Source organism: Capricornis sumatraensis, chromosome 2, assembly GCF_032405125.1.
Source record: "Capricornis sumatraensis isolate serow.1 chromosome 2, serow.2, whole genome shotgun sequence".
Classification (NCBI taxonomy): domain Eukaryota; kingdom Metazoa; phylum Chordata; class Mammalia; order Artiodactyla; family Bovidae; genus Capricornis; species Capricornis sumatraensis.
This window is the reverse complement of record NC_091070.1, coordinates 112,566,880-112,711,058: the sequence shown is the minus strand read 5'-3', so window position 1 is coordinate 112,711,058 and position 144,179 is coordinate 112,566,880. Positions and strand designations below refer to the sequence as shown.

Sequence of the window (144,179 nt, the reverse complement as noted above, 5' to 3'; positions counted from 1 at the left end):
TATAGGTCTTCATCAAACCGTTCAACTTCAGTTTCTTCAACGTTACTGGTTGGGTCATAGAGTTGGATAACTGTGATATTGAATGGTTTGCCATCCAGCCATGCTTTTGCAAGTGGCAAAATTTCAACCTTTTTTATGACTTGGCAGTATTCAATTGTGTATTTATACAACACATGTCTTTATCCCAGCATCTGCTGATGGATGTATAAGTTGTTTACATATCTTGACAACTGTAAATAATGTGAATGTGAACATTGGAGTGCATGTATCTTTTTAAACTAGTGTTTCTTTTTTTTTTTTTTTTCAGACATATGCCCCAAAATGGAATCACTGGGTCATGTGACAGCTTTATTTTTAGTTTTTTAGAAACTTCCATACTCTTTTCTACACTGCCTGCCCCAATTTACATTCCCAACAACAGTGTAAAAGAATTCCCACTTCTCCATATCCTTGCCAACATTTGTTATTTGTGTTCTTTTTGAGTATAGTCATTCTGACAGGTGTGTGGTGATGTTTCTGCATGGTTTTGATTTATATTTCCCTGATGATTAGAGATACTGAGCATCTTTTCATTTGCCTATGGACTAACTGCATGTCCTGTCCTCTTTGGAGAACTGAATATCCACATGTAAAGGAATGAAATTAGGACATTACTAACACTATTACTAACACTAATTACTGCAAAAATAAACTCAAAAAGAATTAGGGACCTAAATCTAAAACTAGAAACCATAAAACTGCAAGAAGAAAAAAGGGCCCTCTTTGACATAAACCATAACATTTTTTGGGGGGGGTGGGATTTGGCTCCTGAAGCAAAAAAGATAAAACTTAAAATAAGCAAATGAGAACTAACTGAACTTAAAAGCATATCAAAGGAAATCACTTTAAAAAAAAAAAAAAAAGGAGAAAATGGCCTACTGAATGGAAGAAAATATTTACAAGTAATATGGATAAGGAGTTAATATCCAAATAAGTAAACAGCCCGTACAACTTAATATCAAAAAAGCAAGCAACATGATTCAAAAATGAGCAGAAGAGTTTTAATACATTTTATTTATATATACCAACCCATAAGAGAGTATGTCCTTCATGAGAGGACGTAGTGTCAACAGAACTGAGAAAATATTTAGAAAAGTCTCTAGGCTTTATGTTGGAATTATCAGTAAGATTAGATGCTACTTATATGTGATATTTAACCTTCAAAGTTATTTCTTAATTTTTTAGGGTAATATATAGAGCCAATGTTTCCTTCATTAGTCACTATGTGTCTGACAAAATTATTACAAAACACCTTTTATTGTTAAAGCAATCAATATTATAATATCTTATTTAAACATTAGCTCTTATTGCTTTCATATTAAAGAAAAAGGGGGCTATTTGCAGTCTTCATCCAAGGATAGCCTCAGTCACAGAACATGTAGGCTCTACCGTCTTGTTTACTGATTTGAACCAGCATTCCATTATACCCCATATAATCAGAAGCTAGCATTTAGCAGTTGTTGGAAAGACACCATTGAATACAGTGCATTAAAATTTTTAAATAGTATGGTGTGAGTCTTAATTATATATCTAATCTATCTATTTATCTATATCTAGAAACATATTTAAAAATACTTGACTGTGATTTCTATAGTGTATCTCTTATAGGAAACAATTATCTCCCCTCAGCAGCACCACACAGTCCCTCACAACATTACCTAGAAGTTTTTTTCAACATTTACATCTCTAGGAATTTAAAATCATCTTTTAGTGTAGTAGTCATAGGTGTTGTTTCTTCTTCCATCTTGCGTTTCTTACTTCATCAAAGGTACAAAAAACACCTAGTGGATGATTGGCAGTAGCATAGAATATGCAGAGGCAAATAGCAGAAGTAGTTGGAAAACTTCCTTAAAATGCTAACTAAATGCCTGTCATGGCTCAGGTCCAAGTCTTAGACACTTGATCCCCATATGTCAACCTCTGGGAAAAGGCTTCTCCAGATATTTCAGGGTAAATGCTTCACTGACATCTGTGAACACTCAGTTATGCAGTGATAATGCAAGATTATTCAAGAAATTTCTTTCCAAGGGCTTTTCTGAAAGCATTCTTCATGTCCTTATTCCTGAGGCTGAAAATGAGAGGACTGAGGAAAGGAGTGACGACAGTGTAGGGAACTGCGATCACTGTGTCATCTCCCCCTGATGCTTCTGGCTTCAGATAAACAATAGATGCAAAACCAAAGTGGATGATGACCACTGTGAGGTGGGAGGCACAGGTAGAAAAGGCCTTCTGCTTGCCCTCAGCTGAAGGGATTTTAAGGACAGTGGAAAGAATGAACACATAAGTGAGGATGATGACTAGGAAGGTGCCCATCAAACCTGACACTGATATCACAGTTACAATGAATTCTGTGAAGTCACTGTCTAAACAGGACAGCCTCACAACAGCCCTCATATGACAAAAGAAGTGTTTCACAAGGTTGGGGTTGCAGAAAGAGCCCCTGAATATCAACACAGTCTCTATCACAGAGATAATGAAGCCAACAACCCAAGCAGAGGCCACAAGTTTTCCACACACCATGTTGGTCATAAGCAAAGGATATCTGAGAGGGTTGCAGATGGCCAGGAAGCGATCATATCCCATCAAAGTGAGAATCATACAATTAGTGCCACCAAGTCCCAAGAAGAAACACATTTGCAAGCCACAACCTATGGATGAAATGCTTCTGTCCTTGGCCAAGAGATTTGCCAGCATCTTGGGGATAATAGTCAGTGTGTAGCAGGTCTCAGAGAAAGAGAGTGCACTAAGGAAGAGGTACATGGGTGTGTGCAGATATCTGTCCACCCAAGTTAGACCCATGATGGCCAGATTACCTGTGAGGGTGGGAAGGTAGAGGCAAAAGAAAACCACAAAGAGGAATGTCTGTGCATGTGGGTAAAGAGAAAAGCCAACAAGAATGAACTCTGTCAGGACTGTCTGGTTGATCTTCATCATGTGAAGTTCTGAAATCCAAGGAAACAAAAATTTCAATTTTCCATTATTCTCTGCAGTTTTGGTGTGAATAAAACAGACAATCAAATTTGCAGTTACCAATTGATTTTATATTTATTTGGCCAAACAAGATGTGTATGTAGGTAATATTTTTCCTAATTGTCCATTCATATGTTTCTTCTTTATTAAGCCACCATTACTAATTACTTATTATGAGTTTTTCTGCCCTATTTTTTAAAAGAGCTTAATGGCTGATAGTAAAAAAAGAACAAAAAATACTCTAATTGCTGTCCAGATGAAGGAAATTCATGTGCATAAGGTGAGTTACATTTGGATCTGATTCTAAACCATGAAAAAATTGCCAAGTAGTTAATTGACAGAATCAGGATCTGACATAGCAACTTCTACTTATAATATTGTCCGTAAGCAGCTAAAATGTAAAGTTTGATAGCTGTTTGGAATTTGGAGACTGTATTTGAACAATGGCTTACAGTTATAACAGAAGATCAAAGTCATTACCTCTTTTTGAAGAAGGCAATTAGGTCCTGAAATACTAAAGGAAAAGAAATAGCAAGCTCCCTTTCCTCTCCTCTAAAGGACCCTTAGGATAAATTTTGCTTAAATAGTTTGTGGATGATGTTACTAAGCAGACATTTTGTGCAACTATAGTTCAAGTGGCAAGAGACATTTTGTTATTACATCAGTGTAAAGCTAGCAAATGCAAAAAAGATAAATTCTAGTGATTCTGTATATTTCTTGATAATTTTATGTCAGATTTAATCTCATCCTCTTTAAAATTCCATGTTTGTCCTTATAGTTAAATAATTCTTTATGTTTATATGACCTTAAACTATGTTTTTCCTAACCACATGCTAACATATTTAATAACTCATTTATAGAGCCTACATTTTGCCAAATTTGTTTGTATATTTATTCAGTTTACTCTTCAAACTGTATAGGTGAAGTGCCTAGGAGAAATATAAAATGTGAAGGGCAGCTGTAATTATTTTTTTAATTTAAATTTAAACTTATAAATTTAAATTGTATAATTTAAAAATTATTTTTTAAAAATACTTACTTTAAAAATAAGATTATCTTATCTATGGAGTGTCACAACTGTAACCAGAATCAAGCTGTTTTAACCTTAGTGGTATATTTTCATTTATCAATGCTTTCACCTTGAAGAAAGAGACTATGAGTCATATAGGCCTGTAGTTCTCAGAGTGATAATATATACGGAGCATTTTAAGAAGATATTGATTTCCAATAAATCTTCAATGACCAGGTTATTTTAAAAGTGTTGAATCTCAAAACAATGTTTATTTTACTTTGTTATTCAACACTGTATAACATGTGATCTTGGGGACAGAGATGAAGAGACTTTCCATTGTTCCTTAGATTTGGTTCAGGCGAAGATTAAGCATTTTCAGGGTTGAATCTTGCTGATCACTGACAGTCAGAAGAGGCAGTAGGAAAATGGCCTAAATTACAAATGTTTTCATAAATAATTCAAATATATGGACTCTACCTTAAAGGTCCCTTAGATTCTTTTGTCCTTGTGGACCTGACAAGCTCTTTATTTTTTCATAGTCACACATGAGTCCCCTGACCTAATCTTGTCTATGAACCCTTTCATCTTTCTTGTTTCCCTTTCTCACTGTGTCTACATTTTCTCTGTGAGCAATTATCTCCAAAAAGATAGCGATTTTTATGTCTTCTTGCCTAAGAACTTATCATAAGGGATAGTGTCTAAATGTCCCTTCAGTATGTTCATGAGACCTTTAAGTAACCCTCTTCAGTCCTTCACATCCAATTCCACATTTGCAGATCATTGTTTCATTTCTCTCTATAAGCATCTTTCTGAAAGATTCTAGCTGTTTAAGAACAAAATCTCCCCCGGTCAAAAAATATTCAGTCTTTCTGTTGATCCCTACATATTATGAAAAATTCTTTCCACTAACAGAGCTATTTACACACTAAGGTTCTTAAATTCACATGACTCTTCACAATAACTCTATAAAAATGGCAATTATATGGATTGTGGAATTAAAAGATTCACTAAGTTCCCCAAAGTAGAAGGCAATGGCACCCCACTCCAGTACTCGTGCCTGGAAAATCGTATGGACAGAGGAGCGTGGTAGGCTGCAGTCCGTGGTGTCACTAACAGTCGGACAAAACTGAGCAACTTCACTTTCACACATTGGAGAAGGAAATGGCAACCCACTCCAGTGTTCTTGCCTGGGGAATCCCAGGGACGGGGGAGCCTGGTGGGCTGCCGTCTATGGGGTCGCACAGAGTCAGACACGACTGAAGCAACTTAGCAGCAGCAGCAGCAGCAGCAAGTTCCCCAAAGGGAAAAAGTATATTAGCAAAATAAAAAATTGTTTTAGTAGGTGATCTCCTTGGTGCAAACCCAAAAGTTTTTATGTCATACTACCTACAAAACAGTGTGATTTCATACAATAGGCCATATTCCCTCCAAGACAGCCCAGAAAGGTTGTTTTCAAAGTTTAAAGTTCAGAAGCATTTTGAAAATGCAAAGAATAATTGATGCAAATTCCAGGCCAGGTCCTTTCTTATCTAGTTTTTCCCAATTGTGTAGTAAATATCTACTTAGCTAACCATCAGGAGTAAAATATGAATGTTAATCTCCTACTTTTGGCATATTCTGAATGTGTGTGTATATGTGTGAATGTGGTGAAGTTACCATATCCCATCTAATTTTCAGTTCTCTCTGAAGTTATTGCTAAATCAACCTGTCTCAAATTTAGTTTGCCATATAGAGCCACACTGACAAAAGAAATATATATCCTTCTCAAAGTCAAAGAGAAATGGTAATTTGAGGAAAATGGTAGTGACAATTAGTCATCAAGAAAAGAGAGTCAGACTATCTAGAGTAATTTCCCACCTTGTGTGTTTTACCATGGCTCCAATGCCAATTCAGTATTATAGTTGTTTTCTTCCAAGAAAGTCTTCACATCGTTGGAAGTATGCTTTGTTCTTCACTCAAAAGAGGCAAAGATCAATTTAGTATTCAAATTACTGGTCAAAGACTTTGGACTCTTAACTTTGTCATTGTTAGTTAAGTGACCTTGGGAAAGCCCTTGCATCTTCTGAGTTTCCCAACCTGGGAAGTGAAAAAAGAGGTCCTGACTTTGTGTACATCAGTTTTTTATTGCCCCAGAGTTTTTAACATGATATGTGAGGTTAGGCCATATTTGCAATGATCAGTTCCCAACACTCACTAAATTGCAGTGGCTTAGAGCCTTTACTTTTAACACTTTAGAGATATTACCTGATAATTGCCAGGGCTTGAGGTTCCTGAGCTCTAGAGGTTTGTTAGGTTCTGCTTAAGAGACTCTCAGGGATTTCTTTCTTCTTTCATCAGAAGGAGGAAAAGAACTTTCTCACTCAACTTTTTAATTTGCTCTTATTAGTTGTGCACTTTGTGTAACATGTGACTAGTAAAACTCTTCTGGGAATCTCTGGGGATTTAAAATGTTCAGAGTTCATATTCTGCCCATAAGCAAGGCTTCCTGCTACTTCATTAGTTTTATTTTATCAAAGAGGGAAGTCAGCTGCATCCCTAGTACTCATTCCATTCACTTTTCCACTCACAATAAAAGGTTCTTTCCCTCTATTCATCAACTCCCTTCCTCTATGGACAAAAACTATTGCCTACCATTTCAGTAAAGATAGAATATTGTCTGCCTTTCTGATAAAGAAAGAATGTTGCTAGCCATCATACCTTCAAGCTATTAGCCACTGAACTGCACCCTAGTTCTGTTCAGTTCAGTCACTCAGTCGTGTCCGATTCTGTGACCCCATGAATCGCAGCATGCCAGGCCTCCCTGTCCATCGGAGTTCACTCAAACTCACGTCTATCAAGTCAGTGATGCCATCCAGCCATCTCATCCTCTGTCGTCCCCTTCTCCTCCTGTCCCCAGTCCCTCCCAGCATCAGAGTCTTTGCCAATGAGTCAACTCTTCGCATGAGGTGGTCAGAGTACTGGAGTTTCAGCTTTAGCATCATTCCTTCCAAAGAACATCCAGGGCTAATCTCCTTCAGAATGGACTGGTTGGTTCTCCTTGCAGTCCAAGGGACTCTCAAGAGTCTTCTCCAACACCACAGTTCAAAAGCATCAATTCTTCAGCTCTCAGCTTTCTTCACAGTCCAACTCTCACATCCATACATGACCACTGGAAAAACCATAGCCTTGGCTAGATGGACCTCTGTTGGCAAAGTAATGTCTCTGCTTTTGAATATGCTATCTAGGTTGGTCATAACTTTCCTTCCAAGGAGTAAGCGTCTTTTAATTTCATGGCTGCACTCACTATCTGCACCCTAAGGGGAATATAAAATGGTGAAAGGCAGGATGCTGGTCCTTCCTAAAGATAAAAAGACACTAAAATAATTGATTTTATATGTCCCGTATGTTTGTGACTAGCAATAATTTTTTTTTATGTTGAACTACAACTGAACTGGTATGTTTTCTATAGCACAAAAACTCTTACATATCCTGGCTTCTTCCTTATCTTTTGGGAAGTTCCACAGAGGTATCTGAAAAATTGTATCCTGGCCTATCACCTTTAGAAAGGCCACTGAATAAAAATTAATGTACTTAAATCAGAATTTATTTCTCTCATACAACAGTCTTGGGACAAGCAATCCACAGTTTGCAAGGCTGATATGGTAACTTAGCTTCACAAGGTTATACAAGCCCTTGAGAACTGGTGAATTGGTTCTGCCATCCTTAAGATAAGCCTTCCATTGCTGAGTCCACAGTATCTGGTTTTCTGTTCATGCTGCTGCTGCTGATGCTGCTGCTAAGTCACTTCAGTTGTGTCCAACTCTGTGCGACCCCATAGCCGGCAGCCTACCAGGCTCCACTGTCTCTGGGATTCTCCAGGCAAGAACACTGGAGTGGGTTGCCATTTTCTTCTTCAATGCATGAAAGTGAAAAGTGAAAGTTCATAGCCATCAGTAAATCAGAGAGACATCATTCTTAAGGGATAAACCTAGAAGTTACACCTATCATTTAAGCTTATATTTTATTGGTCAGAACTTAATTGCTTTTGCCAAGCTTAGCAACAAAGGAGGCTAACAACATAGAAACTACTGTATTTGACCATCTGTGTACCTTGCTATAATTTCAGAGGATTCTGTTATTAAAAATATTGAGAGAATACTTTCAATCACTTGCTATAGGTCTACTTAGCTGACAGTTCCTTTTTGTGGTAGTTTTGGAATTTTTTTGTCTTTTTAGGAATCTGTCTATATCATCTAACTTATCTAATTTATTAGTCTGCAAATGTTCATAATATTTACTTATAATTTTTTTTTATTTCTGGAAGTTCAATAACAATATCATTTCTGAGTCCCATAATTTAAATCATGAGGTGGGTTTTTTTTTTTTTTTTGTCTTGATCAATTGAGCAAATGTTTATCAATTTTGTTGATCTTTTTGATCTCGTTAAAAATCAAAAGAAGCAGCTTTTGGTTTCATCAACTTAAAAGTTTTTCTCTTATCCTACTATTTAAATTTTTTTTTCCTTTAAATTTTACTTTCCTCCCCCTTCTATTTCTATTTGCTTTAGGTTTACTTTGCTGTTCTCACAATGTCTTATGGTATAGGATTACGTTGCTTATTTGCCATCTTTCTTCATTTTAAATACAGGTATATATCATTGTTAAGTTCCTTCTAAGCACTGCTTTAGCTGAATCCCATAAGTTTTATTATGTCATGTCCTTATTTTTGCTCATCTCAAAGTGTTTTCTAATTTCTCCTATGATTTCTTTTCAGAACTTTTAGTCATTTAAGATTGTGTTGCTTACTTTTCACATATTTGCCTATTTCCCTATTTCCTTGTGTTATTGACTTCTAATTTCACTCCATTGTGATTCTAATTTCTCTCCATTCACTCTATTTCTAATTTTCACTCCAAAAGCCTACAGACTTTATAGATTTGTATCCTTTTAACTTTATAGACTTGTTCTATGCCCTGTCATATGGTCTATCTATGTCCCACATACCCTCAACAAGAATGTCTTCTCTGCTGTTGTTGGTTTTATCTGTTGGTAGATGTCTTTACATTTACACTGGGCTTCCCTGGTGGCTCAGATGGTAAAAGACCCTGCCTGCAGTGCAGGGTACTTGGGTTCAACCCCTGGGTCAGGAAAATCCCCTTAGAAGGAAATGCCTACCCACTCCAGGACTCTTGCCTGGAGAAGTCAATGGATTGAGAAGTCTGGTGGGCTATAGTCCATAGGGTTGCAAAAATCGGACACAACTGAGCAACTAACACAATTCACATTTACCCTACTTGAGTTTGTTGAGCTTCTTGGATGTGTAGATTTATTTTTCCATAAATTTGGGCAGTTTTCAGCCACGATTTCTTTTTTTTCTCTCTTCCTTTCTCTTTTCTCTTTCTGGTACTCATTTAAATTTTGGTAAATTTAATGGTGTCACACATTTCTCTGAGTATACTTTTCTTCATTCTTTTTTCTCTCTAATCTTTGAATTACATAATCATTATCAATCTAACTTCAGGTTCACCATTTTTTTCTTCAACCAGTTTAAATATATATACATTTTTCTTTTTTAAAAATTATTTCTTTTAATTGGAGGCTAATTACTTTAAAATATTGTAGTGATTTTTGCCATACATTGACATGAATCAGCCATGGGTTGAGCATATCTCAAACAATTAAAAAAAAAATGTTTACTGAAGTGTAGCTGATTTACAATATTGTGTTAGCTTCAGGTGTACAGTAATGTGAGTCAGTAGTACATATATCCACTTTTAGATTATTTTCCTATATAGGGCATTACAGGATATTAAGTAAATTTTCTTGTGCTATAGAACAGGTTCTTATTAGTTATCTATTCTAAATATGGTAGCTTATATATGTCAATCCCAATCTCCCATATATCCAATATATCCCTCTCCCATATACTTATAACCGTACATTTTTTTCCTATTATACATCTGTGACTCTACTTCTGTTTAGTAAATAAGTTCATTTACACCTTTATTTTTAGATTCCACATATAAGCAATATATATTTGTCTTTTTGTATCTAACTTCCTTTCCTCAGTATGACAATCTCTACATACATCTATGTTGCTGCAAATGGCATTATTTTTTTTTGTGGCTGAGCAATATTCCACTGTACATACGTATCACATCTTCTTTATCTATTTCTTTGCTGTTGGACATTCAGGTTGCTTCCATGCCCGGGGTCCTGCCCCGGTGGATCCAGGGAATTCGAAGCGAGGACGGCGTTGGCGAGGAAAGACTTATTTATTTATTAATATAAGATTAGATTAGGAAGAAATAGTGTAGTGGAAAATTTAGTGGAGAAAAGAAGGCTGAATAACTTGACTTACAGGGAAAACCAATAAAATTCCAGACAAGAAATTTGCACCATCTACGTTAGGCCGGCGGCACCCGTTTCAATATTGGAGAGTGCCCCGCCTTGGGCTCTCTCTCTTACGAATCTTAAAAGCCAGGGCAAGTAAGTAAATATAGTGAGCCTCCACGTTCCAAGGGATCAGCCTGAAAAGGAGTCAAGAGGAGACATGGGGGAAACCAGTCCTTCCAATGATTGGCCCCACCTCTATTGTCTAGAAAGGCCTTTTATACCTTTTTGATTGTACATAGAGATCAATGGGTAATACAAAATTATGCAGCGTTAGCAGCCCAGACTCTTTCTGCGTATCTTTTTGGTGATTTACATTATCTTCTGGCCAAGAGGCTTGCTAACACTTTTTGGCTCTCTTCCTTAATGAATTTTAGTTTTGGTTCCCCTGAAGTGCTTTTCTTTAATCTGCATCTCCTTAAAGCACTAAAGTTACATCTCTATAAAACAAAGGCACAGTAGGTTATAACAAAGAAGGTACTTAACTCAAAGATCTAATGTTGCTACTTGTTTTTTCTATATACCAACTATATCAACAAGTAAAAGATATGAAAATTTGGCAGCAAGTATTGGCTCAACTAATGAAAGCTTTAATCAGTCCTGTTCTAATGATTTTGACTCCTCAGAAGCCCCTACATTCCTAGGATGTTTTAAGCTTCCTGTGCCTCCTGCAGTCAGGAGGCCTCAAACAATCACTCGCGCAGCTGTACGAGTCCTGCAGGCAGGCTAAAAAGCCATCAGAGGGGTTTTTGGATTGAAACACCCTTTCAAATGCAGAAAACTAAAGCCTTGAGATGACTTTTTCCAGGCAGGCATATTCTCATTTTGGGGGGTACCTGCTCAGGAAATACCAGGGGAAAATCCTGAGATCTGACTCGACCTTGCCCATCAGATCTCTGCCACATGACCTTGTCATGGGTGGGATTCCTCACACTGGCTCCAGGCACTTCCATATCCTGGATATTGTAAATAGTGCTGCAGTGAATATTATGAGGTTTACATCTTCTTAAAGTATGGTTTTCTCCACGTGCATCCTCAGGAATTAAATTGCTAATAATATTGTAGCTCTATTTTTTTTTTAATTTTATTTTAAGGAAACTCTGTACTGCTCTTCATAGTGGCCACCATAAGAAATTCTTTAAGAAAATATGTTACTGTATTTTTAAATCAAGTATTTCCATTTGGGTAATCTTAAATTCCTATTTTATTTATTGGTATTATGTTTGATTAATATTATTATGATACCTTTCTTTACTTATTTTTTTAGTCTTTAAATATATTTATTCAATAAAATGATGACTTTGAAATTTTTATTTTTCAGTATGTCATCTAGTCACACTCACAGGAATTTCTTGTTGCCTGATTTCTTTTCTGGTGATATGTGATACATTTCTGCTTCTTTCTATGTATCTTACTTTTGTTGTTGTTTAAAACTGGATATTTTAGGTAATATATTGAAGTAACTTTGTTTATTGCCCCACCCCTTTACACATACCTGGGCTTTATATTTGTTTTTGTTTTTGTTTTTTTTTAATATTTGTTTGTGACTACCTTGATTATTTTAGTGAAATTTCTCCTTCCCAGCCTTTTACAGTGTTAGTTCTCTGATGTTGCTCATCAGGGGCAGAGTCTTAGTTATGCCCACATTCACTCTGGGATGAATGGTTTTGTTAACACTCACTTCGGATGTCCTTTTCTTGGCTTTATGCACCTGTTAGCCTTCTGAATGCTCTATTGTTTTCAACCCTGCCCTAGAACATAAACTGTTCCATGGAAGAATAAAACAAAATTCAGTCTCCTATGAAGGAATGGGCTTCCTTGGTGGGTCTGATGGTAAAGAATCTGCCTGCAGTGGAGAACACCTGGCTTTGATCCCTGTGGGAAGATTCCCTGGAGAAGGAAATAGCTACCTTATTCTTGCCTGGAGAATTTCATGGAGAGAGGAGCATGAAGGAATAGTTTCTGAGGTTAATGTTAAAGATTTGCTCTGTTTCAGGGAGGACTCTTAGTTATCCTTTTCCACTTGTTTAAAGAGATTTTTAAATGAGGCTGAGATATTGAAATAGAGACATCTTGTCTGGGGACATTTAGCAACAATATGACTGAACCCTATAGAAATCCTTTATGGGAAGGGAGTCACTTGAATATGTAGACAAAGAATGTCTCTTGTCAATTCATTAAACAGAGGATGCTGTAGTCACCAACGATAACCTCTGATGGTGCACCCTAATGGAATTCAGGAAGAAGAAAAACAGAATACTGGCCATAGATACTTAAGGTGCATATCAAAGGAATAGTTTCCATGAGACTAAACTCTTTCATCTTCTCATACATAGAAGCAATATAAATTCAGTTACTTGAGGTGCCTTTTTCTCTAATTAACAGAAATCTTTTGATACTCCAATTACCTTTTTTGCATAAACTTCTATATATCCTGAGTACTCCCCTACCTCTTCAGAACAGGTAGAACAGCTACCTGAGAACCTGTCTCTAAGGATTAAATCCTCTGTATGTCTGCCAAATAAAACATAATTCTCAACTTTTAGGTAATTCTTTTTTTTTTTTTTTTTTTAATTTGACAAGTACTCCCGTATATCTGTGAAAGCCTTCAGTTCAGTTCACTTCAGTCACTCAGTTGTGTCCAACTCTTTGTGACCCCATGAATCGCAGCATGCCAGGCTTCCCTGTCCATCACCAACTCCTGGAGTTCACTCAGACTCACGTCCATTGAGTTGGTGATGCCATCCAGCCATTTCATTCTCTGTCATCAACTTTTCCTCCTGCCCCCAATCCCTCCCAGTATCAGAGTCTTTTCCAATGAATCAACTCTTCACATGAGGTGGCCAAAATACTGGAGCTTCAGCTTCAGCATCAGTCCTTCCAAAAAATATCCAGGACCGATATCCTTCAAAATGGACTGGTTGGATCTCCTTGCAGTCCAAGGGACTTGCAAGAGTCTTCTCCAACACCACAGTTCAAAAGCATCAATTCTTCTGCGCTCAGCTTTCTTTATAGTCCAACTCTCACATCCATACATGACCGCTGGAAAAACCACAGTCTTGACTAGACAGACGTTTGTAGGCAAAGTAATGTCTCTGCTTTTGAATATGCTATCTAGGTTGGTCATAACTTTCCTTCCAAGGAGTAAGTATCTTTTAATTTCATGGCTGCAATAACCATCTGCAATGATTTTGGAGCCCCCCCCCCCAAATAAAGTCTGACACTGTTTCCACTGTTTCCCCATCTATCTGCCATGAAGTGATGGGTCCGGATGCCATGATCTTTGTTTTCTGAATGTTGAGCTTTAAGCCAACTTTTTCACTCTCCTCTTTCACTTTCATCAAGAGTCTTTTGAGTTCCTCTTCACTTTCTGCCATAAGGGTGGTGTCATCTGCATATCTGAGGTTATTGAGATTTCTCCCGGCAATCTTGATTCCAGCTTGTGCTTCTTCCAGCCCAGCGTTTCTCATGATGTACTCTGCATATAAGTTAAATAAGCAGGGTGACAATATACAGCCTTGACGTACTCCTTTTCCTATTTGGAACCACTCTGTTGTTCCATGTCGAGTTCTAACTGTTGCTTTCTGACCTATATATAGGTTTCTCAAGAGGCAGGTCATGTGGTCTGGTATTCCCATCTCTTGCAGAATTTTGCACAGTTTCTTATGATTCACACAGTCAAAGGTTTTAGCATAGTCAACAAAGCAGAAGTAGATATTTTTCTGGAACTCTCTTGCTTTGTCCATGATCCAGCCTTAAGCTATGTCATAATGAACCTATGCCTTTCATAAGAAGAATGTGAACTCAAAATGGGTTAAAGATCTAAATGTAAGAACAGAAACTATAAAACTCCTAGAGGAGAACATAAGCAAAAAACACTCTCCAACATAAATCACAGCAAGATCCTCTATGACCCACCTCCCAGAATACTGGAAATAAAGGCAAAAATAAACAAATGGGACCTAATTAAAATTAAAAGCTTCTGCAAAACAAAGGAAAATATAAGCAAGGTGAAAAGACAGCCTTCTGAATGGGAGAAAATGATAGCAAATGAACCAACTGACAAACAACTAATCTCAAAAATATGCAAGCAACTTATGCAGCTCAATTCCAGAAAAATAAATGACCCAATCAAAAAATGGGCCAAAGAACTAAATAGACATTTCTCCAAAGAAGACATACAGATGGCTAACACACACATGAAAAGATACTCAACATCATTCATTATCAGAGAAATGCAAATCAAAATCACAATGAGGTACCATTTCACACCAGTCAGAGTGGCTGCAATCCAAAAGTCTGCAAGCAATAAATGCTGGAGAGGGTATGGAGAAAAGGGAACCCTCTTACACTGTTGGTGGGAATGCAAACTAGTACAGCCACTATGGAGAACAGTGAGGAGATTCCTTAAAAAAACTAGAAATAGAGCTGCCTTATGACCCAGCAATCCCACTATTGGTCATACACACCAAGGAAACCAGAATTGAAAGAGACGTTTGTACTCCAATTTTCATCGCAGCACTGTTTATAATAGCCAGGACATGGAAGCAACCTAGATGTGCATCAGCAGGTGAATGGATAAGAAAACTGTGGTACATATACACAATGGATTATTACTCAGACACTAAAAAGAATACATTTGAATCAGTTCTGATGAGGTGGATGAAACTGGAGCCAATTATACAGAGTGAAGTAAGCCAGAAAGAAAAACACCAATACTGTATACTGACACATATATATGGAATTTAGAAAGACAGCAACGATAACCCTGTATGCAAGAGAACAAAAGAGACACAGATGTATTGAACAGTCTTTTTGACTCTGTGGAAGAGGGAGAGGGTGGGATGATTTGGGAGAATGGCATTGAAACATATATAATATCATACGTTAAACAAATCACCAGTCCAGATTCAATGCAGGATATAGGATGCTTGTGGCTGGTGCACTGGGATGAACCAGAGGAATGGTATGGGGAGGGAGGAGGGAAGGGGATTCAGGATGGGGAACACATGTATACCCATGGCTGATTCATGTTGATGTATGGCAAAACCAACACAATATTGTAAAGTAATTGGCCTCCAATTAAAATAAATAAATTTATTTTTTTTTAATTAAAAAAAAAATAAAAGAAGAATGTGAGAAGCCTAGAAGGAAAAACTATGCATTCTGTGGTTTTGTTTTCACTGTGGCTAAGGCAGTTTGTTGAACACAGTAAATCTCAATACATATAGAAGAGAGAAATTAACACTATTCACAATTAGGTAAACATCAGAAGTCATTGATCTCCTATTTTATTCTTTCATTGATGTTATATTCTTTTTGACAGGAGAGAATATCTTAACTGTTTCCCATTCAGGAACTTCCTTGCCATAAAAATTCAGAAAATCTAGTGAAACATTTTTCCAAAGTCCTTTAATTGTAAACTATATCTTAGTCAGTCAAAGAAACATATGGCCCAAGAGGGGAAAAAAGGTTAATATATACAATGAATTATGTAGCTATAGTTATTCACTTTTATTATTATGTACTAAAAACTGTATGAGCTTCTCATGTGGTGCTAGTGGCAAAGAACCCGCCTGCCAGTGCAAGAGACATAAGAGATGTAGCTTTGATCCCTGGGTTTGGAAGATCCCCTGCAGGAGAGCATGGAAGCCCACTCCATTATTCTTGCCTGGAGAATCCCCATGGACAGAGTAACCTGGTGGACTACAGTCCATAGGGTCAGAAAGAGATGACTGAAGCAACTTGGTATACACACAATACTATATGGGCTTACTACAAGTCATTTGTCTATTATAATATTGGTGAAAACTTGAGTAATTTTAAACTTTGGTCTATTGCAAATATCACTTCTATGAACACTATTTTTATGCCTCATGGTACATGTATGCATCCAATTATCTAGGGTAAGTCCAAGAGTAGAAAAGCTGGACCGCAGGGTATGAGTATCTTCAAAATAAGTATACAATAACTAAGTATTTTCTAAAGTGACTGAACTATATACTAAATATATACTCTCACTAGGAGCATACAAGAGTTCTTGTTATACAGTGCTTCATCAGCACTTGCTAATCCATCTTTTTAATTTTACCCATTGAAGTAGATATGGCATGATACCTAACAAGCTTTAATGTTCATTATCATGCTTACTAACAGAAGGAGCATCTTTTCATAGGTTTATTGGACACTTGGATATTTTCTTTAATGAAAGATCTAGTCATAACTCTTGAACATTTTTTATAATTGTTTGAATTGTCTATTTATTTAAGTTTATTTTTAGTTGGACAATAATTGCTTTACAATGTTATATTGAGTTCTGCCATACTACAACATGAACTGGGCATAAGTAAACATATGAAACTCCATCCCACTTCCCAACCCATCCCACCACTCTAGGTCCCTGTTTTATACAGCAACTTCCCATTAGCTATCTATTTTACATATGGTAAGGTATGTTTTGGACTTCCCTGGTTGCTCAGATGGTAAAGAATCTGCCTCCAATGCAGGAGACCTCAGTTTAATCCTTGGGTCAGTATGATCCCCTGGAGAAGGGAATGGAAACCCACTCCAATATTCTCGCCGAGAGAATTCCATGGACAGACCATGGGGTCACAAACAGTCAGACACAACTGAATGATTAATGCTCACTTCTACACTACAAGATATGTTTCAGTGCTATTCTTTCAATTCATCCCACCATCTCTTTCCACAGCTGTGTCCACAAGTCTGTTCTCTATGTCTATGCCTCTATGAATGTCTTGCAAATAGGTTCATTAGTGCCCTTTTTCTAGATTCCGCATATATATGTATTAATGTATGATATTTGCTTTTCCCTTGATTTACACTTCACTCTGTATAATAGTCTCTATGTTCACCTATCTCACTAAAACTGATCTGAATCAGTTCTTTTTAATGGCTGAATAATATTCCATTGTGTTTTATAAACATGTCTTTATCCATTCATCTGTCAGTGGACATCTAGGTTGCTTTCAGATCTGGCTATTGTAAATAGCGCAACAATGAACACTGGGATATATGTGTGTTGTTGAACGATGATTTTTCTCAGGGTATATGCCCAGTAGTGGGATTGCTAAATCAAGTTATATTTTTATTCCTAGTTTGTTAGGGGATCTCCATACTGTTTCTCCATAATGGCTGTACTAATTTACATTCCCATCAACAGTGCAAGAGAGTTCCCTGTTCTCCATACCCTCTCCAGCATTTATAAATTTTTTGATGATGGTCATTCTGACTGGTGGTACCTCATTGTACTTTTGATTTACAATTCTTTAATAAAGAGTTGGACACGACTGAGCGACTGAACTGAACTGAACAGTGAGCAATATTGAATATCTTTTCAAGGTTTATTGTTCATCTGCGTGTCTTTTTTGGAGAAATGTTTGTTAGGTCATCCACCCATTTTTTGATTGGGTTGTCTGTTTCTTTGGCACTGAACTGCAAGAGCTATTTCTATATTTTGCAGATTAACCCTTTTTCAATTGTTTCATTTGCTATTATTATATTCTGAGAGTTGGCTTTTCATCTTATTTAGAGTTTTCTTTGCTGTGCAGAAGCTTTTAAGTTTAATTAAGTTTTATCTGTTTATTTTAATTTTTATTTCTATTACTCTAAGAGGTGTGTCAAAGAGAATCTTGTGGTGATTTATGTCAAAGAGTATTCTGCATATGTTTTCTTCTGAGAGTTTTATAGTTTTTGGCTTTGCATTTATATTTTAAATCAATTTTGAATTTATTTTTGTGTATGGTGTTAGGAGAGGCTTCACTGGTGGCTCAGTGGTAAAATATCTGCCTGCAATGCAGGAGCAGCGGGTTCTATCCTTGGGTCTGAAAGATCCTCTGGAGAAGAAAATGGTAACCTACTACAATATCCTTGTCTGAAAGAGGATCCTGGTGGAATAAGGTCCACGGGGTCACAAAAAGTTGAACACAACTGAGTGATTAAACACAAGATGGTGTTAGGAGCTTTTCTAATTTCATTCCTTTACATGTAGCTGTCCACTTTTCCCAACACCACTTATTGAAGAGGCTGTCCTTTCTCCATTGTATATTATTGCTTCCTTTATCAAAGATAAAATGCCCTAAGTGCATGGGTTTCTCTCTGGACCTTCTGTCTTGTCCAATGACATAGATTTCTGTTTTTGTGCCAGTACATACTGTCTTGATGACTGTAGCTTTCTAGTATATAGCCTGAAGTCAGAAACTTTGGTTCCTCCAGTTATGTTTTCCTTTCCAAGATTGCTTTGGCTATTCAGGTCATTTGTGTTTGCATAGACATTGCAAAATTTTATTATTCAAGTTTTATGAAAAACAATGTTGTTAGTTTGGTAGGGATTACACACTGGATCTGTAGATTACTTTGGGTGGTATAGTCATTTTCACATTATTGATTCTTTCAATTCAAGTCCATGATATATCTCTCCATATGTTTGTATCATCTTTGATTTCTCTCATCAATATCTTACAGTTTTCTGTATTCAGGTCTTTTGTCTCCTTAGAGAGGTTTATTCCTGGGTATTTTATTCTTTTTGTTGCAATAGTGAGTGGGACTATTTCCTTAATTTCTATTTTTGCTTTTTCATTGTTACTGTATAGAAAAACAAGGGATTTATGTGTATTAATTTTATGTCCTGAAACTTTACTACATTCATTGATTAGCTCTAATAATTTTCTGGTGACATATTTAGAGTTTTCTTTGTATAATATCATGTCATCTGCAGACAGTGAAATTTTCCTTCTTTTCTAGTATGGGTTACTCTTCTTTTTTTCCCTTCTCTGATTGCTATGACTAAGACTTCTGAAATTATGCTGAATCAACAGCGGTAAGAGTGGGCACCTCTTGTTCCTGATGTTAGAGAAAATGCTTTCGGCTTTTCATCATTGAGAATGTTTTCTGTGAGTTTGTAATATATTGCCTTTTTTATGTTGAGGTAGGTTCCTTCTATATCTATTTTCTAGATTTTTTTTTTTTACCATAAGTGGGAGTTGAATTTTATCGAAATATTTTTCTGCATCCATTGAGATGATCAAATAGTTTTTAATCTTTCAATTTTTTATATGTTGTATGACTGATTAATTTCTGTGTATTGAAGAATTCTTGCATCCCTGGGATAAGTCCCACTTGATTATAGTGTATAATCCTTTTAGTGTGTTGTTGGATTCTATTTGCTAGAATTTTGTTGAGGATTTTTGCACCTACATTCATCAGTGATATTGTCTTGTAATTTTCTTTTTTGTCATATCTTTGTCTGGCTTTAGTATCAGGGAGATGGTGGCCTCATAGAAAAGATTTGAGAGCATCTCTCCCTTTGCAAATTTTTGGACAAGTTTGAGAATAATGGGTGTTAGCCCTTCTCTAAACATTTGATAGAATTTGTCTGTGAAGTCATCTGACTCTGAGCTTTTGTCTGTTGAAAGATTTTTGATTGTAGTTTTAATTTCAGTACTTGTGATTGGTCTATTCATGATTTTTATTTCTTCCTGGTTCAGTCTTATAAGATTGTACTTTTCTAAGGATTTGTCCATTTCTCCCAATTTGTCCATTTTACTGGCATATAGTTGCTCATGATAGTCACTTCTGCTCCTTTGATATTGTTCTGCTATTTCATTTTTCTTTTCTTTTTTTTAATATGCCTTATGAATTATGGGACCCCAGTTCATGGCCCTGAGATCAGGTGTGAGACCCTGTGGCAAGAACAGAGGGAGAATTCAAGCAGAATTCGAACTGCTAGAGTAATAGAGAATGTCAGATCCCAGAGAATTGTATTCAGAGTGAGGTATCCCAGATATTCACATCTCAACACCAAAACTCAGATCTACTCACCTGACTGCACACTCTACTGCTAGAAACCTCAGGCCAAATAATTAATAAAGCAAGAACACAGTCCATCCAAAAAAAAAAGAAATGGCAAAAATACATGTTACAGATGAAGGAGCAAGATAAAAATCTACAAGACCAAACAAATGAAGAGGAAATAGGTAATCTATATGAAAAACAATTTAGAGTAATAATAGTAAAGAAATGTCAAAATATCAAAAATAGAATGGAGAACATACAAGAAACATTATCACATTTAACAAGGAGCTAGAAGAAATAAAGAATAAACAAACAACAATGAACAGCGTAATTACTGAAATTAAAGACACTCTAGAAGAAATACCTAACATAATAATTGAGACAGAAGAACAGATAAGTGAGCTGGAAGATAGAAATAACTGCTGAGGAGCAGACTAAGAAAAAAACAAAAAATAAAAAAATAAAAGAATGTGAGGGCAGTCTTTGAGACCCCTGGGACAATATTAAATGCACCAACATTTGAATTATAGGGGCCTCTGAAGAAGAAGAGTAAAAAAAAAAAAAAATGGTATGAGAAAATATTTGAGGAGATCATAGTGCAAAATTTCCCTAAAGAGAAAGGAAATAGTCACCCAAGTCAAGGAAACACAGAAAGTCTCACACAGGGTAAACCAAAGAGAAATATGCCAAGACACATATTTTAAAACATAGAAGCAGCATGTATGCTTAGTCACTAAGTCATGTCTGACTTTATGATCCCATGGACTGTTGCCCACCAGGATCATCTGTCCATGGGATTCTCCAGGCAAGAATACTGGAGTGGGTTGCCATGCCTTCCTCCAAGGGATCTTCCCAACTCAAGGATCAAACCCAGGTCTCCCGCATTGCTGGTGGATTTCATTATTGGTGGATTCTTTAGCATCTGAGTCACCAGTGAATCACAGAAGCAGAATGGGAAAAAAAAAAAAAATAGCATGCAAAGGAATCCTTATAAGATAATCTGCTGACTTTTCAGCAGAAAATACAGGCAAGAAGCAAGTAGCAGAATCTATTTAAAGTGATGATTGGAAAAACCCTACAATGAAAGTTACTGTACCCATCAAGGATGTCATTCAGATTTGAAGGTGAAACCAAAAGCTCTAAAGACAAGCAAAAGCTAAGAGAATTCAGCATTACCAAGCCAGCCTTACAATGAATGCTAAAGGAACTTCTCTAGCCAGGAAACATAAGAGAAGAAAAAACAAAACAAAACAAAACAAAAAACAAAAAAAAACAAATCCAAAACAATTAAGAAATGGTCATAGGAACATACATATCAATAATTACCTAAAATGTTAATAGATTAAATGTCCCAACCCAAAGACACAGACTGGCTGAATGGATACAGAAATAAGATCTCTTATGGGTGTACATGCTGCCCACTAGAGATCCACTTCAGACCTAAGTACACACACAGACTGAAAGTCAGAGGTTGAAAAAAAATCTCATGAAAATGCGAATCAGAAAATACAGGAGTAACAATAATATCAGACAATATAGACTTTAAAATAAAACTGTTGTAAGAAAGGATACTACATAATGATCAAGGGATCAATTGAAGAAGAAGAAATAACAATTATAAATATTTATGTACCCAAGATAAGAACTCCTCAATACATAAGGTAAATGCTAACAACCACAAAAGGAGAAATAAACAGTAAGACAATAATAATAGGGGACTTTTACACCCCACTTACACCAAGGGACATATCATCCACACAGAAAATTAATAAGGAAACAAAAGTCTTAAATCATACATAGGACCAGATGAACCTAATTGAGACCTTCAGGGGAAAGGGAAAGTAAAAGTGGCACAGTCAGAAGAGGGCAGAAAGAGTGTCCCTTGCTGGTTTTAGCAAGATATTTCTATACTGTTTCAAATGCTTACTGACAACAGATCAAAAGAATGTCTCAACTTTGTAAAGGTCTTACCATGTTCTTGCCCAGTGGAAAAGGTATTTATCAGCAAAAAAGACTGGATTTGCAGAGGTTTGTTCATGCCTTGTGATAATTCTGGTGCATCTCAACACATGTATATATTTTTAATTTTGTGAATTTTTCAGGAAAAATTCAGAAGGATGCCCTAAACTGGAGCTCCCTTCCTTTGTCTCTTACCCTCAGGAGAAAGAGTTTGAAAATCTGAGACAATAAAGGCATTGTTCAGTGAAGGTGCTGTGTGCCGTAGCCCGGACCCTTGGTCACCGTATGTAACTGGCAACCAGAATTACAAAATTCTACATCCCCATCCCAGAGATTCTGAATTCTCAGTTCTAGGGGAGCAGAGACCTGTGTTTTTATAAGCATCCTGGCTGTTCTGATCAGCCAGATCTGGGGAACACTGGCATAGATGACAGGAAGTTGCCATGGGAAGAAATAATTTGAAATTAGGAATTGGGCTAGAGATTAACCATGTAAGAAGCCTACTATTTAAATCTTTGGCTTTGGGTCAGCGACATTTAATGCCATATATCTTGTAATTGGAGAAGGTAATGGCACCCCACTCCAGTACTCTTGCCTGGAAAATCCCATGGACCGAGGAGTCTAGTAGGCTGCAGTCCATGGGATAGCTAAGACTCGGACACGGCTGAGCGAGTTCATTTTCACCTTACCAGATCCACTCCCATAACATTTTGAGATAACAGGATTAGCCAGAAGGAACAGGTTCCTGTTAAGGAGAAATGTCCTCAAGAAAGATCCATTGTTATAGAATCATTAGTACAGAGCATAGGAAAAACATACCCTTGAGCAAGATCTGTTGTTTTGTTGTGTAATCATTATCTCTGGGCTTAAAGAAAGTTTTTCTGTCCTGTCCAACTATTTGCTACCCCCTTGACTGCAACACACCAGGATTCCCTATCCATCACCTACTCATGGAGCTTGCTCAAACTCATGTCCATCAAGTTGGTGACGCCATCCAACCATCTCATCCTCTGCCATCCACTTCTTCTCCTGCCTTCAATGTTTCCCAGTATCAGGGTCTTTGCCAATGAGTCAGTTCTTCACAACAGTTCTTGACTAAAGTATTGGAGCTTCAGCTTCAGAATCAGTCCTTCCAATGAATATTCAGGACTGATTTCTTTAGGACTGTCTGATTTGATTTCCCTGCAGTCTAAGGGACTCTCAAGAGTCTTCTCAAACACCACAGTTCAAAAGCATCACTTCTTCAGCACTCAGGTTTCTTTATAGTCCAACTCCACACATGACTACTAGAAAAACCATAGTTTTGGCAAGAGGGATCTTCATCGGCAAAATACTGCCTTTGTTTTTTAATATGTTGTATAGATAGCTTTACTTCCAAGGAGCAAGTATCTTTTAATTTAATGGCTACAGTCATCATCTTCAGTGATTCTAGAGCCCAAGAAAATAACATCTATCACTGTTTCCATTGTTTCACCATCTATTTGCCATGGAGTGATGGGACCAGATGCCATGATCTTAGTTTTTTTTCTTTGTTTTTTTTTTAATATTTTTATTTTTACTTTATTTTACTTTACAATACTGTATTGGTTTTGCCATACATTGACATAAATCTGCCACAGGTGTACATGAGTTCCCAATCCTGAACACCCACTCCCACCTCCCACCTCCCACCCCATATCATCTCTCTGGATCATCCCCATGCACCAGCCCAAAGCATCCTGTATCCTGTATTGAACATAGACTGGTGATTCATTTCTTACATGATAGTATACATGGTTCAGTGCCATTCTCCCAAATCATCCCACACGCTCCCTCTCTCACAGAGTCCAAAAGTCTGTTCTCTACATCTGTGTCTCTTTTGCTGTCTTGCATGCAGGGTTATCATTACCATCTTTCTAAATTCCATATATATGTGTTAGTATACTGTATTGGTGTTTTTCTTTCTGGCTTACTTCACTCTGTATAATCGGCTCCAGTTTCATCCATCTCATTAGAACTGATTCAAATGTATTCTTTTTAATGGCTGAGTAATACTCCATTGTGTATATGTACCACAGCTTTCTTATCCATTCATCTGCTGATGCACATCTAGGTTGTTTCCATGTCCTGACTATTATAAACAGTGCTGCATTGAACATTGGGGTACATGTGTCTCTTTCAATTCTGGTTTCCTTGGTGTGTATGCCCAGCTGTGGGCTTGCTGGGTCATATGGCAGTTTAATTTGCAATTTTTTAAGGAATCTCCACACTGTTCTCCATAGTGGCTGTACTAGTTTGCATTCCCACCAACAGTGTAAGAGGGCTCCCTTTTCTCCACACCCTCTCCAGCATTTATTACTTGCAGACTTTTGGATTGCAGCCATTCTGACTAGTGTGAAATGGTACCTCACAGTGGTTTTGATTTGCATTTCTCTGATAATGAGTGATGTTGAGCATCTTTTCATGTGTTTGTTAGCCATCCATATGTCTTCTTTGGAGAAATGTCTATTTAGTTCTTTGGCCCATTTTTTGATTGGGTCATTTATTTTTCTGGGATTGAGCTGCATATGTTAGTTGTGTATTTTGGAGATTGGTTGTTTGTCAGTTGCTTCATTTGCTATTATTTTCTCCCATTCAGAAGGCTGTCTTTTCACCTTGCTTATAGCTTCCTTTGTTGTGCAGATGCTTTTAATTTTAATTAGATCCCATTTGTTTATTTTTGCTTTTATCTCCAGTATTCTGGGAGGTGGGTCATAGAGGATCCTGCTGTGATTTATGTCGGAGAGTGTTTTGCCTATGTTCTCCTCTAGGAGTTTTATAGTTTCTGGTCTTACGTTTAGATCTTTAATCCATGTTGAGTTTATTTTTCTGTGTGGTGTTAGAAAGTGATCTAGTTTCGTTCTTTTACAAGTGGTTGACCAGTTTTCTCAGCACCACTTGTTAAAGAGATTGATCTTAGTTTTTTGAATGTTGACTATTAAGGCAGCTTTTTCAGTCTCTTCTTTCACTTTCATCAAGAGGCTCTTTAGTTTCTCTTTGTTTTCTGCCATAATTGTGGTGTCATCTATGTATGTGAGTTATTGATATTTCTCCCTGCAATCTCCCGATTCCAACTTGAGTTTCACCCAGCCCAGAATTTTCACATGATGTACTCTGAATATAAGTTAAATAAGCAAGGTGACAATATACAGCCTCGATATAGTCCTTTCCCAGTTTGGAACCAGTCCATTGTTCCATGTCCAGTTCTCAATATAACATCTTGACCTGCACACAAATTATTCAGGAGGCAGTAAGGTGATCTGGTATTCCCCTCTCTTTAAGAATTTTCCACAGTTTATTGGATTCCACACAGTCAAAGGCTTTGGTGTAGTCAATAAAGTGAAAGTGGAAGATTTTCTGGAACTTTCTTGTTTTTTTCTATGATCCAGTGGATGTTGGCAATTTGATCTCTGGTTCCTCTGCCTTTTCTAAATTCAGTTTGAACATCTGGAAGTTCTCTGTTCATATACTGTTGAAGTCCCATTTGGAGAATTCTGGGCATTACTTTGCTAATGTGTGAGATGAGTGCATTTGTGCAGTCATTTGAACATTCTTTGTCATTGTTTTTCTTTGGGATTGGAATGAAATCTGAACTTTCCAGTCCTGTGGCCACTGCTGACTTTTCCAAATTTGCTGGCATATTAAGTGCAGAACTTTGACAGCATCATCTTTCAGAATTTGAAATAGCTCAACTGGAATTCCATCATCTCCCTTAGCTTTGTTCATAGTGATGCTTCTTAAGGTCCACTTGACTTCACATTCCAGCATGTCTGGCTCTAGGTGAGTGATCACACCATCATGATTATCTAGGTCATTAAAATATTTTTATATAGTTTTGTGTACTTTTGCCACCTCTTCTTAATATCTTCTGCTTCTGTTATTTCCATATTATTTCTGTCCTTTATCTTGCCCATCTTTGCATGAAATGTTCCCTTGGCATCTCTAATTTTCTTGAAGACATCTGTACTCTTTCCCATTCTATTGTTTTCTTCTGTTTCTTTGCATTGATCATTTAGGAAAGCTTTCTTATCTCTCCTTGCTATTCTTTGGAACTCTGCATTCAGGTGGGTTTATCTTTTCTTCTTTTGCCTTTCCCTTCTCTTCTTTTCTCAGGTATTTGTAAGGCCTCCTCAGACAATCATTTTGCCTTCTTGCATGTCTTTCTTGGAGATTGTCTTGATCACTGCTTTCTATACAATGTCACAAAACTGCATAGTTTTACAGGCACTCTGTCTATCAGATCTAATGCCTGGAATCTCTTTGTCACTTCCACCCTAAAATCATAAGAGATTTGATTTAAGTCATACCCAAATGGTCTAGTGGTTTTCCTACTTTCTTCAATTTAAGTCTGAATTTTGCAATAAGGACTTCATGATCTGAGCCATAGTCAGCTCCTGATCTTGTTTTTGCTAACTGTATAGAGCTTCTCCATTTTCAGCTGCAAAGAATATAATCAATCTGATTTCAGTATTGACCATCTGGTGATGTCCATGTGTATAGAATTATCTCTTGTGTTGTTGGATGAGGTGTTTACTATGACAAGTGCAGTCTCTTCGCAAAGCTTTGTTAGCCTTTGACCTGCTTCTTTTTGTACTCCAAGGACAAGCTTGCTTGTTACTCCAGGTGTTTCTTGACTTCCTACCTTTGCATTCCTGTCCCCTATTATGAAAAGGACATCTTTTTTTTGTGTTTTTTCTAGATGTTTTTTTAGGTCATCATGGTACTGTTCAACCTCAGCTTCTTCAGCAATACTGGTTAGGGGATAGACTTGGATTACCATGATATTGAATGATTGCCTTGGAAATGAACAGAGAGCATTCTGTCATTTTTGAGATGGCACCCAAGGTACTGCATTTCAGACTCTTTTGTTGACTATGAGGACCATTCCATTTCCTCTAGGGAGTCTTGCCCACAGTAGTAGATATAATGATCAGACTTTACCTACATCACCAGTCACATTTTAATAACAAGTCATGTGCATTTTTGTGCCTCTAAGTGATCTGTATTTGCTTTGAAATCTTCTGTCACTTTGGTTGAGTTAATAAGTATTCATAGTGACCTAAGATCCTATTTGACCAAGTGCTTTGAAATTTTCTGATGTTTTTGACATACTTCTCAAATATAACATTTTAATTAAAATTCTTTTGACCTACAACTGTTACTGAAATCACAAGTTCGTGTGCCTGACTGTACATAATGAGGCCCATCAATACTAAACATTAGAGTTTGGAAGAGAGAAAGCTTTTTTACAGATCCATGCACAGAGATGGGTGGTTCATGCCCTAAGAACCCCAAAATTACTAAAATTTTTCAGCAAGACCCTTTCAAAGCAAAAGGAGAGGGATTGGCATGGTTAATTGCTGCAGAATTTTTGGTGTTAGATCCTTTGTTATTAAGGTCTAGTCATGGTCAGGTAATTATGTCCCTGTAAATCTCTACCAGATGAATGTTATTCTCTGTCCTGATAAGAAATGGCAAAGTCCCAAGGCACAACTTCCACCCTCCAAGTTGTCAGTCCTGGCTAAAAGGAGGCAGCTCTCAGTTGACAGCTCCTTCAGGGCCAGTTTCCCATATCCCCGCTGTCATCCCTGAGAGAGCCAGGCATCCAACCCAAATGGTGTTCAGTCTCCTCAGGTCACCCAGATGGGGAAACCAAGTCTCACAGACTGTGGCCCAGAAAGACAGCCACTGCTAGGGGTAACAGAGATAGGAATGGCGGGAGCTTCACTGTTCCTCAAGGTCTGGGCCACAGCTAGTGGAGGCCTTTAGTGAGGGCTCTGCAGCCCAGCAGGACATAGTCCCCCATCTCTTCCCTGGGCCCTCCAGCTCACCTACTGGCACAAGCTTGGGTAAGCTGGAGGACCTCCAGGAGGAGGCCTGAATCTGCCTCTTACCTCACTCTCCACCTGATGACTACTACACCACTGATCCTTGATTGAATCCCTGCCCCAATGGTCCCTCATTGACAGTTACCAGTAGGCAGGGCCCGCTGTGGTGCTGACCAATAGCTGAGCAGGACAATTAACTCAATGCTCATTGACGGTTGTTTGGTTGTGGGTAGGGCTGACTGAGGCACAATGGCTGAGAAAGACCTGTTGCCTAGTAACAGGGTGCAGAATAATGAGGCACAACAATGGCTACTTGCTAAGGGCTGTACTCATCAGTGCTCATCCTGATCTGTTACACAACCAACTTTGTAATGTTTCAGAGGACCCTTAAGGGATCTCAGAGAAAAATAGTAAGCTAAGGATTGTTTAGCATGTTGAATTACACACGAAGCATTGTCAGGGCATAATAAGCTTTCTCAGTTATACTATGGATGAGTTTTGTTAGTATAGACATTGTTGAAATTATATAGTCTCTGAAATTTAGATATGTCCTAGTTTAATGTTATAAGTCATAATTCTAGTTGTTATCTTAAATGTATGTTAGAGCGACTTAGTTAAGCTTCTTTCTCAAACATTTTAATCACATCTTTAACCTTGACCTTTAAGTCTTTTGTCAATTATAGACAGTTATTGTACTCTGATACTTTGTCAAAAGTGCTTCATCCTTATGAAAATTCATACGAGAGACTTTTAAAACATTCAAGTCTATGATAAATTTCACATCACAGTGCTGAACTGGGTAAGAAATGTAAAAGTCTAATGGAAACTCTGATTTCATAAAACTGTTAGCAAAAAGGGTTCAGTTCAGTTCAATTCAGTTCAGTCACTCAGTCGTGTCCAACTCTTTGTGATCCTATGAATCGCACCACAGCAGGCCTCCCTGTCCATCACCAACTCCCGGAGTTCACTCAGACTCGCGTCCATCAAGTCAGTGATGCCATCCAGCCATCTCATCCTCGGTCGTTCCCTTCTCCTCTTGCCCCAATCTCTCCCAGCATCAGAGTCTTTTCCAATTAGTCAACTCTTCACATGAGGTGACCAGAGTACTGGAGTTTCAGCTTTAGCATCATTCCTTCCAAAGAACACCCAGGGCTGATCTCCATCAGAATGGATTGGTTGGATCTCCTTGCAGTCCAAGGGACTCGCAAGAGTCTTCTCCGACACCACAGTTCAAAAGCATCAATTCTTCGGCACTCAGCCTTCTTCACAGTCCAAATCTCACATCCATACCTGATCACAGGGAAAACCATAGCCTTGACTAGATGGACCTTAGTCGACAAAGTAATGTCTCTGCTTTTGAATATGCTATCTAGGTTGGTCATAACTTTTCTTCCGAAGAGTAAGCGTCTTTTAATTTCATGGCTGCAATCACCATCTGCAGTGATTTTGGAGCCCCAAAAAATAAAGTCTGGCACTGTTTCCACTGTTCCCCCATCTATTTCCCATGAAGTGATGGGACCAGATGCCATGATCTTCGTTTTCTGAATGTTGAGCTTTAAACCAACTTTTTCACTCTCCTCTTTCACTTTCATCAAGAGGCTTTTTAGTTCCTCTTCACTTTCTGCCATAAGGGTGGTGTCATCCACATATCTGAGGATATTGATATTTCTCCTGGCAATCTTGATTCCACCTTGTGCTTCTTCCAGTCCAGCGTTTCTCATGATGTACTCTGCATAGACGTTAAATAAGCAGGGTGACAGTATACAGCCTTGATGTACTCCTTTTCCTATTTGAAACCAGTCTGTTGTTTCATGTCTAGTTCTGACTATTGCTTCCTGACCTGCATACAGATTTCTCAAGAGGCAGGTCATGTGGTCTGGTATTCCCATCTCTTTCAGAAATTCCAGTTTATTGTGATCCATACAGTCAAAGGCTTTGGCATAGTCAATAAAGCAGAAATAGATGTTTTTCTGGAACTCTCTTGCTTTTTCCATGATCCAGAGGATGTTGGCAATTTGATCTCTGGTTCCTCTGCCTTTTTTAAAACCAGCTTGAACATCAGGAAGTTCACAGTTCATGTATTGCTGAAGCCTGGTAAGAAATGTAAAAGTCTAATGGAAACTCTGATTTCATAAAACTGTTAGCAAAAAGGGTTAGTTACACGAAACTGGGTACACTGATGAATGTGATTTTAATTTTTTGGTTTTGTCTTAAGTATTACTGGTTTTTAATCTATGTTTTCCAGATATAGGGTGACTTTTCCTCTTAAGCTAATTATGATGTATAGCAACTTAGTAGATAATGCTTTTGTAAGTAAACTTGAAACATTTATCTTCTTGCTGTATCTGATCTCTGCAGAAATTGAAAACTCATAGGTTCCCAACAGTCTTATCAAATAAATAAAGAAGGTCACTACCAGACTGGTGATATTTTGGAGACTTCAAAAGGAGAAATTTATCTAAATCTGTAAGGCAAAATCTGTGACAAGCCCTTGGTTTCTATTTCTTGGCCCTGAGAGGCCTTTTAAAAGTTCAATCTGGGATTCTTTATGAAAAATTCTAACACAGCCAATTTACACGAACCTATATGATCAATATAAGTAACCAGGCCAACCTTATTGAAATCAGACTTAATTTTCAAACAAATTAACCTTAATTTAGTTATATTTGGTAAAAATGAGGATGATTTTAGACAGAAAAGATAATATTTCAATTTATATATAATTCTGATTCTGTTAATGGAAGTGTGTATTAACTAAAGTCCAAGACAGCCCCTTGTTTTCATGCTACATAATTGCAAAGTTTAATTGAATTGTTAAAAGGATATTCTAAAGTTTCTGAAGAATATAGTACCTTATGTTAGCATGAAACAGTTACAAACCCAGACCTTTGCTCCTAAATCCATAGAAATGGAATAATATCTGACAGTCCACCCCAACACAAAAATAGTCAAATTTCTGAAAACTAAAGCTAAGGGGGCGGGGGGGACTCAAAACCACTGAGAAAAAGAAATGACAACCTACTTAGAGAGAAATATAATTTGAAGAAAGAAGACTTTTCATTGGAAACAGAAGAAGGAATGTTGCAGAGAAATGAGCATCTTTGCTAGCTAATGGGTAGCATGCATTTTTAAAATTCCCTAAAGTTCTAAATGGAAAAAATAAAATAAATTTCCCAGAATAATCATCTTCAGCTTAATATTACATAACTGGCCAAAAAGCAGCTGCAAATGATCTAACACTAATTATTTCATTTCAAGCTTTTACTTTTTAAGTTTTTAATTTACCTTTTATTGAAATAATGAAGAAACATTGATTTATAACATGTAAATTTCATGTGCACAGCATTATATGCTCACTTCAATATACACTATAGCATGGTAGCCATTAAAATTTTAGTTCCTGTCTATTGTTACATAACTGGACCGTTTACCCATTTCTCCCTCCTCCCAGTTGCTTCCCTTCTAATAACCACTGCCCTGTTCTGCATATCTATGTGTTTATTTTTGTTTGAGTTGGTTTTGTTCAAAGATTTGTTTGCTTGTTTGCTTTATATTCCACATTGCAAACTTATAAAATGAGAAGGAATACCAACTCACAATTAAGGCACAACTGAGGATATAATATAATGGGAAATATCAAGCCACCTATGCGAACAGCTAACTCATTTGAAAAGACCCTGATTCTGGGAAAGATTGAGGGCAGGAGGAGAAGTGAACAATAGAGAATGAGATGGTTGGATGGCATCACTGACTCAGTGGACATGGGTTTTGGTGAACTCCGGCAGCTGGTGATGGACAGGGAAGCCTGGCGTGCTGCGGTTCATGGAGTCGCAAAGAATCAGACATCACTGAGCGAATGAACTGAACGGAACTGAACTGACAGATATGCAAATGATACCACTGTACTGGCAGAAAGTGAAGAGGAACTAAAGAGTCTCTTCATGAGGGTGAAAGAGGAGAGTGAAAAAGCTGGCTTAAACTCAGCATTCAAAAAACTAAAATCGTGGCATCTGGTACCATCACTTCATGGCAAATAGACAGGGAAAAGTAGAAATAGGGATGGATTTATTTTCTGGGGCTCCGAAATCACTGCAGACAGTGACTATAGCCACAAGATTAAAAGACACTTGTTCCTAGGAAGAAAAGTTATGACAAACCTAGACAATGTATTAAAAAGTAGAGACATCATTTTGCTAACAGAGATCTATATAGCCAAAATTATGTTTTTTTCAGTGGTCATATACATATATAAGAGTTGAATAATGAAGAGGGCTGAGCGCTGAAGAACTGATATTTTCAAATTGTGGTGCTGGAGAAGACTCTTGAGAGTCCCTTGGACTATAAAGAGATCAAACCAATCAATCCTAAAGGAAATCAACCCTTAATATTCATTAGTAGGATGGATGCTGACCAAGAACTTCAGATATTCAAGTTGGATTTAGAAAAGGATTGAATTTTTTAGAAAAGGTTGGATTTAGGAAACAAGAAATCAAATTGCCAACATTCATTGGATCATAGAAAAAGCAAGAGAATTCCAGAAAAAAAAAAAAAATCTACTCCTAGTTTACTGACTAAGAGAAAGCCTTTGACTGTGTGCATCACAACAAACTGTGGAAGATTCTTGAAGAGATGGGAATACCAGACCACCCCACTTGCCTCCTGAGAAATCTGTATGCAGATCAAGAAGCGACAGTTAGGACCGGGCATGGAACAACAGACTGGTTCAAAATGATAAAGGAGTATGTCAAGGCTGTATATTGTCACCTTGCATATGTAACTTATATGCAGAGTACACAGTGTGAAATGCCAGACTGGATGAAGCTCAAGCTGAATAAGAGTGCAGGGAGAAATATCAGTAACCTCAGGTATGCAGATGACACCACCCTTATGGCAAAAAGTGAAGAGAAACTAAAGAGCCTCTTGAAAAAAGTGAAAGAGGAGAGTGAAAAACCTGACTTACAACTCAACATTCAAAAAACCATGATCATGGCATCTGGTCCTGTCGCTTCATGACTGATCAATGGAAAAACAATGGAAACAGTAACAGACTTTATTTTCTTGGGCTTCCAAATCACTACAGATGGTGACTGCAGCCATGAAATTCAAAGAATGTCTGGATGTTGTAAAGACCTCACCAGACCCACTCCCATAATTTACATTTTAAGATAACAGAATTAGCCAGAAATTTTAATCCAGAGACTGTCCTCAGACAGAATACATTGTTGTTATATAATCTTTGTAAAGAGCAGGTCTACTCCCATAATTTACAGAATTAGCCAGAAGGTTTAATCCAGAGACTGACCTCAGGCAGAATGCATTGTTGTTATATAATCCAAAGGAATGTAGAGAAGGAAAAAGTTTGTCCTTTCTTCCTCCTTGAGAATTCCAGACCCCTCTCTCCTTGGGGACCCCTAGACTTCTTATCAACCTGCCTAGGAAATGACTCTCTCAAGATGTACAACATGATGATTTGCTGTATGTACACATTGTGAAATAATCATTAAAATCAAACTTATTAACATATCCATCATTTCATGAAATTACAATTTTTTGATGCATGTGGTGAGAAAACTTATGATATACCCTGCTAACAAATTTCATACATACAGTTCAGTATTTTCACCTATGGTCACCATTCTATACATTAGATCTCCAGAAGTGATTCATCTTGTATAATTGAAACACCTTTGACCAAACATCTCCCCATTTCTCCCTCCCCACAGTGCCTGGTAACCACCATGCTATTCTGCTTCTATGAATTTGATTATTTTTGATTCCATATATAAATGACATCATATTTTTTTCTGTGACTTAAAAGTCATAATAGCTACAATGAAAAAATTCATGAAATAGGCTCCAAGAGCATTGATGAAGAATGCTCTTGGAATTGATGAAGAAAAGATAAGTTAGTTGGAAGGTAAATCAACAGAAGTAACTCGATCTGAAGAGGAAAATAGTAGAGATGAATAATTTCTTTGAAATTTTTGACACACTATCAATTGACCCAACATATGTGTAATTGGAATAATATAAATAAAAAGATAAAAAGAAAGAATGTATTTAAATAAATGATAGCTAGAAACTTCTCAAATTTGGTAGAAGACAATGACTTACAATCTCCAAATGTTCAACAAACCATAAGTAAGAAAAGCACGAAAAGCACACAGAAGCATATTGTAATTATTTATAGCTGAAGGTAAAGAGAAAATATTGAAACAAAGAAATTTGACATATTACATAGAGCAAAATATGCATTATTTGCAGCATTTTCATCAGAAACTAGGGAAGACAGATACACTAAATGCCATGGGAAATGAAAAAAAAAAACTATTGATCAAGAATTATTTATCCAGTAAAGCAATTTTTGACAAATAAAGACAAAAAAAAAAAAAAAAAAGACGTAAAGACCTGCTTTTTCAGGGAAAAGCAGAGACAATTTGTTGCTGGCAAAGATGCAGTATAAGAGTCCTTCAGGCTGAAGAAAAATGAAACTCATCATAACTTGGATATACAGAAAAGAATGGAGTAATGAAAATGGTAAGTGTATGGTTAAATATAAAGGATGATATACATTAATATAATTTTCCTTTTAATTTGCTTAACAAGGCATATGCATGTTTGAAAACTATAGCAATGGATTAATGGAATTAAGTAAATGGAACTCTGTGTGTGTGTGTGTGTGTGTGTATGTTAGTAATTCAGTCATGTCCAACTCTTACGACCCCATAGACAATATCCTGTCTATCTCCTCTCTCCATGGAATTCTTCAGGAAAGAACACTGGAGTGGATGGACATTCCTTTCTCCAGAGGATCTTCCTGACTGAAGGATTGAACCCAGGCCTCCCGAATTACAGGCAAATTCTTTAACTTCTGAGCCACCAGGGAAGCCCAAATGGAATTGTGCCATTGCAAATTTACTATATTTTTTCTTGAAGTAATTTGTTATTAAGCTTAAATAGATTAAGTTATAAATGCAGGCTATAATCTCTAGACTAACAAATAAAAATAGTAAGGAACACTGCTATAAAGTCAATAGTTATACTAATGCCATCCTAGTTTTCACATTTCATCTTTTAGATCCTCCTCCAAGGAGCAGTGGCTGCATGGGCGCAGGGGGGCCTAGAGGAGCTATTCCAGGTTCAAGGTTAAGGAGGGGTGACAGTGAGGAGATACCCATCATCCAATGTAAGGAGCAGTGGCTGCACTTTGCTGGAGCAGCCATGAAGAGAATACCCCACGTCCAAGGTAAGAGAAACCCAAGTAAGACGGTAGGTGTTGCAAGAGAGCATCAGAGGGCAGACAAACTGAAACCATAATCAAAGAAAACTAGGCAATCTAATCACACTAGGACCACAGCCGTGTCTAACTCAATGAAACTAAGCCATGCCCATGGGGCCACCCAAAATGGGCGGGTCATGGTGGAGAGATCTGACAGAATGTGGTCCACTGGAGAAGGGAATGGCAAACCACTTCAGTATTCTTGCCTTGAGAATGCCATGAACAGTATGAAAAGGAAAAATGATAGGGTCCTGAAAGAGGAACTCCCCAGGTCAGTAGGTGCCCAATATGCTACTGGCGATCAGTGGAGAAATAACTCCAGAAAGAATGAAGGGATGGAGCCAAAGCAAAAACAATAACCAGTTGTGGATGTGACTAGTGATAGAAGTGAGGTCTGATGCTGTAAAGAGCAATATTGCATAGGAACCTGGAATGTCAGGACCATGAATCAAGGCAAATTGGAAGTGGTCAAACAGGAGATGGCAAGAGTGAATGTTGACATTCTAGGAATCAGAGAACTAAAATGGACTGGAATGAGGGAATTTAACTCAGATGACCATTATACCTATTACTGCGGGCAGGAATCCCTCAGAAGAAATGGAGTAGCCATCATGGTCAACAAAAGAGTCTGAAATGCAGTACTTGGATGCAATCTCAAAAACGACAGAATGATCTCTGTTCGTCTCCAAGGCAAACCATTCAATATCACAGGAATCCAAGCCTATGCCCCAACCAGTAATGCTGAAGAAGTTTAACTTGAATGGTTCTATGAAGACCTACAAGACCTTCTAGAACTAACACTCCAAAAAGATATCCTTTTCATTATAGGGGACTGGAATGCAAAAGTAGGAAGTCAAGAAACACCTGGAGTAACAGGCAAATTTGGCCTTGGAATGCAGAATGAAGCAGGGTAAAGACTAATAGAGTTTTGCCAAGAAAATGCACTGGTCATAGCAAACACCCTCTTCCAACAACACAAGAGAAGACTCTACATATGGACATCACCAGATAGTCAACACCAAAATCAGATGGATTATATTTTTGTAGCCAAAGATGGAAAAGCTCTATACATTCAACAAAAACAAGACCAGGAGCTGACTGTGGCTCAGATCACGAAATCCTTATTACCAAATTCAGACTCAAATTGAAGAAAACAGGGAAAACCACTAGACCATTCATGTATGACCTAAATCAAATCCCTTATGATTATACAGTGGAAGTGAGAAATAGATTTAAGGGCCTAGATCTGATAGATGGAGCGCCTGAGGAACTATGGAATGAGGTTCATGACATTGTACAGGAGACAGGGATCAAGTCCATCCCCATGGAAAAGAAATGCAAAAAAGCAAAACAGCTGTCTGGGGAGGCCTTACAAATAGCTGTGAAAGGAAGAAAAGCAAAAAGCAAAGGAAAAAAGGAAAGATATAAGCATCTGAATGCAGAGTTCCAAAGAATAGCAAGGAGAGATAAGAAAGCCTTCTTTAGTGATTAATGCAATGAAATAGAGGCAAACAACAGAATGGGGAAGACTAGAGATCTCTTCAAGAAAATTAGAGATACCAAGGGAACATTTCATGCAAAGATGGGCTTGATAAAGGACAGAAATGGTATGGACCTAACAGAAGCAGAAGATATTAAGAAGAGGTGGCAAGAATACACAGAAGAACTGTTCAAAAAAGATCTTCACGACCCGGATAATCACAATGGTGTGATCACTCACCTAGAGCCAGACATCCTGGAATGTGAAGTCAAGTGGGCGTCAGAAAGCATCACTATGAACAAAGCTTGTGGAGGTGATGGAATTCCAGTTGAGCTAATTCAAATCCTGGAAGATGATGCCGTGAAAGTGCTGCACTCAATATACCAGCAAGTTTGGAAAACTCTGCAGTGGCCACAGGACTGGAAAAGGTCAGTTTTCATTCCAATCCCAAAGAAAGGCAATGCCAAAGAATGCTCAAACTACCAAACAATTGCACTCATCCCACATGCTAATAAAGTAATGCTCAGAATTCTCCAAGCCAGGCTTGAGCAATAGGTGAACGATGAAATTCCAGTTGTTCAAGCTGGTTTTAGAAAAGGCAGAGAAACTAGAGATCAAATTGCCTACATCCGCTGAATCATGGAAAAGGCAAGAGAGTTCCAGAAAAACATCTATTTCGGCTTTATTGACTATGCCAAAGACTTTGACTGTGTGGATCACAATAAACTATGGAAAATTCTGCGAGACATGGGAATACCATACCACCTGACCTGCCTCTTGAGAAATCTGTATGCAGGTCAGGAAGGAAAGGTTAGAACAGGACATGGAACAACAGGCTGGTTCCAAATAGGAAAAGGAGTATGTCAAGGCTGTATACTGTCACCCTGCTTATTTAACTTCTATGCAGAGTACATCATGAGAAATGCTGGGCTGGAAGAAGCACAAGCTGGAATCAAGCTTGCCAGGAGAAATTTCAATAACCTCAGATATGCTGATGGCACCACCCTTATGGCAGAAAGTGAAGAGGAACTAAAAAGTCTCTTGATGAAAGTGAAAGTGGAGAGTGAAAAAGTTGGCTTAAAGCTCAACATTCAGAAAATGAAGATCATGGCATCTGGTCCCATCACTTCATGGGAAATAAATGGGGAAACAGTGGAAACAGTGTCAGACTTTATTTTTTGGGGGGCTCCAAAATCACTGCAGATGGTGATTGCAGCCATGAAATTAAAAGACACTTCTTCTTTGGAGGAAATTTATGACCCAGCTACATAGCATATTGAAAAGCAGAGACATTACTTTGCCAACAAAGTCCATCTAGTCAAGGCTATGGTTTTTCGAGTGGTCATATATGGATGTGAGATTTGGACTGTGAAGAAAGCTGAGTGCCGAAGAATTGATGCTTGTGAACTGTGATGTTGGAGAAGACTCTTGATAGTCCCTTGGACTGCAAGGAGGTCCAACCAGTCCATTCTGATGGAGATCAGCCCTGGGTGTTCTTTGGAAGGAATGATGTGAAAGCTTAAACTCCAATACTTTGGTCACCTCTTGCGAAGAGTTGATTCATTGGAAAAGACTCTGATGCAGGGAGGGATGGGGAACAGGAGGAGGAGGGGATGATAGAGGATGAGATGGCTGGATGGCATTACTGACTCAATGGACGTGAGTTTGAGTGAACTCCGAGGTTGGTGATGGACAGGGAGGCCTGGTGTGCTGCGATTCATGGATCGCAGAGTTAGACAGGACTGAGCGAGTGAATTGAACTGTTTTTTCATGTCCAGTCCTTACTGTTGCTTCTTGACCTGTATACAGGTTTCGGAAGAAGCAGGTCAGGTGGTCTGGTATTCCCATCTCTTTCAGAATTTTTATGTGACCTCAAAATTTAAAAAACATCATAAATGGTCATCTAAAACTTTTAAGACAACAGTAATGGAAGGTGAATACCTGTTTTCTTTCTATATTCCTTATAGTGTGAATTTAATAGCATATTAAGTTCTGTAATTTTGGGCTGGTCACTTAAACTCTTATCAGGCTCACTTTCTTCTTCAATTAAATGCAACTGTTGCCATTTCTTTCTAAGTCCTTCTAAGTTTTAAAATAGATTTAACCTATTGTATTAACATGTTGTTTAACATGTTGTATCCCTTTGTTCACATTTCCTTTTTCTGCTTTTCCCAGAAGAATATTTCTAGTTAATGACAAGCACAAATTGCTTGCTAAAACAGCACCCACTGGTACTGTGGAATCTTCAGAGAGAGAAGCTGTTTTCATGGAAACAGATTCACTCCTGGGAACAGGGGTTTGGAAGGTTCCCTGATATCACTTGGGAACATCACTCTGGCTCAGAATAGGAGTTTCTAAGCTGGATCTCAGGTCCTTTCTCCTACAGACAGGTCTACTGGGGGCCAGATTAGTGCATGGCTGCTTAAAGGCAGGAGTTGCCCTCACTGTCAGCTGCTTCAGGTGAGTAGGGAATTCTCCCTTGTCTAATCTCTTTGAGACAGTGGAGCCTGACAGCTGATCGCTGGGCTGAAAGATGTGCAACTTCCCCTGATTTATCGTTCAATGCTTTGCATAGACTCACATGAACAAGGGCTTGCAGGAGGGGTGTTACAGATATAAGATTATTGTTGAGCAAACTGTTTCTTATTTTGAATCATATGACTGGGTGTGCCACAGTGACTGAGAAGAGTCATCATTGTTTGGGGGAAATAATATTTGATTAGAACACAAGGCACTTTTTCTCTAGTCTTGGCTTATTATAACTTCAAGGAAGTCACTCCATCCTTTTGGCTCTGTCACAGTCTCTAAAATAATGTCCATCAAGCTACCAAACTTCAAGTTCTAACAGGCAACGTGATGCATCCACATGTGTATTATGTGGTATTGTGTGTATAATGTTGGTATCAATATATGTGTGGTGTGCATATCTACATATATATGTGCTTCCTGAATATATGTTAAGTTACAATGTGTGTTCATTTCCAATGTGTGTGCATGTTTGATATTAATGGTAAATGTGCAGTGTATAGTTTTGAACATCTAAAATGTGCACAATTATGTGTGAGTGTTTTGCATGTGATATGCATGTATATAAATGTATGCACATATGTAGTCACATATGTGTGTGTATATTGTGTATCTTTGTATTCACATATGCACATCTATGTATGTGAGAATGGATTCACAAAGTATCTTTCTGAAATTTATTACTGTCTAAATCTTTTTAGTTACAACAGGTACAAAAAAAAATCAGAATCCACCTCCTCTTGGCTTTAGAAGAAACTAGACATCTACTGGCAAAGTGGAAGGAATCAAGTCTATCAGGATGTCACTCAGAATGGAGCAGACCAATACAACATTCCAGAGGGGCTTTGTCCTCCTAGCCTTCTCCAGCTTTGGGGAGTTGCAACTCTTGCTCTTTGTATTGTTTCTCTCCTTGTATCTTGTCACCTTGACCAGCAATGTCTTCATTATTGCAGTCATCAGGCTGGACAGCCATCTGCACACCCCCATGTACCTCTTCCTTTCCTTCTTAGCTTTCTCTGAGACCTGCTATACTTTGGGCATCATCCCTAGAATGCTTTCTGGCCTTGTCAGGGGTGGACAGGGCATCTCCTTTGTGGGCTGTGCTGTCCAAATGTTCTTCTCTGCTTCATGGGCCTGTAGCAACTGCTTTCTTCTGGCTGCCATGGGCTTTGACAGATATGTGGCCATCTGTGCCCCACTACACTATGCCAACCGCATGAATCTTACTCTCTGTGCCCAGCTTGTTGGCACCTCATTTCTGAGTGGATACCTCTTTGGTCTGGGAATGACACTGGCCATTTTTCACCTCCCATTCTGCAGCTCCCATGAGATCCAGCACTTTTTTTGTGACACCCCGCCAGTGCTAAGCCTGGCCTGTGGAGATACAGGCCTGAGTGAGCTGGGAATCCTGATCCTCAGCCTGCTGGTTCTCCTGCTCTCCTTCTGCCTCATCTCTACCTCTTACACCTACATCCTGGCAGCGATCCTGAGGATCTCCTCCACCGAGGGGCGGAAGAAGGCCTTCTCCACCTGTGCCTCGCACCTCACAGTGGTCATTGTTCACTACGGCTGTGCCTCCTTCATGTACTTGAGACCCAAAGCCAGTTACTCTCTTGAGCGGGATCAGCTTATTGCTGTCACCTATACTGTGGTGACTCCTCTCCTCAATCCCATCATTTATAGCCTAAGAAATAGGGCTGTGCAGACAGCCCTGAGGAATGCTTTCCAAGGGGGATTACTGGGTAAAGGATGAAGGCTACCCGATGGGACAGTCTCCTTTGTGTAGGCTAGACAAACACTAGAAACTGAGGCCAGTGAGCCAGATGTTAGTCTTAAGCCAAACCTACCTATCCCAATTCCCTGAGAGAGCCCCATCCTGTCTCTTATAGGTTCCCCAGGGCTGCTGGGGAAATGCCTAGGCAGGTCTTCCTGCTCTGGTTAATGTACTTAATCCACAATGAGCTGAGAGTCTGAATTTTCATTTCCAGCCTCCCATATGTCAGCAGTAGTTTCTGAAACTCAGTTCATTAAGAATTTTCTAACTGAGCTAAATAAGATGAAGGGAGTTTCAAGCATCCAAGTTCAAAGCAACTGGGGTCCTTCCAGGGATACTATAGAGATTTCTAAAATAATTATATAATTAGACTACCCCACCAATAATGTTCTTCCAAAATCTGAAACTCAGTGACTATCAGGTTAGCAAATCAGTTTGAATGCTTTGCTAAATGAAAAGGTCAGTTTTTTTGTGTGTGTCTCCCAGTAGATGTCTTTAATCTTTTTATGTAGTTGCTGTTGTTGTTGTTTTTAATCTCTGGCTCATTATTTCTTTGCCCTCCTCTATTTAACTAGCTCTCCTAGTTGGTTGGATTCTATCTACTTCCTATTTTCCTTGATAATTGCTATTCTTCTCTAAATGACCTCCTAATCTTGGGTATATGGGCCTCTTCATTTGGGTCACTACTTAGCATGGATACTATCTTTTAAAATCTGTTCTGGAGCTCTCTATCCTGTTTGTTTTACTTTCCACCCTCAATATGCATGGTACCAGACATTTCTAGGGATAAGTAAGTGAAAGTCACTCAGTCATGTCCAACTCTTTGCAACCCCATAGATTGTAGCCTGCCAGGCTCCTCTGTCCATGGAACTCTTCAGTCAAGAATACAGGGGGTAGCTGTTCCCTTTTCCAGGGGATCTTCCCAATCCGAGGATTAAACCCAAGTCTCCTGCATCACAAGATGATTCTGTAAAGGTGGAATGAATTCACACAGTTTTCAGGTAGCCGTTCAAATACAGGCTCTGCCACTTACAGTGTGCCCTGGGTAAGTTACTTAATCTTTCTCAGTTTCAAAATCCTCACCTGTCAAGCAGTTTTATTAATAACTTCATAGTTTTGCATTGCTGACTGCTGCTACTACTGCTGCTAAGTCTCTTCAGTCGTGTCCGACTCTGTGCGACCCCATAGAAGGCAGCCCACCAGGCTCCCCTGTGCCTGGGATTCTCCAGGCAAGAACCCTGGAGTGGGTTGCCATGTCCTTCTCCAATGCATGAGAGTGAAGAGTGAAAGTGAAGTCGCTCAGTAGTGCCTGACACTTAGCGACCCCATCCATGGACTGCAGCCTACCAGGCTCCTCCACCCATGGGATTTTCCAGGCAAGAGTACTGGAGTGGGTTACCACTAGAGTCATGAATATGAATTATTTAGTACAATACTGGATCATATTAATAATCATCTTCTAACAAATGTTAGCTGCTATAATTAATAATGTGCTAAGCAAATTGATACTGGCTTTTAATTTAGGGAGAGGTTATTCTCGATGGAAGAACATAGGAGGCTTCATGTCGAGAAGAATGTATATTATGGGAATGTTTTGCAGATAGGGATCCATATTTTTCTATGTTCTCGATGAAAAAACATATCCGCTAGTGAGAATTCAGTGGAAATCAAATCTGGGAGAAAGAAAGCTAGTCCAAAAGAAGAGAACAAGTTGTAGAGAAGTAGAGTGAAAGGCTTGAGTAGAAAGAACTTGAGTCAGGGAAGAAAAGCCATGTATGAACTCTAAACTCCTTTTCAGTGAGTCTGGAAGTAACTTCCTCATTGCACTGAGGCTGTTTGAGCAGATTCATTTCCAAAGTGTATGCAATTCATCTAGAATAACATTCCCTAAATGTACACTCAGCAACAATGTGTAGAGATGTTCTAAAAATTGCTAAGTATTACTCCGAGGTCTGGGCTTTCCTGGTGACTCAGATCGTAAAGAATATACCTGCAATGCAAGAGACACAGGTTTGATCCTTGGAGAGGGGAATGGCTACCCACTTCTGTATTCTTGCCTGGAGAATCCCATGGACAGAGGAGCCTGGAAGACTGTAGTCCTTTGGGTTGCAGAGTCAGGAAAGACTGAACCACAAACACTTTCACTTTCACTCAAAGGTCCATCTACCTTCTAAATGTAGTAGTCTTAAGTACGAAAGGGTATCAAAATCACCTGAGGGATCATCCAGTATACATTCCTGGGAACCATCTCCATAGATCCTGACACAATTGCTCTGGGGTGGCAGGCAGAAATAATCTACAAAACTCTTTCGGTGATTCAAATTTCCTCTCTTGACTACAAATACAGCCATATGCTTAAACAAGTCTTCCTGCCAGGTACATACACACATAGCAAAGCAGAAGTCCCCTTGATATGAACATGCCCTTAAAAAAAAAAAAAAAAAAAAAAAACTCATGTCTTTTTAAAGAGACAATTAATTCCATAAGTTTCTGGAATCATTTTGCTTGAGTTTAAAGCACAGTTTTGCCACTTCTTGAATGATCTAGAGGAAGTTTATTAACATTTCTGGGCCTCCATTATCAATACCAAAATGGAATTTTAGCAGTATCTATTTTGTAGGGCTTTTAGTGATGATTAAGATAAAATATTTAGAACAGAGTCTGCCATACATGAAAGACCCAACACGACCATCTATTACTATTTGAAGTTTCTAGGCAGTATTGCTTTAGGCTGACACATTTGTCACCTAGTTTATGTTGGCAGGAGTTAGTGCCAAGCATCTTAAATATCATGATATAACCAGACACGAGTGAATGCTGTTACCTGGCACAGTGCCTGGCTGGAGAAGGTAGGAAGATGGACTTAGATCCATCTGAGAGGAATAGGTGCTGGAAAATGGGTCAGGCTCTAGGGAAAAAGAATCAGATGACTTCAAGGCAAAACTCTGGCATCAGGGAGGCCCATAAAATGTTAAAGAGAAAATTCAGTTAGGAGTGAATTTTGGGGACCCAACCAAGTGACAGTAATCATGAAAGAAAAATCAAGAGTGTAGGCTGTGTCTCAGAGGCAGGCTCTACTCTATAAATTATAAAAAAGAGAATTACCAAAAGTAGAGCAGGGATTCTAGATTAAGATAAGTAAACAGAAGATCTAGAAATGATGACTATATAATATGTGGAGCTTAATCCTGCGATCAAGAGGGAAATTTGATACAAGTTCTAATTGTTGTAATATTATAAGCTAAATATTTATATTCATAATTAAGTTATGCATGATAATTCCCATATTGTCATTTTTTGCTTGAGTGCACATGTGGTCAGAATCTGATTTCAGAAGGTGCTGTGTGTAACTCTAACAGTACCATCTTTTTAAGGCATTTTTTATTGATTCTTTAGATAAATACTATCTTCTTTAGCCTCTATGTTATTGCACAGTGCTGGCTGGATGAAGCACAAGCTAGAATCCAGATTGCTGGGAGAAATATCAATAACCTCAGATAAGAAGATGACACCACCCTTATGGCAGAAAGTGAAGAGGAACTAAAGAGCCTCTTGATGAAAGTGAAAGAGGAGAGTAAAAAAACTGGCTTAAAACTCAGCATTCAAAAAACTAAGATCATGGCATCTGGTTCCATCACTTCATGGCAAATAGACGGGGAAACAGTGGAAACCATAGCAGACTTTATTTTCTTGGGCTCCCAAATCACTGCAGATGGTGACTGAAGCCATAAAAAACAATACAATATTGTAAAGTAATTAACCTCCAATTAAAATAAATAAATTTATATTAAAATAAATAAAATAAATAAAAGATATTTGCTCCTTGGAAGAAACGCTATGACCACCTAGACAGCATATTAAAAAGCAGAGACATTACTTTGTTAACTAAGGTCCGTTTAGTCAAAGCTATGGTTTTTTCCATTAGTCATGTATGGATGTGAAAGTTGAACCATAAAGAAATCTGAGGGCCAAAGAATTCAAGCTTTTAAACTCTGGTACTGGAGAAGACCCTTGAGAGTCCCTTGGACTCCAAGGAGATCAAACCAGTCAGTCTAAAGGAAATCAATCCTGAATATTCATTGGAAGGACTGATGCTGAAGCTGAAACTACAATACTCTGGACACCTGATGAGAAGAACCGACTCATTGGAAAAGACCCTGATGCTGGGAAAGACTGAAGGCAGGAGGAGAAGGGACAACAGAGGATGAGATGGTTGGATGGCATCAATGACTCAATGGACAAGAATTTGAGCAAACTCCAGGTGTTGGTGATGGATAGGGAAACCTGGCGTGCTGTAGTCCATGTGGTCACAAAAAGTTGGTCACACAAAAAGAGTTTGGTCACAAAAACTTGAGTGCCTGAATTAACTTTTGTTGATTCTTTAGATAAATACTATTTTTTTTAGCCTATATATTATTAATCTCCTTTTCTGAGATGTTAGTAATGGTCCTTTACCTTTAAAGACTCATCACATGCTTAACAATCTGATTTAGGACTTCCAAATTTTTGGCAGGGATCAAGGGGAGAATGGAACCATATTCACCTTTGCCTTTGGTTATTACAAACAAGCACTTTTTTTTAAAGATTTTCCAGCCTCAATAAGTGTGATATTAAATGATAATTTTTGATGGCCTAGTCAAGATTGTCGGGAGAAATATCAATAACTCAGATATGCAGATGACACCACCCTTATGGTAGAAAGTGAAGCAGAACTAAAAAGTCTCTTGATGGAAGTGAAAGAGGAGAGTGAAAAAGTTGGCTTGAAGCTCAATATTCAGAAAACGAAGATCATGACATCTGGTCCCATCACTTCATGGGAAATAGATGGGGAAACAGTGGAAACGCTGTAAGACTTTTTTTTGGGGGGGCTCCAAAATCACTACAGATGGTGACTGCAGCCATGAAATTAAAAGATGCTTACTCCTTGGAAGAAAAGTTATGACCAACCTTGATAGCATATTCAAAAGCAGAGACATTGCCAACAAATATCTGTCCAGTCAAGGCTATGGTTTTTCCAGTAGTCATGTATGAATGTAAGAGTTGGACTGTGAAGAAAGCTGAGTGCCGAAGAATTGATGCTTTTGAACTGTGGTGTTGGAGAAGACTCTTGAGAGTCCCTTGGACTGCAAGGAGGTCCAACCAGTCCATTCTAAAGGAGATCAGCCCTGGGATTTCTTTGGAAGGAATGATGCTAAAGCTGAAACTCCAGTACTTTGGCCACCTCATGCAAGGAGTTGACTCATTGGAAAGGACTCTGATGCTGGGAGGGATTGGAGGCAGGAGGAAAAGGGGATGACAGAGGATGAGATGGCTGGATGGCATCACTGATTCGATGGATGTGAGTTTGAGTGAACTCCGGGAGTTGGTGATGGACAGGAAGGCCTGGCGTGCTGTGATTCATGGATCGCAAAGAGTTGGACACGACTGAGTGACTGAACTGAACTGAACTGAACAGGCTATGAATTTTTTAAACTATTATGATATTTTTCAGCCCATAATTTGGTAACACAATTTAGACATTTATGAACATTTTTTGAAATGTTTTATTATTTTTCATAATATGTAATTGTTTATGCAAAAATCAGGAAAAAAAAAACTATACATTATTAGCAGCACAGATAGCTTTTTACTTTTAACTAGAATTTCTTTAAATGGCTCCTGTGACAGGATTTATCCCTTAACAAGGACTACTATCTGTGCAAAAAATGAGACTGAGACGAAATGGTAATCAAATGACCGTATATATGGACTGGGAGGCAGAAACTGTTTGTTCAGGATACACAAACAGCTTAGGCTATTTCATTTCATGCTGAGCAAAGAAATAAGTCTACTCACAAGCAAATGGCACGATGCTTTTTTACAAGCCAGGACAGAATGTCAGCATTCAAACCAGTTCAGATCAAACCTGGCCTGAAAATCATTTGGAAATAGCACCACCTCTTGTGTATTTTTTCTTAATCTTATTAAAAAGAAAATTTCTACTAACTCTTACACTAATAGATAAAAGTAAATGAAAACAAAAATTCCTTTTGAAAAATATTTGGCTGCATTGGGCCTTAGTTGTGGCATGTGGGATTTTTGTTGCATCATGCAGTATGATTTTTTGTGGCATTTCAGCTCTCTAGCTATGGTGCAGGCTTAGTTACTCCAACGCATGTGGGATCCTAGTTCCCCTACCAGAGATGAACCCACATCGCCTGCATTGTGAGGAGAATTCTTAACCACTGAACTACCAGAGAAGTCCCAAAGATTATTTTTTATCACATTAAAATTTTGAAGAACATTCAGGAACGTGGAGGACCAAAGGAAGATCTTCTACGCTCCTATTTGGCTGTTTCCAGAGTAATAACATTCATCTTAATGGGGAAGTATGAAAAACGGACAGATTAAGAAGAAAATGAGTGCTATGCTAGTCTTTTCTATATGGTTCCATTTTATAGATGAAAATATCAGGGTTTCCAGAATATCAAATATCTCCATTTTCCAATGCAGAATTTAATCAAATTTCAAGCTCAAGAAACACTTTGTAAATTATCTTGAATCTCATGTATCTACTTTACCAAGGCCCTAATTTACAGTATATTTTGCTGCCTGTATTTAGATGATAGTACAATTGAAATATAGAAACAACTGAATCAGGAACATTTTATTTCACATTTTCCTTTCAAAAGTACGAACTGAAAAAAAATGCTTTAAAAAAAGAAATACTTTATTCTATAATCAGAACAAAATAAAGTAATATTACATAGAACCCAACAAATGAAAAATAGAAACTTTGTTTAACACCCTTCTTCAGTGATAGTTGCATATAAAATAAACCCATAGCCTCCTCTCCTCCAATGTCATTAATGCCTTTATCTCTCAAGCTGAAGATTTCTTTCTTCAGGTCCTACAATAAATGTAAAACACACACACACACACACACACACACACAAAACTATCTTCCCATCTTCCATACCTGCCTATCTCCTTCATCCCCCAATACTTCCCACAACATCAAGATTCTCTGACCCAGAAAAAGCTGCCTCTCAGTTGCCAAAGTAAGAACTGATGAAGCCAACGTAATCATAGCCAGCAGGTTGGCCTCGGCCCCGGGGATCCACATATTGCTGCATACGTGAGGCACAGAATGACACTTGTTCTGGGGTTAGGGCCTGAAACATTAAAAAAAAAAAAAAAAAAAAAATTACCGTGATAGAAATTCAGAATATCTGGCTCCTTTGGGCTTCTAATATACCCTAAACTCAGGAAGTAGAGAGGTCTGGGCAAAAGCAGCAGGTCCTGGGCCTATCACGTGCTTTTCTTACAGAGAGAAATCTATAATTTCTAACGAATAAGACCAACTCATCTTTTCAACTCAGTTCTTATCCAAAGAATCCCATTTCCTTCTGATTTCACTGTTTACCCCATTCTTTAAATTTGGCTTATTAAATAAACAGAATAAAGAAATAGTCTTACAACCAAGTAGCATGTTTGGGATTGATGATGAAATAATTAGATATTGACTATAGGTTTTTGACTTGGGTCAAAACAACATGAGGTAGTGACCGAAGCAAATGATAACCAGTGCATGACAATATCTGAGAAAACATGGGGAAGAGGAAAGTAGTTGCCTATAGTAACTAGGGAGCCAGACCTGAGATGAACAAAATCTAGATGATGATGAGAGTGCAGTGAGAGTAGATACAAACGGGAATCTGACCTGCTTCATGTCCTCTTTCGTAATATAGGCTTTGCCCTCTGCCAGGGCTTGGAAAGAATCTTCTAGTTCATCACTGGATCTGATGTTCTCTGACTCCTTGTCAGTCAAGAAGTCGATGTACTCGTCTTTTGAGATATAGCCCTTTCTGTTGGAGAAATAGATCAGAAACTGTCCCCTCTCAAGACAGAGAGGAAGACAGGCCCCTTTCTCACTCTACTCAGTGTCTCAGAGACAGAGATAAGATGAACCCTCTAAGTACCTGTTCCATCTCAGCTCTCTGAGACAATGGGATATGACCTTTATTTAATCCCCATCCTCATACCCTTAAGCCAAATAGACAGTTTCTTAAGTTCCAGTCACTGTTTCCACAGGAGTAATTCAGCCTGACTTCCTAAGTAGAATTTGGGAATTTTCCACTAGCACTGTCTCTAAGTATCTCAAGCTCTTCAAACTGAGCTGAAGACCTCTATTTCTGGTCTTGTTTGGTCTTTAGTATTCTAAAAGGATGCCAAAAGCTGCCCAGTTCACTTATGGTAGTCTTTATCTTCCTACTCTCAAGATAAATTAATTTTATATTTTATGGATCATTTTACTTTCTGCTTTGCCCCCCTCACCCAAGACCTATTCCCTGCTATGGTCTGGGCTTTTGTCTTCCTCCTACCTCCCTGGATCAACAGCATCCAGGAATTTCTCAAACTTGGGCTCAGGTTCACCCTCCTCCACCATGGGCAAGTAGTAATTGAGCCCTCTCAGGCAGGACCGGAAATCTTTGTGACTCAAGCGACCTGTCAAATTCTCATCAAAGTGCCTAAAGAACAAAAAATATTTAATCAGGTTCAGCAAGAATCAGATAAAACCACACCAAGGGGAAAAAAAAAAGTGGTTATTTGGAACTTCATTCTGAATTGCCTGCAAAACAATCAGCTATGAAGCTATACTCACCTAAAGGTTGTTTCAAATTCTTGTCGTGTCTCTTCACTGAGACCAGTGATGTCTCTGAAAGAAAAACAAGAATTAACCCATGAAATAAAACAGAGAAATATAAATAGACATGCCATAATAGTCATAGAGGAATTTTAGTGACTATTAGGCTAGTCAAGTCACCTAGTTCAGGGGCTGGCAAACTGTGGTCCATGGGCAAGGTCCAGGAGATCACTCACTTTTGTACAGTCAATGAACTGAGAATAGTTTTTACATGATTGAAAATAATAAAAAAGAAGAATATTTCCTTAAACCTTAAAAATTGTGAAAAATTCAAATCTTAGCAACCATAAATAAAATTTCCTGGGAATATGTTTGTGCTTATTCATTTATGAATTATCAATAGCTGTTTTCACAACAGCAGAACTGAGTAACAGCACAGCAGTTAAAAAAAAGGCTATATGGCTCCCAAATTCTACAATATTATCAGGATCTTTACAGAAAGGTTTGTCTAAATAACTAATGCTGCCAAAATATTTTATTTAGAAAAAAATTATCTTCTGCTCTATACTTTGAATATCTTTTTCACTCCAGACATTTTAATGCGAATTTTACAAAAGGGAATGTTCTCTGAAGAGGTCATATAAGATGGTGCATAGACTCTGAGAAATGGAAGGTAAGTAGACCCAGGAGGATGATAGTACTGTCTCGCAGTTTATAGAGGACTCATTTTTGTTTTAAAAAATCATTCTCTGGGTCAGCAAAGAGAGAAAACTGGTTCTGGAGTTAATAAGTGCACTATCAGTGAAGTAGCCATTGTATCCAGCACCCCAAAAGTTTAGCCTTGGAATTAAGTTTCTAATACCTAACACCACCCACATCCTTGCCCAGCCTTGACCACAAATTCTCAATACCTGGCTTGGATTTGTTGTTCTAAACTGTGTTGCCTTCGCATCCCAAGCTGGTAGAGCTGGTCCCACTGCTGAGCTAGCCCAATGGTGCTGTATTTAAGGTCCAGGACCAGAGCCTCTTCTAAGCTTTCTCCCAGGTCCTCAATCTTGGTCAGTTGATGCTTCTTTGCCTGGATTTCCTTTTGCTTCCTCTGGAAAAAGACAAAGAAGAGAAGCAGTTATCTGTGGTACGAGGTCCAAATCTAGGAATAATATGGAAGGTAAGGAGCTGATAAGTTTATATTTCCCTTCATTGCTCCTTTTCAATTATCTTCAGGAAATTTCCTGTCCTTTGTAAAAAATGAACTACTCAGGAAAACCATCTCAATTCTCCATTCCTCATTTATAAAACGGTGGGAAGTTTAAGTGATATGACCTCTGTCATTCTGGTAACCTGTAATATATAAATCTAAGGGTTAGCAGTCATACACTGTAGACAGAGAAGGGTAGGACTTCTAGGATCCATGCATCATCAGCTCCCAGTGATCTGCATCATGGATGATTTGCATTATTGATTGCAGTTTATTTCTGAGGCCCACTTACACTTCCCAGTGTTCACACGTCAGTCTCCTTCACTGGCTTGGACAGACTTCTACAAGATGCTTCTGTCAGGCACATTAAATATTGGCATTTAGGTCATGCTTTTCAACAGGGAAATATCTTTCCCAAGAAAGTGAAAAGTGAAATTGCTCAGTAGTGTCCGACTCTTTGCGACCCCATGGACAGTAGCCTACCAGGCTCCTTCAACCATGAGATTTTCCAGGCAAGAATACTGGAGTGGGTTGCCATTTCCTTCTCCAGGAGATCTTCCCGACCCTGGGATTGAACCCAGGTCTCCCACATTGTAGGCAAACACTTTATCATCTGAGCCACCAGGGAAATCCTAAAGAAGGGAGAAGTGAATTGGTCATGATGATGGGGGTAGGTGTGAAAGGTATGAAAATATATTAGGTATTACAGTGATTTGTGGGTCTCCAAAAATCAATCCTACCTGGCAATATATTTTTAGCATTAAGTTCTCTCCTTGGGGATAAATTAGATTTAATTAATTAAATATTCTTTTCTTGTGGGGAAGCAATAATAAAGATAAGGTGAAAGTTAAAAATACTGTTCTAGCCACTTCTTAACCCAATTGTTAAGAGATAATTTATATTCAATTTTATTTTCTTACCACATCAAAACATAAATTCGTCAATGTTACAAGTTGTAGGCTATAAGCTTTTGTATTTGTTCCCTTACTTAATAACTATAGTAAATCTATAATATAGATATTATTGACTCCATTGTGCAGATACAGAAATTAAAGTTGAGATTTAAGCAAACTGACATCCATGTCCATAAAGTGGTGCCCAATGGTTAGAATGCAAATTGTTGGCAAGATTGACAACAGAGCCTTAGGCATTTGACTTTTGGGCCAGGGGATTTACCTAAAGGAATCACCAGTTTCCTTTAAGTAGTTCTTGGACTCCTGCAAATTCCAGCAATATTTAGAACTAATAAATAAACATTACTTACTTTATTTGCTTCCAGCTGGGATTCTAGTGTTCCTGTTTCTTTTAGCAAAGATCTATTTAAGAACCAGAGGAAAACATTACTTATAATATCACAAGTCAGTATGTTACACAAATAGACCAACCCAAATCTCCTATACTCCTGTAAGTTCTTCCAAGATATATGGCCTTTCTGAAACGAATTTTCACAATGCCAATTTGTCATGAAATCAGACCCTCTCTGTTGAGTTGGTAACCTTGCTGGACAGATGAAAAGCAAAGTAAGGTTCCTCTATGCTTACAAGAGAGCTTCCATACTCTCCTAGTTCTTATTTTCAAATATACCCTTAACCTAGTGTAAGCAAGACTGCACCTAGTGGGTGATAGGGCCAGAATGATATATATGCTTCTCCTTCTTATCCCACGTTTTATTTAAGGGCCTTCTTACCCCACATATATTTAATTTATCAGAATTTCAGTGGGATGAAGATACTTTACTACTAAGGCCTCCTAAATTAATTCTTTCAGAATGATATAGCAAAACAAACAGGATAACATAAAATACTGACCCATCCAGAAAATAGTCCCTGGATATGGAGGTCCAGAACAGGAATCAGGAGAGAGAAAAGGAAAACAATGTTAACAAGGATTATTTCAATAATCTTCTTTCTTCAGATGTGTGATACATTCTAAATTCTTTATACCTAAAGGATGAATCTGTTCAACCCACTGTCCTCAAAGTGTCCCCCAATCTGATAAACCCAGAGCCTTCTGTACAACTCATTGCTCGTAGGATGAAGAGCTCAGGGGTCAGGCGACATGCTCAGTATTGGGCCCCTGCTTCCAGAGATGAGAGACCAAAGCCAGAGGCAGAGGAGGGTGAGCTGTGTATCCTTTGTCTTCAGTCAGATTTTTTTTTAAAGCCATGATACAGGATTTCTTCCTGTTCCTTCTTTGATTTATCCTTGTCACTGAGCTCATAGGAACAGAAGCATGAATTATCTAAACTGACACTTTAAACTCTCAAAACTCCACAATTCTGATACACCTGCTGAATACAGTCTACCAACTTTGACCACTTATTCATTTACTATACCCTCCAAATCTCCTTTTTTCCAGGTCATTTGCCCCAGAAGATGTAACAAACGTTATCTTCATAGATAATTTTGCATTTAATAAAAGCAATTAGCATATATTTATGTCACTTGATTCTTATGACAGTTTTAGTGGTCAAGCAATATAATAGTTTCCTATGAAGTATTCACAGTATACTCTGGTTGTACCAATAAATACATATGTGACCTTGAGCAAGTCAATTTATCTACTGAACTTCTTTCCACATTTAGAAACAGAAGTAATAACATCAGTGTTGTACACTCTTCAAGGTTATTCTGAAAGTTAAGTGATATAATGGATTATAAAATTACAGTGTAAAGTGCAAAGGGGAAGGCAAATGTAAGTGTATGTTATTATTTTGGGGCTGTAACTATAGGCAAGAGGAAAGAAAGTGAGACTTTCAAATACTGAATAAAGAATGAGCAATGAGATGAAATTCTCACTTCTCAATTTTGCAATGACTGATTTAGAATACAGTCAATTCCAGATAAAAAGCACAGACAGGATATGGCGATTTTAGGACAACATAAGTACTCTAAGAATTACTCCTTCCCTCAGCTATGTATTCCATCCCCAGAGTGGAATGTGTGGCATAAGGATCATGAGTTTGGGGGTATCACAGCACACCTGGTCTCCAAGATCCAATTAAGGAAGGTACTGGCATTCTGTTCAAATTCCTGGCACATCTCAAAGTTCTTGATCTGTCTTGCCTCTTCATTTTCCAACTCCTGCTCTCTTTCCTAAAATCCCAAATCACAGATAGTAGTGTGCACATTGAAGGCTTTTTCTTGCAATAAAGTAACTGGTTCCTAGGCTCATCTGCACATCTCCCATCTTCCAAATTTCACCTGCCTTCCAATGGCATTGCCTGTGTGCTCAAATTTCTTCCAGTCTACCTCTTCTCATCTCAGAAATATGAAAGAAGCTTATCCAGCTTTTCAGAAGTACTTGCAGATGTTACCAAGCCCAGTAAAAACAAGCTAGTAATAAAGGCAAGTCTTTCCTCATCTCAGTATTTTTCCAGTTGAAATTTCATTTAAATGAAAAGATAATAGGAGTTTCTATCTAAAATTGGTGAGTTTATAGTGAAATTTTTCTTTGCAAACTTGTATTTTCCATAGCTTCAGTAATGAGCATTACTATAGACAGACAAAAATTACACACAAGCACATTAAAAAGGCACTTTTGGAAGTTTGTATAAAATAGAAAATGCTTTTGAGCATATAGACCACAAAGATATATACAAGCCTCATGAACTTTTCATAACACATTTTTAGAGCCATCTTCTGGAGCTTATGTTTGCTTCTCTGAATCACCAGTCAACACTCAGACACTTGAGACTGTCTAAACTATAGGGCATAGGGCTCTGCCTATCATGAATGTATTTCCAATTTTTTTCTTAGATTGACTCAGTTCATGACTGCTGTCCCAATATAATTATTAACAGTGTTCCTTTCTCTCTCAAAGTCCCCCAATCCAGAAAATAAATCAAATGATCATGTTCACTATAGCTAAAGGAAGTATCTTCTCTGCCCCAAACTACCTTGATGATATCAAATAGGTGGTTCCAGACTCTCTCTAGCACCTCCACTGTTAACCAGGTATAGGGGCTAGAGAGCACATTTAGGGCCTTAATCTGCTGGTCTAGCTCTCGCAAATCATTGAAGTCTGCTCGGGCCTTTGTCAAGGAGGCCAAGAAGGCCTCATGGTCCTTCTGCAGCTTCCGGATTGCATCCAGGGAGACACAGCGCACGGGCTCTGACAGGTCTTCCTCCGCCTTCTCACACCAGTTGTTGAAAGCTGAGGCCTTGTGTGCAAATTCCATGAATAGAACCTCAGTCTATAAAGAAAAAAGACAATTCCATCTTTTCCAATAAAGTTCATCAGCAGAAAAGAAAACAGGATTAAAAAATGACTGTCTTCAAATATTTTCAGTACCAACACGCTAAGAGGGCAGAACTAAAACCAATGGAGACCATGCAATCAGATGGGTGGAAGTGTGAGTTCAAGGTACAAGCCCTGATCCAAGCATTTTCTCTTTTCTTCCAACATTTACAAATGAAGTTGGGTAACTTCTAGGATTATTTTAACCATACGATTCCCAAAGTGACAAGGGTAGTTTTCAATGATAAGATTTCATGATTTCTTGTTCTGATGTCTGTGTTCCATAACTAATTGGCACGTAGTATAACATGCATGAATTAAGTTTAAGTGAATGAATGGATGGATAATTAGATTTAAAAAGATCATTTGTGGGATAGGCATTTCTTCTTTCTCTGACCTGCAGCCCTCAATGCTTTGATGTTTTTTTTGTGTGTGTGTATACTGAGTTGTCTTCCTACCTTCCTCTATACCTTGTTCAGAGCTCATCTCATGCCTAAATTCCCTGCTTAAATCCATTTCTTAGCCTCTAACCTATATCTTTAGCCACGCAATACTCTCTGGTGTATTCTGAATGACTGTGAATTTCTAAATAAGAGAAATAGTATGGATTTTTTTCTAAACAGAAGGTAATAAAAAGTTTTAGATTTAAAACACATCATATATTTTGTGTCAGCCGACTGTACTTTCAAAGAGATTTTGTTATACAGATATGAGAATCAGTTTTCATCTCAAAATGGGTTAAGAGGAAAAAAACAGACCCAAATGGAAGGGAGATTGCAAAGGTATTGTATACCATTACGTTGTCACTGTATTCATTTCAGCAATCTATACACCAAGACAGACCAACACAGAAAAAAACTATTACTTCCCCTACCTTGGAAGGACATGGAAACCTATAAATAATGTCATATATTTTCATAATATTATGTATCAACTGAATATTTTACAGAGATTTTATAATCATAAAATAATATGTGATTGTCCATTAATTGCTTTAATTTTGCACTTAAGATTAGTTTCTGTAAGTTATATGTCCCTCAGTACAGTTAAAATTAAGAGTCTGACTTTTATTTGTGTGTTTCCTGATTCCTTTAATTATCTACTTAAACTTGTTGCCAGGTACAATATCTTATGGTTTAGAACTACTCAGTATTTTCACTGACCATCTTGACTTCCTTTTACTATTAATAATTTTATCATCAACATCAGATATCTTAGCAGTCACCAAAAGAAAGAACATTTTAATAGCTATATCTATATAGAACATAGCGGTTTATATTGCATTTTCAGGTCCATTATCTCTTTTGATAGTAATCAAGATTCATCAAGATGATGGTGATATCACCCTATTTTCTAAATAGAGAAATCATATCAAGATATGATGGCGATATCACTCTATTTTCTAAATAGAGAAATCAATGTTCAGAGGTGTTAAGCAACATATAGAAGATCCACAGCTAGGAAAGATGAGAACACAAATTTTACTTGTCTAATATTCCTTTTATTTGAGTTAGAAAAAACACAAGAGCAATCTTGACTCCTATATGCCAGTATTAGTTCTGCCTTAAATTAAGATATTCTAGTCCTTGTCTCATCTACTTGTTTCCAATATATGTGTCTGACTTCCATCGTAAGTCAGCTGAATCAATCAGTTAAAAAAAAAAAAAAAAAACTTATCAATCTAAAATTGAATTACTTCATGTTTATAAGAATGTCTTCCTGATTCTTTGCAGTATACTCACTTAATTGTCTATAGTATTCAAACATGGTTTCCAGTATCTATTTCTGGATATAGATATTCAAGGTCAGGTGTTGGTGCATCATTTTTTTTTTTTTTTTACCTCCAGTAGGGGCCGTTGTTTCTCTAGCAATTCCTGTCTATGGCCTTCAGAGGCTTGCAGCAGCTGTTCCCAGCGCCTCAGCAAGGCAGCATGGCGCTCCTCAATGGCTTTTGTCTGGCTGTGCTCAGAAGCCACAAGCTGATCCTTCAGGTCAGTTATCTCAGACAGTCTCTCTTGCTGGAAGCTCTGCAGACTGGCATGCAGTGTGTCCTGAGAAAGACCCATAGAGAAGGTGTGAACAGAAAATAATGCAGATTCTAAGGGGTCAATCACACCTGGGTTCCACCACATTGGACCTATGCAAGAGTTTAGAGTAGTGGACAATTTTTCCCAAAAGGAAATTTGACTTAGAGACTTTCGTAAACATTTAGAGTTGGAATTATGATTAAATTCCAGTGTTTTAAAACTGGATTTTTAGATTAGGTGCAAAATTAATATTAAGGGAGATTGGGAGCATGATGTGATATTTCAAATCTTCCAAATAAAAATTAAATCCTTCTTAAGGCTCACTTTCTTAGACTCTTTTATATCACTTATTAGATTTTGCATTCTAATTAGTATTAACAGACATGCACTACTAGAAACTGTGAAAGTATGCAAACTAACAAAAGACCTTTTACAGGTGACAGTGTGTGTGTGTATGTGTAAATGATATCAAAATCACAAAATTCAGGATGTTCCAATTTGTTTTAACAGGGTGGTGTGTATTTGACCAATCCTCCCTTTGAGAACAATTTTAACCACTGGATAAAAGCACAAAAAATCAGCTGTTTAAAAGGGATCAGGATGCAACTCAAATAGCTATAACTTGAAGTATCAAAATTACAGGGAGAAGGGAATAGTAGCTAAATAAGAGTAATACTTTCTGTCACTTTTTCCTTTGAATTATAAACTGTGCAGGGTGAAGCTGCAGAGAAAGCACCTGCTCAGAGCTTTTGATCATCACATTAGAGCTAAAAGGACAGAAACTAGAATTCTGGGAAACTGAAGCATTCACTATTTGAGGAAACCATGAAAAGGGAGCTACAGAAAAGGAGGCTCATAATCTCCTCGTATGTCCAACTTAGGGCATTTACAGATTCCTGAATGTAAGTTGTAGAAGTCAAGCAGAAAGCAGTAGCTAAGAATATAAAGTATAAACAATCTAAAGAATCTAAAATCTAAGAATTTTTTGCAGTCACACAGTGTTGAGATCAGGACACATCAAATAGGAGCAGACTTATTGAAAGAGATTAAGTCTGTAAAGGTTCTATGTTTAAGAACAAACTGAAAAATGGCTAGTCTTCAGAACAATTGAAATCATGTCTTTAATCATTAACCAAGAAAGTAGGGGTTGAATAGGGCATGAGATGGGAGAGAAGTATTAAATTATAGATTTAAATAAAAACTCATGAATTAATTACTTTAAATGTAAATGGATTCACTACTCCATGAAAATCATCAAAGTAGATAATAAATCAACACTCAACTATATGATATTTATAAAAGATACATCTAAGATGTATTGACACGCTACACTTCTATGTTCATTGCAGCATTATTTACAATAGTCAAGATATGGAAACAAACAGCCTGTCAAAAGAACAATGGATAAAGAAGATAGGTGATATACATATATGGAATACTATTCAGTCATGAGGAAGAAGGAACCCTGCTGTTTGCAACAACTTGGATTAAACTTGAGACCATTATGCTAAGTGCAATGTCAGACACAGAAAGACAAATACTTTATAATGTTATTTATATGTTGAATCTAAGAAAGCCAAACAGAATATATTGGAGGTGAGGGAAATGGGGAGAAATTGGTGAAAGGGCAAAAACTTCTATTTATAAGATTAACAAGTTCTGGAGATCTAATATACAGCATGGTAATTATAGTTAATATTCCTATATTATATACTTTAAAGTACATAAGTTTTAAAAGTCTTACCTGTTCTCACCTTAAAAAAAAAAAGATAATTATGTCACAGAATGAAAGTGATAGTTAATGCTATATGATAATCATGTTGCAATTTATGAATGTACAAAATAAAAACTATAAAGACATAGAAATGTTTTTAAAAGAAATGGAAATAGATGTACATTGCAAACAGTAAACAAAAGAAAATTGGTGTATTACACTAATATGTGAAAAAAGAAACTTTGAGTGTTTAAAAAGATGTGTTATTAGAGAGAAACTTTTCATAATTAAAAGAATTAATTGATTTCATAATTCTAAATGTCAACACAACTTTTAATCTAGCTTTAAAATATATAAAACTGAAATATTTTTTAAAAAACATGAGCAATAGACTCTGATAGGTAATGCAAATCATTGCAAAATCACATTCTTTTCAATTGGACAAAGTCTATTCAGCAAAACAGGTCATTTGTTGGATAGAAAGCAACCTCCTAAAGTAACATAGAGTGTGTTTTTAAAATAAAGTTGAATAAACTAGATATAAATGTCAAAAAAATATAATTAGAAAATTTCCAAGTGTTTAGAAATTGAACAATGCACTACAGAATGAATAATGAGTCAATTAAGAAATTATGCAAGAAATAACAGAATATTTTAAATTAGATGATAACAAAAATAACATGAAATCTGTGAAATGCAGCTAAGGATTTATTTAGAAGAAAATGTATAGTCTCAAATCAATATACTAGAAAAGAAGAATGGCTAAGTATTTAACAACATCAATATCTATCTTATTTTTTTAAATCAAGTAATCTTAAAGAAAGTTAAAAAATTATAAAGATAAAAAGATATTAATGGAATATAGTACAAAGATAATACAGAGAAAAATTAAATGGTCAAGAGTTGGTTCTCTAATAAAAATGAGCACTTACTGGCAAGACTGATGAAGGAATAAGAACCAGCAAGTTATCTCTATCACAAAGGGGACAATTTTACAGGTCCTATAGATAATAAAACCACAACATTTGGGAATGGAATAACCCTATATGTGAAGCTTCTGTGTGATGTGGGTCTTGGATTTCATGGGCATTTATGAACAAGGCAACCTGCTCTCACCTGTTTTGCCAGGAGAGTGGAGAGGGCAGTGAGGTCTGCATCATTGCTATTGGTCTTCAAGTTTGTTTCTTTCTCAGCTGAAAAACAAAGGTAATTCATAAGAAGAGAAAGAGAGTTGGTTTTATATCAGGCTTGGCAAAGAAGAAAGGCATATTTACTATTGGCCACAAGAGAGCCTCTTGACTCTCCAAGTAGATGATTCATTAGAATATGGGAGTGGGAGCCAGTAAACTATTTTTCTAGAAGTATACAGGATAAACTGACTGAAACAGAGCTAGAACCAAGAGAACTTATGGATGTTTCATTGAACAACAGAAATCTTCAGCTTAGACATAAATTATAAGTAAATCAAACACAGAGTTTATTTTCTAAAATGTTTGCCATGACTCTATTTTTCTGAATATCACCTGGAAATCACCAATATCCAAAAAAAAAGATGTTCTCTGGGATTATTAGTTATTCTCTAAGCATATATCTCTATAAGTTTGTGTGTGTGCATGTGTGGGTATTTTTGCACACATGTGACTTTAACTATAATTGTGTTCAGACAGGATAGGAGTGGGTGGTGAAGGGGCCATCTTTCTTCCCATGTTGAGCAACAGAGCCTTGGGATCCATTCAATAAACTGAATTATCAGCATTTCCTCAAACCCAGAGGCCATTGTCCTCAAGTGAGTGCATGCTAAGTCATTTCAGTTGTATCTGACTCTTTGCAACCCTATGGAATGTAGACTGCCAGGCTCCTCTGTCCATGGGATTCTTCAGACAAGAACACTGAAGTGGCTTGCCATGCTCTCCTCCAGGGGATCTTCCCAACCCAGGGATTGAACTTGCATCTCTTATGTCTCCTGCATTGGCAGGTGTGCTCTTTACCACTAGCACCACCTGGGAAGCCTCTGGTCCTCACACATCATACCTATCCAGGCCTCAACCACATCAGCCTTCCAGTTGAACTGCTGAAATTCATAATCATCTTCCAGTTGTGACTTCCAAACAGCCAATGACTTGGCCAGAGAAGGAATCTTTTCATTTAGAGCCTGTATCTTGTTAGCAATCTTCTCTTTATGTTGACTTTCCCCCTGTATCACCGAGGTTGAAAGGAGGAGAGATAGATATATTGATGAATGTCCAGAGCCTGAAGAGTGAAATCCTTTGCACTAAAAACCTTTCATCTCTCTCCTTCCAAATATATAGCTACTCTTTTCTAAGTCCAGTGAAATTATTCTATTATTCATCTATAATAGAATATCTATTACCCAGATGATATTGTCCAGCATTTGGACAGTCTCCTGTTTGTCCATGTAAGTGTGATCTTCTTAGTTGGCATAAGCATCTCAAAGGTACAGAGTCATCTATTTAGGATTCTTTGTACAGCCTTTAGATTATTGAGGTTCTATTAAAACTAGCATTTAAACAAAAGAATGGTTCTCAAATTACAAAGAGATTTCAGTGGAGTCCTCATATCTAGAGGTCAAAGAAATTTCTTCACATTCTTACAGTACTCTATGACCAAAGCAAGTCATGTGTAAAATATTTTTAAATGTCATATTCTGCATAGAGTATGAGTCAATGAATGATTTTTAAATATCTAAAAAGTATACCCAGAAGACCTTGAAAAAAAGCTTCCGGAAAACAGCAATAAGTAAATAGAAAATTATTTCCTGAAACAGTAACAAAAAGGCAGCTTAGAAGAGATTACCAAGGTTGTGCATGATTTTAGCAATGTTCATGATTCCATATTTGTTTCAACCCCTTTTTGAAGATCCTTTTTTGACTTGGAATCCCTGGAGTATATCTCACCTTACTCAGGATGTCTTCTCCTTGAGCACACACATTTTGCACTCGAATCTCATGGACAGCAAAGTCATTCTCCAAAGCTTCAAGCTTCTTTTGTAAGCTCTGTGTGAATGAGTCAGTGAGAATCAAAACTTCCAAAATTAGCAATCCATCCAACTCACATTCTGATTCCTTTTGATGCCATTCACCAGCAATGATTCAACTAAGCTGGCAGAGTATATGAGTGTTCACTTATTCCTGAATAGCTCCAGTAAATTTCTCTTCCCAAATTCCTCACTTCCCAGAAAGGCAGTCTTACCGAAGAGCCAAAGGAATACATGTGACATTGTTTATAATTAACCATGTAACTTGAGACTTCTGGATTTGGGAGTGAGTATTGATCAAGCTAATACAAAAGGATTTCTCCATGTTGAAATGTATGTATAATAATTCTTGGAAACATTCCATCTAGCAGAAAAATATTTAGTATCAAAAATATCCTATGCTAAAACTAACCTGAAAGTTTCTTCTTCTACCAGAAGAAATATTCTAATTTTACAGGTAAAAATGTTGAGTACTTAAGAAAATATTCAAATTAAACAGAAGAAAATTGATCCATTCTGCCAGTTCCTCACCTGAGTAGCAGCCAAAGAGTCTCCAGAATCCCCTCGGGCAACCAGAGCTTCCTTTTCACTGATCCAAGCTTCCTCCTCCTCAGCATTCTCCATGAATTCCAAGTATTCTAGGGATTCTCCCAATTGAATCCCTCTGTAACAGGAAAGTAATCCCCACCCCAAATAAGAAAAAAAAAAAAAAAAAACAATGAGCAATGGAAGTGTAGCAAAGTGGCACAATCTTATAAGATTTAAAGATTTTGGCTGTATGGGTGTAAGGGAGAAAAATACTCCATTATTTTATTACTAAGCATTGTACATAATGTTAAAACCGGGGAGATGCAGAAAGTAAAACAGACATGTGGGAGATAATGTGGTATAAAGGATAACATATGCAGGGCAACAATGATGAAAGACAGCTGCAAGTAATTGTCAGCACACCTCTAGAGAAACAGTAGCATAAAGACATAGAAACAGTGTCATTTCTTCCTGGGGTACACAGAAGAAGCGTCACGGAAGACTTGGCATTTGAGCAGAGACTTAGAAGCTAGAAGAGATTGGTAGCTAGGGAGAGATGCTGAGCAGGCACTTAAGTATCTTCTCAATACCTACCCAATACCTGCAATCCAACAAGAGAATTCAGCCTCCTATCCTCAACTCACCGAGCCTTGGTCAACTCTTTGAGCTGGTCCCAGTGTTGAACAAGCAGATCAAGCCTGTTCTGGATCTCCTCTCGCCCCACAGCAGCCTTGTCTCCCAGTGTTTCAGCCATATCCAGCACATTCTGAACAACACACATCCTCCATGTCATATTTCCCCACAGCATCTCCCCATTTATCCACATTTCCTAGAAAAGTATCTAGCCCTTCCTACACTCTGGCTCATTTATAAACTGGATGTACTCAAGGCAGTCCTGACAATTATGGGAGAATGAAGAAAGCTGCAGTAAGATCTAACATGCTAAACTTCATCAAGGATTCAGACAAATACCTTGGCATTTGCACTAGACTACTTTCCACGATCTGACTGATGGTCACAGGGTGACCCTGCTGCCAAGCCAACACTCAGGGTTGCCCTGTTTCCACATGGCTCAGCTCAGGTACAGCTTTTCCAGATGTCCCACCCTGCATCCTAATTGTCAACAACTGTGCCCTGGACTGTCAAAGGTTCTCCTTCCAGGGAAGAATTGGGTTTCTGCAGAGATTCTTCTATTCATAGAAGGCTCAATATGGAGGAGAATGCTTGCGAACTCTACAGCCAACTATGTGACCTTGGCACTCTGCCTTCACATTTTGTAGCCTCAACTTATTAGGTTAGTGCAAAAGTAATTTCTGTTTTTCACTGTTGAATTTTGCCATTTGATATTGGAATACATTCTTAAATAAATGTAGTTAAGTTATACATCACTTTAATACATAATTTTTTCATCGTGATTTTTTTCTAATAAATTATTACTTGCTATTTATTTTACATGCATTTTAGACTATGGAAATTAAGTTATACAAAAAGCAAATTTGAGCAATTTTCTTATTCGAGTTCAAAATGGGTCAAAAATCAGAAGACAACTTGCAACATGAACAATGCATTTGGCCCAGGAACTGCTAATGAACATACAGTGCAATGGGAGTTAAGTAGTTTTACAAAGGAGGCTAGAGCCTTGAAGATGAGGAGCACAGTGGCTGGCCATCAGAAGTTGACAATGACTAACAGAGAGGATCATGGAAGTTGATCCTCTTACTACACAAGAAGTTGCCCAAGAATTCAACGTCAACCATTTTATGGTCATTTGACATTTGAAGCAAATTGGAAAAGTGAAAAAGCTTGATAAGCAAGTGCCTAATGAGTTGACTGCAAAAAACAAAAAAAAACAAAAAAAACATCATTTTGAAATGTCATCTTCTCTTTTTCTATGCAACAACAATGAACTATTTCTCAAATGGATTGTGATGTGTGATGAAAAGTGGATTTTATATGACAACCAACAATGACCAGCTCTGTGGTTGAACTGAGAAGAAGCTCCAAAGCACGTCTCAAAGCCATATTTTGAGCCATGGTCAATGTTCGGTAGTCTGCTACTGCTCTGATCCACTACAGTTTTCTGAATCTCCGTGAAACCATTACATCTGAGAAGTATGCTCAACAAATCAATGAGATGCACTGGAAACAGCAATGCCTGCAGCTGACACTGGTCAACAGAAAGGGCCCAGTTCTTCTCCTCAACAACGCCCAACCACATGTCACACAACCAGCACTTCAAAATTTGGACTAAATGGGCTACAAATTTTGCCTTTGTAGCCCAATCATATCTGCTATATCTACCTGACTTCTTACCAACTGACTACCTACCACTCCTTCAAGCACCTTAACAACTTTTTGCAGGGAAAATGCATCACAACCAGCAGGAGGAAGAAAATGCTTTCCAAGAGTTCACTGAATTCCAAAGCATGGGTTTTTATGCAACAGGGATATACAAAATTATTTCTTACTGGCAAAAATGTGTTGATTGTAATGTTTTCTATTTTGATTAATAAAGATGTGTTTGAGGCTAGTTATAATGATTTAAAATTCAGGGTCTGAAACCATAAATCTTTTGCACCAACCTAATATTTATCCATAACATGAAGTGCTACTATTATATTATCTCTGTCTTTTCAGGTTTCATATTCCTACCTGGATGGCAGGTTCATGTGCCACCAGCTCCCCTTCTAGGCGTCTGTGCTTCTTCAGCAAATTCTGAACCCCCTGCAGATCCCTCCCATAGTCCTGGGATCTCACTCGTACCAACTTCTCCCTGAGACCAAAGAAGAAAACTTTTAGACTTTAGACATCTGAGGACATCCTAAAAAGATGGTTTTCTAAGCATATGTGTTTGGCTGGGGGTATGGTGGGGGTAAATTCTGGAACACTCTGGTGTCAGTAATCACAAAGTTAATAAGTGACAGAGCCTTTCAGCAAAATATTGGACTTAGAGCAACACAAATTAAAATAACGTACTGGAACAGCCTTCTCATTCATTTCTTTGCCTGTCTACATGTGTATCTTCTTCTCTTTTCTCAGGAACTCACTGTTATTTCTCTTTCAAAAAATGTGAAAAGTATATATGTCTGTATATATGTAATATGCTTATATGACCCTCTATTAATTTCAATAATTACATATATGGTAAGCATGCCTGCTCAGTAGTGTCCAGCTCTTTGTGACCCTGTGGACTGCAGCTTGCTAGGCTTCTCTGTGCATGGGATTCTCCAGGCAACAATACCAGAGTGGGTTGCCGTATCCTTCTCTAGGGGATATTCCTGACGCAGGAATTGAACAGGGATCTCCTGCAACTCCCTTCATTGGCAGGTGGATTCTTTTATCACTGAGCCTCAGGGGAAGCCCATATCAATAATTAATTTAGGTAAAATAGACATAAAAACTGACATCACAGCAGTCATGGCAGTTGGATTTGCTCTGTGTATAAAATCATCACTTTGAAGCATGGTGAAAGACTAGGTAGAAAATATCTTACTATTTCTTTTATTGGGATATAGTTTTACAATATCTTACTATTTCCAAAAAGGTTAAAAATGTCCTGCTTGGTGCCCCATGTGCATTCCTTTCCTCTGATTCACTGATAATGAACAAGAATCAGCAGTTTTATGGAAAAGGAACATGATGAGACAGGGTAGAAATAAGACAAATTATTTGATTTGGTAAGATTTTTACACCTCTATTTTTACAAACAGTAGAATCAGCAAGATCAGTGAAAAGAAATAGAGGGAAAAAATAGAATGGGAAAGACTATAGAGATCTCTTCAAGAAAATTAGAGATACCAAGGGAACATTTCATGCAAAAACGGGATCAATAAAGGACAGAAAGAGCATGGACCTAACAGAAGCAGAAGAGATTAAGGAGGTGGCAAGAATACACAGAAGAACTGTACAAAAAAGATCTTCATGACCCAGATAATCACAATGGTGTGATCACTCACCTAGATGTCTAGAGCCAGATACCCTAAAATGTGAGTCAAGTGGGCCTTAGAAAGCATCACTACAAACAAAGCTAGTGGAGGTGATAGAATTCCAGTTGAACTATTTCAAATCCTGAAAGATGATGTTGTGAAAGTGCTGCACTCAATATGACAGCAAATTTGGAAAATTCAGCAGTAGCCACAGGACTGGAAAAGGTCAGTTTTCATTACAATCCCAAAGAAAGTCAATGCCAAAGAATGCTCAAACTATCGCACAATTGCACTCATCTCACATGCTAGTAAAGTAATGCTCAAAATTCTCCAAGCCAGACTTCAGCAATACGTAAACCATGAACTTCCTGATGTTTAAGCTGGTTTTAGAAAAGGCAGAGGAACCAGAGATCAAATGGCCAACATCTGTTAGATCATCAAAAAAGCAAGAGAGTTCCAGAAAAACATCTATTTCTGCTTTATTGACTATGCCAAAGCCTTTGACTGTGTGGATCACAATAAACTGTGGAAAAATCTGAAAGAGATGGGAATACCAGACCATGTGACCTGCCTCTTGAGAAACCTATATGCAGGTCAGGAAGCAACAGTTAGAACTGGACATGGCACAACAGACTGGTTCCAAATAGGAAAAGGAGTGAGTCAAGGCTGTTGTATTGTCACCCTGCTTATTTAACTTATATACAGAGTACATCATGAGAAACACTGGGCTGAATGAAGCACAAGCTGGAATCAAGATTGCCGGGAGAAATCTCAATAACCTCAGATATGCAGATGACACCACCCCTATGGCAGAAAGTGAAGAAGAAGTACAGAGCCTCTTGATGAAAGTGAAAGAGGAGAGTGAAAAAGTTGGTTTAAATCTCAACATTCAGGAAATTAAGACCATGGCATCTTGTCCCATCACTTCACGGGAAATAGATGGGGAATCAGTGGCAGACATTTTTTGAGCTCCAAAATCACTGCAAATTAAATTAAACTGCAGCCATTAAATTAAAAGATGCTTACTTCTTGGAAGGAAAGTTATGACCAACCTAGATAGCATATTAAAAAGCAGAGACATTACTTTTCCAGCAAAGGTCCATCTAGTCAAGGCTATGGTTTTTCCAGTAGTCATGTATGGATGTGAGAGTTGGACTGTGAAGAAAGCTGCGTGCCAAAGAATTGATGCTTTTGAACTGTTGTGCTGGAGAAGACTCTTGAGCATTCCTTGGACTGCAAGATGATCCAACCAGTTCATCCTAAAGGGAATCAGTCCTGAATATTCACTGAAAGGACTGATGTTGAAGCTGAAACTCCAATAGTTTGGCCACCTGATGTGAAGAACTGACTCATTGGAAAAAACCCTGATGCTGGGAAAGATTGAAAGCAGGAGGAGAAGGGGACGCCAGAGGATGAGATAGTCAGATGGCATCGCCAACTCACTGAACATGAGTTTGAGTAAACTCTAGGAGTCGGTGATGGACAGGGAGGCTTGGCATGCTGTGGTCCATGGGTCACAAAGAGGCAGACACGACTGAGCGACTGAACTGAACTGAAGAATCAGCGATAATACCATAGCAAGTGCTATGTAGGCTTCTCTGGTGGCTCAGTCGGTAAAGAATCTGCCTGCAATGGCAGAGACCCTGGAGATGGATATGATCCCCTGGAAAATCATATCCCCTGGATATGATCAATGGAAGATCCCCTGGAGAAGGGATAGGCTATCCACTCCAGTATTCTTGGGCTTCCCTGGTGGCTCAGATGGTAAAGAATCTGCCTGCAATGTGGGATACATGGTTTCGATCCCTGGGTTGGGACGATCCCCAGGGGAGGGCATGCAATCCACTCCCATAGTCTTGCCTGGAGAATCCCCATGGGCAGAGGAGCCTCGCAGGCTACAGTCCACAGGGTCGTAAAGAGTCTGTCATGACTAAGCACAAAGCACAGGTACTATGTAACATTTTCTGCCAGTGTCAAGTTCAGTCGCATATTAGATAATGCAAGACACAGAAAGAATCACGATAATGATCTGTCCAATAAGCCGTAAATGCTCAGTTATCTAATTCAGAATGGGCATTACACATTCTATGAACTATCTGGTTTCCCAGGTGGCCATAGTGGTAAAAAACCCACCTGCCAATGCAGGAGACATAAGAGACATGGGTTTGATCCCTGGGTCAGGAAGATCCCCTGCAAAAGGAAATAGCAGACTCCGGCATTCTTGTCTGGAGAATCTCATGGTCAGAGGACTTAACACATATGAACTATCTAAAAACAAACATATGTGTGTTAGTCACTCAGTCGTGTCCTACTCTTTGCAATCCCATGGACTGTAGCCCACCAGGCTCCTCTGTCCATGGAATTCTCCAGGCAAGAATACTGGAGTGGGTTGCCATTTCCTTCTCCAGAAGATCTTCCCGACCCAGGGATCAAACCCCAGTGTCCTGCATCGCAGGCAGATTCTTTACCGTTTGAGCTATGGGAAGTCTAAAAACCAAACATATACAGCTCCTTAATTTTCTTCCCAGAATGTATGTGAACTTCTCCTCACTCCCTCCGTGCCTGTCTCCTTCTGTGTACACATAGTGAAAAAAACTGATAAAAATAAAGCCAATGTTCATTTTACTTATTTCATTTCAGCATCAAGTTAGAACATGTTTGGTGGATTATCTATTTTCCTGGACTATCCATGCAGTGTGAGCTGTCAGTACATACTCTATCCAGAACTCTTCATCATCTAGGTCCTGGAAGAACTGGAACAAGGCGTACGCCTCTTTCAGTTTCTCATGATGCTCAGCCGCCAGTTCCTTGACATTCAGGAAGCGCTTGTTGACATTATCCATTTTTTCCATGATCTGATCAGTATTGAAAGTCCCACTGGAGATCAGATCTTTAGCCAATGTGTTCAGGTCCTGGAGTGCATCCTAGAAAGCCCAAGCGTCCTCAATGATTAGTGTAGTATAGGTATTAAGTAGACCTTTAAACACTGCTAGTTCAAGTTCAAAGACTGGGGAAAATAGATCATTTTTGAATATAATGAATTTGACCTTATGCTCTTTTAACTCAGTTTGGATAAGGGCAAGAACATGGACATTATAGATAGCATGGCTGCTTTGTTGGAACTATGTATTTGGCCTTCTGATGTTTTCCCTTGTGTTTTCTTCCTCTCCCCATATGGAAAATAAGACCTTGGTGAACAAGCACTGTGTCTCCAAACAGAGTATCTTTTACAGCGCTAAATATGACACAGACTGAGTGACTGAAATATTGAAGAAGATTCTCTTTTGGCAACATTCTCAGGCCAGTCACATTCAGAACACAGCCAGCCTCTTCTGTGTCTATTTGCATTCCAAGTCTGCCCCCTAGTGATGTTCAAGAGAATATCATCAAGTCCTGAAACTAAGAAAACTTTGACATCATGTTCTTTCTGTGTCTGTGTTACCAAATAAAACTGATAATATAAAATCCATCAATGTGAAATTAACACCTCTCTGAATGTTTATCATAGCTCACAGGACACATCTCTGCTTGACATTAGGATACAACTGAAATGCTCCACAGAACTTTCACAATGTACATATAGTTCAGCTGCCTTGCACATGTTCCCATCTGATTTTTTTTAGTAGTTCTGAAAAATAAACTCTTATTTTCTTTAAAATGCCAGATCAAATATTTCAGCCTTGGAAGAGAGTGAGTTTATATTCATGGTTAAAAGGTAAACAAGATCATTTTTAGGATCTACTTCTTGGAATCTGACTCCAGTATTCTTGCCTGGAGAATTCCATGGAGAAAGGAGCCTGGTAGGCTACAGTCCATGGGGTCATAAAGAGTTAGACATGACTGAGTGACTAACACTTTAACTTTCACATTTTATTGGAATCTTAGAATCTATGATTTAATGATAATAAAGTTAACAGCTCTGAAGTCTATAGATTTGACCTGATTATAATGACTGCTTGTTGAGAACACTAAGCTCAGGTTTGCAAAGCTGTTTTCTCAAATGGACTCCTGAGACAGGGAAGTGAAAAGTCAGCAACATTTCCATTCTGGCCAGAAAAGTCCAATTCTAATATTACTTACCTGTCTGGCCAACATCTCTCTTTCCAGTAGCTGATGCTTCTTGAGCAAGTTTCCTGCTGAAGCCAGATCCCTGGCCTGATCCTTCATGGTCAGCAGTGTCTCTGCCTGGAAATGGAAAGGTAACCAACACAGTTGCCAGAGGAAAACTGTCTCTAAAGAGAACAAGATTCTCAACTATGTCCCCAAACTTTTCCCAAGAAAAGTCAAGGAAATTGCTCATGCAAAAGTCTATTTATCTGCCAAGAATTTATTAAACTCCCATGCCCACACCATTCCCAGGTATAAATACCTCTGAGAGCCAGAACTCAAAGTCCCGGATGCCTGTGTTGAACCTCTGCTGGCGACTAGCTTCATCGAGCTTCTGTCCCTTGTCAGTTGTTCTTGCAAGCAAGTAGCTCCAGTTTTTCTCCAACTCTTCTATTTGACCCTGTGTGTGTTAGTCACTAAGTCATGTCTGACTCTTTGCAGACCCCATGAACTGTGGCCCACCAGGCTCCTCTGTCCATGGGATTTCCCAGGCAACAATACTGGAGTAGATGGTCATGCCCTCCTCCAGGGGATCTTCCCAACCCCAGGGTTCAAATCCAGGTCTCCTGAATTGCTGACAGATTCTGTATCATCTGGTCCACCAGGGAAGCCCTACTTGATCATAGCTCCCTCTCTGGAATTGAGGGGTCATTATCGTATTTAGGGTCCTGTGACAACTTGAAAGGATGATGTATGGAGGCTCTGGGTCTAGCCAAAATCTTCCAGTAGTTGAAGGTCATATAGTTTAAATCATAATTGTTAACACTGGTTTAAATCTGGGAAAGCAACAGTAGGTGTTTGCAGAAATTTTGAAGAGTTCTGGACTGATTACAGAAGCTGATTGCCTAAATTCCAAAGCTCTTGGTGGTAGGGACAGAAAATATAAGCAAGCATGATAACACATAGGAATTAAGTCTAAAGCTATCTTGGAGGTCAAGATGCTGAGTATGATGGGAGTGATAAGGTCTGAAAGTGCAAGTATCTCAGCCGTGTCCAACTCTTTGTGACTCCAGTCCATGGAACTCTCCAGGCCAGAATACTGGAGTGAATAGCCTATCCCCTCTCCAGGGGATCTTCCTGACCCAGGGATCCAACCCAGGTGTCTCGCATTGCAGGTGGATTCTTTACCAGCTGAGCCACAAGGGAAGCCCTAGAATACTGGAGTGGGTAGCCTATCCCTTCTCCAGAAGATTGTCCCAACCCAGAAATTGAACTGGGGTCTTGTGCATTGCAGATGGAGTCTTTACCAACTGAGCTATGAGGGAATCCCAAAGCAACATATTTTCCTCCCCTTTTATGAAAAAAAAAAAAAAGAAAAAGAAAAAAAGGGAAGACCATTAACAGAATAAATTTATTCTATATTCCTACACATGGAAACACTGGAAGGGTATAAAAGATTTCTCTTCCTATGATAGCCCAAAGCCCATCGTAAGCAGAACCCACCTTCACAGACTCTTCATTACCATCACATGCCCTCCGCTCAACCAGAGCGTACCCCAAAAATATGACTCCTTCCACCTGCTCAGCTCGGCTATTGACCTCATCTTCAAAGGTCTTGTGCTTCAGATATTTTCTCTGAAGGGAAAGCAGAACCTAAATTACCATCTAATTTAGAAAGTAAGATGAGATAAATTCTGTTTAAAAGGAGAAATTAAGGATTCCTAATTCATTCTTAGTTAATTATTGGGAAGCACTCCCTCCACGTTAGATTCAGAAATCCCTGAAGGCAAGGACGGCAGTCTGAACAGTAAGGAAGTTTACCACAGTAGAAAGTGATCGTTCATTCATCAATCTGAGTATGTTGAAGTTTTCCAAGATTCTTATTTTGAATTTACCTGGATATTCGTGGGATCTTTGTAGGATTCATCACAGGCTATGGGCAGCATCTCACTGATCCATTCTTCTTGGTCCTTGAGGTCATGGTAGAATTGTTTTAGGTCAGCATAGTCTCCAAGTTTCATCCGCTCAGCAATCAGTTGTTCTTTGAGAATATTCCATCTGAAAGTCAGGACTAGATTATTCTCTGCCCTCTATCTTTCCACCAAGCCTTGATGCCATATCCATGAATCTCCCTGTTTGCTTATCTGCACTTTATCTCCTCATTCTCATTATTTATACACTTATATGTCATATATCAGAAAAGACAATGGCACCCCACTCCAGTACTCTTACCTGGAGAATCCCATGGACGGAGGAGCCTGGTATGGGCTTCCCAAGTGGCACTAGTGGTAAAGAACCTGCCTACCAATGCAGGAGATGTAAGAGATGAGAGTTAGATCCCTGGGTCAAGAAGATTCCCTAAAGGGGTCATGGCAACCCACTCTAGTATTGTTGCCTGGAGAATCCCATGAACAGAGGGGCCTGGTGGGCTATAGGCCACAGGGTTGCAAAGAGTCAGACATGACTGAAGCAGCTTAGAAGAGCACAGCACAGAAATGAAAACTCAAAGTATTATCAGCATCCTGAGTGCTAGCAAAGTAGTCACTTTTCTATATCTTCCTGAGTGAGTAAGTGAGTGAATGTCACTCAGTTGTATCTGACTCTTTGCAACTCCATGGACTATACAGTCCATGGAATTCTCCAGGCCAGAATACTGGAGTGGTAGCCTTTCTCTTCTCCAGGGTATCTTCCCAGGGTATCTTCTCCAGTGGGATCTAATCCAGACCTCCTGCATTGTAGGCAGATTTTTTTTTTTTTTTTTTTTTTTTTACCAGCTGAGCCACAAGGAAAGCCCCTATATCTTCCTATAGCTCACAAAACAACTGCTCAATACTGACCTCTCTAGTATCCGTTGGTTCCGAGCAGCAATCTCTTCCTTGGCATAGTGGTCTTCGGCTATGAGTTGTTCAGCAAAAAGATCTAGTTCAGTGATTCTATTTTCCTAGATAAAGGAAAGAGAAAAAGCCTAGATACCCAAAAATTAGGCTCTTGGTGCAATCTCAGACTTCCTCCTAGAAAAGGAGAGATATATCTTTTGTGGCTTCACAAAGGGGAACAAAACCAAAGCCAAAAGGTAAATGCCTTATAGGGAGGTGGCTTTAACTCAAGAAGAGAAACATCAATAGTGATATTGAGGTGGACTACATGTGTGGTGCTGATTTCTCTACACTTCCCTTTGTCATTGTAGAAAGTGATTCCTGCACTGAACGGTGTGTTGGATAGCATATAAAATAGCTTCTGCACCTTGGCTAAGACTAAGCCACTATGTTCCCCGCCTACCTCAGAGTTTATGTAAAAAGCAAATGGGAAATAAAATACATGCAAGTCATAAAACCACATACATGTGCAGGATTTCTGTCATTATTACTAATAGTTATTATTGGAATTCTTTTTTAAAAATTAATTAATTAATTAATTAATTAATTTTTAATTTTTATTTTTACTTTATTTTACTTTACAATACTGTATTGGTTTTGCCATACATTGACATGAATCCACCACGGGTGTACATGCGGTCCCAAACATGAACCCCCCCTCCCACCTCCCTCCCCACAACATCCCTCTGGGTCATCCCCGTGCACCAGCCCCAAGCATGCTGTATCCTGCATTGGACACAGACTGGTGATTTGATTCTTACATGATGGTATACATGTTTCAATGCCATTCTCCCAAATCATCCCACCCTCTCCCTCTCCCTCTGAGTCCAGAAGTCCACTATACATGTATTAGCTGTTATTACCTGGTCAGTAATCGCTTTGTCCAAATCATCACGTTTCTTCATCAAGGCCTCCAGACTGTCTAAGGACCCCTTATCATCCGACCTTAGATAATTCTCACGTGCCACCATCCAGCTCTCAGCCTGATCACAGTTCCCTCGGAACAACTATGGGGGTTAAAATTAAATGTACATGGTATGTTCATTCCAGGAAGACAGAGGAAATGATCTCCCACCTCTCTCATGATACTGATAAAAGGGACCCTGTGAAGGATGCCAATATTCTTTCAAGAAACATTCATACAATAAATCTTGGCTATACTGGACCTTTTACTCTTCTCTGAAAACATGTTTTATGCTTTCGTATAAGCTTTCCTCCATTCTTGCAGTACTATTTTCCATATCCTAGACATGGTAAATGGGCTTCCCATGTGGCACAGTAGTAAAGAATCCACCTGCCAGTGCAGGAGATGCAAAAGATGTGGGTTTGATCCCCGGGTCAAGAAGATCCCCTGGAGTAGGAAATGGCAACCTGCTCCACTATGCTTGCCTGGACAATTCCATGGACAGAGGAGCCCAATGAGTTACAGTCCACAGGGTCAAAAAAGAGTTTGACACTCTGAGCTACTGAGCGTGCATACACACACAGACAGACACAGACACACACACACTTAGTAAAAGCTGGCTGGTTATTTCTTTAAGACTCTGGTAAGGACTGCTTTTCAGAACAGCATGTGACACTTGCACTGCCTTCCCTCAGGAGCGTTAATCACTCCCTCTGCTATAATCTCAAAACATTCACGCATGTTATCAGTAATTTTATATATTAGAATGATCTGCCTCAGTTCAGTTCAGTCGCTCAGTCGTGTCCGACTCTGCGACCCCATGAATCGCAGCACGCCAGGCCTCCCTGTCCATCACCAACTCCCAGAGTTCACTCAGACTCATGTGCATTGAGTCGGTGATGCCATCCAGCCATCTCATCCTCTGTCGTTCCCTTCTCCTCCTGCCCCCAACCCCTCCAAGCATCAGGGTCTTTTCCAATGATCTGCCTACAAGTCTAATTTCACTACTTTTAGAAAATAGACACTATCTTACTAATATTTGTGTTCCTAGGAGGTTCTCAATAAAAATCAATGAATAAAACTTTCAATCAATAAGTACATTTAAATATCAATAAATTATAACCACTTAATTTCAGGGCCCAATGCCCTAGGACTGACCCCCATTTTGTTTAGCTTTTCATTAACAAGAATAAGGAGCAAAGAACACCACAATGATCAGAAAATGCAAAGCAGAAAATGCAATGTCAGATAATCAAGAGATACCTTTATGATTTTGGCATGGAATTCCAGTGAAATAAGCACCTGTATTAACTCTGTGCAACTGCATAGAAGGAACAGACTCAGCTAAGCCTGTTTAACAATGGGGAATTTGCAGTACCTGCAACTCCAGACACTGATCTAGCATCTTTTTGCGTTGTTCCCAAGCACTCTCCAACTCATCTCTCTCTAGTCTAACAGCTTGAAGCTTTTCTTCAATTTCAGGGCTGGCCTGGTGCCCACTGATTGTAAGATCTGTACCAAAGACTTCAAAGGCCTGAAAGGCGGGATCCTGGGCCTCCATGTCAGCACGATGCTCCTGTGGGAAAAAGGGATCAGAGACTGGTGAGTCCAGTGATATCTCACAAAAGTTGCAAAATGCAGGAAGGTTGTGAGGTTATGTGATCAGAGGCTAAGGCTTTTGTCACCATACCTGATGTCGCTCTATCATGATCTCTGTACCAGTTAAATCTTCAGCCAGCTCCTTGGATGAGACCATGCCACCAATGCCACTAATCCAATTCTGTAAGTCCCTAGAGAAAGGGCATACTGAAATTGAATCAAGAAAACCTTGCAACTTGCTATAAAATTGTCTGTCCTTGGACTTTTTCTCCCCTAGAAAACATTTCCAGGTCTATATGTTCTTTCTGGTTTATAGCCTTCACAGATCTTAGCTTTGTTGTTTTCACTGTATAACTTAATAATAGCATTCTGTTGCCTTTGAAATTTTCTTCACACACTATCTCTTTCGATTCTTGCAATAATTTTGAGTAGAATTCTGGGAATTCTTTTCCTTCCACTTTGGAGATGAGGAAGTTGGCCTAGAGAATGTAAGTGATTTGCCTATGTGCTAAAACTGGAAACAGACAGATGGAGTAGAATCCAGACACTGGAATCCTGGACTGGTACATATTCCATTACTTTTAACACGTCCTAATCCTTTAAAATGGATTTTTGGGTTTAAAGATTTATCTTAGCATAGAATCTCATGTGAGGCATGTGTTTCTTCTTACTCTTATTCCAAATCGAATCCAGTACATGCTTCTGCCCAAAACACACACACACACACACACACATACACACTATACTTACTCTCTGTTGCTGATTAAACCAAGGTCATTTCCCACTCTTTTAGAAGTCAATAAATTAGAAAAGGAGGGATAAAGTCTATCTGTCCCAGAAAGTAAATGTCATTGAGTTAAAAAGTTATATACGATGGTCAAATTCAGCATCTCATGAAGAGTGCCTTTGCTCTTGTTTACTAAATAGGAATCAGTAGCTCTAGGGCAGAAAGTCCTCTTCTTTGGCAAACTCATTTATTCACTTATTTAAACAACTAAGTTTTATTGTGAAAGAGACATATTTGTGCCTTCTAGGAGTTCACACTTTATACTGAGAGAAGAAAAAAAAAAAAAAAAAAGCAAGCAAAACATAGAGACTAGTATTTTTTTTTCAAAAACCCTAAAAAGAAAGACTGTCCTGAAGAAATAAAATAAGGTGTTAGAGTTGCTCCGAGGGTGCTAATATTACTCCTGCAATGTTGAAGAATATTTCATAGGAAGGGAAAGAGTCAGCATTTAACATGGAATCTGAAATATAGGCAGAAGCTATATAAACAGAGATATATGGGCATATATATGCTTTGGAGGAGTGAGTATGGATTCTATTTATTTATACTATGTGAAACACTATAACTTTCCAGAGATGCTGAATTGGGGAGGGCATTGGCAAGAACACTTGCAGTCATTTGCCAAAGTCCCCCCCTTTTATCTTCAAAATTATTACTTTGCAAGCTGTCCCTTCCTGAACCCTCAATTCTAAATGCAGACTGATATGATGGGGCAGAATGTGCAAACTGTTCCATAGATAAAGTGTGTATTTGCTAAAACATGATCATGTCTAAACCGTTTAGCAAAACAGTGAAACTTCTCCAACAGTTGAAAACAATTAAACTCCAATAAAAAATTAATTTAAAAAAGGATTTCAGCTTAACATTTCTGAGTTTATCTCTTGCTACTTCTCCTCACCCTTGTGACATACAAAACTCAGGCTCTAGCTGTTTCCATGTCATAGGCATTCTATACCTTCCTATTCACATGCCTTTGTTTACCTAGTTCCATCTATTTGTTGGGATGTGTGTTTGGGGCTGTTCTGTGTTCTACCATGGTTATCTGTATTCTTCTTTGCTTTTCCAGTAGAATATCTCCCCATATTTTATGCATGTGTGTGCTCAGTCGTGTCCGACTCTGTGTGACCCTATGGATTGCAGTCCTTCAGGCCCCTCTGTCCATGGGATTTTCCCAGCAAGAATACTGGAGTGGGTTACCATTTTCTCCTTCAGGGGATCTTCCTGACCCAGGGATCAAATCCATATCTCCTTTGTATCCTGCATTGGCAGGCAGATTCTTTAACACTAGTGCCTCTGGGAGCTCCCAATATCCTATAATTTCTCATATACCACTCTCTATATAGAATAGACTCCATAGAAGAATACTTTGTTGGACTAGATAACCTCATATTCTTCCAAAATTCAATATTACATGGCTTGAAATATTGAACCTGAGAATTTTCTTCCATACTGAAGGTACAATCTGGACCAGGAGGTATCCTCTAAATCAGGTAATGAAGAACACCTGCACCCAGACAGCTCCTAGAAACTCCATTTATGTGCCAGGCATGGACTCTGTCAATTCCACCTGGTGGAAGTCTGCCTCTGGAACCTTACCTGGCCTGGCTGAGGAACTGGTAGAATTTTAAGGCCTCCTGTAGGTTCTCCTTACGATCCTTTGTAAGCCCCTGCAAGTCATCCCAGGCGTACTTCAGCTCCAACCGCTTGCTCTGGAGGTCATCAGTGGCATCTGGGTGGGATTCACTGAGTCGATCTGCTGTGTCCCTCAATACCTCCACCTAGGGGATCAAGAGATCTGACAATCAGCTTGGTGTCACACCTGAATCCTAGCAAAAGAGTTTCAAGCCTCAGGGTGCTCTTTCCTCAAGTAGACATCAATGAGGTCTTGCTACATTTTTTAATATAAATTGATTTATTTTAATTGGTTAATTACTTTGCAATATAGTACTGTTTTTTATATGATAGTGGAAATCCTTTTGATGTATATGATAACTCTCCAAAGTAGTCACTCTTGACATGACCATGCTTCTTTTTATGATTAGAAGGCTGCTTCTGGTGGTAAGTTCCAGGGAAGAGGCCTCAGGTATCATGTTGGGCTGTGAAGGTGGCAAGAAGAAGGCCCTGAAGCAGCCCAAAAAGCAAGTCAAGGAGACAGAAGAGGAAGATAAGGCACTCAAGCAGAAACAGAAGGAGGAGCAGAAGAAATTCGAGGAGCTAAGAATAAGGGCTGCAGGGAAAGTGTCCCCTGGCCACAGGTGGAATTAAGAAATCTTACAAAAAGAAATCTGTTCCTTGTGCCTAAGTCAATGATAATCCTTAATTACACTCTAACTTAAAAGTTTGTATTCTGGTGCCCAATATGCTACTGGAGATCAGTGGAGAAATAACTCAAGAAAGAATGAAAGGATGGAGCCAAAGCAAAAACAATATTAAGTTGTGGATGGGACTAGTGATAGAAGCAAGGTCCAATGCTGTAAAGAGCAATATTGCATAGGAACCTGGAATGTCAGGTCCATGAATCAAGGCAAATTGGAAGTGGTCAAACAGGAGATAGCAAGAGAGATTGTCAACATTCTAGGAATCAGTGAACTAAAATGGACTGGATTTTAACTCAGATGACCATTATATCTACTACTGTGGGCAGGAATCCCTCAGAAGAAATGGAGTAGCCATCGTGGTCAACAAAAGAGTCCGAAATGCAGTACTTGGATGCAATCTCAAAAACGACAGAATGACCTCTGTTCGTCTCAAAGGCAAACCATTCAATATCACAGTTATCCAAGTCTATGCCCCAACCAATAACGCTGAAGAAGCTGAAGTTGAATGAAGACCTACAAGACCTTTTAGAACTAACACCCAAAAAAGATGTCCTTTTCATTATAGGGGCCTGGAATGCAAAATTAGGAAGTCAAGAAATACCTGGAGTAACAGGAAAATTTGGACTAGGAATGTGGAATGAAGCAGGGCAAAGACTAATAGTGTTTTGCCAAGAGAATGCAATGGTCAAAGCAAACACCCTCTTCCAACAACACAAGAGAAGACTCTACACATGGACATCACCAGATGGTCAACACCAAAATCAGATTGATTATATTCTTTGCAGCCAAAGATGGAGAAGCTCTATACAGTCAACAAAAACAAGACCAGGAGCAGACTGTGGCTAAGATCATGGACTCCTTATTGCCAAATTCAGACTGAAATTGAAGAAAGTAGGGAAAACCACTAGACCATTCAGGTATGACCTAAATCAAATCCCTTATATTTATATAGTGGAAGTGAGAAATAGATTTAAGAGCCTAGATCTGATAGATAGAGTGCCTGATGAACTATGGAAAGAAGTTCGTGACATTGTACAGGAGACAGGGATCAAGACCATCCCCGTGGAAAAGAAATGCAAAAAAGCAAAATGGCTGCCTGAGGAGGGCTTACGAATAGCTGTGAAAAGAGAAGTGGAAAGCAAAGGAGAAAAGGAAAGATATAAGCATCTGAATGCAGAGTTCCAAAGAAGAGCAATGAGAGATAAGAAAGCCTTCTTCAGCGATCAATGCAAACAAATAGAGGAAAATAACAGAATGGGAAAGACTAGAGATCTCCTCAAGAAAATTAGAGATACCAAGGGAACATTTCATGCAAAGATGGGATCAATAAAGGACAGAAATAGCATGGACCTAACAGAAAAAGAAGAGATTAAGAAGAGGTGGAAGGAATACACAGAAGAACTCTACAAAAAAGATATTCATGACCAAGAAAATCACGATGGTGTGATCACTCATCTAGAGCCAGACATCCTGGAGTGTGAAGTCAAGTGGGCCTTAGAAAGCATCACTATGAACAAAGCTAGTGGAGGTGATGGAACTCCAGTTGAGCTAATTCAAATCCTGAAAGATGATGCTGTGAAAGTGCTGTACTCAATCTGTCAGCAAATTTGGAAAACTCAACAGTGGCCACAGGACTGGAAAAGGTCAGTTTTCATTCCAATCCCAAAGAAAGGCAATGCCAAAAAATGCTCAAACTACCACACGATTGCACTCATCTCACATGCTAGTAAAGTAATGCTCAAAATTCTCCAAGCCAGGCTTCAGCAATCGGTGAACCGTGAACTTCCAGATGTTCAAGCTGGCTTTTGAAAAGGCAGAGGAACCAGAGATCAAATTGCCAACATCCGCTGGACCATCGAAAAAGCAAGAGAATTCCAGAAAAACATCTATTTCTGCTTATTGACTATGACAAGGCCTTCGACTGTGTGGATCACAATAAACTGTGGAAAATTCTGAAAGAGATGGGAATACCAGATCACCTGACCTGCCTCCTGAGAAACCTATATGCAGGTCAGGAAACAACAGTTAGAACTGGACATGGAGCAACAGACTGGTTCCAAATAGGAAAAGGAGTACGTCAAGGCTGTGTATTGTCACCCTGTTTCTTTAACTTGTATGCAGAGTACATCATGAGAAACGCCAGACTGGAAGAAACACAAGCTGAAATCAAGATTGCCGGGAGAAATCCCAATAACCTCAGATACGCAGATGACACCACCCTTATGGCAGAAAGTGAAGAGGAATTAAAGAGCTTCTTGATGAAACTGAAAGTGGAGAGTGAAAAAGTTGGCTTAAAGCTCAACATTCAGAAAACAAAGATCATTGCCTCTGGTACCATCACTTCATGGGAAATAGATGGGGAAACAGTGGAAACAGTGTCAGACTTTATTTTTGTGGGCTCCAAAATCACTGCAGATGGTGACTGCAGCCATGAAATTAAAAGACGCTTACTCCTTGGAAGAAAAGTTATGACCAACCTAGATAGCATATTCAAAAGCAGAGACGTTACTTTGCCAACAAACGTCCATCTAGTCAAGGCTACGGTTTTTCCAGTGGTCATGTATGGATGTGAGAGTTGGACTGTGAAGAAAGCTGAGCACTGAAGAATTGATGCTTTTGAACTGTGGTGTTGGAGAAGACTCTTGAGAGTCCCTTGGACTGCAAGGAGATCCAACCTTTCCATTCTGAAGGAGATCAGCCCTGGGATTTCTTTGGAAGGAATGATGCTGAAGCTGAAACTCCAGTACTTTGGCCACCTCATGTAAAGAGTTGATTCATTGGCAAAGACTCTGATGCTGGGAGGGATTGGGGGCAGGAGGAGAAGGGGACGACAGAAGATGAGATGACTGGATGGGATCACCAACTCAATGGATGTGAGTTTGAGTGAACTCCGGGAGATGGTGATGGACAGGGAGGGCTGGCATGCTGCAATTCACGGGGTCGCAAAGTGTCAGACTCAACTGAGCAACTGAACTGAACTGAACTGATTCTCTGACTAACATCTCTTTCTACCTATAGGAAGAATGAAGCATTGTCTTTGAATCTATCATACAGCCACTATGGAGAACAGTGTGGAGATTCCTCAAAAAATTGCAAATAGAACTGTCCTATGACCCAGAAATCCCACTGCTGGGCATACACACTGAGGAAACCAGAATTGAAAGAGCCACATGTACCCCAATGTTCATCGCAGCACTGTTTATAATAGCCAGGACATGGAAACAACCTAGATGTCCATCAGCAGATGAATGGATAAGAAAGCTGTGGTACATATACACAATGGAGTATCACTCAGCCATTAAAAATAATACATTTGAATCAGTTCTGATGAGATGGATGAAACTGGAGCCAATTATACAGAGTGAAGTAAGGCAGAAAGAAAAACACAAATATAGTATACTAACACATATATATGGAATTTAGAAAGATGATAATGATGACCCTGTATGCAAGACAGCAAAAGAGACACCAATGTGTAGAGTGGACTTTTGGACTCTGAGGAAGAAGGAGAGGGTGGGATGATTTGGGAGAATGGCATTTAAACTTGTATACTATCATGTAAGAAACAAATCACCAGGCTATGTTTGATGCAGGATACAGGTTGCTTGGGGCTGGTGCATGGGGATGATCCAGGGAGATGATATGGGGTGGGAGGTGGTGGTGGGGGGTTCATGTTTGGGAACTCATGTACACCCATGGCGGATTCATGTCAATGTATGGCAAAACCAATACAGTATTGTAAATTAAAATAAAGTAAAAATAAAAAATAAAATAAAATAAAATAAAAACTTTGTATAAACAAATAAACAAGGCTATAGGGCAGGGTGGTAAGTGACTTGGTTGGTGGCAAGTGTCAATTAATATGAAGATTTTTTTAATATAGATACTTTCTGTGCTTCTTTTTGCTTTTTATAGTAATGCAAGTTCTATGCTCCCCCTGATTTATTCCAGAGCATATCTGGCAAGCTTTAGAGTTCATTTTTTTGGCCAGAGTAGGATTAAGCTTCTTCAATCCCTTCTAAGGAAACTCTGCATCATACACGTAAGACTGGTCATACCAGGTATGATCATCTCCTATTTATCTTAGACTGCTGCTGCTGCTGCTAAGTTGCTTCAGTCGTGTCTGACTCTGTGCGACCCCATAGATGGCAGCCCATCAAGCTCCCCCATCCCTGGGATTCTCCAGGCAAGAATACTGGAGTGGGTTGCCATTTCCCTCTCCAATGCATGAAAGTGAAAAGTCAAAGTGAAGTCGCTCAGTCGTGTCCAACCCTTAGTGACCCCATGGACTGCTGCCCAACAGGCTCCTCCTTCCATGGGATTCTTAGACTACTGATCTCCAACTCACTGCTATACATTCTAGTCACTTGGAACTCACGAAGAGTTCTGGTCACTTGAAACTCACAAACTTACTTGGAACTCACAAACTCACAAACATTTACAATATATTTTCCCTCAATGCTATTCGATGCAGCCACTTAAGAAAACAGTATGGAGATTCCTCAGAAAACTAAAAATAGAATTGCCATATGATTCAGCAATCCCTCTCCTGGGCATATATTCAGACAAAATCAGAATTCAAAAAGATACACACACCCCAATATTCACAGTAGCACTCTTTACAATAGCCAAGACACAAAACAACCTAAATGTTCATTGACAGATAAATGGATAAAGAAGATATAATATGCATACAGTGGACTATTACTCAGCCATAAAAAGGGATAAAATAATGTCATTTGGAGCAACTAGTGATTACCATACTAAGTGAGGTATGTCAGAAAGAGAAAGACAAATACCAAATGATGTCACTTATATGTGGAATCTGAAATATGACGCAGATGAACCCATCTATAAAATGGAAGCAGAGTCACAGACATAGAGAACAGACCTGTGGTTGCCAAGGGTGGGGTGGGGGGTTGCAGGAGGAATGGAGAGGGAGGTGGGGTTATTAGGTGTAAGCTTTTATATACAGAATGGATAAACAGCAAAGTCCTACTGTATATCACAGAGAAGTATATTCAATATCCTATGATAAACCATAATAGAAAAGAAGATAAAAAAGGATATAAATGTGTATATATTTATTTATGCATATTTATAAAACTGAATCACTTTGCTGTATAGCAGTAATTAACACAACACTGAAAATCAACTGTACTTCACTTTTTTTAAAAAAATTTAAAACCGTTTCCCTCCACATGAATTGCCCTGGGCATGCCCTTTTGGTAGACTAGCAATCAGGACAGGGTTAAAGAACAAGAATGCAGTAGGAGAAAGAGAACTGAAATAAGAGACTGGATAATAAAACCAAAGGAGAGGGCATTGATATGGGTAGATGTGAAGAGGAATCTGTTGGAAAAGCTTGAAGGCACATCTCACCTTTTCCCCCAGAGGTACAAGATCTCTTTCAAAATTTTCATGCTGTCGCTGAAGAGCCTGCACACTGAACAAGTCTGAGCCAGGGTCAGCAGTATTGAGGGCCTGGCACTTCTTCTCAATCTGCTCCTTTGTGTCATCTGCTTCTCTGGTGCATGAGGGTAAAAAGTTTAAGAATAATAACACAAGCTAGAGGCAGACTAGCTGGGCTCACAAAGAAGTCATCACTACCAACATCATCATCCTTTTTTAAAGGATGTGTTAGAATTAAGTATTAGAACTTAGCTCATTTAATCTTTACAACAATGACTTGAGGCCAAATTACTATTACCAGCCCCATTTAACATATGAGAAAACTAAAGCTTAAGAGGCTAAGTAGCAAAAAGAAAAGAAAAGAAAAGAAAAGAGGTTAGGTATTTTCTCAAGATTATACCCTTGCCACTAATTTAGGCAGACCCTAAATTTGAATCAAGTGGCCTGATGGCAAAGCCGCATGCTTAACTGTAGAATAACATGGAAAATCTTATGCCATTCTAAAGAACAAGACTTGTCTGCATCTCAGTTTTCCTTTTTCTGAATATTCAAAACTGCATTTTTACACAGTAAAGGTGTTTGGTTGTCAGTTTGCTTACTTAGTTGTGCATGTGTTTCTTAGCATAGACAGAGATTTGGCAATCAGACATAAAGAAAGAAAAAAAAAAAAAAAACCTGTTGAATCAACACTTAGAGTCAATGTGATGTTTGTTGCCCTCTACTCTCTACTTCTAGTTCAGATGTGTCATTACTTAAACCTCTTGTTTCAACTTCAATTTTCATTCACTATCATGAAAACATATATTAACTGCTGAGTATGTACCAGGGCCCAAGCCTAGGTATGAGAAAATTGAAGTTGGTTGTCTGGAGTAGCCTACTTGCCCAATGAGATATCTACCTACTACTGAAGCATCTGATTTCCTATTTTCTCCAGGAAGAAGGGTTAAACTAGTAGCTATGGTTCTACTATAGCAATTAGAACCAGTGGTCCTCAAGTTAGTTTTAGAGCAGCACTGCTTTTCAAGGTTAAAATTCTCACCTGTGAAACATCTCGACAGCATGGGCGCTGCCCAGCAGCTGGCGCTGTTCCTCTGCCAGCCTCTGCAAAGACCCCCAGCGGGCATTCAACTCCTGAAAAAGGCAGACACAGACTTTAGCTAGGGATCTAACTCAGCTTAGTGGTGTCTGAAGATTAGATGAGGATTAAATCCTGATTATTTTCATGTTATCTCCTTTAGAAATTGCACAGGTTTCTTTCTTTCTTGGATAGTTTGAGCTTGGGCCTCAGCTATGCCAATGCAGTTAAAAAAGGGATCACATTCCTTCCCAAATTGATGTTCCAGGTGGGAACCAACAACCTTAGAACATCAACTGATATTGGCTGTCCCAGAGACAACATTACAACCTCTGAAGAGTAAGTGTGACTTGACTTGGTAGCTAGAAGATATTGCCTTTTTCGATGAGCTCTAGTATTTTTGTCTGTGCTGAAATGATTAAACCAGGTAGTATCTTAGAGCCCTATTTTCTGTGAAGAGTAAGAAAATTGTTTCTTCACATATTCTTTCTCACTCTTACCCCACATCAGTTACCATAAAAGAAGGCAGGGCTTTTCCGACATTCCATTAGTTCCAGACATATTTTATGGAACCACAGGTCCAAATTTGAATAAGGTCTCAAATGCCTTCTCTTCCATCTCTACTGCCTATATTCTTCTTTTACTAGATTTTATCAGAGTCTATCTCATCCAGTACACTTTATTGATTAACCACTTCCCACTATCATAGCTCCTCTACCTGCATTGCCTTTGTATTCAAGTATTTGAGCACTGAATTTCTCATGGTGATGGGGTGGGGGATGTGTGGCAATTTAAGGATTTTTTAATTGATTAAAATGCATATAACTTACCAGCTGAACAACAACAAGATGGATAAACAGCTAGACTATCTGGACTATTTCCTTTGACCTTTCCTACAGCTATCTCTCTACTGCAATTACCTTCTTCATGTTCTAGCTAATCTGCAGAATATGAAGTTAAGTATTTTTAAGTGAGATGAAGACTCCCCAAACAGCCTGGTAATGAGAAGGAAGAAGGAGCCACCGTTACCTGCTGTATTTGAGCTCCTTCTGGTGTCAGAAGCTCTTCAAATTGAAGATCATCAGCCACCTTGTTGATATCCCTCAGTCGAGGCTCATTTGTCTTCAAATCCTAGGTGGGAAAATGTACCAGAGCAGTTTAAATTCCCTCCTCAAAAATCTTTCACTCTTGCCTGCTCATCTTTGCCCTGACTTGACTACAGATTAAAACATATTGCTAACCATACTTGTAATAAACCACAAACTGCCCTCCTCCAATCTGCCACAAAGAAGAGGACCTTTAAATTCCCTGATACTCAGTGGCTATTAAAAATATTATTTATATGAAATATAGAGATCTCTTTCTTTACATTTCTTAAAAATCTCTCCCTGATTAAATTATACTATTAGAGGGATCTATACCTGAGCCATGTAATAGTTTTTGCTACCAATACAGATTTCTCTACTTTCTGAAAAATTTCATTGTCTGGGTTATGATTTGCTTACATTAAGATATGTTGTAAGAAAGAGCTCTAGGGAACTCATCACTATGTCTATAGTGACAATATTGTTCACTTCACGATACAATGGCCTTTCAATGAGTTTTCTCATGTTAGTCTTATTCTTAGTTTTATTTTTTAAATTGTACCCGTGTTTACCCTTCCTTTTCTCTTACTTCTCTCTCTCTATAGAGAGAGAGACTATTTCCTTTGACCTTTCCCATAACTAGCTCCATACTGCCATTACCTTCTGCATATATATGTGTGTGTGTGTGTGTGTGTGTGTGTGTATATATATATATATATATATATATATATATATATATATATATAGCTTTGTACAGCTCTGAATTCCATGTGTAAGGAAAGTATCATATAGAAGAGAAAGGAAAGGAGGGAGAAGTTTATACTAATTGCTAGTTAACATAATAGAAGAGATCTAAGAGAATAAAGGAGATTGAAAAGGTTTTAGGAAGGCAGAAAATTAGAAATTGTCTGGCTATAAAGTCAGATTGTTCTTCCCACCTTTCCATTCAAACTTCTGCCCCATAATTAGACCTTACAAGAGTCTTACAACGCCCCATCTCAACCTGAGCATCAGTATCACAGGCCAGTACAGGACAAGTTGTAAAGATCCAGGAAGACCAGTACTTCCAATAGGATGGAGGAGTGACAGGGACTGCAGGCTACAAAATCAAGGTAACTAGTTTCCTCTGCATTTTCTTTCCACTTGTAATACCTAGAGGATTATTTTAAATATGGAACTCTCTAGCTTTGGGGAGGATGTTTAGCAAATATGAAATTAAGGGATTACTTAGGAGGGGATATGAGGTAAAAGGAAAAGATGAAAATCCTCAGAAAGCTATCTAGAGGAGACAGCTCTTTCTTACCATTTGGAACTCATCAAACTTTTTCTGTAACTCCCAAACATCGTCTAATTCCACCCCGGTGTTTTCTGCCTTCTTCTCTTGGATCCAGTCCAGCATGTCTCCTGCCTCATAGGCCAGCAAAAACTCATTGTAACGTTGCAACAGACGACGTCTGCGCTCATCTGCCCGAAGCAGGAGGGAGTGGTACCTGAGTGGAGAAATAAAGAGAATGGAAAATGTGGGGAAAAGAGACAGAGCAAACACAGAAGAATATTGGTAAGAAAGGGAGAGTATAAAAGGGACAAAAAGGAAAGGGAAGAAAAATCAAAAGAAGAACAATAAAGAGGAGGAAATAAAGATGGAAGAAAAATAGCATTGAGAGCAGAGAGATAAAAGCTTTGTATTTAAAAACAATCAAAATGCCAGTGTCCCAATAGTGTGACTGACAATACCCCTTTGTCTTTCACAGTTCACATTCATATTGACAATTGGATAGGAAATAGCCTTGTATAGTAACACACACAAACAAAGTGCACGTGGGAGTCAGAAGACCTTTTGACAAACTTGAAAGAGTGACAGAGTGCCAGGCAGAGAGTCAGAATATGTGACCCTAATATTGTGTGACCTTGGACAGTTTACATAGTGGTTCTGGAGTTTCCTTTCCTCATTTAAAAAATAAAGGGTTTGAATTACTCTGTTTACTTTTAGCTCTTAAAATCTATGAATTTGAAAAGCATCTTTAATCTAACCAATAATAGAATCAAGAGATGTATCTTTGACCAATCGGAGATGTTTGGCCAAACACTGTCCAGTTCTCCAGCCTCCAGAACTTACTGGTTCTCAATCTGTTCCTGGCGCTGGATGATGTTGCCTGGTTCTTCTCGCTTCCGTTGTGGGAGCATAGGAAACTCATCACGGGCTAGTTTCCTCACGTAGACAGCTGGCACAAAGCCCTGGTGATCATCAGTTTCTACTTTCCACCAGTCCTAAAGGAAGAAGTCCTTTAGGATTAGAAATCCTTTAGGATTTAGAAATCCCCACTCCTTCCTTAAAAGCCACATTTAGAAGTTTTAACCCTCATAACTGAGTCTCTAGCCAAAAGGACAAGCTGATGACCAGAAGAAATAAACAACTGCTTATAAATTTTATATATTACAAAGAAGATAAATCAGGAGTTGCAGGAATTGCAGAGATAAGTCTCTGAAATCAAGGAATCTGATATTTGATGTTAGATCCTTAACTTTGAGGAAGTTTTCAAAACCCAATGGTCATTGTCTTCATGATAGGATATTTTGTCTACTAAAAATTCATTTAAAAAACCTACAGGGACAAAATTAAACCAGGCTTATTCTGGGTGGAGCATCTATGTATGAGAGTATTGTATAAGAACTTCTCCCCATCCTTCTCCTAGAGCCCCTAAAAATTGTGCACTGCTTGAAATTCACCTTTGAGAATGCTTCATGCGTAAGAATGCTTCCTGACCGTCACAATCTTTTTAGGAATGTTACTATACTAACCACTCTGGAGTTAATATCCTCAGAGAATAATGTAGTGAAATAAGGAAGACTGAGCAAAAAGAAAAGAGGACTGAAACACAGCTTATTTGATAATGACAATCTTGCTTCCCCCCAAAACTACTTATCCTCAGAGTGAAAAATACTGAGCTCTCTTTTGTTTCTTCTCAATTTGTGGAAATTAATGAAATATTAAAATATTTAAAAAGTTACTTGAACTCTTACTTTTTTATTGAAATGTAATTGATTTACAATTTTGTGACAATCTCTGCTGTACAGCAAAGTGACTCAGTTATACACATATATACCTTCTTTTAAAAAATATTTTTTCCATTATGTTTTACCACAGGATATTGAATATAGTTCCCTGTGCTGTGCATTAGAACCTTGGATGTTTACATGAGCTCTTATGATAAATGTATTTTAAAATATTAGATAATATTTTGTTACTATTCTCACAGTCATGAAGGCTAAACAAAAACCAAGTTGACAAAAGACCTCCTTGACCAGGCTCCTCTTAAGCTCAGCCAATTTTTTGCATTACTAGGAACACTGGCATAGAATAGGAACAAGCAGAGACAAAGAGACACGTTTTAATCTTGTAAACATATTATAGAATTGTCACTCACAGCTTATAAGTCTTTGGGCTAGTTACTTAAGCTCCTTGAGGCCTCACTTTGTTGTGTGAAATTGGTATTTTGTAATCTCAAAAGATATGTACAGGATCCTAAGCAATATCTGGAGGGATGATACTACTCAATAAATTATGGTTATTTAAGAGAGAAAGAGCAATAGAAAAATACTGACTGCTTAAAATATACCCATATCTGGCAAGGTTGGGAGAGTCAACTGCAAGAGCCACCTTGTTTATGGGAGAAAAGCAGAAAGGAAAGTCACCTTGCTGATAGAACTGAGCAGTGTTAAGACATCATCTTTCTTCATGGTGACTTCTCGGGAGTAGCGGGCCTGGAAGTCATATAAGGCCACAACCCTCTCTTCTGGAGCAGCCACCTCCACAGGTGCAGCTTGTTGTTCCTGAACAAAAATAGGAAGAAGAACATTCTAGTCACCGATAGGAAAGATCTTTCTGTACAGCCTACCCACAGTGGGCTGTTCCTGCACCTGAAGGAGAGAGGAGCTCCTGGTTACAACCTCTTACCTGGATGCCAGTAACAGAGCTATTGCAATATGATATCTTTAGAAATACCATTTCATCTTAGCACTTCTCAGGGGACACCAGACTGGGAAATATGTATATAGAGTGAGCAAGTAAGAATTTAATTTGTCAGAAACATATTAAATGCTCTAAGTCACCAGTCTTCAGCAGATAGTAAAGGATTGCATGCATCCATGTTTCAGAAAACTAAGAAAGTGAAAGATCCACTATCTCTCATCACCTTCTCCATTCCCTAGGTCTTTAAAGTGTTTTGTAGACCAAATGTGGACTTTTTTTTTTTTTAGAGATAAATGACCTACAGCACAGGGAGGGCCTAGAATTTTAACATTTGAGAAAATAAACCTGGATCAAATATCTTGTTTCTCTCTTTAGCAAGAAACCTGCCCTCCAAGATACAGTCTTTTCTGATTTTCATTTCCCCCAGATATCTCATCTCTGAGAGAATGAACAAATACAATCACCCTTCGTAAGTAATGACCCACGTCGTTTTAGATGGGATGTGAAGATATACCTCCCCTTATATATCCCTCTGATTTTGTATCCTTCAAGTACTATTTCCTCTGAACTTACAATTCATAAATCCACCTGTTTTTATGTAGGCACCTGCTGTGCAGAGCTTGAGGAAGGCACAGCACTAAAACTGTAAATACTTATTAACATAGTAAGCCTGGCAACCCACTCCAGTACTCTTGCCTGGAGAATCCCATGGAGGGAGGAGCCTGGTAAGCTACAGTCCATGGGGTCGTAAAGAGTCAGACACGACTGAGAGACTTCACTTTCTTTCTTTCTAAGCCTATGTATTTTCTACTTGCAGTGTATGGATTCAGAGTCCCTCATAAGAAAGAATTTCTTGAATGTGAAAGTGTGTCTCTTTTCTTTCTACTCTACTCAGGAGACATCCATATCATTTAGTTGATTTCTGCTTCCATCACTCTTCCAGACACTTATTTTCACCTTGCAGTCTTGCCATTCTCACAATACTCTTGATTATTTTGTGCTTCAAAGCATTTGCTCTTATAGCTTATTCACTAGAAGAACCCATCTTCTCCTTATCTGCATGGTAAACCACCCTTACAAAACTAATTCAGATAAACTGGCTTGCCTCAGCTATGTAGATTTTCCTATCCTCCAGCATTCTAATATCAAGAGAATGAAACACTTTTTCTTCAAGATTGTTTTTCCCATTCATGTATCTATTGTATGCTATTTGTTAAAATTCATGACCTAATAGACTGTAACTTTCCTTCAAGTCAGAATTATTCTTTTATTCGTTCTTGTACATGGTAGACGTTTAATACATGTTGGTATAAAAAATAACTAAGAAAGGAAGGAACATGAAAAGGAGAGATATGAATAAAAGAAGTAAAAGAAAGGAAAATGGAAATATAAAAAGAAACAAAAATATACCAATGAACAAATTATAATACTTATTGAGAAGTTCTTTTGCTCTGAATCTCTGTAGATGCTACATAGATGCTACAGTGCCCGCCTAAAGATCACAAGACAGTATTTTCTTCTGCAATTGCTTCCTAGACTATGTAAAGAAAAAAACTGGTGATAATTCCTTTTCCTCTGCCGTGGAGAATGTGATTCTTGTTATACTTAAGTCCTTCTTACCTGGCAGGCTTCTGCCTGATCCCGAAGAGCTTGTATACTGTTTCCAAAAGCCTTCAGATCCACTAGAAAGGCCTCATGCTTCTTTAGAAGAGCCTGAATTTGTTGATGGGAAAATCATCAGAAGCAGATATAGGAAGAACACTAAACTTATTTTATGATATACTTATTGTCCTAATTCCTAGTAAAAGTTACTAAATTTGCAAGATGTCTGGTCATGCCTTTTGTGGGTTAGATAATCTCTAAGAAATATGGATTTCTATGGGATTAGGAAAATGTGGCATATCTTTTGGGATTTTTGTTAATTCAGGTTATCCCAGCAGAGGAAGCCCAAAAGTTATCACTCTGGAAACCCCAAATGACCTAAGAAAACCTAACACTATCACACAATCTAATTAGGTACACATTTGGTACCAGTTTGGTGAGTATTAGCCAATATATTTCCCTATGCCCTCCTTACCCCAGCTGCTTCTTCATCTGCCCCGTAGTTAGTGTTGTCTACTATAGGTTCCTTCTCTCTAATCCATGCTTCTGCTTCATGCAGATCAACTAGGTACTGCTGGAATTGGACATTGGCTTCAAGATCATTCTGCCGTCTAGTAGCTCGAGCCTGGAGAGATTCCATATTCTCATTCAAACTCTTGACCCTAGAGGCCACATCTTCTGCAGCAAAGTGTCCTATGAGGTTGTTATAGAAAAGGAGAGTTTTACCCTCATTAATGTCCACTATACTTTAATCTTTTTGGTAATCTGGGAGAGAGAAAAGGAGCCATGAGGATCATGCTACATGAAGTCAATATGACAGTTTACCTAAATTCCTAGGAATTGAAATGTTATATGTGAGATTAAGCATTCAGTTCAGTTCAGTTCAGTTCAGTTCAGTTGCTCAGTCGTGTCCGACTCTTTGCGACCCCAAGAATCGCAGCACGCCAGGCCTCCCTGTCCATCACCATCTCCTGGAGTTCACTCAGACTCACATCCATCGAGTCAGTGATGCCATCCAGCCATCTCATCCTCAGTCGTCCCCTTCTCCCCCTGGCCCCAATCCCTCCCAGCATCAGAGTCTTTCCCAATGAGTCAACTCTTCTCATGAGGTGGCCAAAGTACTGGAGCTTCAGCTGTAGCCTCATTCCTTCCAAAGAAATCCCAGGGCTGATCTCCCTCAGAATGGACTGGTTGGATCTCCTTGCAGTCCAAGGGACTCTCAAGAGTCTTCTCCAGCACCACAGTTCAAAAGAATCAATTCTTCGGCGCTCAGCCTTCTTCACAGTCCAACTCTCACATTCATACATGACCACAGGGAAAACCATAGCCTTGACTAGATGGACCTTAGTCAGCAAAGTAATGTCTCTGCTTTTGAATATACTATCTAGGTTGGCCATAACTTTTCTTCCAAGGAGTAAGCGTCTTTTAATTTCATGGCTGCAGTCACCATCTGCAGTGATTTTGGAGCCCCAAAAAATGAAGTCTGACACTGTTTCCACTGTTTCCCCATCTATTTCCCATGAAGTGATGGGACCAGATTAAGCATTGGTAGATGTTAATGAGGGATAGAGTGTGTGTGTGAGGTGGTGAATTGGAAGGTACAATCTCTGACATAGGGAATGAAAACAAAATACCTATATGTGGGTACTGTTCAGAGCACTAAAAACATGCATTCTCTAGCCTAAACAGAAAAATCAGCTAATTTTCATTTCTGTTCTTTTTTTTTTTTTTTAATAGCTATGAATCAGAATTTTTCCTTAGATCATGTTAAGTACATTTTCAGAATTTGGTGAACACACCCACAGATAAATCAAGAAAATTCAGTGAAGTGTTGGCAAAAATCAACTAGCAGATTTTCATTTCTGCCCATAAAGGATTTATTACTACAAGAATTATTCTCCTATCCTAAACAACCAGAAAACAGGACAGACTGTAAGATATAATGATTTTCAGACAATAGACAAAAGAGTGTGACTCTTGAGAGGAGGAAAGAAATGAGCTATGCCTTCATGAATGTCATAGCTCAGGCCTGGAGTAGTGTATACACTGTAGTGTTAAAAGGATTAGCACTATAGAACTATAGCACAGGAGCAGCCAAGAGGAGCTACCCCTGCCCGAGGCAAGGGGCAGAGGCTGGGAGGAGCAACCACAAGTCCAAGGAGCCATGGCTGTGTGGGCGCCGGAGGGCCTAGAGGAGCTATTCAAGGTGGCAAGGAGATATCCCTCATCCAAGCTAAGGAGCAGCATCTGTGCTTTGCTGGAGCTGCAGTGAGAGGTACCCCACGTCCAAGGAAAGAGAAACCCAAGTAAGACGGTAAGTGTTGCAAAAGGGCATCAGAGGGCAGACACACCGAACCATAATCACAGAAAACTAGTCAATCTAATCACACTAGGACCACAGCCTTGTCTAACTCAATGAAATTAAGCCATGCCCTGTGGGGCTACCTAAGATGGGTGGGCATGGTGGAGAGGTCTCACACAATGTGGTCCACTGGAGAAGAGAATGGCAAACCACTTCAGTATTCTTGCCTTGAGAACCCCGTGAACAGTATGAAAAGGCAAAATGATAAGATACATAAAGAGGAACTCCTCAGGTCAGTAGGTGCCCAGTATGCTACTGGAGATCAGTGGAGAAATAACTCAAGAAAGAATGAAGGGATGGAGCCAAAGCAAAAACAATATCCAACAATGGATGTGACTGGTGATAGAAGCAAGGTCCGATGCTATAAGACCAATATTGCATAGGAACCTGGAATGTCAGGTCCATGAATCAAGGCAAATTGGCAGTGGTCAAACAGGAGATGGCAAGAGTGAATGTTGACATTCTAGGAATCAGCGAACTAAAATAGACTGGAATGGGTGAATTTAACTCAGATGACCATTATATCTACTACTGCGGGCAGGAATCCCTCAGAAGAAATGGAGTAGCCATCATGGTCAACAAGAGTCTGAAAAGCAGTACTTGGATGCAATCTCAAAAACAGAATGATCTCTGTTCGTTTCCAACACAAGCCATTCAATATCACAGTTATCCAAGTCTATGCCCCAACGAGTAATGCTGAAGAAGCTGAAGTTAAACGGTTCTATGAAGACCTACCAGACCTTTTAGAACTAACACACAAAAAAGATGTCCTTTTCATTATAGGGCACTGGAATGCAAAAGTAGGAAGTCAAGAAACACCTGGAGTAACAGGCAAATTTGGACTAGGAATGCTGAGTGAAGCAGGGCAAAGAGTAATAGACTTTTGCCAAGAAAATGCACAGGTCATAGCAAACACCCTCTTCCAACAACACAAGACAAGACTCTACACATGGACATCACCAGATGGTCAACACTGAAATGAAATTGATTATATTCTTTGCAGCCAAAGATGGAGAAGTTCTATAGAGTAAGCAAAAACAAGAACAAAAGCTGACGGTGGCTCAGATCATGAACTCCTTATTGCCAAATTCAGACTGAAATTGAAGAAAGTAGGGAAAACCACTAGACCATTCAGGTATGACCTAAATAAAATTCTTTATGATTATACAGTGGAAGTGAGAAATAACTTGAAGGGACTAGATCTGACAGATAGAGTGCCTGATGAACTATGGACGGAGGTTTGTGACATTGTACAGGAGACAGGGATCAAGACCATCCCCATGGAAATAAAATGCAAAAAAGCAAAATGGCTGTCTGAGGAGGCCTTACAAATAGCTGTGAAAAGAAGAGAAGCAAAAAGCAAAGGAGTAAAGGAAAGATATAAGCATCTGAATGCAGAGTTCCAAAGAATAGCAAGGAGAGAAAAGAGAGCCTTCCTCAGCGATCAATGCAAAGAAATAGAGGCAAACAACGGAATGGGAAAGACTAGAGATCTCTTCAAGAAAATTAGAGATACCCAGGGAAAATTTCATGCAAAGATGGGCTTGATAAAGGACAGAAATGGTATGGACCTAACAGAAGCAGAAGATATTAAGAAGAGGTGGCAAGAATACACAGAAGAACTCTACAAAAAAGAACTTCATGACCCAGATATTCATGATGGTGTGATCACTCATCTAGAGCCAGACATCCTGGAATGTGAAGTCAAGTGGGCCTCAGAAAGTATCATTATGAACAAGCTAGTGGAGGTGATAGAATTCCAGTTGAGCTATTTCAAATCCTGAAAGATGATGCTATAAAATGCTGCACTCAATATGCCAGCAAATTTGGAAAACTCAGCAGTGGCCACAGGACTGGAAAAGGTCAGTTTTCGTTCCAATCCCAAAGAAAGGCAATGCCAAAGAATGCTCTAACTCCCACACGATTGCACTCATCTCACACGCTAGTAAAGTAATGCTCAAAATTCTCCAAGCCAGGCTTCAGCAATAGGTGAACCGTGAACTTCCAGATGTTCAAGCTGGTTTTAGAAAAGGCAGAGGAACCAGAGATCAAATTGCCAACATATGCTGGATCATGGAAAAAGCAAGAGAGTTCCAGAAAAAAAACATCTATTTCTGCCTTATTGACTATGCCAAAGCTTTTGACTGTGTGGATCACAATAAACTATGGAAAATTCTGCAAGAGATGGGTATACCATACCACCTGACCTGCCTCTTGAGAAACCTACATGCAGGTCAGGAAGCAACAGTTAGAACTGGACATGGAACAACAGACTGGTTCCAAATAGGAAAAGGAGTACGTCAAGGCTGTATATTGTCACCCTGCTTATTTAACTTCTATACAGAGTACATCATGAGAAACGCTGGGCTGGAAGAAGCACAAGCTGGAATGAAGATTGCCAGGAGAAATATCAATAACCTCAGATATGCAGATGACACCACCCTTATGGCAGAAAGTGAAGAGGAGCTAAAAAGCCTCTTGATGAAAGTGAAAGAGGAGAGTGAAAAAGCTGGCTTAAAGCTCAACATTCAGAAAATGAAGATCATGGTATCTGGTCCCATCACTTCATGGGAAATAGATGGGGAAACTGTGGAAACAGTGTCAGACATTATTTTTTGGGCTCCAAAATCACTGCAGATGGTGACTGCTGTGATGAAATTAAAAGACGCTTGCTCCTTGGAAGAAAAGTTATAACCGACCTTGATAGCATATTCAAAAGCAGAGACATTACTTTGCCAACAAAGATCCGTCTAGTCAAGCCTATGGTTTTTCCAGTGATCATGTATGGAAGTGAGAGTTGGACTGTTGAGAAAGCTGAGTGCTGAAGAATTGATGCTTTTGAACTGTGGTGTTGGAGAAGACTCTTGAGAGACCCTTGGACTGCAAGGAGATCCAACCAGTCCATTCTGAAGATCAGTCCTGGGTGTTCTTTGAAGGAGTGATGCTAAAGCTGAAACTCCAGTACTCTGGCCACCTCATGCGAAGAGTTAACTCATTGGAAAAGTCTCTGATGCTGGGAGTGAATGGAGGCAGGAGGAGAAGGGGATGATAGAGGATGAGATGGCTGGATGGCATCACCTACTCAATGGGCATGAATTTGAGTGAGCTCCGAGAGTTGGTGATGGACAGGGAGGCCTGGAGTGCTGCAATTCATGGGGTTGCAAAGAGTCTGACATGACTGAGCGACTGAACTGAACTGAATTGAATCCTCTAAACTAGCTCCAGAATAAAATATTCCATGGGAGAACAAGAAGAAAGTAGATCCAAGAAGCTCTGGATCTTTGTTTCTTCTGCAGAAACAAAGAAAACTACACCAAGTTGGTAAAAGTCATTGATAAAAAGCTTTAAACAATCAGAGGAAAGAAGATATTACATACAAAAGAGCAAAGACAGGGATGAGAGCAGGCATCTCACCAGAAACTATGCAAGTCAGAAGATGTGTAGCAGCATTTAAAATACTTAAAGACACATTCAGACAATAATTTTATATCCAGTGAAAATGTGTTTCAAAAATGAAGGCAAAAGTAAGTCTTTTAGATCAAAGAAAGAGACAAGAGAATCTATTATTAGCAGGACTTCACTAGAGGAAATGTTAGAGAAACTTCACCTAAAAGGAAAATTATACAGGTAAAAGCATTAATGTAGACAATGGAATGAAGCCCTAAAGTTGGAAAAACTTCTTCCCATAAATTTGACAAATTTGACATAAATTTGAGTCATACATGCCTTCCTCTATCATTTTGTTTCCCTTCTCTGTAATCATTTGGATGCGTGGTTCATGGCTGGCAATATTAGCCTGGATGACATGGTGTCTGTTCAGAAGATTCTTGGAGGCAATCAGGTCTTTACCTAGAGATAAAAATGATTTCAAGGTCATTGTTGCAGTACACAGAATAAGAAGATGTTATTCTACTTCCTTTCAACTCTTGGACCTACAAGTTCTTCCCACTGAATTCATTAAGCAGGCTTCCTAAAATTTACATTGTCTGAATTAATCATCTCTGCTTGGCTTCGTTCTTCCCTTTGCCTTTTTGTACTAAGAATTTTCAATTTATTATTCTACAAAAAATGAGGAATACGTCGCTCTTCTCTTTGGATGATAGGTAGAAAGGCAAGTAACACTTCAGCTCAAACTTTCAATATATCATGTAACCAATTTCTTTCAGCACACAGTAGTATAAAAAACAGGCTCTTCCACTTACTAATTTCTATGGGTACTAGTAAGTTACTAAATCCTATAAACTAATAATAACTGTTCTCCAATAACTTCATCCTCCCTGTCTCCCACCCAAGCTTCACCTCTCTTTCCTCCAAAATTTTCCTCCGTATACTTCACACTAAATGTCTGCAAATCTCTATGCTCATCTCTCCTGCAAAGATATCTTTTCTCTTCTAGGAAGTTTTCCCAGACTAGTTCCTCCTGTCATCATGATCCAGTCTCTCACAGATGTAACCAATATATGTAAATTAAGTTTACATTATATCTGTGTGCACTTTTTTCCCTATTTCAATGCAAGTGTCCTGGCTTTAACAATGGTAAACCAATAGCTTCCAAGGGAAACAAAATGTACTATATCTGCTATTTCATTCCTTTTATCTTTGTAATAGCTGATATATTAATATATCCTTGTGAAAACTCTCCTTATAAAAGGGAACTACTGACAATGTAGACAGAAACACTTGGTACCTCAAACATTAACCATGACCACTCAGCCAAGGACCTTAACAATAACTTAAGTTAGAGCAAGTAGCAAAAAGCTCTTCCCAGAGGCCTTAAATCTGTGGCACTCTTCATGTTTGGTTTTAGGAGGTAAACTTCTCATATAAATTTTTCTAAAATCTTTTATTTTTTTCTTTGAAAGCTTGAAAATTTTTCAAGTGTCTAAGGGGAAAGAGCTGAGCATAAACTTAGTTACTGTGCCCCTGATCTTTCAAACCATCTGTAGACCTTGGTCTTCTTCTTCTGGCTCTGCCTGCTGGTGCTGTATGACTTACTAACCAAGGTAGGTGGAAGCCACTGAGGGTTCTGTTTCTTGGATCCAGGCCTCCTCATCCTCTACATCTCTTTGGATCTGGTACAGGTGGAAAAGGTCAATGAGCTTATTTTTCCGGTAGGCCAGTCGCTCCTTCAGGGCCTCAAACTGGGATACCAGGCACTCCTGCCTTTCCCGTATGTTCCCAGCATCGGGATGGATGATTTCTTCAAAATATGTCACCAAGTCTGTGAGGGTGTCCACCTGATCCTAAGGGAGAAATAGAATGGGGGTTAGAAAGTCCCATCATTTAGTAAGAAAAGGATGAGAGTTTGGTATCTGGTATCTGGGGTGGGGGAGGGAGGGGGTTGATGTTGGGCAAGAAGTGATAAGGAGAATCAGCTCCCATATGTGCTTGTGTTTAAACTTCTAAATCAAATCAGCAAAATAGAGTGGGAGAGGTTGCTATACTAAGAGCCAATTCATCATGCCAAAAGCTATTTATAGGAAAATAGTTCTGAAATAACATGTTGTTGTTTAAATCAAGTCTGGCTCTTTTACAATACCATGGACTGTAGCCCACCAGGCTCCTCTAATCCATGGAATTTCTCAGGCAAGAATATTGGAATGGATGTCATTTCCTTCTCCAGGGGATCCTCCCTACCCGGGGATCAAACCCACATCTCCTGCATTGGCAGGTGGATTCTTTACCACTGAGCCACTGGGAAGCCCCGAAGTCATGTGCTAAAAAGGACAAAATATTTATAGAGGGCACCAGAGAAATCAGGGAAACCAGAACTACAAAGCCTTCTTTGATTGGGAGTGTTGCTAAATCGAGGCCCCAGAGAGGATAGCAGGAGGCTTTTTCTATCTCAGTCCCCCTTCCAACTCCTTTCTTGTCCTTTATAATGAGTTATTATTGTTTGTTGCAGAGCAGGAATAATGCCTGTGAGATGAAATGTGGCTGTGCAAAACAAGTGTCAGAACCCCAAAAAGAGAAATTCAAAGGCCTTTCTTTGGCTACTGGTTATAGGAATCTAAGGAAATAACTGTTCCCATTTGCCTTATGTATGAGAAAGGAGAAAAACAGAAGCAGAAGTTTGAAGAATCTTCCTAGAAATAAAATTTTAATCATATTACTGCACAGTAAAATAGATACAAGAGATTCATTTCATCTTTATTAATGAGATCAACTATGACTGTCTAGCAGTAGCACAGTACACAGAAGTTTTGTTTTTCTGCTTGTTTATTTTGTTGTTGGGATGGGCAGTTGATGATAAAAGAAGTTCTTCTAAAAGACGTATGTACAGCAGGCACTGGTTTTACTTATCCTAGTTTGCCATTCTGTGCTCAACCTACACAGGGTTTGATCTATCTCTTCTCTGTTTGGAACAAACGATTGATGAATAGCTTCTTAAAGTGTATACTCACTTCTCAATAAAGAATTAAAGACTTCATACAGAGTTAACATTGAAATCTTCTACTAGCCAACTGTTCTTATCTCTTAGGACAGTTTAACTTTGAAAAACATCATTGTATAATAGAGTGATTTTAAAACATGATAATTGTCATTACGATTATGGTACCACTGTACTATTTGAAAGCTAAGGTAGTGAATGATGCCTCAGACTAAAGAGATAGACTTGGCTGAGAGTCAGTTGCTATTTTATCCAGCTCTCCACTTGTTTTAACATTAGTTTCTTCATCTATACAATAAAGACTTTAGAGAATATTATATTATATATATATATAATATAATAAAGGCTAGCGAATATTTATGACCTTTTCCAGCTTTGATAGTCCATATCTAAAATATATTTTGCAAGCATGGTATCTTAGCCTCTACTCCAACTAGGAGTATAACCAAGCAGGACCCTACTGGCCTTCCTGGGACAAATCTCTCCCCCATACCTTCTGTGTTAGCTCCTTTCTGAAGTAGTCAGATCATAGTATCTGATGCATATTTCCTGAGATTTTCAGATGCTAAAACCACCACCAAATAGAAGAAATTAACTTGAAATTAGCTTGAGGATCATGAGAAGTAGCCCGCAGACCTTCTGGAACCTAAGGCTTGATAATATTAACTGTTCTCAATACAATACAAGCTTGGATTCCTGGGAAGAGAAATTGAGTCAACTGGAAGTTGATTTCCACTGAATTCTCTAGAAACTCACATAGAGTATCTCTACTGCAGGGAGGAAACCAATTTGACTCCATGTTGGAAACTGTTTCTTTGACTTGTTTTTCATTGCTTTTGTTAATATAATCATACTCAATAGCTTTCCCGGAGGACCCTGCCCCTTCGCTTGACTGTAAAATAAAGTGCCTTTCTTCAGCTTACTGACAGATAGCTTGTCCCTGCCCACCTGTGAATAGAAGAGATTAACCCATCATTTCTGCAGGCTGGAAATTCTCTTGGAGATGTTTTTTTCAAGACTGAAGACCCTTTCACTTTACTTCCCCACTGTCTCTCCCTCTCTATTCTGCCTTTTGACTTTAGTTCCTCATTGCTTCTTTCTTTCTGATCGATAAAAGAACTTGGCATCCAGACCCCAATAAAATGGCTATTCTGAGGCACCAGCCAGCCATTTTCTTGGTCTGCTGGCTCCTTGATTTAAGTTTCTTCCTTGCTGCAACATCTCATCTCTTGGATGCATTGGCCTGTTATGTGATGAGCAGAGTGAGCTTGGACTCAGTGACCTCTATACTCTAAAAGCTTATTAGATATATTTACTTCAAAAATAGTCTGGAAGCGGTCATAAGATGGCGGAGGAATAGGACAGAGAGACCACTTTCTCCCCCACAAATTCATCAAAAGAATATTTAAGTGCTGAGTAAATTCCACAAAACAACTTCTGAATGCTAGCAGAGGACATCAGGCACCAAGAAAAGCAGCCCATTGTCTTCGAAAGGAGGTAGGAAAAAATATAAAAGACAAAAAAAGAGACAAAAGAGGTAGGGACAGAGCTCCATCCTGGGAAGAGAGTCTTAAAAAGAGAGAAGTTTTAGAACACCAGGAAAGACTCTCACTGCCGAGTCTATGGCGAGCCTTGGAACCACAGAGGGCAACATAACTGGGAGGAAAAATAAATCAATAATTAAACCCCACAGATTACATGCCCAGTGGTAACTCCCCCAGCAGAGAAGCAGCGCAGACACCTGCACTTGCCACTAGCAAGCAGGGGCTGGACAGGGAGACCTGGGCTGCATTGCTTAGAGTAAGGACTGGGCCTGAATGCCCCGAGGGCAATATGAGTGAACTAACTTGGGCTAGCAAATCAGACTGTGGGATAGCTACCACGGAAAAAGCCCTAGCCTAAGACACCATCAGGCCTGCTCACAGAACAAAGGACTGAACAGAGCTAGCCCGCTGCAGACCATCCCCCTCCGGTGACAGGTAGCCAGAGCCAGAAGGGGGTAATCGCAGCCCCAGAGAGGCATTATCTATCAAACTGCAAGCAGGCTTCTTTGCTAACTAAGACTTCTTGGGGTTCTGGATGGTCAACATCCGCCTGAGAAGGTGTGCTTGTTGTACACACAGAAAACCGAGCAGCAGGGATGGGGGAGGTAATAAGTTGCAGCAACCACGCTCACCAAACACCTCATCACCTGAGCTGCTCGGACCTGGGAAGGGCACAAAACTAAGGCCCAGCCGAGTCTGTGCCTCTCAGGACTACCCAAGTGCCTGAACCTGAGCAGCTTAGACCTGGGAGGTGCGTGCAGCCCAGGGCCAGCCTCGGATGGTTCCCAGTGGAGCAACCTAGAGCCTGAGCAGTGTGGGCAGGGAGGGCACACACGCCATGAGTAGGGGCAGGCCCAGTGTGGCTGAGACACTGTGAGCCCACAACAGTGTTATTTGTTTGCAGTGTCCCTCCCTCCCCACAGCATGATTGAACAAGTGAGCCTAAAAATGTGTCCATCACCATCCCCTTGTGTCAGGGAAGAAATCAAACACCAAAGAGACCAGCAAGCAGAAGAACTAAAACAGAGGGAGCCTTCTTGGAAGTGACACATGCAATAGATTAAAACCCTGTAGTTAGTACCGACTACATAGGAAGGGGTCTATAGATCTTGAGAAATATAAGCCAGACCAAGAAACTATTCGAAAATGAACTGAACCCACACTGCCCAAAACAACACCAGAGAAGGTCCTAGATATATTTTTATTATTTTTACAATCATTCTTTTTTTTAAGTTTTAAAATTTTAAAATCCTTTCCTTTAATTTTCATTTTTATAGCCTACTATTACTTTGCAAAAAAGAGAGAGACCTTATTTTTTAAAGCAAACTTCATATATATATATATATATATATATATAATAATTTTTGTGACTTTTTTTTTTCTTTTCTTTAATATTGTACTTTTGAAAATCCAGCCTCTACACTAGATTTTTAATCTTTGTCTTTTGGTATTTGTTATCAATTTTATACCCTTAAGAACCCAATCTTCAGTGCCCATTTTTACTTGGGCATGAGATTACTGGCTTGACTGCTCTCTCCCCCTTTGGACTCTCCTTTTTCTCCACCAGGTTGCCTCTATCTCCTCCATTCCCCTTCTCTTCTCTACCTAACTCTGTGAATCTCTTTGTGTGTTCCAGATGGTGGAGAACACTTAGGGGACTGATTACTGACTGGATCTGTTTCTCTCCTTTTGATTCCCCACTTTATCCTCCTGGCCACCGTTGTCTCCTTCCTCCCTCTTCTCTTCTCTGAATAACTCCGTGAACATCTCTGAGCGGTCCAGACTGTGGAGCACACATAAGGAAGTGATTACTGGCTAGCTTGCTCTCTCCTCTTTGATTCCACCTCATTCGGGTCGCCTCTAACTCCCTCCTCCCTCTTCTCTTCTCCATGTAACTCCGTGAAACTCTCTGGGTGTCCCTCACTGTGGAGAAACTTTTCATCTTTAACCTAAAGATGTATAAATGGAGAAGTCTTAAGGCTACTGTAAAAATAAGGCTGAAAACCAGAAGCAGGAGGCTTAAATCCAAATCTTGAGAACACCAGAGAACTCCTGACTCCAGGGAACATAAATCAACAGGAGCTCATCAAATGCCTCCAGACCTACACTGAAACCAAGCACCACCCAAGGGCCAACAAATTCTCCAGCAACACAGGAACACAGCCCCAAACTTCAATATACAGCCTGCCCAAAGTCACGCCAAACCCATTGACATCTCATAATTCATTACTGGACACTTCATTGCACTCCAGAGAGAAGAAATCCAGCTCCACCCTCCCGAACACCAACACAAGCTTCCCTAACCAGGAAACCTTGACAAGCCACCCGTACAACCCCATCCAAAGTGAGGAAATTCCACAATGAAGAGAACTCCACAAACTGCCAGAACATAGAAAGGCCACCCCAAACACAGCAATATAAACAAGATGAAGATACAGAGGACTACCCAGCAGGTAAAGGAACAGGAGAAATGCCCACCAAACCAAACAAAAAAGGAAGAGATAGGGAATCTATCTGGTAAAGAATTCCGAATAATGATAGTGAAAATGATTCAAAATCTTGAAAACAAAATGGAATCACAGATAAATAGCCTGGAGACAAGGACTGAGAATAACCTTGATGGTTATTGCTGAATAACCATCAAATCACAGAAGAAATAAAAAAAGAAATCAAAATATGCATAGAAATGAATGAAAATGAAAACATAACACCCAAAACCTGTGGGATACTGTAAAAGCAGTGCTAAGGGAAAACTTCATAGCAATACAGGCATACCTCAAGAAACAAGAAAAAAGTCAAATAAATAACATAACTCTACACCTAAAGCAACTAGAAAAGGAAGAAATGAAGAACCCCAGGGTTAGTAGAAGGAAAGAAATCTTAAAAATTAGGGCAGAAGTAAATGCAAAAGAAACAAAAGTGACCATAGCAACAATCAACAAAGCCAAAAGCTGGTTCTTTGAAAGCATAAATAAAACTGACAAACCATTAACGAGACTCATCAAGAAACAAAGGGAGAAAAATCAAATCAATAAAATTAGAAATGAAAATGGAGAGATCACAACAGACAACACGAAAATACAAAGGATCATAAGACTATTATCAGCAATTATATGCCAATAAAATGGACAACATGGAAGAAATGGACAAATTCTTAGAAAAGTACAACTTTCCAGAACTGAACCAGGAAGAAATAGAAAATCTTAACAGACCCATCACAAGTACGGAAATTGAAACTGTAATCAGAAATCTTCCAGCAAACAAAAGCCAAGGTCCAGACGTCTTCACAGCTGAGTTCTACCAAAAATTTAGAGAAGCACTAACAACTATCCTACTGAAATTCTTTCAGAAATTTGCAGGGGAAGGTAAACTTCCAAACTCATTCTATGAGGCCACCATCACTCTAATACCAAAACCTGACAAAGATGCAACAAAAAAAGAAAACTACAGGCCAATATCACTGATGAACATAGATGCAAAAATCCTCAACAAAATTCTAGCAATCAGAATCCAACAACACATTAAAAAGATCATACACCATGGCCAAGTGGACTTTATCCCAGGGATGCAAGGATTTTTCAATATCCACAAATCAATCAATTAACAAACTGAAAAATAAAAGCCATATGATTATCTCGATAGATACAGAGAAAGCCTTTGACAAAATTCAACATCCGTTTATGATAAAAACTCTCCAGAAAGCAGAAATAGAAGGAACATACCTCAACATAATAAAAGCTATATATGACAAACCCACAGCAAACATTATCCTCAATGGTGAAAAATTGAAAGCATTTCCCCTAAAGTCAGGAACAAGACAAGGGTGTCCACTTTCACCACTACTATTCAACATAGTTTTGGAAGTCTTGGCCACAGCAATCAGAGCAGAAAAAGAAATAAAAGGAATCCAAATTGGAAAAGAAGAAGAAAAATTCTCACTGTTTGCAGATGACATGATCCTCTACATAGAAAACCTTAAAGATTCCATCAGAAAATTACTAGAGCTAATCAATGAATATAGTAAAATTGCAGGATATAAAATCAACACACAGAAATCCCTTGCATTCCTATACACTAATAATGAGAAAATAAAAAGAGAAATTAAGGAAACAACTCCATTCACCATTGCAACGAAAAGAATAAAATACTTAGGAATATATCTACCTAAAGAAACAAAAGACCTATATATAGAAAACTATAAAACACTGGTGAAAGAAATCAAAGAGGACACTAATAGATGGAGAAATATACCATGTTCATGGATCAGAAGAATCAATATAGTGAAAATGAGTATACTACCCAAAGCAATCTACAGATTCAATGCAATCCCTATCAAGCTACCAGCGGTATTTTTCACAGAGCTAGAACAAATGATTTCACAATTTGTATGGAAATACAAAAAGCTCAAATAGCCAAAGCAGTCTTGAGAAAGAAGAATGGAACTGGAGGAATCAACCTGCCTGACTTCAGGCTCTACTACAAAGCCACAGTCATCAAGACAGTATGGTACTGGCACAAAGACAGACATATAGATCAATGGAACAAAATAGAAAGCCCAGAGATAAATCCACGCACCTATGGACACCTTATCTTTGACAAAGGAGGCAAGAATATACAATGGAGAAAAGATAATCTCTTTAACAAGTGGTGCTGGGAAAACTGGTCAACCACTTGTAAAAGAATGAAACTAGAACACTTTCTAACACAATACACAAAAATAAACTAGAAATGGTTTAAAGATCTAAATGTAAGACCAGAAACTATATAACTACTAGAGGAAGACATAGGCAAAACACTGTCTGACATAAATCACAGCAGGATCCTCTATGCCCCACCCCCCCCAAAAAAAAAATGGAAATAAAAGCAAAAAGAAACAAATGGGACCTAATTAAAATTAAAAGCTTCTGCACAACAAAGGACAGTATAAGCAAGGTGAAAAGACAGCCTTCAGAATGGGAGAAGATAAAGGCAAATAAAGGAACTGACAAAGAACTAATCTTGAAAATATACAAGCAACACCTGCAGCTCAATTCCAGAAAAATAAACGACCCAATCAAAAAATGGGCCAAAGAACTAAACAGACATTTCTCCAAAGAAGACATACAGATAGCTAACAAACACATGGAAAGATGCTCAACATCATTCATTATCAGAGAAATGCAAATCAAAACCACAATGAGGTACCATTTCACGCCAGTCAGAATGGCTGCAATCCAAAAGTCTGCAAGCAATAAATGCTGGAGAGGGTGTGGAGAAAAGGGAACCCTCTTACACTGTTGGTGGGAATGCAAACTAGTACAGCCACTATGGAGAGCAGTGTGGAGATTCCTTCAAAAAAAAACTGGAAATAGAACTGCCTTATGACATAGCAATCCCACTACTGGGCATACACACTGAGGAAACCAGAATTGAAAGAGTCACGTGTACCCCAATGTTCATCACAGCACTGTTTATAATAACCAGGACATGGAAGCAACCGAGATGTGCATCAGCAGATGAATGGATAAGAAAGCTGTGGTACATATACACAATGGAGTGTTACTCAGCCATTAAAAAGAATACATTTGAATCAGTTCTAATGAGGTGGATGAAACTGGAGCCTATTATACAGGGTGAAGTATGCCAGAAAGAAAAACACCAATACAGTATACTAATGCATATATATGGAATTTACAAAGATGATAACAATAACCCTGTATGTGAGACAGCAAAAGAGACACAGATGTATAGAAAAGTCTTTTGGACTCTGTGGGAGAGGGAGAGGGTGGGATGATTTGGGAGAATGGCATTGAAACATGTATAATATCATATGTTAAACGAATCGCCAGTCCAGGTTCAATGCAGGATACAGGATGCTTGGGGCTGGTACACTGGGATGACCCAGAGGGAGGGAGATGGGAGGGGGGTTCAGGATGCGGAACACGTGTACACCCATGGGGGATTCATGTTGATGTATGGCAAAACCAATACAAAATTGTAAACTAATTAGTCTCCAATTAACATAAATAATTTTATATTAAAAAAATATTCTGGTGTGATTTCAGTGGGTAACTTTGAAACCAACAGCCTAGACATCTGTTTCATAGTCCTGGCCCTGTTGTTAATTTTCTCTGTGACATTGGAGAAGTCACTTCATTTCTCTGTGCTTCAATTTTCTTAAGGAAAAAAAAAAGGTACTACTAAAAATATTTCAAGTTTTGAATTGTAGGATGCCAGAATAGAAAGACACATTTTATCCAAACTTTTAGTTTATAGGTAAGTAAAGAGAGGTGCAAACACGTGAAAAAGATACACCATAGAACTAGGAAGTGATAAGGCTATATAAAATCCAGGTTTCTGGATTGAGAGTACAATGTCATATTTAGAAGAGTCAATAAAGTCTTATATCAGCCATGGGGTTCTGACAAAAGACACCAGGTACCAAGAAGAATAGCTGGAAAAAGGAGATACTGGAAAGAGATAGTTGACCAACTAAAGGTTCTGAATTTTTACCTTTGGCTTTGTTGGGTAATTAGAATAGGAAAAAGGACACCAAAATGGCAGTGAAGAAAAACAAAGGACAAAGCCCATCAAAATGAAACAAAAGAAAATCTGTGGACCGGAGTGAGAACCTCAGGTGACACAAACACGTGCCCTTTTTGGCTAGCCCAATTTGCACAGGGCAGGCTCAGTGGGGAGGAGACAAAACATATAAACAGAGGAAGCCAAGAAGGATTGAGGCCTCTCCTTTGGGGTTGGCCCACCCTCACGCCTCAAGAGTGTACTATCCTCTGCTTGCTGAATAAAACTGAACTGTAACCAAGCTGTCACACTGGGGCACCATTTCAAATCTTTGCTGCTGCGAGTCAGAACCGAGAAAATTACGCACTCTCCCAGTATATCATCCAAGTCGTGGCACCAGATATGTTGGGGGAGTGTGTAAATTTCTTCAGTTCTGTCTCATGGGAGCAAAGATTTGAAATGGTGGACCAGTGTGACAGCTTGCTTACAGCTCAGTTTTATTTGGCAAGCAGAGGATAGAACACCCTTGAGGCTTGAGGGCAGGCTGACCCCAAAGGAGAGGCCTCAATCCATCTTGGCTTCCTCTTTTTATACTTTTTGTCTCCTCCTCAATGAGCCTGCCCTATGCAAATTGGGCTAGCCAAGAAAGGGTGTGTTTGTTTCACCTGACATTCTCACTCCGGTTTGCAGATATTCTTTTGCTCCATTTTCATGGGCTTTTCTGTTCTTTGTTTTTCTTCACTTTCATTTTGGACTTCTTTTTCCTATTCTAAATACTTAACAGCTTCCTGTTCTGTCTCACTCTTTTTTTAAAACAATAATTATGATGAATGTGCTCAGAATGTATATAGGTAACTTGGCTCACAATTGGTTAAAGAGCTAGCAACAAACCTGACGAGAAGCCACAGCAGACTCCAGGAGGCCATGTTTCCTGAGCAGATTCTGGACATCTGCTAGGCCTTTCCCATAATCCTGAGATCTAGCCTGCCATTCCACTTCATCCAGCCATTGCCTCAGGTCTTCTGCATTATTTTCAAATTGCAGCTGCTTATTTGCTTCATACAACTGGATCCCTAGGAAAAGACATCAAGCATAAGACAAGTATCATAACTAATCTTCATTATATGCTATTAAAAGTTATACCAACCTAAGGAATAATATAATGTTCGGATAGTCCAATGGGAAAAATATAACTGTCTAACATGTGATTACATAAGAAATTACCATTAATTTGTAGAATTCAGATAGGATTTGCTTTTGAAGATAGTAGTGTTCTCAAAACAGATATAAAAAATATGTTCATTTCTTGTTGAGGTATGGGCCTATGTTAGATTTTTAACTATCTTGTCACTTGTTATTCTCCATTAAGACCTCCCTTTCAAATGGATTTAAGCATAAACATGTCATTTTCCAAGAAAAAAAAAAAAACTTGGGGTTAGCTCAGTTTGAAATTTTGAAGTATCTTTTCCTAAATATCTTCCTCAGAACTTTGCTAGCCATCAGCCACCTCTGCCTTAGTGCCTGTTCTTTATCACAAACCACACCCTACAAGTGTCTCTTCCAGAAAATATCTTGATTATCCACTGTTCTCAGCTAAATTCTTTATCATATGATCTTATAGCAATCATTTGCATTATTTCTGTGAAACAATTACTAGGACATGAAGTAACAGCAACTTCTTGCTACAGTCAAGTTGATTTTTTTTCCTAAACCAAAAATCAGGATATCCAACAAAATCAGCATGATGTATCTTTCCTATAATCAGGACAGAGGCATGTCTATAGATAATGTGTTATAAAAAGTCCATTAGTTATAATAATGGACTATTGACAGAAAAAGCATCATTATTTGTGTTAATTATGATGATTGATTTGTTTTCCAAAGTAGGAGGTGAAGTTAAATTTAAGTAGAGGCTAGTCAAGCAGACATGGGAATTTTTTAAGAGCTCACAACAGAACCTGAATATGCCCAGATAGGTGAAAAAAGCAAGCCATGCAGCCTTTTCATAAGAATAAAATATCATGGGAACATCACATGTGGCCCCAACCATATTTTAATGCCTAATTAAATAACCTGAGTCAGAATACATTGCTTCATTTATAGAACAAAAAGATGTATAATTGAATTTATGGACACTCATTTTAGATGTATAGTCAATATTGAATTCACGGTATCTGAATATTTATTCAACAGGAAGAAAAAAGAGGGAGAAAAGTGAAAGGAAAACAAATATAATTTCAGTTGAAAATACCTACATATCTGAAGAAAAGAATTGTGTTAATATATAGAAGAATTGTGTTAATACATAATAATTGTGTGTGATAAGTTTAGGTTAGATTTTATAAATGTCTTGACCAATAGAGGAAGACACAGGGAAGCAAATGAGTAACATCCCTCCCTTCTCACAGAGGCCACCAGGTAAATTCAAGGTGGTAAAGATGAAGGTGGGTTTCAGAATTTAGGAATTCATTTCTTAAAAAAACTCTGCTTCTAACCTTTCTGCTCTGTAGCCTCCTGCAGTTCAGTCCAGAGGCTGTCAACTTCCCTCAAACGATCAGCCACCTTGTCGGAGGCATAATGATTGCTGTCAATCATCTCCTGGCCAGTTTTCTGTATATTATTAAGCCGGATCTTATTAGCTGCCAATTCTTCTTCAAAGACTTTCTGCTTTTGAACCTGGCTCTTCAAGTTCAGTGTTTCCTGAGAGAAAATGAAAAGAATGAAAGAAAACAATTCCTTGAAAAATGAGGGGCAGATATTTTGAGGACAGGAATTTTTTTTTTCACTATAAATCTAAGTGAACTAAGAAGAGGATATAAGGAAGAACTGTTCTAGTCCAAGTATAGAGCCAGAGGATGCTCAGGAAACTATGACCAATCACTCCTTTCATACAAATGGCAGACATGGCTAATCACCCCCAAACTTATTTCTACTGAGTCTGGATATGGTCTGAAGATCACTTTAAATATGGCGCCCTATGTAAGGATTATCAATCGATCATAGCTGGCATGAAAGATGGAGATTATTTTCCATTCCTGCCTTTAGCTGAGAAGACCTGTTTACCCTACATACACTGAAACCATAACTCCTCTAGAGAACACAAGCACATAGTGCTGAGTTTTACAGAATGAAAGTTCCAAATTAGATGCTCAAAGTTCTATCAAAAGAATATTAGAACAAGAGCATCAGAGGTATACATTTAAGACTAAATGATATTTAGAAAGTAAATACAGTGAATAGATATTGGACTAGAAATCAAGAGACTGATTCCAGTCCTGACTGTAAATGCAAAAATTTGTGAGTGTATGTGTGTGTGTGTGTGTGTGTGCAAAATAGTTTAACAGTTTAACATGCTCAGTCACTCAGTCATGTTCAACTCTCTGTGAACCCATGAACTGTAGCCAGGTAAGCCCCTCTGTCCATGGGATTTTCCAGGCAGGAATACTGGAGCAGGTTGCCACTTCCTACTCCAGGGGATCATCCCAACACAGGGATCTAACCCACCTCTCTATCCATCTCTCACATTGGCAGGCAGATTCTTTACCATAGTGCCATAAGGGAAGCCTATTGATAATTTATATTGTGAGTGAATACTATGTGTTTTATACAATATCAAAATTTAAAAAAAATGTATGTGTGACTCAAAGATAATTCAGGAATTTTTCAAAGTCACACAAACTAAAACAGGACAGGGAGTGAATTCAAGCCCAGTGTTTACTTTCCGCCAAGAGAATTCATGTGTCTAACTCTATGTTGCTGCTGCTGCTGCTGCTGCTAAGTCGCTTGTAAAACAGATCTAAATAATCGGTTAACCTTGGGCAACTCACTATACAATTCAGATCCTGGTTTCTTCATCTGTAAAATAAGGAATTGTTCCTTTCCAGCTACAAAGCAATAAGTCTATATTGAATCAAACCATTAGGTTAATTCTGAGTTCCTGGTAGCCTGAATGAATGACTAGACCCAACATTTACCTACTATAAGGGTGCATAGGGCAGCAGAAAGGGGGATATGCAACTAAATAAGGGGAATCTCTGCTTTCCCCTGCTCTGTTAAGGACCACTGGAAATTGTGCCAGGGAAAAGGGGTGATGGGCAACAGGGTATTGGAAAATTGGAAATTACAAGTACAGTCCTGGAGGAATCATTGCCCCTCTCTGAGGCTCTGTCTCTCCATCTATAAAATGAGGCTCACCAGCTGAACGCTACTGTCTTTTCAGGTCCAAGATTCTAGTTTCATGAAATTAAGTACCAATGAGTATGTCCAGGGTCTGCAACCCTGCTACCTTGTAATCTTCATCATCTGCCAACTTTTTCTTTTTGTTGATCCAGTTCTTTAGGTCATCTGAATCCTGATACAGTTGCTGCAGAAGGAATGAATCCTCCAGCAATCTGCGTCTAGTGGCAGCCCTTTTTCGTAGATCATCCCGTCGGGCCAACAGCTGCAAAAAACATAAACAAACTCACTGTCAGAAAAATAAAATATGGATGCCTGAGATCTACTGCCTACCATGGTTAACAATGCTCCAACATTTTCCCTGACCCGGGTGCACAAGCAGGCAGATGCACATACTTGATCCCGGATAGCAGCGATGTTCTCTGAATCATAATGCTTATCATCAATCAGTTTGGTTGCAGTCTTGTCTATGGTCTGGGGAAAAAAAAAAAAAAAGTTTTTCTCTCATTGGCACTGAGTAAGTGGCCACAATTTGGCTAGCTGTTTAAAGAGGAAGCATGACAATGTGGGAAGAGGATAAGATTCAGGGTCAGAAGATCTGGGTCCTACTTCTGATTTCTGTTATAAATTGTATTTCAAAATATAAATCTCAGAGAGGTTAATTATTTTCTCTATGCCACAGTAGTTTCTTCTTAATCTAGGTTACAGTGAATGAATCCTGTTTTCACTATGAGGTGAATATTTGATCTATTTTTAAATTTTTAAGAAGCATTGTTGATACAGCCTTGTTCAATGGCCAGTCTTTATCTATCTATCTATCTATCTATCTATCTATTCACTCATGCATCCATCATATACCATATGTACTTTTTAATAATTCTTCTTATCTCTAGCTATATGGGGAATGGAGTCAAATTACACATGTGAATTTTGACTCATTCATAAACTCTCAAAATTGCTCAGGATGAATTAATCAATTGGGAATAGGAAAATGATGTGAAATTACAAATAGTGTTTAATAAACAATAACATTTCACATTGTTATCTTTTACCAATGAAAATCAACCTAATAAGCATATGAACTGGGAAGGGACCATAACAAGCTCTGAATTGACCCAAGATTAACAAGAAAAATTTGGAGTTTTGTGGTTATTGTTGTGCTGGTGGTATACATGTACCTGTGCAAGTTTTGGCTAACCCCAGAACAGTCCTAGGAGATAGCCAAAGACATATAGTATATATGCATTGGACAAATAAAGTCTCCCTTACACTTCTCTGAGACTTGCTTATGTATTGACAAGTTTCTGGGACACTGTAACTCAAGGTTCACAAGAAAATTATAGCAGCATTAAATGCAAAATGTATAGATGAAGATATACAGGAAAAAATAGATACTACCAAGATTTCTAGATATTACTAAAGAAAGCTAAATGGAGATATTACTGGAGAGGGAAAGACTAAAAAAATGCAAACAATATATTCAAACTTTTAAATTATGATTCATATTGGATATGGATCCCATAGTTTCTATTTATACTGCAGAAAAAAATAAGACAATCAGGCACTGTGTCAGAGAATATAAATTGCTCAAAATTTTTAAAAACTGTCTAAAAAAAATCACAATATTTTAAAGGAACTATCCTACAATTAAATTAAAAAAATAAATTTACCTAATTCTGAAAAAAATTAGAAAATAAATACTTTCTAAATATGCTTTGTGGAATAAGAAATGTGTTGATAAAAATGGGTATGATTATTTTTCTGGATGTTTTCTCTTTTTAAAACATCTCTCATATCGGATAGTTATGAGTGATTCTAAAGACTGGTAATCTATGAGATGTGTGTAACACAGGGAGTTCAACCTGGTGCTCTGTGACAATCTAGAGGTGTGGGATTGGGTGGGGGGTGCGAAGGAGTTTCAAGAGCGAGGGATTATATATACGGCTGATTCACATTGTTGTAAGGCAGAAACCAGCACAACACTGTAAAGCAATTATCCTCCAATTAAAGATTAAAAAAAAAAAAAAAAATGAAGCCAGTGCCCAAATCAGGGCCCATTTCTTACTGTGATCTTCTCCTCCTGGGCAGTAAAAGCTTCCTCAAAGTCATCATGCTTCTGACGAAGGGCTTCTACACTGCCCAAGGAATTTCCGAGGTCCTCGTTTTCCAGGAAGGCCTGTAGAAGACAGAAAGATACATCCCAGCTGTGCCTCACTAGTGAGAGTCATTCCCTTTGGAATATCTCTGAGAAAAGGAATAAGAAAGGAGGTGAGGGGGATGGAAAAGCAAGATGGAAATTAACACAGGGTAGGAGAGGAGAAGGCAATGTCAACCCACTCCCGTACTCTTGCCTGGAAAATCCCATGGACGGAGGAGCCTGGTAGGCTGCAGTCCATGATGTCGCAAAGAGTCAGACACAACTAAGCGACTTCAATTTCACTTTTCACTTTAATGCATTGGAGAAGGAAAGGGCAACCCACTCCAGTGTTCTTGCCTGGAGAATCCCAGGGACAGTGGAGCCTGGTGGGCTGTCATCTATGGGGTTGAACAGAGTCGGACACGACTAAAGTGACTTAGCAGCAGCAGCAGGAGAGGAGATAGAGATTAACCTCAAAGAACAGAACCTCAGCTTCAGAATCCCCTTCCCAACCTTCTCATCCAAATTTATCACCTTCATCTCAGTGTGTGAACCAACCAATCTAAGCATGATTCAGTGTTCTCAGATCCTCAAGAGGACCACTCACCTTCACCAGAAAATCTCTGGTTAGTCCTGCCTGACTCACATTTTTCTTTTGCCGATCCCTTAACGATTGGATATTCATTTTGCCACATGTTCAGAGAAGTTTAAAAACTCTGTGCTTTGTATTTAAATATTTTTACTGTGCATTTGTCCATGAGGGAATTTCAAGAGCCTTACAGAGAGGGTCGATCTTTTCTCTTCCTTGTGGCTCACCCTCTAGTTCCCACATGAACTGAAGTGGTGGTGAGGATGTTGATAGTAGTGAAGGAGGAGCAGGAGAAATGGCTTCTGGACACTTGCTGAGCCCCTGTGTTACCTCTTGTCTGCTCATCCAGCTGTCTACTTGCTCACTGTCACGGTAGAAGAGGTGCAGGTTCAAGCACTGCTCATACTGCTGCTGACGCTTCTCCCACAGCTCCAGCAGAGCCTCCCAGTTGTTGCTAAGTACTGACATCTATGGAAAGGAAAAGGTAAAAGACCAGGAAGATATTAAGTGAATTTATTTTATCCTACTGTCACTGAGCATCTAATAAACGCAAGGCCCTTTGAAGGAAAAAAAAAAAAAATGAATAGAAAAACAAGCTTTTCTTTTAAGGCTCCTCAGTTCAGTTCAGTTCAATCTCCCAGTCATGTCCGACTCTTTGCGACCTCATGAATTACAGCACACCAGGCCTCTCTGTCCATCACTACAACTAAGTAAATCCCTATAGTATAGAAAAAATGGGAGAAATACCATAATAGAGGTATACCACACTTACTATGTACAAATAAAGAAGAAAAGATTAATTGATTCAAAGACACAGGGAGTAGAAGTATAGAAACTATTGTATCAAACCAAAATTTAAAGGGTAGAGAGGTGGAGATCAGGATTGTAGGAAGACATAATACCACAAGTAAGTAATTATTCCAGGTTATCATTGGATTATACCAAATGCTCCAGAGAAAACTGCAGTGTCTAAATAAGGTGGACATTTCATGAAATTCAAGTTCACAGGGCACTTAAATGCTTAGATTGAGAAGTCTGCATTCTATTTCAAATGCAAATGAGAACCATCAAGGAAAAAGGGACATTCTCAAACTCATGAAAGCCTTTGTTTCTGCCCAAGCATCTGTCTGAGAAACCCCAGCTTATTAAAACTGCTGTGTTAATTCCATCAAAAAGATGGTACAAATTCCCAGAATTCAGGATAAAAGGTACATTTCAAGGTTTTAGAGTTCCATTCTTCCTTTGGCAGAAAATTGTTAAAAATAAAAATTCATATTATAATTCTCCCATAGGGTTCTTGATGATGAGTTGAAAATATAGAGATCTCAGTTTTCATCATATAGTGCTGGTGGCTGTGCTTGGAAGCTAATGAGATGCAGAGAACCTGCAAATCTTATTTCAATTATCATCCCAGAAATTCCTATGACTCTGTCACTAGAGCAAAATGTCTCAGGGATCAGGAGGTCTAGGTGAGCCTTTGGATTCTAGAAGATTATGATGATGACAGTGTGTAAAGCTTTCCTGTTGCTTAATGAAGATTTCAGAAACACAGATATAGGAAAATCAGTCTGATTTGAGGTTGTACAGAGGAGAGAAGAAAAGGAGCCATGTACCAGGAACCATGGTAGGTACCTTAGGGAACCCAAAGATGAATAAAGAGCAGTCCTCAAAGAATTCATCGTCTAGAGACTAGCATGGGAAAGTGACACAACAGAGCACATGTGACAAGGCAAGATGGCAAGGAGGTTTCTTGGATCAAATGGTGAAGAATCTGCCTGGACTGTAGGAGACCTGGTTTCAATCCCCAGGTCGGGAAGATCTCCTGGAGAAGGGAATGGCTATCTACTCGAGTATTCTTGCCTGGAGAATTACATGGACAGAGGAGCCTGGAGGGCTACAGTCCATGGGGTCACAAAGAGTCAGACACGACTGAGCAACTAATGCTTTCACTTTCAAGTGATGAAATTAGTTAGATCGACTAATGTCTCAGAGATGAGGAAGCACACATCAAGTTCTGAGAATTCCAAAAGCCTCACTCTAGCTAGAGCAACATATGAAGGAAGCAATGTGAAGTCCAGATCTATGTTAAGATATTTATATGTCTTCTGTCCTTTTTCCATTCAGAGATTGCCAATCAGTAAGAGATTAAGTGAAGGTTATGCATCAAAATTTCACAAAATCTGTTAAACTGGATTACCTTTTCCAGAACTTCATCAGATGCTTCATGACTGGCATCCAGCAGGGCTCGACCAGTCTCATCAGCAGATTGAAATCGGTCATCATAAGAGTCAATCTCATGCTGTGACCACAAGACAAAAAAGTGTGAAAATGAAGCAAGAAATCTGGTATTGTTGTCACCTCCCTCTTCCTCCTACTGGGGAGGCCTTCCTCTCTACCTTATGCTGTTGATGCCTGTCCAGTAGGGCTTCCCCACCAGTCACATCTTTGGGTGGCTCGTCAGCATTGATCAGAGCAGTCTTTTCCTCCATCCAACCTAAGAGCTCATCATAGTCAGATAAGAACCGCTGGTACCTGGGGAAAAGGTAAAGGAAAAGACAGAAAGGAGGAACCAGATGCAAATGGACATTGAACAAAGAGTCAGAATTGGGTTGGGCTAAGATGTACAACATGCTTTTTGCATTAAACCTACCCCTTCATTGCTCTGATGTACTTTCCTATTCCTTTAGCAATGCTGGCTCTAAATCCTTCACTCTAGATTGTATAATTCCCAGGGTGAATGAGTCTTTGTGTGATGAAGCACTTGGGCATGACATCTCCAACATCACAGTCACACTCCAGAAACACTTGAAGTAAAGCACTATTTAGTAAAGTACTATGAGGCCAAATAAATAATCACATAACATAAACAACAGGAAGTGCTTTATGACAAGGGACAGCTAGAGTTAGGATTAGGAGCCCTCATGTATTTTAATTCACTCTTCACCATATCAGTGAAGATAAAAGTCACCAAAAAAATTACCTGTTCAAAAAATCAAAGCCTCACCATTTCATTTTCAATCATATCAATATGATAAAGACTATTTTCTGGTGATTTAACAACTAATCATAAAAATTAAGTACAGAAATGATGTTTAAGTTGTTTTGTTTTGTTTTTTTAATAAGCTGACCTACATTCAGGAAACAATTCTAGATTTATTTTCTGTTCTTCAGCTTGGAAATTAATTCCAATTCCTTAGCTAGGGCCAGGATTTTGACATGTTTCTTCAATTACTTTTTCAGCTTCATGGGCCACTTCATAGCTTCTTACAACTATACAAACAGAGGAAGATAGAAAGGGTATAGGTCATCCTGAGGATTATATCATCCTGCAAAGGACTTCTGGAAAACTAAAATTTCTTTTGCCTCTACTGAGCAGGCAGGAGGGCTGGGTCATTCATTATTTTATTCCTTTCACTCTTTTATTTCTGTTTTAATATTGCACTTTGACCCTGTAGAGGTAGTTAACATAATAGCGAAGAAGGCTTTCTCACCCATAAGAAGCCTGCAGCTTTTCATATCTGCTGGTAGCCAAGTTGCGAATATGTTCCCAGTTGGAGACCAGATCCTCTTTCATCTGCTGGATTTCAGCTGCATCTGAAGGATGGGAAAGCTTCAACTTGTCTGCTTTGGCACATAACTCCTTCACCTTTGGGATGAAAAAGAAACCTAATGTATGAAGGTGGGTAAACAGTATGGTGCTAGATGGTGACTTTATAGTACATACATATGTCTAATGATATGCTGTACATCTGAAACTTACTATATAATTTTAGAAAAATGAAAAAAAGAAACCTGGTGGGAAATCCAAGTATTCTGATCCTCCTGACAAAGTTTTATGGGAGGGATGTAACATAATAATTATATGAGTAAGAATAACATATTAGTGCATTTATATAGATATATCTATATTAATATATTCATGTAACTATATTAACAATAATAATTTACTGACTGCTTTTTGTCTCTTGTTGTGCTAAGCATGTCACATGCATTTTCTTGTTTTATAGTCTCTGTTTAATAAGACTGTGAGGCAGAAACTATTCTTGTTCCCCTTGTATGTGAAAACTGAGAGGCTAAGTATTTTATCTGCCCGAGGTCATTCAATGAATCATTATCAGAAGCAATATTTAGACATATATCTGTCCTTCATTATCCTCTATACTGTTTTCATAAATATTACCATAGGAATCAGAGAGATATTTCTGCTAAGGAAAATTTTTTGCCAAGAAAATTCCAGTAATGCCTGACCAGTGTGAGCACAATTCCTGAGGAGCAGGGTTACTAGGGAAAATTCCATGTTACCATTAGTCCTTTCACTATACTGAATTATAACCAGGTGTTGTCTAAGATGAGATTTCATTATCATTATTCATTAAGTCATGGTATTGTATCACTCATAATTAGAAAACAAAAAAGACCAAAGGGGAAAAATGAGGAAGGAAAAAAGAAGTAGACTGGTGAAATATTTTTCAGAAACTGGACCAAGGGATAGAACTATGATTAAAGCAGAGTAACTAGGGAGCTTCTTGTGGGCTGACTCCACTGTAAAAGCTGAGGAGTAATTAGTTTAAGTTATGGTTAAAGTTGTGAGGGTAAGAAGTAAGAATGGGAAGCGTTCAAGAATATAGGCTTACTCCAAGGTCTAGTGTGACTATGCCTACCGTAGGTACAGGAATTGAGGTCTTTCAGCTTCCAGAAGAAAACCCAAAGGTGGGCTGAGTAGAGTGTTTTAGTGTCTATGTTTATTACAAAAGGAGAAGAAGAAATTTTCTCCCTTTTTCACTGAGTAAAGGACAAAGAAACAAGTTTCATCTCCAACAGGAGAAGGTGTGGTTAGGCAGGAAACCATTCATGAGGCTATTTATTTTGGTTTTAAATTATGAAATATATTACAAAAAGCATAAGTGTATATGTATAATATATATGTGTATTTAAATAAAAATAATTTAAACACAATGCTAGATGTCCAAGAATCATGTACAAGTTATAAACTAGAATAAAGAGGTATATTCATGTGGCACAAAATTTCTCTTTCATTGAAATAATGAATTTACTGTGTTCTATGGAGACAAGTGGAGATGGAAATGGCAACCCACTCCAGTACTCTTGCCTGGAAAATCCCATGGACAGAGGAGCCTGGTGGGCTATAGTCCATAGGATCACAAAGAGTTAGACACAACTGAGTGACTTTACTTACTTATGGAGACAAGATGAACGTCAGATGGCTCTTTTAACTCAAGCATGTTAGCTCTTCCTCCCACAGGCTTACCTTGTCATTCATGACTGCGAGGTTTCTCTCTAGTGTCTTGTGACTGTGAAACAGTGCCTCAGAACTCACAAGGTCTTTGCCATAGTCCTCAGACGTGACTTGAGCCTCCTTCTCCTTAATCCACTGGATGGCTTCAGTCACATCCCTGCCAGACAACCCCATGAGCTCCAGCAAAGGAAGAAGGCAGGCATTCCAGGGCAAACAGCACCCAGCAGGACCAGCCTCAGTTACCCTGTCAGAAATTATCCTATCTTCCCACACACTAGCGAAAAATAGCATTAAGAATTCCTGTTTTGGGGCTTCCCTGGTGATCCATTGGTTAAGAATTCACCTGCCAACGCAGGGGACATGGGTTCAATCCCTGGTCCGGGAAGATCCCACATGCAGAGACAGCTAGGCCCGTGCACCACAGCTACTGAAGCTCCTGCACCTAGAGTCTGTGCTTCACAAGAGAAGCCACCATAATGAGAATCCCGCCCACCACCCTGAAGAGTAAACTCAGGCTCACCTCAGCTAGAGAAAGCCCACCCACAGCAACCAAGACCCAGTACAACCAAAAATAGAATAAATGCACAAAGATTTTTAAAAAGAGTTCCTACTTTAATGGTTTCCATCGAGATGTAGAGACCTGGGCATCCTGTCAACTGAGCCTCCTGATGTACTTCTGGGTTAGCCCTTCACAAACGTCCTTCTTTGCAACCTCACCCTCCATTCTCTTACTGTTTTTGCCCCTGCAGATCTTCCATCACTAATTCACTAGTGCTAATTTTATTACTTTAAGCTCCATTTAACACACTTGGCTATTGACTGGATCACAATTTTAACTACTCTGTTCCTTGTTGTTTTAAAGGCAAGATCATGATTTTCTTTGATTCAAGGTATTGGCCACTAATTGCTAACAGTAGACAAAGGCTAACCCAAATACCCAGCCTGGTGCTATTTCAGTTTCCTACAATTCAGTGGCCAGATTCCTACCTTTTGAACCTCTGGAGGTCCGCAGCACTGGACAGCATTTTCCGTCGTTGGAGAGCCAGACCATGGAGATGCTCCCAGGCTGTATTCACCTCCTTCTGCTTTGACTCAATCGAGGGCAGCTCAGGATGCTTTTCCTGTGGGAGTAAGTAAGTGTTGGACTAATGCAGAAAAAACTTTTAAACACTTCTTATTTCACACTGGTCCATACTTTGTCAGAAGCAGAGGATAGCCATTTAGCCAGATACTGCACTTCACCTTAGCCCTGGTCCATTATACTTGATCCACATCACCAAAATCTAGAAAACCAAACTACCAGTTGCATCTTCTGTCCACAGCTCAAGACTAGTGTACTAACATAGGTTGCCCAACCTCATTATTTTTAGAACTCCATCATGTTGATGGCTGCTAGCTTCTCTCAAGACCCTGAAAACCAAGGAAGAGAAAATTCCTTTCGTGAGGTCTGACTTAATTTTTGAAATCTCGAATACTATGAGTTTTGGCTCTTTTGGGGCCCTGACACCTTGAGAATATAGTTGGAGCTATTTCCCTCTTCCCAGAAGTAGATAGACATGCAGATAAATTTAATTTTGCAGTTCATACAGTTTTGCAGACTATCTGAAGCAATGAGATTTATGTTTATCAGATAAAGCTAGCTAATATAAGCCCATTTTGATACTTGGAAATTTTGAGTAGTTGCCATATACCAGGTCTCCCGACCCCTCCTATCCCTATTTATTCCTATCTCCATTTCTATTTTGCAGCCTCTTCAGACAGAATTTTCTTTTCCTTCCTTCATTACAAGTAGAAATAATATTTTATAAGTCCCAGTACTTAGGCCTCAAGAAGTCTTTCAGCTTCTGTTCTTACCTTCTTGGAACATATTAAAAAGTATGATCTACTGAAAGATGAGAGAGCATATGGAGAAAGCCTGCCCTATCCTTGCCAAATCCTTAGACATGGGAGGAAGGTTGTTTTAGATCCTGTACACCAACTGAGTCACTGCGTAACTGCAGTTACTTAAGAATATCAGGTGAGATCGGGAGAATGGCCCAGCTGAGCAGCTGAATCAGTGAATCTGACTCACTTAACCACGGAAAAATAAGATGTTTTCTGTTTTAAGTTTTGTAGTGGTTTGGTAGATAGTAACAGATAACTTAAAAAAGAAAATTTGCACAATAAGAAAAATGCAGTCATGTTAGAGGGAGAAATTTAGAGACTGTTGGAAATGAGGCCTGGAAAAAATTGAGAAATAGTTTATTTTCCCTACTCTAGTACCTCTTACCCCTGAAATCTTGATTTTATTTACACATAAATATCATTCCCATTTTATAGCTGCAGTGATAATAAAACTTTAAATGGAAGAGCATGATAGCCAACTATTGCAGTTTCTGTTCAATTCCTTCACATACATATAAAATCAGACTGACTTCCCAGGTCTTACATATGTTAAGGGTATTTAGTCACACACTGAGTATTTGTATGCTCAGAAATTAAAAGCTTATTTAAGCACTTTCTTAAGTAAATGAAGGTAAATCTGCCTCTTTTTCCTTCCCCCTCAAAGCACAGAAAAATTTGTTTAATGAAATCATATATATTATGAGAAGCCACGATTATTATATATTCTTTGTCACTTTACTCTGGTGCTTCATAAACTTAAAAAATCTATGTACTGCACAGTGCAAGAGTAACCTCATTGTGGACTGAATTTCTTTACATAAACCCATGTACACTCACTCACTCACACCTCTATTTCTGTAGACTAGCAAGGGATGAATTCAGAAATGAGAGAAAGCTACTCTGGGCATGTTACTCCAGGGACAGGCATGCCTCTGTTTTCTCACAATGTCCTATATATCCTTCTTGTCCCTTCTACAAGTGGCCAGGCAATCTTCTTGAAGATCAGAACCCTTTTCCTGGATTGGCTCTGTTATTCCCCACCTCACCTCTGCACACTCATTGGCATATCGGTTCACTTCATTCACTCTTTCCTTTCGAACTGCCAGATCTGCTAGGAACTCTTCAAACTTCTTATGCAGAACCTCTGTGCGCTCCCAGTCATCACCCAGCTCCACTGATGTCACCAGAGCCTCCTGTAGACACAGTAAGGTCTATTAGGTCACCAGCAAATATTTAGGGATTCCCGCAGTTTAAGTGCCCAAAAGCCTTGCTTATATTTACATTCCCAGGATAACTCAGAAGGAGATACTGGTGGAACCTGGGAGAACCCATTCAAGAAAGAGTCAGAGCAAGGGTATATTTCCTGAGGTGGCACTGTGACTCAGGGAACAGTGGTCTTTGGGGTAATTCTTTGGGAAGACCAGGGACATTGTCAGAAAATGCCCCTGGAAGAACCTTTTTGTGGTTTGGAACATGAGAAGTAAATTCATCCTTGTTCTGCTCAATTCAACATCCTGAGTATTTACAAAAGTATTGTGCTGAATGCTTGCCTGTATAAATTTTCAGTCCTAATCATAGGGTTATTCTTCAAATAATAGGAGATAGAAACCTCTCTAGTTATAGGTACTAAGACAGAAAGGATTAAGGGGAAAACTGGCAATTCTCTCGGTTGGAACCAGCGCAGGATTGAAAACCTGGAAGGAGTGAAGGCTCATGGAAGGTAGAAGGGGAGCAATCCTAGATGATCTTTCAGTACACATTTTTTTTTTTTTTTTATGTCTTGCCTTCTTCATGTTCAGATTCATACATTTAGACTTATCTTCCTATAATGTTGCCTACTTCCAGAATACCTCTAAATCTTTGCTAACATTCCTCCTTCTTCCAAGGAACTAAGCCCAGGAACAGATACCCTGACTTTTTTTCAAAAAGTGAAAGTGAAAGTTGCTCAGTTGTGTTGCATATTGCTTCTTGTGACCCCATGGACTGTAGCCTGCCAGGCTCCTCTGTCCATGGAATTCTCCAGACAAGAACACTGGAGTGGTAGCCATCTCCTTCTCCAGGGGATCTCCCCAACCTAGGGATGGAACCCAGGTCTCCCACATTGCAGGCAGATTTTTACCATCTGAGCCACCAGGGAAGTCTGCATTAAATTGCTATGGGATGTCTAGGCCAGAGGGGTGGAAAATCCTATATACACGCTGTTTAAGGCGATACCTTGTCTCCAATCCACTCCAAGATGTCAGCACACTCCTGGAAGTACTGTTGGAGTTTCAGGGCCCGCAGCAGCAGGGCACCCTTCTCCCGGGTCAGCTCCAGCAGCAGGTCCCACAGGCGGTTCAGTTCCTCCAGAAGGCCCTTTGGGAGAAATAAAACCACTCAGGCACATTACCTGCTGTGGAGCAGTAGTTATAGACTCAGAGACCTGTGCAGAGAGGGATCTGGATAAAAATCCCTCATCCCATTAACTCGTGCATTAATTGCTCAAAAATATTTAAAAGAGGATAGGGCATGTATGGGAATAGCCATTAAATCATATGATCTTCCATAAAGAAAAATAAATAATAACATTTGGGTGTTTCAGAGGATGAAATGATTACAAATGATAAGACAGGATGGAATAAAAATTCATTTAAAAACAGGTGCTCATTTGAATTGGACCTTGAGGGATAGATAGAATTTTGATAGGCAGAAGATACAGAGAGGGCGTTCAAAGTATTGACAAAGGCACAGAAAAAGTTAGCATGGACTTTGTCAGAAGAGATAAGAGCAACAAGTTTTTCTGACTTACAGAGGAAATAGGATCACCAAAACAATAACAGAACTTGAGACTATATAGTTGAGGGCTCTAATGCTAGGTTAGCTTAGAAGACCAGGTTTTACATATATTGTAAAATTAAAGGTATAATTTATGTTGTGTCTTCAAGAATCTTGTATTTTCCAACTACTTCATGGTTCTAAGGTAACATGTAGCATATACATCACATTTATCTATGGGTCCTGCAGTGCTACAGGATTACTATAATCTCAGAAATTCTGATAGATGTGAAGATGTCTCAGATATTTCTCAACTATTTTAATTAATGTAAGGGACTGATTTTTGTGCAATTTAACCAAATCATTTTTATTTAATAACAGGTAAATTTTGAGTTATTCTTGTTACAGAATCTTCTTTCTAATAAGGTTTATTCTTGTTAAAGTCTGTATCACCTGACCATGTTTTGTTGACAGTAAAAGGAGCTAGAATTTGTATGCTAGATATGGAAATATAAGCCCCAATTTATAAATATGTAACACACATTTCTTTTGACAATTTTAGAAACAGTTAAACATTAAAAAAAAAAAAAATTCACTTAATACAAAAAGAACCTGAACTGACTCTATCAACCCAAACATTTTAGGAGAATATATGAATTAACTCAGAAAAAAAGCTGATAAATTAATAATGGATTTCATGGTGGTGGTGCTCTTCGATCTTCAGGGTTCAAGGGTTTGGAGAACTACAATAGTAGTCACAGCATGTGAGCTCTGAGGAGAAAGAGGCATCATAGACACAGGGAGAAAAATTTCAGAGAAGATGCAAAGAAAGAGTATCCCTTGTTTAGAGAGTTTAAGCACCAAGGACTCTGAGCTTAGAAGAATTAGTCAGAAAGGACATTTGGGAAAGCCAATTCATCTGGGTTAAGGTGGGTTTGATCCTGAGCCAACCCATCCTGTGATGGCTTAAGGAGGAAGGTGATTCAATGAGAGCTTTGTGCCATAGCTCTTCTCCCCACTCCTAGGAACACTAGCATATCCCATCATTTTTTCCTTCCGCAATCCAAGTAAAATATAAGAGGCAGAACCATGGCTCCAAGTCAGTTGTATCAAGGTTTACACCTGTTATAATCAATGAAAACTCTGATAACATAATCACCAATTAGAAGCATCTCTCACAGAGCCCTATCATATATTTACCTTGGTGTCCTCATGGGCAAAATGCCCCTCTGGAAATCGAGTTGCCCTGGTTTCTTCCAGATCAGGAAGGACCCTTGATTTTGCTTGCACCTCTGCTTCAAAGGATTTGTGCTTCTGATATTTCCCCTGAAGATTAGAAATTAGAGTTTATGGCTTCATGGAGCCTGGTCTCCTGGACCATAAAAGAGTTCTTTTATTCCTCTGCTTTCTTGCAGGCAGAACTACCAGTTTCCCAGCATAGATTAAATGATAACCTATGACCATAGCTAGAGGAGTCCTATTCTAAAAGAAGTGGTTGTGGCAGAATCAATGCATATAGGTTTTTAAAGATTCCCAGACCCAATGTCCTAGACCACAGAAGAAGGTCTTTTCAGTCCTTACTGCTTTTGGGAAATTTCCAATAAATATTATGTTAAAGTCTTAATTGCCTACTGTGGAAATGAAATAATGTAACACAGAATTGTTCCTTTTAAGAAAAGAGGAAGTAAATCCTACTGAAAGTAGTGAAAAATGAGGAAAATTATCATGACAACAGTGACTTTTATTTTAACTGGGAAGTTTTTGCATGCTAAATTATGCTGTTGTTGTTATATATAGATTGATCCTTTAGTAGGTAACACTTTGTTCTTGTTCTAGGTGCTTCCTTTCTGATATCCATTGTGCATTTTAGGCATACAAGTCTTTCTTCTGATCCTGACTATGCCTTATTCTGTAATACAAGTAGTAGGGGGAGCTTCCACCAAACCTCTCTATCTGAGATCTCTCATTTGGACTTAACAAGAGTCATGAACAGCCAACTGGGAAAAACCCTGGTTAAATCATATCTTTCTGAAGAGAGCAAAGAGAAGTTGGTTCAGAAGTACTGATGTCTCTTTACTTCAATTCCATCCTTAATATCACAAATATTGAAATTTCATAGTGCATCATAAATTCTTTGAATTCTCAGTGTTTTGCCCATGGTTTAAGTTCAGAGCAATATTACATTTATAAAGTATTACCTAGAATTATCTAGTATTATCCTGTGTAAATAAGACATTGAGGCTTAAGGAGTTGAAGACATGGACTATTTAGAGACAGAATTACAGTTTCCAAAGTCTAATCTTCTATTACTGCATCCCTCTAGAGTTTACCAGCTGTACACCTACATTATAAAAATGTTTCCCTCCCTAGAGATTTTAGAGTCTCCTCTGGGGAAGTCAGTGAAACTGAAGAACCTGTATGTTCGTTGGGTCTTCATAGCTTTTATCAGTTGCGATCTTGATTTTCTCCGAGATCCATTTCTCATGGTCATCAGCATCTCGTATGAAAACCTGGTAGTGATAGGAATCTTCAAGTTTCTGACCCCTCTCAGCAACCCGTTCCTTGAACCTCTGGTACCGAGTCAACACCTCCTGACGCCTCTCCTGGATCTCTTCTGCTGTTTCCAGCACCTTTGGCCCATCACTCTCCATAGCCTGGAAGTTAAAAAGTTTACTTAATGCTGGTTCTCAAGTCTCTAGTATACTGTTTTATTTTTTTCCCTCTATCTCTAATATTCTGTCTTTTAAATGTCTCAAGGCATTTACTCATGTTGGACTTAGGTTCAGATATCTTTATACCTATAAGTCTCTTTTTAGAAAGGCTGTAGTACATTTATATAATTTTCACCATATGCAGCTACAACTTAGGCTAATAATTCTTGGTCATTCAGAATACTTTTCCAACTTTTCACATAAACATCTGCCCATGTTAATAAACTTAATTAACAATAAAGTTCTATAACATGCATTATTAGACAACTGAAAACAAGTTTAAATTAGCAAAATCACATTTTCAGATGCATAAAAATAAATACAATTTTACTGCTTTCAAAAGCTTAAAAGGTGTTAACATGTACTGATCATGACAAATCTAATTTAACGAATAAATAAAAATGGCTTGCTATTAATTTTGACAAATGATATACCCCAAAGTCCAAAAAAAAATTTATGTAAAAATAAAACTAATACATTATTTACTTTATTATTTCCTTTATTCATAAACAATACAAATAAAAAATTTAGCACATTTACAATCTAATTACCACAAATTTCAAATTATTAACATCTTGGTAACTGATTTTTGCAATATAAAACATTTTATTATCAAATAAAATCACATGTTATTTTCCAATAATAGTGGGATCCAATTTATTTGTGACAACATCCAGCAAAATCTCCATAGGATACACCTTCATTTATCTGGATATAAGCACAGTTTTTCCTAGTTTACCTCAGTGAAAACATTCAATATAAGATTTAGACTTTAGTCTCCTTCTATATGTAATTGTTATTCTGTGGGTGGCCTTTACTAGTTTGGTTACAGAATTGAATCCTTCTATGGAGACTCAAACATTTATCGTGTGTTATTTTGCTCCAAGTTATGAGGTTGTTCTCCATGTGAACCCGTGTAAACATGTCATTGCTGGATTTTGGTGCTGTATAGCCACAAGCTCAAGGTCAGTTTAAAGTGATACATTCATAAAAAAGAGAATCAAAATTAAGCTTCTTTACTTCTTAAGAATCAAGAAATAATTCTTGCTGATCCTGTCAAAGATAGCACAGAAAGTTCAAAGGAGACAGCTTTCTTAATTAAATTGGTGACAAACTGTCCGATAAAGAATTCTGTACTCACCGTTTCCTTTGCAAAGTGTTATGCTTTTCCTAAAGGTCAAGAACTTGCCAAAATGAAATTTGTCCAAAAGAGAGAGAGAGAGAAAGAAAGAGAAACAATTCACATGTAATTGTTTAGTCTAACTTAGATAGAGATGGTTACATATGTGGCAAGACAAAAAAAAAAAAAAAAAAAAGTCTCTTGCTTGGGCCAGAATCCCGCCAACTACAATCTACCCTATCTTAGGAGACAGATTGAGCTGAGGCAGCTGCTAACTTTCACAGATGCTGGGTGACTCAGCACTTTGAGGGGACTGTGGTTCTCAAAGGTCTTCAACAGGACTTTATTTTAAAAAATGAAAGCAAATTATTAGATGAAAACAGAAAAAAAAAAAACTGTTATAGATGTAACATAAGGCAATGTTAGGATTATGTTTTGTTTCTTCAATTAGCTTTAAATTTAACTTCTGAGAATTATAAATCAGGAAGGAATTCTGGGTTGCCCATTCTTCATACTCCGTATAGAATTACAAGAACTCAAGGCATACATAGGTTCTTGTTCCAACCTGTCTCTCAGAAATACAAATCATCAACTCCATTAAAACTCAGCTGCAGATTTTTAACAGTCTTTAAGCAACAAGACATCCTAATTCTTGCTGTAGAGACTTTGTTAAAATAGGGAGAAATTTGTATTCCTGGTCTCACAGATTGTTCCTTTTATTTAAATGATTAAGGGTAAGGCTAAATCAGATTTTTAAAAACCCAAAACAAGTAAGATACATGCTTGCTTATTAGCATTTTGTGAAACAAAAATTAGGATACCTCATCACTTCGTCAACAAAGGTCTGTATAGTCAAAGTCAATGTATGAGGGACATTGTGGAGGTTAAGAATCATTTTCAACCTTTAAAATTTTATGTAGCCCTTTATATAAATGAGTGCTGAGAGATTACAGGGAAAACTAAGTTCATTACAGACAGCTTCATTAAAGAGAAGTCTTATACTCAGTTTTACAGGGTGGGAGTACATTTAAGAACTGTTGTATTTGATCTTGGTTATCAGCTCTGGGCAGAACTGTACTTCTCACACTCATTTAATCAGCACTGCCCAGCTTTCCTGCGTCTCTTCTCAGTTATCAGATCTTCATTTCCTGGACTCAGAAACTCCAAGAGATATTTTATATACCCAAATTCTAAACTGTCCCCAATTTGCAACACTAAAATTCACATGCTTACTGTGGAATTTTAGAGTTCAAGTTTCTCAACTCATTTAACAACAAGGAAAAATACACTAATTTTAATGTAAAAAAATGTTTTCCTGTGGAGTAGAGGTCATCATTATTTTATTTTTAAGACTCTATTTTTGCTTCTCCAGAATGAGTTCTCATTTTAAGAAGCCTCCAATGTTTGTCTCCTAAATTTAAAATATTAAATCTTGTCATTCAAAAAAAAAAAAGAAAGAAAGAAAGACCTCTTTGCAGTGAACAATATTCACTTTAACTCTTATTACCTCCGATTCTCCAAAGTTGTACTCTGCTGTGCTTAGTTGCTCAATCGAGTCTGACTCTATATGACCCCTTGGACCATAGCCTGCCAGGTTCCTATGCCATGAGGATGCTCTAGGCAAGAATACTGGAGTGAATTGCCATGTTCTCCTCCAGGCGATCTTCCCAACACAGGGATTGAACCCAGGTCTCCTACATTGCAGATGTTCACCATCTGAGCCACCAGGGAAGCCCATGAACACAGGAGTGGGTAGTCTATCCCTTTTCCAGGGGATCTTCCCAACCCAGGAATCAAATTAGGGTCTCTTGCATTGGCAGGCATATTCTTTATCACTAGCACCACCTGGGAAGCCCCTTATTTAATATAATCTTCCCCAAATATCAGATAATAAATAGGTTGGTGAGGTGAAACACAGTGTAAGAGAACTCACTGCTCAATCCTCAGTAATGTGAATTAAAAAAAAAAAAAAAAATATGTAAGAAGTTCCACCAGCAGGTCAGCACAGTGATCTACCCTCTGAATGATGTCCTTACTTTTGACCATCAGACTCTGCTGTCTGCTGTTTCTTTTCCTTTAGCTTTTCTCTCAATTTGAAATTGTTTTTATTCAACACACTGGAATAGCATGCACACATACACAGCTTAGCTGGTAAAATTACATTTGCAATTTGGAGTGAGAGTGTGTTTAATCTTAGAAGGTTTTTAAGCAGAGTAGTAAAGCAATAATATCTAAGTTTTAAGAAATAATGTAGTCAGTTGGAAGAGCAGACTGAGGGTGAGAAAGTGTGAAAGTTTCAGCTATATAAATTTTTTAGAGATAATGATAAATGGCAATTATATAAATGTAATTTATATAATATATAAAAATGTCATTTATAAAAGACATTAAAAGTGATAAATTATGATACAACAATAATAATCATAATATAATTTATAGATAATTTTTAAATTATAATGATAAATAAGTGATAATGATAAAGATAAATGGCAAGAATAAAATCTGAGGGACTAGGAAAGTAGTAGATGGTAAATCTCCCTGAAGTGTGGGAGACTCGGGTTCAATCCTTTGGTCGGGAAGATCCCCTAGAGTAGAAAATGGAAACTTACTCCAGTATGATTGACTGGAGAATTCTGTGGACAGAGGAGCCTGACATGCTCCGTGGGGTGGCAAAGAGTCCTCAGATACAACTTAGCGACTAACACTTTCATTTTCTTTTTCAGGAAAGTGATAAACAAAGTTTATATTTTAAGGCATGACAAGAAAATTTCAACATAAAATTCTCTCTGTGTGTCCATTTGGGCATTCTTTCTCTCCCTAATGTGCAGTGTGCACTTGGATTACACATCAAAGAGAACTTTGCAAAAATGGGAGTGTCTGCTGAGCAGTAAAGATCACTTCTTTTCCTCTCTTCTGACCCTAGCAATGTAACTCCTTTTAAAATAAATATTTTTATTTCCCAACTCTATGAGGAGTCATAATGACTTGATGCTTGCTTTGTAAATGCTTACCTAGGCTATATATCCTTGTTGAACTTTATGTCATACATCAGTATGTCATTTGATGCATGATCCTTTGTCTTGAAGATGTATCTGACTGTGCCTCTGACCTCTAACAGGTGGAACAGTTCTCAGAGCTTTCTGAAAGTCTGTCTCCCTGGTTATAATGCTCAGTTTGGCTCAAATAAAATTCTCTTTATTCTTCTAAACTGGATTGTTGATTGAACTTTAATTGAGAAATAGATTATATAATACAAAATCTTCAAAAAGGGAAAACAGATAAGAAAACTGCATAATCCTTTCATATTCTGGAATTTTTGTCTATCAATTCTGGAACAATAATTGCACTTAGAAAATTATAGTTAAACAATTAGTCAATCAATCTGTAATTTCATTCCTCATGCTTTATGAAAAACATTAAAAGTAGAACATTAAAGACACACTATTTAATCACAGGAACACTTCTTGTTTCCTTTTTTTCTCTTTTTCCTTGTTTTCTTATGCCAAGTGTATTTTCTGATGACATTCCTTTACTAGGACCTCTCCAGATACAAACTGTGTCTTTTCTCTCACGGTCTCTCTCTCTATCTGAGTTCTTTTAGATAGCATTAGCCTCTTCTCGTAAGACCTTTCCCTTAACTTTTGTCTGATTCTTGAGTATCATAAGATTTAGGGGTGAGGATGAGGGCATGGCTGTGGCATATTAGTGGGGAAGTAAGGCTGACAACCACAGGATTACTGTAGGTGGGCTACGGAAAAGTGAAAATCTATTAACATTTTCACAGTCATCACCTTTATTATTGCATCACCACTGAGGTGTGGGCCCTGGAGAAAATCACCTTTTATGAAGCATGTATCAAGAGAAGGATTCCCAAGAGAAAGAGCCCTCAAACAAAGTAAGATTTTTAAAAAATAGAGTCTAGCATCCTGAAACCCAAGGGAGAAGAGGTCAAAAGGGAAGCACTGTTGTCCAATATGGTAGATTAATTGGTCGGAACAATCTGAATGCAGCATGCTGATGCTGGTTTATTCACTAAACATATATTTATTGATATTTCTGCTTCATTAATAAGTACTTTACATGTTATTACAATGAAACCAATGATTACATTTTTCAATGTATCATGAAAAAATATTGATTAGCTAATTAATAGATTACTTATATTACTTTACTTTTCTTAGAGTCAAGGTTTTTTTTAGTTCATTTATTGCATTTAAAATTTTCTTCAGTGAACTTCTTGGCCTGAGATTCTTTGCCATGGTCCTTAACTACCATGGAACTGCAACCAACTCCTTTATGGGGGCTTCTCTCTATGTCAATTTTAAAGAGGCCTATACATTCTCTTCATTTCTAGTGGTCATCAATATTAATGAAGTTAATTTGGTGTTCAACAAATCAACCTCCACTAACTTGGCACATTGGCTCATTATAGTTGGATGCAGGCCTTAGTCCCTGTTATTGACCCAGACATGGAATTAATATTGTGTGGTACTGCCAAGATAAAAATCATACAAGGGATTCATAATTGGACCTACTGAAAAACATCTAGACTGCTATTTATCAGCACATGAACACTTGATTAGAAATTAGTATTATTCTTCAAGTATATTCATTATAAATATCATAGAGAAAACTTAGTCTTATGAAGATGGTTGGTCAGTTACCATATTTTATAATCATGTATCTTAACTATTAAAATTAAATTTTTACCCTAATTATTTCCACAAGTTAAATTTATCTTGGAGAAATCGAGTAGCGGAAAACCGAATTAACAAAGTCTGATTCAAGATGTGTCAAATTGAATAAAGGTTGAAAAAAATCTATTGAATTCAGTTATTAGTGAATTTTGTTTATTGGTGACCTTTGGGAGACCAGTTTCAACCAAAGACTGACAGAAAAAGACAGCTGGAAGAGAGTTGAGGATAAAAAGACTCTGACAATTATATAGACTCCCAAACACTAGTTCTTATTTGAGGTCCCTGGTCTTATGAAAAAAAGATGTTAGCTTGACTCATGTGCTTTTTTATGGCTTCCTTTATCTCTTTATTCCTCAGGCTATAGATAATGGGGTTGAAAAATGGAGACACAACTGCAAAGGCCAGAGCAATGGCTGTATCCCAGAATAAGGAGTAGGTGGCAGAGAAGCGTAGGTACATGAGAGCCACACTGCCAAAGAAGAGTAGAAATACAGTGAGGTGGGAGATGCATGTGGAAAAGGCCTTGCGATGGCCCTCAGTGGAACGAATACGTAGAATTACAGCCACGATACCAATGTAGGACATGAAGATGAGCATCACAGCTGTAATAATCTCCACTGCATGGACAACATCCACTACCTGAATCATGAGGATGGCTTGTGTGTCTGTGCAGGCCAGGCGTAGTACTGGGAGGAAGTCACAGAAGATATGCTCTAGGTGATTAGAGCCACAAAATGGCAATGTGGAGATCCAGGCAATCTCAGGAAGGGGTGTGGCAAAACCACAAACACAGCAACCTAAAGTCAGCCAGGCACATGGCTTTGAGGTCATGATAGTAGGGTAATGAAGAGGGCTGTAGATGGCCAGGTAGCGGTCAAAGGCCATAGCTGTCAAGAGACAAACCTCACTGATGCCTGTGGAATGGAAGAAATACATCTGCAGGAGACAACCATTTAGGGAAATGCTTTTCTCACGAAGCAGGCAAGAGAGCATCTTTGGTATGGTAGCTGTGGTATACCAGATCTCCAGGAAAGAAAGGGCACTGATAAAGAAGTACATGGGAGTGTGGAGATGAATATTCAGCTGGACCACTGTGATGATGACCACATTTCCAACAACAATGAATGCATAAATGAAGAGCAGTATAACAAAACAGATGACAGAATCTCTCCAGGAATAAGGGGAAGCAGAGAAGATAAACTCGTGAGCAGTGGTTTGATTGGCATTCTCCATCTCCAGGTGAGAAATGAGGTTTTCAAATCCTATTGCACTCAAACTTTCTAGGCGATGTCTACTACTCATCATAGGGTAAGTACACTTATACTATGCCACCATCTGGATAAATCCTTGACTTGGGAATGTAGAAGAAGAAGGAATATTCTATATTCCATAGATGCTTATAACTAAAACTGGGGTGTGGAAAAAAATTCAATCAGAAAGTACAGCCAATAGATTAGATTAATAATTCTCAAAATTTATCAGGCATCAGGATCACTTGGAGGGCTTGTTAAAACATAGCTTACTGGTCTTCATCCTGAGAAAAGTCAAGGAATAGGCAGTCACCTACAAGCCAAGAAGAAAGGTCTTGAAAGGAATCAACTCTTCCAAAATCTTGATGTCAGATTTCCTAGCTTTCAGAACTGCGAGAAAATAAACTCTTGTTGTTCAAGTCACTTAGTCTGATACTTTGTTATAAAAGCTTTAGTAAATTAATATACCATACTTATACTCAGCACTCAACCAGTTTCTCTTGCTGACTTTATTTCTTGGTTCTTCTAGATACCAACTTTATGCATTTTTGCATCTGTTGTCTTCTTATGTCTCAAAGTTAATTAATCATTGAAGTCTGCTTAACTTTTTTTCTGTTGTATTACCAATACATTTATTTCTTTTATCTTATCCCTAATTTGATGCTTAGTAATAATGCCTACACTATTGTAATAGATCACCAAAGGTTTCTATTTCCAGTGTATTTTTATACAAGCCTCTATTTCCTCAAGACTGATCTTGCTATAACATCAGTTTACTCATGTGACTCCCCTTCCATACCTATACTTAAGTTTTACATTATCACCATGTTCTTCCTCTAAATTGTTTTTTCTTTAAAAAGAAAAAAATCTCAGCTCATCTAGGATAACATTTTTATAATCACTGCAAAAGGAAAAAATCAGCTTCATTTTTGTCTGTCATAAGATTAATAATCTTACGGTACATTAGGAAAGGGCACTTTATTAATGTTCTCTTATTTATATTATCTATAGATGTATTTTTTCATTGATTATGTGACTGAAAATAAACATGTTAACTGCTCAGACATGTCTGACTCTTTGTGATCCCTTGGACTGTAGCCTGCCAGGCTCCTCTCTCCATGGAATTCTCCAAGCAAGAATACTGGAGCCATTTCCTTCTCCAGGAGATCTTCCCTACCAAGGATTGAACCCAGGTGTCTGTATTACAGGCAGATTCTTTACGGTCTGAGCCACCAGGAGGCCCACTTATGTGACTAATGCCATAAAGCTCCCAACTACATCATCTGTCTCTAGTATTGTACTGAAATGACATTTTTGTTATTTCAGCAGACAACAAAGCCATTTTGTCTACTGTTGCTATGAAAAATTGTTCATTTCCAAACCGATTTATTAAACCTGCTGTTAACCCAAACACGTCACTTTCAGTTTCTGGTCTCTGAGCATTCCTGAAAGAAATCTCCCCTGCGTGAAATATACTCTTGTTCTTTACAAGCTCTACCTTCTCTTTAATCTAGCCAAATTCTATTGGGTTGACCAAAAAGGTCATTCAGATTTTTCCAGAAGATGTTATGGGAAAAACCCAAATGAACTTTTTGGCTAGCCCAATACATGTGTCTTTTGCAATTTTAACAAGATAATTCCACATGTAATATAAATCACTGTATTTCCTGTAATATTTATATGTCTATGTACCATTTCCTTTTACATTTTTTCAAGTGTTCTTTTTTTATTTTTATTTTTTTATTTTTATTTTTACTTTATTTTACTTTACAATACTGTATTGGTTTTGCCATACATTGACATGAATCCACCACGGGTGTACATGCAATCCCAAACATGAACCTCCCTCCCACCTCCCTCCCCACAACATCCTTCTGGGTCATCCCCATGCACCAGCCCCAAGCATGCTGTATCCTGCATCAGACATAGACTGGTGATTTGATTCTTACATGATAGTATACATATTTCAATGCCATTCTCCCAAATCATCCCACCCTCTCCCTCTCCCTCTGAGTCCAAAAGTCCGCTATACACATCTGTGTCTTTTTTGCTCTCTTGCATACAGGGTCATCATTGCCATATTTCTAAATTCCATATATATGTGTTAGTATATTGTATTGGTGTTTTTCTTTCTGGCTTACTTCACTCTGTATAATCGGCTCCAGTTTCATCCATCTCATCAGAACTGATTCAAATGTATTCTTTTTAATGGCTGAGTAATACTCCATTGTGTATATGTACCACTGCTTTCTTATCCATTCATCTGCTGATGGACATCTAGGTTGTTTCCATGTCCTGGCTATTATAAACAGTGCTGCGATGAACATTGGGGTACATGTGTCTCTTTCAATTCTGGTTTCCTCGGTGTGTATGCCCAGCAGTGGGATTGCTGGGTCATATGGCAGTTCTATTTGCAATTTTTTAAGGAATCTCCACACTGTTTTCCATAGTGGTTGTACTAGTTTGCATTCCCACCAACAGTGTAGGAGGGTTCCCTTTTCTCCACACCCTCTCCAGCATTTATTGCTTGCAGATTTTTGGATCGCAGCCATTCTGACTGGTGTGAAATGGTACCTCATTGTGGTTTTGATTTGCATTTATCTAATAATGAGTGATGTTGAGCATCTTTTCATGTGTTTGTTAGCCATCCGTATGTCTTCTTTGGAGAAATGTCTATTTAGTTCTTTGTCCCATTTTTTGATTGGGTCGTTTATTTTTCTGGAATTGAGTTGCATAAGTTGCTTGTATATTTTTGAGATTAGTTGTTTGTCAGTTGCTTCATTTGCTATTATTTTCTCCCATTCTGAAGGCTGTCTTTTCACCTTGCTTATATTTTCCTTTGTTGTGCAGAAGCTTTTAATTTTAATTAGATCCCATTTGTTTATTTTTGCTTTTATTTCCAGAATTCTGGGAGGTGGATCATAGAGGATCCTGCTGTGATTTATGTCGGAGAGTATTTTGCCTATGTTCTTCTCTAGGAGTTTTATAGTTTCTGGTCTTACATTTAGATCTTCAATCCATTTTGAGTTTATTTTTGTGTGCGGTGTTAGAAAGTGATCTAGTTTCATTCTTTTACAAGTGGTTGACCAGTTTTCCCAGCACCACTTGTTAAAGAGATTGTCTTTATTCCATTGTATATTCTTGCCTCCTTTGTCAAAGATAAGGTGTCCATATGTGTGTGGATTTATCTCTGGGCTTTCTATTTTGTTCCATTGATCTATATTTCTGTCTTTGTGCCAGTACCATACTGTCTTGATGACTGTGGCTTTGTAGTAGAGCCTGAAGTCAGGCAAGTGTTTTTGATTTTTCATATACATATCTGATCTTTCCCATAAGACCTGATGCCCCCAGTAGTAGTCCCTACATATTGTGATTATTGCCTTTAAGACAGGGTCCTACAAACTGAACCAGTCTATTCATTCAAGAAAGAGCCTCTAAGCAGACCCAGACTCTGAGCAGAACTAATTGCTCATTCTGCTGAAAAGATGTGGCTAAGTAGAAGAAAGATAAAGAGAGATGGAAATCAAAAGGAAAAACTTAGATTTCTCCCAATGAACACTTCTCTATCTTTTCCAAATCTCAGTAAAGTCTAGTAAATTTGTCAATGATATTAATGCCTCACAACAAACTGGAAATCTCACTTGATTCCTGAAACATTTCAGAAATCAGTCACAATGCTCATTTGTTGTTTTAAAGCCATCTGATAAGCTTTGGCCCCACTTGTATCCCTCCTATTTCTTGAGAAATTTAGCAACTGAAACATTTATGCTTTGTACTAACTTGCTTATAACAGGGCTTCCCTGGTAGTTCAGACAGTAAAGAATCTGCTTGCAATTCATGAGAAGTTCCTGATTCCTCCTTGCCCAGGCTTACCAATAGTTATTCACAGTTTCTACATGCACACTAGGGCTGTCTATTGTCCTGTGTAAGTGTTTTCCTTTCCCTAGATATCTCCCAACTCCCCCAAATTAGCTGATTTACTGACCTTGCTGCTGTTGGGTTCCGAACTTGGAATAAACATGGATGAAGACTCTATCTTTCCCTACCTTAATGTGGTCAACCACATAGAGCTACTGAGCCAAGCTTCCTTTGCTCTTCTGCTACGTTTCTAACCTGAGTCTTCCACCTAAACTATATTTCCTTCATCAGTCAGTGATAAAGAGATCTGACTCTCCCTATGGAGCTCTCTCCTACTACCCTGCCCCTTTGTGTGCCCCTGTGTGTCTTCCTAAGCCTAGCTAGAATAGGAAGATGGACTCTCCTGAGAATACTACACAAGTGATTTAAAATAAGTAGGAAAACAATCCTCGTTATAATAGTTCCAATTAGGAAAAAAGTTCAAGCTGGTAATTAGAAGCCCAATTTGAGATAACTCAAATCCAGGACAAATGAGATAATCCAGGAGTCTGAGATATTGTAATAAGCGTGTTTCTGTTTATTTGTTTACTTTCTTTTTTATGGTGCTTCTGATTGGATTAACTTTTAAATAAATCAAAAGCTGAAATTCCAAGAGTCACATTTGAAGAATGTTAATGCAGATGGCAGAGTAGAAGGATGTGCGCTCATATTCTCCTGCAAGAACTCCAAAACTGTAACTCTCTGCTGAACAGCCATTGACTGGGGAATGTTGGATCTCACCAATAAAAGATACCCCATGTCCAGGGGCAAAGGAGGAATCCCAGCAAGATGGTAGGAGGGGTGAAATCGAGTTTAGAATCAAATCCCTTACCCACCAGAGATGCTCAGAGGGCTCAAACAAACCTTGTGTGTACCAGGACCAAGTTACCCCACAGGTACTGAGTCAGAACTGTGTTTGAGTGTCTCCTGCGAAGGTGCAGGTCAGCAGGGGCCTACCGCAGGGACAGGGGCTCTAGGTGCAGCAGACCTGGGTATGGCATAAACCCTCTTGGAGGAGTTCACCATTAACCCCACCATGGAGCTGCCAGAACTTACACAGGACTGGGGAAACAGACTCTTGGAGGGCACAAACAGAACCTTGTGTGCACCAGGACTCAGGAGAAAGGAGCAGTGACCCCACAAGAGACTGACCCAGACTTGCCTGTGAGTGTCCAGGAGTCCCCACTGGAGGCATGGGTCAGGGTTGGCCTGCTGCAGGGTCGGGGGCACTGAGTGCAACAGTGCATGCATGGGACCTTTTTAAGGAGGTCACCATTATTGTCATTGCCTTCACCATAATTTGGCCTCAGATCAAACAACAGGGAGGGAACACAGCCCTGCCCTTCAACAGGAAATTGGATTAAAGAGCATGACCCCAACCATCAGAACAAGACCAGAAGAGTTTCCACCTCAATCAGTCTCTCCCATCAGGAAGCTTCCATAAGCCTCTTATCTTTCTCCATCAGAGGGCAGACAGAATGAAAACCACAATAACAGAAAACTAACCACACTGATCACATGGACCACAGCCTTGTCTAACTCAATGAAATTATGAGCCAGGTCATGTAGGACCACCCAAGATGGACCAGTGATTGTGGACAGTTCTGACAAAACATGGTCCACTGGAGAAGGGAATGGCAAACCACTTCATTATTCTTGCCTTGAAAACCCCATGAACAGTATGAAAAGGCAAAAAGATAGGACACTGAAAGATGAACTCCCCAGGTCAGTAGGTGCTCAATACACTATGGGAGATCAGTGGAGAAATAACTCCAAAAAGAATGAAGAGACAGAGTTGAAGCAGAGACAACACCCAGTTTGGGATGTAACTTGTGATGAAAGTAAAGCCCAATGCTGTAAAGAGCAGTATTGCTTAGCTGCTGCTGCTGCTAAGTCACTTCAGTTGTGTCTGACTCTGTGCAACCCCATAGATGAAAGGCCACCAGGCTCCCCCATCCCTGAAATTCTCCAGGCAAGAACACTGGAGTGGGTTGCCATTTCCTTCTCCAATGTATGAAAGTGAAAAGTGAAAGTGAAGTCACTCAGTCATGTCCAACACTTAGCTACCCCATGGACTGCAGCCTTCCAGGCTCCTCTGTCCATGGTAGTTTCCAGGTGAGAGTACTGGAGTAGGTTGCCATTGCCTTCTCCGAATATTACATAGGAACCTGGAATATTAGGTCCATGAATCAAAGCAAATTGGAAGTGGTCAAACCGGTGATGGCAAGAGTGAACATTGACATTTTAAGAATCAGTGAATTAAAATGGATTGGGATGGGTGAATTTAATTCAGATGACCATTATATCTACTACTGAGGACAGGAATCCCTTAGAAGAAATGGAGTAGCCATCATGGTCAACAAAAGAGTTCAAAATGCACTACTTGAATGTAATCTCAAAAATGACAGAATGATCTCTGTTTGTTTCCAAGGAAAATCATTCAATATGACAGTGATCCAAGCCTATGCTCCAACCAGTAATGCTGAAGAAGTTGAAGTTGAATGGTTCTATGAAGACCTACAACACCTTCAAGGACTAAGAACCTAAAAAAGATGTCCTTTTCATTATAGTGGACTGGAATGCAAGATAGGAAATCAAGAGCTACCTAGAGTAACAGGCAAATTTGGCCTTGGAGTACAAAACGAAGCACGTCAACGGCTAACAGAGTTGTGCCAAGAGAACGCACTGGTCATAGCAAACACCCTTTTCCAACAACACAAGAGAAGACTCTATACATAGACATCACCAGATGGTCAATACCAAAATCAGATTGATTATATTCTTTGCAGCCAAAGATGGAGAACCGCTATACAGGCAGCAAAAACAAGACCAGGAGCTGACTGTGGCTCAGATCATGAACTCCTTATTGCCAAAAGATTTAAATTAAAGAAAGTAGGACAAACCACTAGACCATTCAGGTATGACCTAAATCAAATCCCTTAAGATTATACAGTAGAAGTGACAAATAGATTCGAGGGATTAGAACTAATAGACAGAGTGCCTGAAGAACTATGGACTGATGTTCATGACATTCTATAAGAAGCAGGGATCAAGACCATCCACAAGAAGAAGAAATGCCAAAAGGCAAAATGGTTGTCTGAGAAGGCCTTACAAATAGCTGAGAAAAGAAGAGAAGCTAAAGACAAAGGGTAAAAGGAAAGATACGCCCATTTGAATACAGAGTTCCAAAGAATAGCAAGGAGAGATAAGAAATCTTCCTCAGGGATCAACACAAAGAAATAGAGGAAAAGAATAGAATGGAAAAGACTAACGATCTCTTCAAGAAAATTAGAGACACCAAGGGAATATTTCTGGGCTCAATAAGTGACAGAAATGGTATGGACCTTATAGAAGCAGAAGATAGTAAGAAGAGGTTGCAAGAATACACAGAAGATCCTATACAAAGAAGACCTTCATGACCCAGATAACCACGACGGTATGATCACTCATCTAGAGCCAGACATCCTGGAGTGCAAAGTCAAGCGGGCCTTAGAAAGCATCACTACAAATAAAGCTAGTGGAGGTGATGGAATTCCAGTTGAGCTATTTCAAATCCTAAAAGATGATGCTGTGAAAGTGTTGCACTCAATATGCAAGCAAATTTGGAAAATGCAGCAGTGGCCACAGGACTGGAAAAGATCAGTCTTCATTGCAATCCCAAAGAAAAGCAATGTCAAAGAACGTCCAAACTGCTAGACAATTGCACTCATCTCACACACTAGCAAAGTAATGCTCAAAATACTCCAAGCCAGGCTTCAGCCATACATGAACCGTGAAATTCCAGATGTTCAAGCTGGTTTTAGAAAAGGCAGAGGAACCAGAGATCAAATTGTCAACATCTGTTGGATCAGCAAAAAAGCAAGAGTTCCAGAAAAACATCTACTTTTGCTTTATTGACTATGCCAAAGCCTTTGACTGTGTGGATCACAGCAAACTGTAGAAAATTCATAAAGAGATTGGAATACCAGACCACCTTACTGCCTCCTGAGATATCTGTATGCAGGTCAAGAAGCAGAAGTTAGAACTGGACATGGAACAACAGACTGGTTCCAAATTGGGAAAGGACTATGTCAAGGCTGTAAATTGTCACTCTGCTTATTCAACTTATATGCAGAGTACATCATGCAAAATGCCAGTCTGGATGAAGCATAAGCTGGAATCTGAAAACTAAGATCATGGCATCCGGTCCCATCACTTCATGGTAAATAGATGGGGAATCAATGGAAACTGTGACAGACTTTATTTTGGGAGGTCCAAAATCACCTCAGATGGTTACTGCAGCAATGAAATTAAAAGATGGTTACTTCTTGGAAGAAAAGCTATGGCCAATGTAGACAGCACATTAAAAAGCAGAAACATCACCAACAAAGGTCCATGTAGTCAAAACTATGGTTTTTGCAGTAGTCATGTATGGATGTGAGAGTTGGACTATAAAGAAAGCTGAGCGCTGAACAATTGATGCTTTTGAACTGTGGTATTGGAGAAGACTCTTCAGAGTTTCTTGAACTGCAAGGAGATCCAATCAGTCCATCCTCAAGGAAATCAGTCCTGAATATTCATTGGAAGGACTGATGCTGAAGCTGAAACTCAGAAGAAGTTTGAATCTGTGAAGAACAGATTCATTTAAAAAGACTCATTTGCTGGGAAAGATTGAAGGCGGGAGGTGAAGGGAACGACAGAGGATGAGATGTTTGGATGGCATCACTGAGTCGATAGACATGAGTTTGAGTAAGCTCCGGAAGTTGGTTATCAGCAGGGAAGCCTGGCATGCTGTAGTCCACTGACTTGTAAATAGTTGGACAGGGCTGAGTGACTGAATTGATCTGAACTGAATGCAGTAGAGGAGAGGAGATTGATAAAACAATAAAATAAGGGATATAGTCATGTCCTATTTCTTACCTGTTTCTAAGTC

General features: G+C 38.7%; 4 protein-coding genes across 4 annotated transcripts; 1 reads left to right on the top strand and 3 right to left on the bottom strand.

Moving 5' to 3' along the window:
* Positions 1 to 2,043: 2,043 nt before the first annotated feature.
* On the bottom strand, positions 2,044 to 2,973 carry LOC138074434 (olfactory receptor 10X1-like). The gene has a single exon (XM_068966574.1). The coding sequence runs from the start codon at positions 2,971 to 2,973 to the stop codon at positions 2,044 to 2,046; it is 930 nt and encodes a 309-aa protein (XP_068822675.1).
* A 37,121-nt stretch (positions 2,974 to 40,094) lies between these two features.
* OR10Z1 (olfactory receptor family 10 subfamily Z member 1) lies at positions 40,095 to 41,048 on the top strand. Its single transcript, XM_068991677.1, has one exon. It carries the CDS (start codon positions 40,095 to 40,097, stop codon positions 41,046 to 41,048), a length of 954 nt encoding a protein of 317 aa, XP_068847778.1.
* A 7,049-nt stretch (positions 41,049 to 48,097) lies between these two features.
* SPTA1 (spectrin alpha, erythrocytic 1) lies at positions 48,098 to 128,243 on the bottom strand. The gene is made up of 51 exons (XM_068965057.1): positions 128,007 to 128,243; positions 126,793 to 126,918; positions 125,053 to 125,193; positions 123,885 to 124,031; positions 121,942 to 122,075; positions 120,967 to 121,111; positions 119,189 to 119,343; positions 118,094 to 118,229; positions 117,895 to 117,996; positions 116,028 to 116,165; positions 115,037 to 115,147; positions 113,368 to 113,445; positions 113,081 to 113,236; positions 111,291 to 111,495; positions 109,687 to 109,868; positions 99,359 to 99,602; positions 98,086 to 98,208; positions 92,473 to 92,690; positions 92,016 to 92,108; positions 90,119 to 90,256; positions 88,542 to 88,693; positions 87,729 to 87,915; positions 86,370 to 86,471; positions 85,305 to 85,396; positions 84,236 to 84,380; positions 78,132 to 78,313; positions 75,840 to 75,939; positions 75,528 to 75,725; positions 74,109 to 74,252; positions 73,207 to 73,310; positions 72,265 to 72,427; positions 71,873 to 72,004; positions 70,692 to 70,829; positions 70,403 to 70,507; positions 69,038 to 69,246; positions 65,049 to 65,169; positions 63,041 to 63,162; positions 62,400 to 62,532; positions 61,790 to 61,887; positions 60,905 to 61,077; positions 59,990 to 60,066; positions 56,974 to 57,183; positions 54,792 to 55,088; positions 53,876 to 53,988; positions 52,702 to 52,719; positions 52,158 to 52,209; positions 50,607 to 50,794; positions 49,714 to 49,767; positions 49,433 to 49,579; positions 48,772 to 48,916; positions 48,098 to 48,223 (listed from the first exon to the last, which is right to left on the bottom strand). Exons 1-51 carry the CDS (start codon positions 128,241 to 128,243, stop codon positions 48,098 to 48,100), a joined length of 7,236 nt encoding a protein of 2,411 aa, XP_068821158.1.
* Positions 128,244 to 134,408: 6,165 nt separating this feature from the next.
* Positions 134,409 to 135,353, bottom strand: LOC138074008 (olfactory receptor 6K2-like). The gene has a single exon (XM_068965987.1). The coding sequence runs from the start codon at positions 135,351 to 135,353 to the stop codon at positions 134,409 to 134,411; it is 945 nt and encodes a 314-aa protein (XP_068822088.1).
* Between the last annotated feature and the right edge of the window lie 8,826 nt (positions 135,354 to 144,179).

Coding starts and splice junctions, on each gene's coding strand:
- LOC138074434 (XM_068966574.1), bottom strand. CDS start 2,973: ATGATGAAGATCAACCAGACAGTCCTGACAGAGTTCATTCTTGTTGGC.
- OR10Z1 (XM_068991677.1), top strand. CDS start 40,095: ATGTCACTCAGAATGGAGCAGACCAATACAACATTCCAGAGGGGCTTT.
- SPTA1 (XM_068965057.1), bottom strand. CDS start 128,243: ATGGAGAGTGATGGGCCAAAGGTGCTGGAAACAGCAGAAGAGATCCAG. Junction 118,230..119,188: donor AAGCTGCAGGCTTCTTATGG/GTGAGAAAGCCT, acceptor CCTTTTCCCCAG/GTACCAGCGGTTCTTATCTG. Junction 55,089..56,973: donor AACAACGGCCCCTACTGGAG/GTAAAAAAAAAA, acceptor TTTTCTTTATAG/ACTGAGGTTCTATTCATGGA.
- LOC138074008 (XM_068965987.1), bottom strand. CDS start 135,353: ATGGAGAATGCCAATCAAACCACTGCTCACGAGTTTATCTTCTCTGCT.